The sequence below is a fragment of the Neomonachus schauinslandi genome, chromosome 8, assembly GCF_002201575.2.
Source record: "Neomonachus schauinslandi chromosome 8, ASM220157v2, whole genome shotgun sequence".
Taxonomy (NCBI): Eukaryota; Metazoa; Chordata; class Mammalia; order Carnivora; family Phocidae; genus Neomonachus; species Neomonachus schauinslandi.
Window position 1 is genome coordinate 9,584,490 of NC_058410.1, and position 144,179 is coordinate 9,728,668.

The window sequence follows — 144,179 nt, forward strand, 5'->3', positions numbered from 1 at the left end:
GTTGTGTGATATCATAGCCGACCGAGTGCAGAAGCAGATATGAGAACCCACTTGTTCTCTATTAAGCCAGACATTACAGAGCCTTGTAACAAATGTAAAACAATGCCATTCTTCTCACTACATTTGTTTTGGAAAACAGTGGGTGTTTTTTTTTTTTCCATAAAAATGTGTGATTTATGTTGGCACATAAAGGTTTATTTGTATTATAAATAAATAAATACGTTTAAATTTTCTCAATTTTAATTTATAAAATTGGTAAACATCAGTAGACATAACCCACATTAAAAAAAAAAAGGCAATCTCTCTGAGGTCCTTAATTTTTTTTTTAGATTTTATTTATTTATTTGACAGAGAGAGGGAGAGCACAAGCAGGGGGAGCGGCAGGCAGGGGGAGAGGGAGAAGCAGGCTCCCTGCAGCGCGCGGGGAGCCCGACGTGGGGCGCCCGACGTGGGGCTCAGTCTCAGGACTCCAGGATCATGCCCTGAGCCAAAGGCAGTGGCTTAACCAACTGACCCACCCAGGAGCCCTAAATTTTTAAGAGTGTAAAGCCAAGAAGTCCTGAGGAAGTCTGGGAGCAGCTTCTCCCCGCCAGATTGCGGTGCCTGGGGCTTGTTGCTGCCATCTTGTGACCATGAGAGGGACCAGCCCAGGCAGCCGGCTCATGAGGGCCATTGGACCCTCTGAAGACCCAACCCCGGTGTGAACCCTACACACCTTCACTACCTTGAAGCTTCTTATTCTCAGAGATGATAAATCCTCTTTTTGCTTAAGCAGTTTTAGGTCGAGTTTCCTTTTACGATCTGAAAAGTCTTCCCAACCGTTGTAATTTACATTTAGCTCTGAGGACCTCGATGACTTTTTACACTCGTTTGGTTTCTGTTTCCATAAACAAGATTCATGACACAAGTAGATGAAGTTAACAGAAATCATCAGCTCTCTAAAAACACAGATGCCAAAAACCAGGCAAAACATAATGAAAATATACTAGAATCGATGCACATTTAGGAAAGTAAATCTTTTGATTAAGACTGTGTGCTTAATACTTCGGAATTCTTTTTTTTTTTTAAAGATTTTATTTATTTATTTGACAGACACAGCGAGAGAGGGAACACAAGCAGGGGGAGTGGGAGAGGGAGAAGCAGGCTTCCTGCACAGCGGTGAGCCTGATGCGGGGCTCGATCCCAGGACCCTGGGAACATGACCTGAGCCGAAGGCAGACGCTTAACGACTGAGCCACCCAGGCGCCCTGGAATTCCTATTTTTTAAGATTTTATTCATTTTATTTTATTGAGAGAGAGAGAGAGTGTGCACGAGTGGGGGGAGGGGCAGAGGCAGTGGGAGAGAATCTCAAGCAGACTCCACGCTGAGCACAGAGCCCAAAGTGGGGCTTGATCTCATGATCCTGAGCCAAAATCAAGAGTCAACGCTTAACTGACAGAGCCACCCATATGCCTCTGTAATTCCAATTTTGTATGCATGTTAATTTTGTGTTGTTATGTTAATGCTAGCCATTTTTAGTTTAACTCAGTAAAAAACTTAGATCTTTTAACTGCAAATTCTGAGAATCATAATCTGATGAAAGTGATGTTTACCAATAGGAACAATGGTGACAAATATCAAATTATACCTAATTAAGCATTGCTCCAAAGAGAATTACTTATTAGAAACTTAGTCACTTGTTATATTTAAAAAAAAAAAAACAGGTAGAGGAAGACCATCTCTGAAAGACTTAAATATTTAAGTACTATTTAAGAATCGGACTACAGGGGTACCTGGGCAACTCACGTGGTTAAGCATCTGCCTTCAGCTCAGGTCATGATCCCAGAGTTCTATGAGCGAGCCCCTGCTCAGCGGGGAGTCTGCTTCTCCCTCTCCCTTTGCCCCTCCCCCAGCTTGTGCTCTCTCTCTCTCTCTCTCCCGCTCACTCTCTCTCTCTCAAATACATAAATAAAATATTTTAAAAAAAGAGTCAGACTACAGAAGAGATCAGTCCCAGCAATGACTTACCTACACTGTAATAATCTTACAGCTGCAAAATAATGCAAGAGTTTTAGCTCTTGTGTAGCAGAGATGGGTAATCATCTGCCCAAAGTCCTTCCATCAGATAGAGTTTTAACTAGGAAGTCTCGAGGGACTTCAGCTAGGGACAATATTTCCTAGCCTCCTCCCCTCCTTGCTCCATCCTAGGTGAGGCCATATGACCAATGCTTGCCAGCAGAATATGAGAAGAAGTCGTGCGTGTTGCTTCTGGTCAAGGCAGTTAAATGAGTGTGCTTTGCCATCCTCTGCCAGCTAGATGCAAAGAGCTTGAGGACCCAGGAAACAGAGCCACCAGATGTACAGGGCCTGGATTTCTGAATCAGTCCTAATGGAGAGCTGACTGCCAACAAGAAATGCCTACATGAGACTGCTAAAGGAGTACAAAACAAGTTTCATTTTGTTAAGCCTCTGAAAAATACAGCTCATGTTAACATAGATTCTAAGCTATTTTAAAGCGTTGAAGCTCTAAGTAGGCATCAGAAAAGTTTTTGACCTTAGGAGAAAAAAGAACAATCTCATGTTTACTATTGTATCTCCATCTCTAGTACCTAGAACAGTGGCAGGTAGTGGTTAATCTGTGATGACTAATTGAATGAATGAATAAATAAATCAATAGATGGATAATAGATAAATAAATTAGGTATTCATGTGAAAGCTACAATAGTTTAGAATAAAATAATACTGAATTTGTCCCAAATATTTGTGGGAAATGTTCATATGTTAACTAGTATTTATTTCTGGCAATTATTTGGTGAGAGAAGGACATATGATAGAGATAGTTTAGCTTGGAAAGATAATTGGACTAATTTTGTCTTGATATTCTCTGATCTATTAAATAAAGTGATTAGAATACTAATTAAGGATTCTATATTTAGTTATTTTAATAATGAGTACATTTTTAGGTTTTTAAATTATTATTTTAAGAAGTAAAAATAGATGACATAAGAAATCCGTATCTCTAAATGGTTTTCAGATTACATACCAAAGTGATCATTCTAAATTAAGTACATATAATTATAGGCAAGGTACCCTACAAGAAATTATCAGCTTCTGGAATTCTGACCTTGCAACTCTAAACACATACAGTGATAATAATGAATATCGGTTGGTAAAACAGTAAGAAAAATAGTTGTTTTTGATGTTAGTTTTAAGAAAAACTTAGATCCTATATGAAAAATTTCAGGGAATGAGAAAGAAAATATACGGTTGACATTCGTTCATTTCTCTAAAGTAGAATCCTAAATATTAGTTTTATTTGTCTTCATAAGACTAAAAGATGGAGTAGGGAGTTGCCTTGGAAAAATAAGACAACACAAAGTCTGCAGGTTAAATAGTTTTCCTAGAAATAATTCTTTTTAAAATATACAAATATGGGGCACCTGGGTGGCTCAGTTGGTTAAGCGTCTGAGTCTTCATTTCGGCTCAGGTCATGATCTCAGGGTGATGTGATGGAGCCCTGCTGTCGGGCTCTGTGCTGAACATGGAGCCTACTTGAGATTCTCTCTCTCCTTCTCTCTCTGCCCCTCCCTACTCATGTGTTCTCTCTCTCTCTCAAGAAAAAAAAAGTTAAAATATACAAATACACATTTGTGATATGTAAATATCACATATGTGATATGTATGTATTTGTCTTAAATGGTACATGTTTTCTGTTAACTTTCCCCAATCTCCTGAGCAACAGAAGAGATGCCATGGAGTAGACTAGTTGCCTAGTAACCTGAAATTAGTGAGACATGTCCTCTTTCATTGATTTGATTTTAAATCAAGCTCTTCAAGGGCAACTACGAGATGAATGACAAAAATATAAAACTCATAATGCTAGCACCATGCAGTGAGCTTTAGGAGCAAAGCTGTATATGTAGTCCACATATTAGGAGATTGAGGTTGGTTTGGAAAATATTAATTTTAGTTTGGAGTATTCTATCTTTTCCCTGCAATGATTAAATTTATTTAAATGGCTCCTACAGGGGCGCCTAGGTGGCTCAGTCGTTAAGCGTCTGACTTTGGCTCAGGTCATGGTCCCAGGGTCCTGGGATCAAGCTCCGCATCGGGCTCCCTGCTCTGTGGGAAGCCTGCTTCTCCCTCTCCCACTCTCCCTGCTTGTATTCCCTCTCTCGCTGTATCTCTTGCTGTCAAATAAATAAATCTTTAAATAAATAAATAAAATAAAATGGCTCCTACTGGGGCACCTGGCTGGCTTCATCGGAAAAGCATGTGACTCTTGATCTTAGGGTCATTAAGTTGGAGCGTCACATTGGGTGTAGAGATTACTAAAACAAAATAATAAACTTTTAAAAATAAATAAATAATAAAATGGCTTCTACTAAAGTGGTAACTATTTGAAGAGATGGATATGTGAATTAGCTCAAATGTGGTGATTACTATATATATAGTCATCAAATTGTACATCTTAAATATATATAATTCTTAATTGTCAAATATACATCAATAAAAACAAAAACTCTGCACTTACAAAGACTACACAGGTAAAGAACAAGTCAAAAGAAAATAGGGAAAATGGGGGCGCCTGGGTGGCTCAGTCGGTTAAGCGGCTGCCTTCAGCTCAGGTCATGATCCCAGGGTCCTGGGATCGAGCCCCGCATCGGGCTCCCTGCTCGGCAGAGAGCCTGCTTCTTCCTCTCCCTCTGTCTGCTGCTCTGCCTACTTGTGCTCTCTCTCTCTGTTAAATAAATAAATAAAAATCTTAAAAAAAAAGAAAATAGGGAAAATGTTTTGAATTTAATAAAATTAAAACACAACAACAAAGAATGGCTCTTGCTGATGAAGACATGGCTCTCCAGAGTCTGGGGGGTGGGGGGCGGCTTTCTTCTTTTCTTTTTTAAATAGTAAAGGGAGGGGCACCTGGGTGGCTCATTAGGTTAAGCATCTGCTTTCAGCTCAGATCATGATCTCAGGGTCCTGGGATCGAGGCTCGTATCGGGCTCTCTGCTCAGCGGGAAGCCTGCTGCTTCTTCTCCGACTCCCCCTGCTGTGTCTCTCTGTCAAATAAATAAAATCTTAAAAAAAAAAATTAGTAAAGGGAGTATGGAAGCAAAAGGGTAAATTTGAGGTCTCATGCCAGGAAAGCCTTTGTAAAACCTTCTATACAGTGGTCTCCAAAGAGGGAAAAAATAGCAAAGATACCGTTTGTAACCCCCAAATGTGCATGTTTATAAAGTAGGAAGCTATACTTTTTTCCCCAAAACAAGGTAAATGCATTATTTCTCTGGTAGAAATTAAGTCTGAAATCCAAATCAAGTTCATTTATTACAGTATACTGCTCTTAAGGAGAAAAAAATATATTTTGTACCAGCATTTTATTTCACTCACATGACACAAGGAGCAAAGGAAGGACAAATTCTAGGGCATGGAAGGGCTGGATCCCCAGAGCGGAGACAGAGCATGTGTCTGTGCTTTTAAGATGCTTGGTCAGAGCTCCCCCTACTGGAATAACTTATTCAGTACCATCATATCAGACTCCGGGTCAAGATTCACATTTTTCACAGATTTAACACCGTGTTGCATAGTCAATAAATCACATATTCCTTCTTTGTGGTGCGGGAAAGACTTCTCACTGTGATTTTTAAAAATCCATGTCACAACTTACATTTACCTTACAGCTGAGTACACTGAGGTTTTGGTTACCATCTACAAAGAATTTAAGACCTGCCTGGCAGGATTCTAAGTGTTTATTCATTTAACCCTCACAACCACTATATTGAGAGAGGGATTGCTATCATCTTGATTTCATGGGTGAGGAAAAGAGATACATGTATAGATAAATACCTATTTTCTAGGTATTTGATATTGTTAATGCTATTGTAAATGGCATTTCTAAAATTTCATTTTTCAATTTTTATTGCTTCTATATAATATATATTGTTAATTTCTATATGTAATTGATTTTTTATTGATATAGTATCCTATGACTTTGCTAAATTCAATGATCAGTTGTCATTTTTTTTTTTTAAAGATTTTATTTATTTATTTGAGACAGAGAGAATGAGAGACAGAGAGCATGAGAGGGAGGAGGGTCAGAGGGAGAAGCAGACTCCCCGCCGAGCAGGGAGCCCGATGCGGGACTTGATCCCGGGACTCCAGGATCATGACCTGAGCCGAAGGCAGCCGCTTAACCAACTGAGCCACCCAGGCGCCCCAGTTGTCATTTTTTTTTTAAAGATTTCATAAGGTTTCAAACATACACAATCATGTTTGTCTGTGAATACCATGGTTTTACTTCCTCCTTTGCAATCTGCATAGGTGTCATTTCTTTTTCTTGACTTAGAGCATGGGCTAGGACTTCCAGCATAATGTTGAATAGAAATAGTAAAAGCAGATACTATTTTTTTTAAGATTTTATTTATTTATTTGACAGGGAGAGAGTGGGGGGAAGGGGCAGAGAGAGGGAGAAGCAGACTCGCTGAACAGGGAGCCTGATGCCGGACTCAATCCCAGGACCCTGGGATCATGACCTGAGCTGAAGGCAGACGCTTAACCGACTGAGCCACCCAGGTGCCCCAAAGCAGATATTCTTGCCTTGTTTCCAATTTTTAGGCAGAAACACAGTCTTTTGCCATTGTATATTAATTGTTGTTATTCCAATAGATGCAAATATCAGATTGAGGAAGGTCCCATGTTTTCCTAATTTGTGGAGAATTTTTATCATGAATGAGTGTTAAATTTTGTCAAACACTTTTCCAGCATATATTTGGTTATCATATGGTTTTTCTCCTCTATTCTGTTCATGTAGTGAGTTATGAGTTACATTGATGGATTTTTGGATATTGAACTGACCTTGGTCAATTGGTCATGATGTATTATCCTTATTATATAGTTCAGATTTTATATCTATATATCTATATCTGTATCTGTATCTATCTCTCCTTATTATATATCTCTAGATTCCACTGAATAATATTTTGTAAGTATATTCATATCTATTCTCATGAGAGATCTTACTTGATAATCTTTCTTATAATATTAGCTCAGATTTGGTGTCAGGTTATGTTGACTTCATAAAATGAGTTGGGAGGGGGGGTGCCTGGGTGGCTCGGTCGGTTAAGCGTCTGCCTTCGGCTCAGGTCATGATCCCAGGGTCCTGGGATCGAGTCCCACATCGGGCTCCCTGCTCGGCGGGAAGCCTGCTTCTCTCTCTCCCACTCCCCCTGCTTGTATTCCCTCTCTGGCTGTCTCTCTCTGTCAAATAAATAAATAAAATTTTAAAAAAATGAGTTGGGAGGTATTCTATTATTTTCTCAGAGAGTTTAAGAAAGGTATTATTTCTTCTTTAAATGTGTGATGTAATTTCAACTGGGCCTAGTGTTTTATTTATGGGAAGATCTTTGATTAAACAGTCAATTTCTTTAATAGTATAAGGTGCTCAGCTTTCCTATCTTGTGTCAGTTTTGATAAATTGTGTTTTTTCAAGGAATTTGTGCATGACCTCTAAGTTTTCAAATTGATTGGCATAAAGTTCTTTGTAATTTTCTTTATTAAGCTTTTAATGTCAGTAAGATCTGTAATGATATTTGCTCTTTCATTCCTAATATTTCTAATTTATGGTTTTTTTTCTATCTTTTGAAACTTATCAAGACTTGTTTTATGAGACTGTATGCTCTATTTTGGTGACTGGCATATGCACTTGAAAAGAATGTGTATGCGCACACTTCATTTTATTGCATTTTGCTTTATTTATTTATTGTACTTTGCAGATGTTGCATTTTTTTTTACAAACTGAAGGTTTATGGCAACCCTGCTAAGAGCATTTGCTCACACCGTATCTCTGTGTCACATTTTGGTAATTCTTGCAATATTTCAAATTTATGGTAATCTGTGATCAGTGATCTCTGATGTTGCTATTGCGATTGTTTTGGAGTGCTATAAATAATGCCTATACAAGATGGCAAACTTAATTGATAAGTGTTGTGTGTGTTCTGACCACTCCATTGACAGGCCATTCCCCCATCTCTCTTTCTCTTCTCAGGCCTCCCTATTTCCTGGGACACAATAATATTGAAATTAGATCAGTTATTGACTGTACAATAGCCTTTAAGTGTTCAAGTGACAGGAAGAGTTTCACTCACTTTAAATCAAAAGCTAGCGATCGGGGTGCCTCAGTGGCTTGGTTGGTTAAGCGTCTGCCTTCAGCTCAGGTCATGATCATCCTGGGATCGAGCCCCGCATCGGGCTCCCTGCTGAGTGGGGAGTCTGCTTCTGCCTCTGCCCCTCTCCTCTGCTCGTGCTTTCTCTCTGGCTCTCAATCTCCCTCTCAAATAAATAAATAAATAAATCTTAAAAAAAAAAAAAAAAGCTAGTGATGAAGGCATATTGAAAGCAGAGATATGCCAAAAGCCAGGCCTCTTGTGATGAACGCTTAGCCAAGTAGTGAATGCAAAGGAAAACTTCTTGAAGGAAATAAGCTCTACTCCAGTGAACACACGGATAAGAAGAAAGTGAAACAACCTTGTTGGGAATATGGAGAAAGGTTTAGTGGTCTGGGTAGAAGATCAAACCAGCCACAACATTCCCTTGAGCCAAAGGCTGATCCAGAGCAAGGCCCTAACTCTCTTTGCTTCTGTGAAGGAAGGCTGAGAGGGGTGAGGAAGCTGCAGAGGAAAAGTCTGAAGCTAGCAGAGGTGGGGTTCGTGAGGTTTAAAGAAGACATCTCCATGACATACAAGTGTAGGGTGAAGCAGCAAGTTCTCCAGAAGATCTAGCTAAGAGAGTTCATGAAGGTGGTTACACTAAACAGCTGATTTTCAGTGTAGATGAATCATTGGCCTCTTTTGGAAGAAGAGGCCATCCAGGACTGTCATAGCTAGAGAGGAGAAGTCAATGCCTGGCTTCAAAGCTTCAAAGAACAGGCTGACTCTCTTGCTAGGGGCTAATGCAGCTGGTGACTTTAAGTTGAAGCCAATCCTCACCTACTCTTCCAAAAATTCTAGGGCCCTTAAGAATTATGCTAAATCTACTTTGCATGCTCTATAAATGGAACAACAAAGCCTGGATGACAGCACATCTGTTCACAAGATGGTTTGCTACATATTTTAAGCCCACTGTTGGGACATCCTGCTCAGAAAAAAAAAAAAAGATTCCTTTCAAAATACTGTTGTTCACAAGTTACTAAACCATAATAAAATGTCTGAACACCATGAAAAAAAACCCAAAACTGTTGTTCATTGACAATGCACCTGGTCACCCAAGAGCTCTGATGGAGATGAACACCGAGATGAATGTTGTTTTCATGCCTGCTGACACAACATCCACTCTGTAGCCCATGGATCAAGGAGTCATTTTGACTTTCAAGTCTTATTATTGAAGAAATACATTTCATAAAGCTATAGTTGCCACAGATAGTAATTCTTCTGATGAATCTGGGCAAAAAAATTGAAAACCTTTTAGAAAGGATTCACCATTCTAGATGCTACTCAGAACATTGGTGATTAATGGAAAGAGGTTCAAAATATCAACATTAACAAGAGTTTGGAAGAAGTTGATTCTAATCCTCATGGATGACTTGGAAGCGTTCACAACTTCACTGCAGATGTGGTGAAAATAGCAAGAGAACTAGAATTAGAAGTGGAGATTGAATTGCTGCGATCTCATGATGAAACTTGGGCGGATGAGGAGTTGCTTCTGATGGGTGAGCAAAGGAAGTGGTCTCTTGAGATGGAATCTACCTGGTGAAGATGCTCTGAAGATTGTTGAAATTACAACAAAGGATTTAGAGTATGACATAAACTTAGTTAATAAAGGAATGGCAGGGTTTGAGAGGATTAACTCCAATTTTAAAAGAAGTTCTACTGTGGGTAAAATGCCAGCATCACATGCTACAGAGAAATCATTTGTGAAAGGAAGAGTCAACTGATATGGCAAACTTCATTGTTGTCTTATTTTAAGAAATTGCCACAGCCACCCCACCCTTCAGCAGCCACCACCCTGATCAGTCAGCAGCCATCAACGTGGAGGAAAGACCCTCCACCAACAAAAACATTGTGACTCACAAAAGCTCAGATGACGGTTAACATGCTTTAGCAATAAGGTATTTTTAAATTAATGACATTGTTTTTTTAGACATGTTATTGCACTCTTAATAGATTACAGTATAGGGTAAATGTAACTTTTGTATGCTTTGTGAAAACCAAAAAGTTCATTTGACTGACTTTATTGCAATATTTACCTTATTGTGGTGGTCTGGAGCTCAACCTGCCATATCTCTGAGGTATACTTGTATTCTGCATTTGTCAGGTGAAGTACTCTGTAAATATCAAATAGGTTAAGAGTGCTATCCAAATCTTCTATATCCTTACACATCTTATACTTTCTATGCTCTGACTTGAATCGGCCATTTCTCCAAAGAACTCTGCTTCTTTTTAGTACAGGATAGCATTTGAAACCAACATCGGGTGCTTTTGCTATGAGGCTATCATTGCTTTCTAGGCTCTTCCTGGAGACAGAGATAGGAAATTTTGTAAACACATCTACAGCTATTTCTAGAACTATCTGGATATAAAATTTATATTATAAAATTTATAAATAAAATAAATATATGTATGTAGGTTTGTGTATATATATATTCATGAATTTATATAGTTTCTTTTTTTATTCATTTACTTGACAGAGAGAGAGAGCTCGTGCACAGGGGTAGGGGAGCAAGGAGCAGAAGGAGAGGGAGAGAGAATCTCAAGCAGAATTCCTGCTGAGCATAAAGCCTGACTCGGGGTTTGATCTCACGACCCTGAGATCAGAGCCTGAGCCGAAACCAAGAGTCTGATGCTTAACTGACTAAACCACCAGGTGCCCTGACTTTATATCATTTCTAATTCCAGTTCAACATTCCTATCTTCTTTCTAGCCTTCCGCCTTTCTGTGTTTGTAAATCTCTTCTCAGATGGTGAGAAACCTGGCTCCTAATATCCTCAATATATTTATTTCTTTGCTCAACCAACTGACGTTTGTGCTCAATGTAACCAGTCTCCCAACCACTCTCTCCAATGACTCCCCCTAACTACCTCTGCATCCTCCCTCCACTGCTCAGTTTACTCTTCCACCAAAGCCTCCGCATGACACCCTTGCCCCATTTCCCCTTGTCCTCAGCCACCAGGGCATCAATTACAGTCTCTGTGTGACACCCTAGCCCTCCACCATGACACTTCCTCTGGAACTCTGGGGCCTTCTGCACTGTAGGCCCCGTGCATCACTCCCTCTCCCTCATTGCCTCACTGCCTCCAATGCCAAAGTTTCTGTGCCAGAAGGGAAGGGAAAAAGAGGATGGGAAGGGAAAAAAGAAAAGAAAGAAAATTTTAAGGTCTTTTATATTTGTCTATGTATTGACTCTCTCTGTGTTTTTCATTCTTTCCAGCAGATTTGGGCTTTCCCTTCAGCCTAAAGAACATATCTTAGGATTTCTTAAAATACAGGTCTGTTGATGACAATTCTCTCTGCTTTTGTCTGTCTGAAAATGTCTTTATTTTGACTTCAGTTTTTTTTGTTTTGTTTTTTTTTTAAGAGAGGGCAGAGGGGAGGGGCAGATGGAGAGGGAGAGAATCTTAAGCAGGCTCCTCACCCAGCACAGTCTGATGTGGGGCTCAATCTCACAACCCTGAGATCATGACCTGAGCTGAGATCAAGAGTCAGACACTTAACTGACTGAGCACCCAGGTGCCCCTTGACTTCAATTTTGAAAGATAATTTTAGAATTCCAATTTAACTGTTCTTTTACTTTCCACACTTTAAAGATGTATTTCTGTTGTCTTCTGGCCTCCATTGTTTCTGATGATGTATGTAATGAGTATTTTGTTCCTCTGACTGCTTTTAAAGATTTTTCTTTGTCTTTGGTTTTAGCATTTTGACTATAGTGTGCATACGTATGGCTTTTTATGGCATCTCTCCTGCTTGGAGTTCCAAGAACTTTTAGATCTGTGGATTGATATCCTTCATCAATTTTTGAAAAACTCAGCCATTCTCTCTTCAAATATTTCTTCTGCCCAATCCTCTCCCTCTTCTCCTTTATGTTAAACCATATGGTTGTGTTTCACAGATCTTGGAGGTTCTTTCTTTTTTCTTTAAGGTTTTGTTTATTTGTTTGACAGAAAGAGACAGTGAGAGAGGGAACACAAGCAGGGGGAGTGTGAGAGGGAGCCTCAGTGGGGAGCCTGATGCGGGGCTCGATCCCAGGACCCTGGGATCATGACCTGAGCAGAAGGCAGACACTAAATGACTGAGCCACCTACGCACCCCTCCTTTTTTTCTTTTAAAATTCTTCTTCTCTTAATATTTCAGCCTAAATATATTCCATTAACCTATTTTCAGGTTCATTGATCCTTCCTTCTGTTGTATATAGTTTTCTGTTAAGGCCATTGAATTTTAATTTCTGATATATTTTTAAAAATTATTTTTAGCATTTCCATTTGGTTCTTTTTTATAGTTTCTATCTCTTACTTGAATATCCCAATTTGTTCATGCTTATTGTCCACCTTTTCGATGTGATCTTTTACCATATTTATCATAGTATGTTTAAGTTCTGTACCTGCTAAGTCTAATAGTCAGGCATCTCTCTGTCAATTTCTATTCATCATTTCTTCTTTTGACCATGAATCACCTTTGGCTTTTTGTATGTGTCATAATTTTTATTGTATGACTGACAGTATGAGCAAAAGAACAGTAGACATGGAAAAGACATTTAGTCTCAGAAAAGAGCATGCTGCTTCTCCTGTCATGCCACTAATGAAGGAGGGGGAGACTGAAAATAATCTATAGATAGGCGAGGTCTGGGCTCTGTGACAGCTCTAGATTTTCTCCTATCTTAATGTTTTGAGATTGGAATTCAGACTTTCCTCTTGAGGAGGTTTGGAATCTGAGCACCAGTGAGACCCCAGGGATCTCTGTTTTGCAACCCAGTCACCAGCTCCATGAACTGTAGATCTGTGTACTTTATGGTTAATTACTAGCCTGGCTTCCAGCTTTGGGGTACTGCTAGATGGTTCTCTCCTTTCTCAAGTCCTGTTCCGGGCATTCTGTGCCTGGGAGGTCTCTTTTCACCCTGCTGCCCTAGCCTCAATTTTCAGAAGGCTACTCTAGTGTACTTGGTAAGGCCAGAAATCTACTAGAGGGATTTCTTTCTGCTCTCCTGCTCTGTCCCCAGCCTTTGGACAAGCACGCCACTAGGTACAGGCCCAGGCAGTTGCAGTGGGATTTTTCTTAGGTCTCTGGCCCATACTCCCCTTGTGCACGTTGGTGAAAACCAGTGGAAGAGGTGCCAGGTAGATGCAGACTGTCCGGTGACTGGAGTTCAATCCATGCTGTTCCACACAGAGCCATTAAAGGTTTGTTAAAAGTTAGGCTCATTTCTCCATACCTCCATCATGGCAGATTCCTCCTCTTCTTGCCACAATGGCAAGAAAGACAGCAATTGTAGACCTCTTCTGTTTGGAAAGGGCTCATCACTTTCTGGAATTTAGTTCAGTTGGGCTTCTTTGTGACCTCAGCTTGCTGATGAGTTTATGAAACAAATGATTTGGTACTATACCTAGTTTATTTCTCATTGTTAGGGCAAGAGTGATGTTGTCTTGCAACTTTTACTAAAATGGGCCTAGAAGTTTACAATTATTTTTAATCTTGAATTTTTGTTTGATCTGAAAAGTATATGATAAACATATTGTTGCATTTTAGTTTTGTATTTATAAGTATAAATATGAATATAAATAAATAAATAAATAAAATATATTGATAAACATTAAATGTACGACAGTCAGATCCAAATTTTGCCCAGAGAGGAACCTTTTATTAAAATGCAAGCGGGCGTCTGGGTGGCTCAGTTGGTTGAGCGTCTGCCTTCGGCTCGGGTCATGATCCTGGGGTCCTGGGATCGAGTCCCACATCAGGCTCCTTGCTCAGCGGAGAGTCTGCTTCTCCTTCTCCCTCTGCCCCCCCCCAATCTTGTGCTTTCTCTCTCTCTCAAATAAATAAATGAAATCTTTAAAAAAATAATAAAAGGATAAAATGCAAGCGGTCTTGGGGTACCTGGGTGGCTCAGTTGGTTAAGTGTCCAACTCTTGGTTTCAGCTCAGGTCATGATCTCAGGGTCGTGAGACCGAGCCAAGCATCAGGCTCTACACTGAACGTGAAGTCTCCTTGAGATTCTTTCCCCTCCTCCCTCTCCCTCTCCTTCTGCTCTTCTCCCTGCTCATGCTCTCTCTCTCTCTCCCTCTCTTAAATAAATAGATAGATAAAATCTTAAAATAAAATGAAATAAAATAAAATAAAATAAAATAAAAAGCAAGCAGTCTTTGGTCCTATGTCTTCATTGTCCAAAGCTTCCACATCATTAGAGCCCACTGGAGGAACAAAGGGAGACACACCTGGAGGAGGGAAATAGAAGTGAGGCAAAGGATAGATACCATGAAAGACGGAGTGGGCTCAAGGGAGCAAGCTGTAGGTTGCTGTGTTATTGTGTGAGACTGGCTACTCCCCAAACTCCTATCTTCATCATATGCTACCTCTCAATCGAGAACACAGGATCCAACTTGCTGACAACAGCTATGATTCTATGCCCCGTGCTGGTGTCCTTCTACTTTGCTCTGTTCTCCTTTGTGGCTGAGTGTAAGATGTGTACTATAAATCCTCATCTCTCGTGCTTTTTTTTTTTTTTTTGGCTAAAATACGTTAGTAGCTATTTCCTATCTCTTTCTCCATATTTGCAGCTCACATAGCTTTTTGTCTGCATAGACAACATTAATTCATTAAACCTTTATTTTTCCTCTACATGAAAGGATTAAAATAGAAAGTACAGGCTTAAAGGGACATCTAATTTTTGGCAAATATGACAGACAATAATATAAAATAAGCTCACCCAAACTTATAAGAAAACTATTAAGATTCCCAAAATTAAATAGGCAAAGGTCATACCTAGATAAACCACAAGAGGAAATAGTCAAAACTATATCTACCTCTCTTATGCTAACTTCCAAATTCATATAGATTATCCTATTTTTTTTTCTCCTGAACCATATATCCGTGTGTTACTGGATTCTTCATCTGCATGGATTCAGCTTATACATTCCAAAATCAAACACATCTTCTTCCCTAATTCTTCCCTTGCTTGTCTTGGTGAATGGCTTAATCAATCGTCTTTTTCCTCCCAAATGCAATTACCTTTTTTACTTTTTTTACAGAGAGAGTGTGTGCACGAGTGCACACGAGTGGGGGTGGGGAAGGCAGAGGGAGAGGGAAAGAGAGAATCTTTTTTTTTTAAAGATTTTATTTATTTATTCATAAGAGACAGAGAGAGAGAGAGAGGCAGAGGGAGAACAGGCTCCCCGCTGAGCAGGGAGCCCGATGCAGGGCTCGATCCCAGGACCCTGGGATCATGACCTGAGCCGAAGGCAGACGCTTAACCAGCTGAGCCACCCAGGCACCCAGAAAGAGAGAATCTTAAGCAGGCCCCACGCTCAGCAAGCCCAACTCAGGGCTGGATTGCAGAACCCTGAGATCACGACCTGAGCTGAAATCAAAAGTCAGATGCTTAACCGATTGAGCCACCCAGGCGCCCCCCGAATGCAATTACTTAGCAACTCCTGTCAACTTCACCTCTTAGGTACCTTTGCATCATTGCAACCTTGGTAGTTGAGAACCCTTGATTTTTCACTTGGTATGTTGAGACAACTTCTTAACCAGATTTCGTGCCGCCAGTCCACACTGCTCCAGTTCATTTTGCATACTCCTGCATACGGACCTTTTGGGCCTTTTAGGTGCGAGAAACAAATCTGTATCAGCATAAATGAAGGCAAATCATGAAATTATTTCACTTAAAAATATCTGTGGCTTCCATTGCCTACAGGATGGAATTTAGACATCCTATCATACAAACAAAGGGTCCTGTGGGATCTCCCCCCCCCCCCCCCGCCACTCTCCTAAACACACCCTGCGGGTCCTCCAGTCTTACTAAATAGCTTGCAGTTGTTTGAACATGACACACTTTTGTGCACCTCATTGTTTTGCCCATGTGGTTCTTTATGCTTGAAACCCCTCTCCTGTCCTGTTGCCTGGTGAACTACTCATCTTTTAAGTTTCAGCAAGAGTGCCACTCCTCTGTGAAGTATCAGGGAGAATTCGATGTTCTGGGGCACTCAGTCAGTGAAGCATCTGACTCTTGATTTCGGCTCAGGGGTCTGGGATGGAGACCCGCGCCGGGCTCTGTGCTTAGCGGGCCGTCTGCTTGAGGATTCTCTTCCTCTCCTTCTGCCCCTCCCCCCACTTGCTCTTGAACTCTCGCAATCTCTCTCTCAAATAAATGGATTTTTTTTTTTTTAAAGAATTAGATGTTCCCATCTCTCATGCAGCATGTTATAAGTTTATGGTATTTATCATGTTGCGATCTCTTTGCTGCACTGGAGTCTGAGCTCTGTGGCAGCAAGGATTTTGTTTTTATCTCCCCAAGTCCTAATCAGTCCCTAACAGTGCCTGTTTGTTCTATGATGAAATGAAGACATTCTGGTCAGTGTACTGTGAAACTGGGATGCTCAGAGGCTGCTGGTGGCGCTGTCAGGGGGTTTTGGAAAGCAATTTTAGAAACCTTTATCAAGACATATAAAAATATTAATATTTAAACCCAGTGACTCTACATCTCAGAATCTTTCTTAAGGAAATAATCTTAAATTTTTGTACAATTTATTCATCATTGTATTATTTCGACACTCAAAATACTGGAAACCACCTAAATTCCAGCAATAGAGAAATGGCTAAATAAATTATGATATATGAAGGTACCCAGCGGTCATTAAAACCTATGATTTTTAAAGGAAATACTGGGCATGGAGAATTGCTTATAACACCATTGGGTACACATTTGCATGCATACTGCAGTTACAATGGTCCCCCAAGGGTTGCTCCAGGACCTAGCTACGATTAGGTCTGCTCCTAGAATTGTCTGGGTCAGGCAGAGCTGGCAACTTGAGCGTAAACCAATATCCTCTAAGGGGAACCCAAAGTCAGAAGCCAGAAGGTACAATCTCTTAGTTTAAAAAGTCACAGTGCAATCTTAAAAAGGGGGATCAGTGGGATGCTGGCTGGCTCAGTTGGTAGAGCATGGGACTCTTGACCGTGGGGTTCTAAGTTTGAGCCCCACGTTTGGTACAGAGATTACTTAAAAATAAAGTCTTTAAAAATAAAGGGTGGGGGAGGATCAGTGGCTGCAACGAAGGCAGAATGGGTAAAAACAGGGGAGTTCAGGCATTTGCAGTGGACACTGTTGGTCTTCTGGGCCTTGAAGTTGAAATGAATTTGAGAAGCTGAGATGAAGTTGAGATTACAGCACAGGGTGAAGGCCGACAGCAATCAAATAAGGTGACATATGCATAATGGACAAAGACCCAAATTCCACCCTCCTGTTGAAGGCAGAGAGGGAATTGTTCTGGACTATACCATTTGGTGAAAGTAGAGTTTATGGTGGGATGTGTTTGGGACTGAGCCAAGAGGGAACTCTCTCCAGTGGCCTGCAGATGGACTTGGGGGAGACGCGGGTTGGCAAACAGGAGGTGGGGTCAGGGGAAAGGGTGTCCCAATATCACTAAATTAAAAGAGCAGGGGCAATGAGAAGACACCCACATGGAGAAAGTGTGGGAATGGGTTGGGCGGAGCCCACATCAAGGTGCAGGGTGTTTGAAGGCCAGTTGGGACACTAGTTTCTAGAAGGTGGTCCATCTTCCCTAAATGCACGGCCGGGGATGTTTCACTGGGCCAGTGGATGTCCACAGGGCTGTAGAGCACACTGGAGAATATTTGCAGGAAATACATTAAAGTGCTAATTTTGGCTGGATTAGGGTGGTGAGGTTGTGGCAAATATTTTTTCTTATTTTCATGTTATACGACATATTGCTTTTTTAAATAAATTTTTAAAAAAGATTTTATTTATTTGAGAGAGAGAGAGTGAGCATGAGCAGGGGGAGGGGGAGAGGCAGAAGGAGAGAGAAAGGGACAAGCAGACTCTCCGCTTAGCCTGGAGCCCAACCTGGGGCTTGATCCCAGGACCCTGAGATCATGACCTGAGCCGAAGTCGGATGCTCAACCAACTGAGCCACCCAGGCGCCCCATGATACATTGCCTTTAAAAGGGGGGAATTAATATCTAAAAATAAGAAGTGGACATCTAATGACTCCAGAGGCAATAATGGTAAATTCTGTCATAGAATTTGTGTAGGATTGGCAAATGGAGCGGTTCACTTGTCTGGCATGGCTGCAGGGAAATTGAGTGAGCTGGTAGGCAAAGTCAGCCACCTAGCTGTCCTGTCACATGTTGGCATTTCTCTTCTGCACTGACGGTTTCCAGGTCCCTACTTACAGCTGTGAAGTCCCAGGTTAGAAAGGGTGCCCTTTTCTTCATCCAAAGGCACTGACAAGGAGCAAAGCCAGGCACCTGCCACCTCTGGCCAAGTCGCCCAAAGGCACGGGACAGGGCAGCATCTGTAGAGAGGCATCTCGGAATTCCTTTTGTATTTCTTTTACTAACAACTTTGGCCCTATTTCTTGTCAGAAATGAGCCTGGCTTTGCTTTGGTAAAGGTGTTATTTGCTCCTCTGTGGACTGGGTGACATTATAAAGCTTCCTCGCAGTACCACCACCCCCGTATCGCACGTCTTTAATCCCTACGTTTCTCCCCAGATTGGGGTGGCGGCAGAAGGGAGAGTTTCAGGTCACAGGCAGGAAAGGCACTAGGGTGATCAACAGGCACATGATGAGGGCTGGGAAGACCCTCGTTGACACCCTAATCTGCTCTTCCTGTGGCTCCTCAAGTCAGTTTTCTGATCCTCTCCCTTGACCCAGAGAGGCTCCTTCCAGAGCGGACTGGGGACTCGTCAGGGCATCCTAGAACACTAGCCTAGCAGCTTCCAAAATTTGGCTTTCTGGGGAAGAAGAGGCCACTGATGTGGTTAATCTGAGGCTCTAGCTTCAGAGGGAGAGACGGTGCAGGGGAAGAGGGAGAGACAGCATTCTGTCAATCAGGTTGGGGTCATGGAGTCTGGGGGCTTTGGGAGTGCCGAGGGTTCTGAAGGGTTGCTTGCCTGGAGACTATAAGAGAGGAAAAGACCAGGCACTTCCTGTCCCTGAGGCGTAATTATTTTTAAAATAACCTCAACTGGCTTCCTGTGCATTTGGAATTTGGAAGCCCTTTGCCACCTGGCCATGTGTAGATCTCAAGATCAGCTGTTAGAACTAGTATTAAAAAAAAGCTTGAGGAGCTAATGTGTCAAATTGCATTTTTTCTTCCCAAATATAAATGTCATGTGAGTAAATAAGATGGTGGGATAGAGCCACCAAACAGAATAAACTTATTGGACCTCATCTGGGTTTTAAGAAAACAAAAATCAGGGTTGTAAGATCGAGCCCGCATGGGATTCTGCCCTCAGTGCAGAGTCTGCTTGTCTCTTTGCCTCCCCCTCGAGCCCTCCCCCAGTTCTCTATCTCAAATATAAATAAAGTCCTTAAAAAAAAGAAAAGGACTTGAGGCTGTACTATCTATTTTCTCCAGAAATCAGATATTTATAAATTTATTTACAGACACAGAATCTTCAAACCTTAAGATTATGCTTTTTCATTACGTAACCACAATGATCAAGCAGGTCGTCTCTGGTTCTAGGATAAAGTTGAACAAGAGGACAACCACTAACCACCACGACAATCATATGCATTGACCACTGTCTTCTGGTGACCAAACGTCAGGTCAGAGGGTTGCCCGCTCAGGATAGGATTAGAATAAAGTAGTGTATGTTCCCAATGAACATCTGCAGGGAGATAGAGCAACAGGATGGCCTTCATTTTATTTTTATCTACATAACTGGACCCTATGCCTCTGAAGTTAGGCTATGTGCACTCCTGGGAAGCACACAGCAAGGTGCTAGAGAACACATGGGTGTCACAGGATAAACATAGCACATCCACATCTGTCTCAGAGCATCAGTTTTTCTCAGAAGTTTTGAAGAGTTTTGAATGTTTGTACTTTTGTACAGGCACATGCAGGTGAGTAACTGAATTCTGCTCTCCATGTTGCCAAATGAGGACTAAATCTGTCTTATTCTATATATCCTGAGCTTGTTTTTTTTAAAAGAGATTTTATTTACTTATTTGAGAGAGCAAGAGCAGGGCTCCGGAGGGACAGAAGGAGAGGGAGAAATAGACGCCCCACTGAGCAAGGAACCCAATGTGGGGCTGGAGCCTATTGCGGGGCTCGATCCCAGGACCCCGGGATCATGACCTGAGCCAAAGGCAGATGCTTAACCGACTGAGCCACCGGTGCCCTTATCCTGAGCTTGTTATGCAGTATCTGGCATTTAGTAGGTGTGCAATAAACATTTGTTGAATGAATGAAAAAAGCATGGATATTAATTGATTTTATTATGTTCTAATGTTTTTACATAGAGAATTTGGTGAAGATATTATACTTTGCAAAGCCCATGATTGTAAATTAGCTGTTTCTGGGGGAACACCTCCTCTATGGGCTGTCCATATCCATCCACGTGGTTACCTGTTATGCCTATATGATGCAACGGTTTTCCTGGCCACAGTTGGCTCGGAGCAATGAGCTCTTCCTAGGAAATTAGGCACTGGGACCAAGAGAGCTTAGTATCAGTCTGGCAGGAATCTTCAATGGACAGATATGAACCTAACAGATGTGGGACACCATGTTCCCTCTTGAATTTAAGCATGAGAAGCAGAGAAAGTTGATCCTCGCTGGAAGAAGAGAGGGGCCAGAAGATCTTTGGTTTTAGCTTATACAGGAGGATCAGCTGCATCCTGTCCTTGGGTTTTCCTTTATCAGACACACCTCATAATAATTTTTTTTTTTTTGCTTAATCTAACTGAAGTATATTTCAGTTAATTAGAGCTAAAAGAGGTAAGTTGATATGCTGGTGAGGAAACTTTCAAATTGTCCAGTGCTTGTTATATTATTACCTACATTTTCCACATAAAGAAATCATGATTTAGAAAAGTTTAAGAATTTGCCCCAAGTCACCAACGATTAAATGGCAAAACTGAGATTCAAATACATAATTCTTGATACCAATATTTGTGCTATTAACATTACCCTATACTTTATTATTTATTGAAACAAATGTAGGGCATATTATGCACTAGAAGAAAATATTCACATTTTGAAACTTTTAAGAAAATCTTCAAAAATACACAAAAAAGCAGGCAGAACAGCATGGCAGCCCCAGTGACCTGTGACCCAGCTTTGACATGTTGCCAGTCTTGGTTCATCTAGCCCCATCCCCACCCCCACCATACTTAACATCTTATGTTAGTTATGGTCCATTTATTACAACCGAAAAACAATGCTGGTAATTATTACCTAAACTGCACACTTTACACAAATTTTCTTGGTTTCTACCTAATGCCCCTCTCCTATTCCAGATCCCATCTGCAATCTCCTTCACATACGCATCATGTCTCCTTCATCTCTTGTGGTCTGTAAGCTTCTTAGTCTTGGCCTGTTTTTCATGACCTTGATGGGTTTGAGTCCTGGTCTGGTATTCTGTAGAATTCCCTTCAATTTGTTTGTCTGATGTTTTTCTCAAGGTTAAGACTGGGATCACGATTTTTTTTGTTTTGTTTTTTAGGAAGAAAACTACAGAGGTGAAGTGCCCTTCTCATCACATCATTTTAGAGGTACATGCTCTCAAGCTGACTTATGTCTGATGTTAATCCTGATTACTTGACTAATACAGTATTTTCCAGGTTAGTCTGCCATCCAGTTACTTTCTAACCCTGTCCAAATCTATTCTTGGAAGCAAGTCATTAATAGTGCAGCCCACACTTACGGCAGGGCACTAAGCTCCACCCAGACCGGACAGCATCTATAGAAATCATTTGGAATTCTGTAAGAAAGCCCCCAGGTGATTTTAAAAGTTGAGAATCACTGATCTAAGCCAATTATGATTATTCCATTCATCTTTGCCAGTGAGTGGTCTAGGGAAGGACATGTGGGAAGATTCTAGGAAAGATTTTTCTCCCTGATAAAAAGAAACAGTTCTACCAGAAGGACGTTTTTTCCTTGTTTTGTCTGCAGGCAAGTGGAGCCTTCCTTTCTTTGGGCTCCTGCCGTGCACGTGTAATCCTTGCAGCAGCAGCAGACAGTAAGCCAGGAATGAAAAGCCAGCATGATTAGGACGGCAGAGCAGAAGAGGGTTGAACTCCCTGGAACCGCCAATTAAACTTCATTATTGCTTAAGTCACTCTTAGTTGGTGTTCTGTTCCTTGAAGTCAGAGACATTTCTGATACATGGTGCCTCATCCTCCTTTATTACAACTGTGTCTATCCTTCACATCTAGGACATGGCAGGCACTTATTTTTTGAATGAAGGCTGAATGAATGGAAAAAGCTATTATAATAACATAGAATATCAATGTAACTAATGCCAACATATTTTCCAGTTACACTTTGTACTTCATTTCTTCTCTCAAAGTTATATACATTCTGACATTGGAAGAAAAAAATGTTAGCGTAACAAGTTTTTTGGATGTGTGTTTGTCAAGTTCAAAATGAAGTTTAATACATGTATAGTTATTAATTTTTAGGACTTATTAACCAAAAAATCTCTAGTGTTGTTGGGAAACAATACTTTTCATACAGCAATGAGACTGAAACACTATTACATCATGCAAGAGTGCAGAGGAATCGTGCAAATACAATGCTGAGTGACAGATGCCAAGCACAACAGTACATGCTGCTTGACTGCACTGATATAAAGTTAAAAAAGAAGCGAGACAAATCTGTGCTATTCAAAGTCAGGACAGGGTTTACCCTTGGGTCGGTTGTGACAGCAGGTGTTTTGTATGGGAGGGTTTCTTGGATGGTGGTTTAATTTTCTTTTCCTTGATCTGGGTGCTGTTAGAGAGGTGTGTTCAGTTGGTGAAAATTCAGAGATCTGTACATTTCTGATTTGTGCATTTTTGTTTGTATGTTATACTTCAATGAAAAAGTGTGCTTGAAAAATTCAACCTGAAAATTTCTATCTATCGCATCTTATTGATCAACTGGAGCAGCTAAATATCTTAAGCTATGTTTACTTAAAATACCACAACATGGTTTGCTGTTTTTAGCAAAATTTAGACGGAGGGAAAACTAGCTTATTGCAGGAAGTCTCCAACTTATGAACATAAACTGTCTTTGTATAACAGCTCATTTACAATTCAGTTGTTACAAATGGTATTTGCCCACTGGTTTAGTGTTAGAATAAAGGGTAGGGTAAAGGCCAACCTGTAAAAATAATGAAGCTGAAATACCATAAATTTTCCATTAAACATGAGGTGTGTAATGACCCATTACACATACACAAGACTGAAACAGCTTTCGAAAATAAATATAAAAAGATAAAAACACAGTTTTTAAATCCATTAGATCAGCAGAAGTGCTGGCAAGGATGTGGAGAAACAGAACTTTCACATTTCGCTGGTATAGTTTTAATTGACTCAACTATTTTGGAGAATAATCTGGCAAGATTTCTTGAAGGTCAAAGTGTGTCTGACCCTTGACCCAATAACTCCATTTCTGAGAAACAATGCACAACACTTGCACAGGGGGAGAGACACAGAAAAATGCTCGCTGTAGTAACATTCAGAGATCCCCTAAAAGTTTATCAATAAAGGAGCAGATGTGTAAATCGTACGTATTCACATGACTGGACAGTAAGTTACAATGAATGAACTGAATCCAAATATGTAACATGACAGATCTCAAAAATAGTGGGAAAAGAATTATAGAATGGTGGTTTACATGATTCTATCTCTTATGTATCATCTATGTTTAAAACATACAAGAGTATGTATTTCTGATGGATACATACTAATATAAGCAAAAGCCATGGATGATGATTCATCAACGTCAGGGTCACATTTGTATTGGGAAAGTAAAAAAAGAAGACTGTGATTGAGGAAGAATACAAACAGGACTTCAATTCTGTAATTGTTTTATTTCTCTTAAATAATCAGAATTAATATGAATGTTAACCTTGCATGGTACAGATGTTACGTGATTCAATCTGTTTATGTCTGTGTGGATGCCAGCAAGCCCCCACATGCCTGACCCCAAGACAGTGAGTGACCTGACCTGCACAGACCCACCAACCTTTGCCCCACGTTCTCCTTATATGAACCCAGAAGTATTTTCAGCACTTCAGCAACACTCCTTGAAATGTTAGTCCCATCTTCCCAGTGTTGGCTTCACTGAAATAAATTCCTTTCTTATTTTACCACTGTCTCTCTGCCTTTGGATTTTGTCAGCAGCCAGGAGCCGGATCTAGTTTGGGAGCCCTGGAGCCGGGTGCTCTTGCACCCTTGGGCCCTGGGGACAGTCTCGGAAAAATGAACTGTTTGGGTATTTCCCAACAAGATTCAAGTTGCCCAAGAGCAGCTTCAAGATTAGTGAAGGTAGTGGGCCACAGTATGCTATGTATCCAATGCTCATTTTCTAAGAATTCCCCTCCTCCCCCATCTGCTCATTCTCACTGCATTGATTATGCAGAAATTTTTTAAAGTGTCCTTGGGTGTGTGTGTGGGTGTGTGCTGAAATCCCAACCCATCTTCTGCTGTGCTCTTCTAGATTCAAAGTAACTAAAGTTCAGAATCATGTGCCTGACACGTTAACTTACAATCACCAAACTGTTTCTGAGGACAGGTATTCTTATTTTCAGAGAGAAATTCAATGACCTGTCCAAGATCCCAGGGCCAGCAAGCAGGGAGCAGACATTTGGATGCAGGCTGTCCCTTAATCACTTTCCTATAGTGAGAATAAAGTACTTAAAAAGCTTATTCAGTAACCTCACCAATAGATCTTTCAGTGTTATCTTTGCTGCAAATGAAGTAGTTACATACACGTGAGAATGTTTATTGACTATATTTGCAAACGGCATAATTTTTTCACTTTTAAAATATATCCTCTTCCTATGTGTTAAGATAGGAGAATGTTAAGAGAATGATCCCAGTATTCTAGTTAAATCAGAAGGAATCATATCAGAACTTTTATTTAGTTTCTTGAGAGGTAAATGAGGTTTATTGAGTAACTACAAACTAGAGTAAGTACACACTATTTACCATCTTTTCAGAAAATAATAAAGTTATGTCAAATCACCTGTTACAGCTGATGTTAAGCAATAGAATCATTAATAATTTTGATTACCATCTGTGGTGTCTATCAGCAATAAAGGGGAGTAGTCTTTGTTGCCCATTATCAGTAGTGTTCAATTACTGTTCACCAAAACTGATTCCTCAATATACATTTTTACATTAACTGTGATGCATACTTAGGATGCTTGGAATTTTAAAGTGATCACATTAAATTTCACAAGGAAATCAGGGTTCAAGGAATTAAGAATTTTGACCTGATACAGTATGTAAGGAAAAAAAAACCTATCAAGAAGTTAGAAATTAGTATAACTCTAAGTATCACAATTTTAGTACACAGATATCTGTGACTGGTCACCTAACTTCCGTCAATTAAAATGATTCTTTTTTGCAAGTAAGACAATTTAGTTAATACTACCTTTTCATAATATTCAGGACTTTATTTTTAAAAGACAGTAGTCAATTTCTCCACTACCAAGCAGCCTATGTCTCTTATTCTCAACATCTAAAGTGTACCAAATCAAATAATGTCAATCAGATTCCAAAAAGGAAAGTCTAGGTAAAATGTCAGTTGGTTATGTCCTATTCTCTCGTAGTTGAACAAATCAACTAAATAGCTGCAAGTGGGCTTCCTAGTGTCACAATGTCCTATCTTTCTTAATGCAGTGTCCAGAGAGAAATACTTAACATTTGCTCCAATATGACTTTTTTAAAAAACGAGAGCTGGGGTGCCTGGGTGGCTCAGTTAAGTCGGTTAAGTGGCTCAGTCGATTAATTTGGCTCAGGTCATGATCTTGGGGTCCTGGGATCGAGCCCCATGTTGGGCTCCCTGCTCAGTGGAGTCTGCTTCTCCCTCTCCCTCCCCTGCTTCTGCTCCCTCTTTCTCAAATAAGTAAAATCTTTGGGAAAAAAATAAAAAGATTTTCCTTCACCTAAGACTCTTTGCATTCACTGTCCAATATAGTTTTTTCCATACCTTTTAACCTGGGATTTTAAGAAAAATTTTCTTAAGGTTTCATGTTAATATAAAAGGTATTAGCTGACAAATACCTGAGGTTTATTTGAAATTGACTTAGATATGCCTGAAATACAAGATTCAGTACCATTTCAGTACAGCAGGAAATTCTCAAGAAATATATTTTCTACTCAACAAATTTTAGTACCAAATGTACCAATAATGCCACAAAATTGTTTGCACTGTTATATGAGAATCAAACTTCTGTGGATTGATTGTTTTGGTGGGAATCATGATAGATGGGTAATTATATTACAAGACCCCCAGTGGATGCCTGAAACCACAGAAAGTACTGAGCCCTATGTATACTATGTTTTTTCCTATATGTACATACCTATGACAAAGTTTAATTTATAAATTAGGCACAGTAAGAGATTAAGAACAATAATTAATAGAATAACAATAAACTGTAATTAAGGTTATGTGAATATGGTCTCTCACTCTCTCTCTTACTGTACTATACTCACCGTCTTTCCTCTTGTGGGATCCTCATGTGAGATGACAAAATGCCCATATGATGAGATGAAGTGAAGTGAATGACATAAGCATCGTGGCAGCATTAGGTTACTATCAACCTTCTGACGATAGTAAGAAGGAGAATCATCTGCTTCTGGACCTTGGTTGCTGGTGGAAAAGTGAAACCACCGATAATGGAGGACCTACTGTACCAAACAGTAGAAGCGTCCAGCTTGCGTAAGTGAGTGAAAATGGTACACAGGTGCTTTGAATAAGCACACCATACGAGGGAAGAAAACTGGGTTATGGCATCGCAAAAGTCCTCTTCTCTCTTAGAAAATTCTCATCACATGAACACATCCTAGTTAACGCTATCTTCAGGAAGGGAAGCAAAGCTCCTGTCAGTGTTATTTCTGCCTCCAAACAATCATAAAACCATATGCAACATATCTTAACCCAATCATCCCGCTTCCCACAAGACTCACTTTGTTTCTAGCTGCTCCTCCTTCCCTTTCTTTAAAATTGTAGTTGATACACAATATTCTGTTAGTTTTAGGTGTAAAACATAGTGAATTGACAATTGTATACATTACAAAATGCTCACCACGGTATGTCTACTTACCATCTGTCACCATACAATGTTATTACAATATTATTGACTATATTCCTTATGCTGTACTCTTTCTACAGTCCTTATTTCTTTTTAAAAAGAGTTTAAACGGATTCTCATATGGAATAAGGCACAAATAAAAAAGATTTTTTTTTTTTTTTTTTTTTTTAAACAAAAGAACACTTGTCCTGATGGGAAAGGAAAATGTGACCAAAAACGTTTGAACAAGGAAAAGATAAAGCTTGCAACGCAACATGCCCATTGGTTATTTCTAATCTTCTACACGTGGGGCCTGAACTCATGACCCTGAGATCAAGACCTGAGCTGAGATCAAGAGTCGGACGCTTAACCAACTAAACCACCCAGGCGCCCCAAATACTCTGTACTTTTAAAACACTGTATTTTTAGGGAAATGCAAAGTGTAGTTTACATTAATGTAACATGGTTCTCTTCCCCATCTTCTTCACCAGTACAGCTGGCCACTATGCAGATGATATTTGCAAAAACATAAATATTACCAAAGGTCCCACCTTGGCATATTTATCTAAGTAATCAATCTGGGAAGTTTCTAATTAGATCAGAACAAACCACACCCACACTACAAAATCCCACATTAAAAGGAACAAGCAAAACAAACACCTAGGTTAAACTGATAAAGGCATATTCCATTATATTCTTAATGTATTAAATTGGTATTCAAAAACCATTTACATTTATATTTTAATGTAGGATAATAAAAGCCAAATTACAGACAACCACTGAAGTTTTTTTCTTTCTTTCTTTTTTTTAAATTCTAGGGTACATGTACTGGGGAAAAAAAACAACAAAATCAGTTCAGGGACTTTTTTCTGAACAAACAACATCACAGGTTTCCCATGATATATGCCTAAGCCACTAAGTCTCATCTGTCACACAGGACACTGAATGGTGACCGTCTCTCACATTTGTTACTTGTAATTCCTAAGTGATCAATATTGAGTATCTTCACTTCTGGGTAAGAGAAAAAGCATTTTGGTCCATTAATTCACCTACTCGCTCCTGGAGGACGTTAACCAACTCTGCAATAACGAAGACATGAGTGTCATCAATGTCTTGAATGATGAACTTCTTCCCTAAGGCATTTGATTCATCCAAGTACAGCAGGAACTGCTTCATGGCAGGGTCACTGCAGAGAGAAACACATGATAACGACTCACTGAGCTGTCAAATTACACCTGAGCAATGAGAACTGGGCATGCAGAATTTTTAGGGTAACTTTAAAAGTTCTAAACTGTTACTCAATCCCTCACTCCCTCTGTCTCAAGTATTAGAACTGTTCCATCAAGTTTTAGAGAAAGAGGCCAATGATAAGATTTTAAAAGAGTAATTTGTCACTGACAAGTGAAAAAGTAATGTTCAGGGCTTTGTAGTTAATAGGGCCTAGAATCACAGCTCCCTTAACTGATTTAAAAAATTAATTTCCTTACTTGCCCATGACCATTACATTTAAGACGCCAATAGATTTTCACTATCTTGCCAGTGAAAAATTAATTTACAAAATCAGTTAAACAGTCACTGTGATAAAGCAGGGTGAACAGTAAAAGTCAGATCTGGATTCAATCTCAGTTTTATCACTTACTTGGGTGACCTTAGTATGTACTTAATCTTCAACGCCACAAAATGAGCCTACATAACAGAACTGTTATAAAAATTAGAGGGGAATAATGCCAAGGATAGTGTTTGGCTTGCAGTAGGTTCCCAAGTTTTTTTTTTTTTCCTCCTTAAAATTCTGAACTTTATAAGTTTGAACTATCACTCAGAATCTTTAAAGGAAATCCTACCAAAATCTTCTTGAGAATACTGAGCTCAAAGAAGAGACACAAATTTAATTCTATTTATTTGTGATTTTTAGTTTGGAATGAATAAAGTCACAAGGAAAAGAGGGATACAATTTCTAGGATTTACATGGGGTGCCTGGGTGGGTCAGCTGGCTAAGTGTCCAACTCTTTATTTCAGCTCAGGTCATAATCCTCAGGGTCCTGGGAGCAAGCCCCATGTTGGGCTCCGGGCTCAGCAGGGAGTCTGCTTGAGGATTCTCTCTCCCTCTTCCCACCCCCCCCCACCAGCTCTCCCACACCTGTCTCTCAAATATAAATCTAAAAATAAAAACAAAACAAATGATTTCTAGGATTTACAGAAACATGTCATAAAAACCCTGAATCACAACAAAGGACACTCTTTAGACCTAATATATGTACAATAATGTGTTTAGCAAAAAATGAGGTCAGTGTAATTTCCTGAAAAAATTAAAAACAAGTTTTACTTTTTTCAAGTACAAACTAGGTGTAAGTGAAGCTAACAAAGGTAAAGGACTTATTTCAATCACCATATGAGTATGGTTCATGGTATATTAACTATTAATAAAGTCAAGTCTTCCTAGAGATGATTTTAATTATTTTCAGTAACTTACCATTACAATGATTTTATTAACAATTTACTACACCATAAAATGTGAATAAACAAACAAGTCTGCCCACATCAGAACTGACATAAATTTTAAATTTAGTTTCTAGTATGCCTGTCATCTTACACTTAAGTTTGGAACAATAACCTGGGTTTGGCAAAATTCAGTCATATTCTATGGTTGCAGAATTAGAATGAGCATTCTAATCTGCAGAATTGATTGGTTCAGAAGTAAATTTGCTACTTTAAGCTTTATTCACTCATTCAATAAATATTTATTGAGCACCTGTCATGTGCTAGGCACTACTCTGGTCCTGGGTCTTCAGCAGTAAACAAAACAATTCAGAATTCTCCATTATGGAGCTATATTCTACTGGTAGCATTACGATCCACACACACACACACACACACACACACAAAGTAGGGAAGTAGGATGAGAAATGGCAGTGATGAAAGTGATAGGACCTTGTAAGTTTAAACAGGGGAGGCAGGAAAGGCCTTACTGAGCAGTGACATCTGAACGAACAAGAGGCAGTAAGCAAGGCATGTAGTGACTCAGGCAAGGGCGTCCTAGGCAGGGTGAAGAGTAAGGCCATGAGGCTGGAGAGGGGTGACTAAAGGGGACAGAAGTGGAAGATGAGGTCAGAAAGTTATAGCTGGGCAGATCACAAAGGGCCTTGGAGGTGATTTTAGCAGTTTGGCTTTTATTGAGTGACATGATTTAACTTACAGACTGACTTCAATTTTAAACGCAAGGATCATACTGCCTGCAGCGTTGAGAAAAGACTGGAGGGTAGTGAGGGCAAGGGTAGAAACAGGGAGACTGATGAGAAGGTGACTGTAGTAACCCAGGCAAGAGATGATAATGGTTTGGACCCACATGGTAACAGTGAGGGGAGAAGTGTCTGGATTCTATAGACATATGTTGAATGTAAAGCCTGCCTAACTTGCTGAAACTAGACTCCAGCTTTGAAGGAGAAGAATTAAGGAGACTCTCAACATTTTCAGTCAGAGCAAATGAAAAAGTGGAGTTGCCTTTTACTGAGATGAGGAGGAAGGAGGAAGAACAGGTTTGCTGGGAAAATCAAGAGTGGGGTTTTGGGCATGTTACCTGTGAGATGCCTACTGGCACCCAAGTGAAAAAACTGAGTAGGAAAGTGGATAGACAATTCCGGATTTCAGCAGCGAAGTCCGGACTGAAGAGAAAAAGTCAGTCATCAAGCTCTGACAAGGGAATTAACACAGCTACAGAGAAGGGACCAAGGACCAAGACCCAGTCTCCCTAATATCAAAAGGTTAGGAAGAAAAGGACAAATGAGCCAAGTAGATTATAAAGCAGTGACCACTGAGGTAGGAAGAAAACCCTGAGTCCTGGAAGGTAAGTGAACAAAGGACATTCAAGAAGAGGAAGCGATCCAGTGTGTCAGGTGCTGGTGACAGGAACAGTAAGAGAAGGATTGAGACCTAAGTGACAGGGGGACTTGCAAATGCGCTTTGAATTAGCACATTGGTGTTTTCAAATTTTGCCTTTTGCATACTATCCTTGCTCATTTAGCCATCTCTTGTAACACCTCAGCTACATATTACTTCTTATTTTTCTTTAAATTGCCTTTAAATCAACTTTTAAGCTTAACTTTGCCAGGTATGAATCACCAGTCATCCCACTGTGTTTTTATCCTCAAATAAATTAAACTGGTCATATAAAAACAATTTTTGTGTTCTCCCCCTCCCTTTTGCGTTCTACTACAAACCATCTTGAACCAGTACCATTCCCCATACCTGGGGAAACACTGCTAACTGACAAATGAGATACCTACAAAGTGACTGGTGAGACACTGAAATAACTACTTCCCTTATTAACCGCTTCAATTCAACTTTTTGAAAGGAAAACAGCAAGCAATTTGAGACTGAATTCTCAAGCATGTACCTGAAATATAATTTATAATGATTCAAAAGGACAAAGTTTAAGGGACTTTTATTATGAAACATTAAGGGAACTTGAATATCTTGCCTGCATACAGGGCTATTTATTTTACTTCCTCATGAAGAGATTCTATGGGAGAACCTGCTGGTAAGAGAAAAACAAAACCAAGTGCCCATAGACATACTTGGTTAAAGTCCTGGGATCAGGGCTAGTGAGCAAGAAAAAAAGGTCTTTGACCTGGAGATGTGAAGGCAGATATCAATCAAACTCCCTCCTACATAACCTGAGTGAGTTTAACCTCTATAAAACATGATTCTAAAAAGTATTACACCACAAAGGCTCTACCAGGATGACATAGTTAGATGTAAAGCAGATCAGAGACTTCACTGGTCACCTGCACAAAATTGTCAGCACTGTCCATCCCATCAGAATGATAGTCTTGGGGGAGGGGGCGGGGGGATGGGTTAACCCGGTGATGGGTATTAAAGACGGCACGTACCGAATGGAGCACTGGGTGTTATACTCAAACAAGGAATCATGGAACACCACATCAAAAACTAACGATGTAATGTATGGTGATTAACATAGTAAAATAAAAAAAAGTGAAAAAAAAAAAGAATGATAATCTTGGCTCAGGCAATGGTAAACTATCCTTCCTGATAATAATTAGCTAACAGGTATAATTACTTAAAAATCTTAAAAGTATTTCTCCAAATTCTGTATGTCCTGAGAACAGAATGTTTTAGAAAACTGTTATTGAACATGAAATGGCTTTGTTTGCTTATTTCCTTTTTAAAAGCATTTTCCAAAGTGTTTTTGGAATAAGTGTATTGTCCAGCTTGAGATATAGTTACCTTTATTAGGGTTCAGCATATTGTAGGTGCTCAATAAATATTTGCAATGAATAGGGTCTTAAGAGAAAGAAAGGGCCAACACAGGGGACACTGAGCTAACCAGAATAACAGTCCCAAGTTCCCAATATGACATACAATAGGTTTATTCTTAGAAAGACATGACGCTAAAGAAGACTAACCCCAAGCCCAGCTAAGTCAACCAAAATATGTATGACATATGAAATCACTGAGCCTCTCCATGTCTTAGGGTCCTAGGTAGTAAGATGGAGACAGTGGTACTTATATTTAGAGAATATATCTAAAAACACTTTGCTCATAGTAGATACTCAAATGAAGAGCAATTAAAATGCCAAGAGTTTCTGGGTGTGTGGGAGGATATAGGTAGAAAGGTTTAAATTACCCATTTCTACCCCTATTAAGGATTTGCTGTTCCAAAAATATTTTTGTTATTACTAGCCTGTGTATATGATATTCTAAGAATATGCATGCACACATTCTTTTTAAAAACTTAACACAATAAGGGGGCGCCTGGGTGGCTCAGTTGGTGCAGCGTCTGCCTTTGGCTCAGGTCATGATTCTAGGGTCCTGGGATCGAGCCCTCTGTCGGGCTCCCTGCTTATCAGGGAGCCTGCTTCTCCCTCTCCCTCTGCCTGCTGCTCCCCCTGCTGTGCTGTCAAATAAATAAATAAAAAATCTTAAAAATGGGGATAATACCTATATCTGGGGGGCACCTGCATGGCTCAGTTGGTTGAGTGTCTGCCTTTGGCTCGGGTCATGATCCCAGGATACTGGGATTGAGCCCCATGTCAGGCTCTCTGCTCAGTGGGGAGCCTGCTTCTCCTCCTCTCTTTCACTATCTGTATCTCTCTCAAATAAATAAAATCTTAAAAAAAAAATACCTATATTTCATAGGGTGGTTGTGAGAACTGAGTAGTACCATGTGCTTAGGATAGTATCTGGTAAATGCTCAGTGTCATTTCATGAAGGCATTCAGACCTTTTTATTTACCATTGTATTACACAATGTCATTGTCCCATATCACTTAAAAATGTTTTCAATACTTTAATTGCTACATTATTTGATTATAAAAATGTCACAATCAATGCTTAAGTTAGTGATTCGACATTTCAAGATTTCCATTCAACACCTGGTGCTCATCACCACAAGTGCACTCCTTACTCCCCATCATCATGTTTGTTCTCTATAATTAAGAGTCTGTTTCTTGATTTGTCTTGCTTTTTTCCCCTCTGCTTATTTGGTTTAAATTCCACATGAGTGAAATCACATGGTATTTATCTTTCTCTGACCGACTTGTTTCGCTTACCATTACACTCTCTAGCTCTACCCTCAACACTTTGTTTTATTAGCACATTCAATTACCTACATTTTTTTTTTTAAAGATTTGAGAAAGAGTGCGTGCATGCACGCCAGCGCACTCTGGGGTGGGGGGAGAGGCAGAGAGAGGGAGAATCAGAGACTCTTAAGCAGACTTCCCGCTAAGTGGGGAACCCCGATGCAAGAGGGCTGTACGCCAATCTGAAATCTATTCCACCTCTCTACTAAAACAGTTCTCATTAAAAAAAAAACAAAAAAAGAGAAAAAAAAGAAATCGCTGACTTCTAGTGTGTCTTCATCTTATTCCATCTCTCATCACCACTGGACATGGCCCACTCACCTTTATGAAACATTCCCTCTTAGCTTCCCTCCTACATCACTGGCTCTTCTTCTTGTCTTTGTCTATTCAAACATTAAATCTGCACTGCTCAGTACGGAGCACTTGAAATGTGGCCAGCCTGTGAGATGGGCTGTGAAAGTAAACTCCACACTGGATTTTGAAGCTGTCGTATGAAAAAAGACTCAGCAAAATTTTGAAATCTTAGTAAGAACTTTGAAGATTTAGAACATGTCGAAATATTTTGGACACAGTGGGTCAAATAAAACATATTAATTTCACCTGCTTCAAATTACTCTTAATGTGGTTAATAGAAGATTTAAGACTACATATATGGCTCACATTATATTTCTATAGGACAACGCTGTCCTAAATGCCAGAGTATCCTACAGTTTGGTTTTGCTCCTCCCCCAGCCTTCCCATCACAAACAAGTAGAGACTGAGCAAGAACTGGTCCAATAGTTTAGTTTTTCAGACTATGTGATAACAAAGCCCTTAATAGCTTCCTTTGAGGAATTCATTGCTACCCATTAAGGTTTCTAGCTTCTCCTATGAAATGTGTGCCTAGTTTAGACAACCTTCAACTGGCTCTTGATTTTCTTCCTTTTTCAAGACCACAGTTTGTGATGGTGAAGACATAGGCAGACCTTAAAATTCTAGTCAATCCCTGATGGTTGGAGGACAATATGAGCACTGTTCCTCTAAAGAGTGTTGATCTAAAAAATACACTGCCCCAGACCAAAACATGCTGGAAATATGCCAATTACATCAACTGGACTGAGACATTGAAATCTGGCACCAGGAAGAAACGCAGCAATACAATCTGTCTCACTTGTTATATAAAAAAATGAAGTTGAGAAAGCTGAAAGACTTGATTCCTTTAGATCTTTTTTTTTTTTTTAAAAGATTTTATTTATTTATTTGACAGTGACACAGTGAGAGAGGGAACACAAGCAGGGGGAGTGGGAGAGGGAGAAGCAGGCTTCCCACCGAGCAGGGAGCCCGATGTGGGGCTCGATTCCAGGACGCTGGAATCATGACCTGAGCTGAAGGCTGACCTTTAACGACTGAGCCACCCAGGCGCCCCTGATTCCTTTAGATCTTAGAACAAAACGAAAACATGGATTCTAGAGGAGGTACATATATATCAAGATTAAATATGGAGATTTAAATTTCATTAAGTATCAAAACTACTAACCATTCTATTAGCACTCCTTTCAAGACGTTGACCATCTTTTCCCAGTCAGAAGGTGCAGATGACCTTTAAAATGCTAATAAAAAAGGTAAAATAAAAAAACATCAACTTTCTCAATATACTTTGGAGATTTGCCTCTTGAAATGAGGCAAAATATTAAATGTCACATTAAACATTTAAGTCTATGAAAAACATAGGGCTAACATTAACATAGATATTCTGATTTTTAAAAAATTAAGATGAGTCTATTGGAATATTAATGCAGAAATCTTACTTGCAAATGCTATCCAAGTCAATCCTAATCAAAGCAAGCAACCTAACTCTACGCCCGAGTACCCAAACCAAGTTTAGAACACGAGTCACAAGATTTCTAGTCCCACCCAGGATAATGATAAAGGGTAAGATTCCGGGAGGCAGAAATCACAGAATGGTAGCTGTGAAAGGGATGGTGAGGACGACTATCTCATTTCACAGATGAGATGGAGCGAAGAGACTAAGCCATAGCTCCGGGGGGGGGGGGGGGGGGAGGGAGAGAGAGAGAGGAAGGGGTTGGGAGAGGGAGAGAGAAGCCAGGTCTCCAGATCTCATGTTCTTTTACCACATAAATCAGGTTCCCCAATGATCTGCCGAGGAGGAAAATATCCCACGCAGCGGACGCCAACTTAATCCTTAAACTTCACCTGGACGCGAGCCATTACCCGTAATGAAATCCACGGTTCAATTACTGCGGGAAGCCTCCAAGCCTCTTCAGGAAGGGCCCCGAGAGGTGCCGGACACCGCCCCGTACCCCAGCACTCGGAGGACAGGCTTCTAGGACTTTTCTCCCCCTCCCCTCTTTCCTCGGGAGCCCTCGGTTTTCCACGCACCCCACTTTCCCCTCTCGCTGGGAGAGCCAACACCACGTACCTCCACACTCAAAACCAGCAGCACTTCGGCCTTGCCAAGTGTGCCTGCGCCGGCTACGTCATCGGTCAGCGACGCTCTTGTGGGTGGGGCACGCCGGCGGGAGGCGGAGCGCGAGCAGGGTTGAGGGGGCGGGGCGCGACGGGGGTGGTATCACGTGCCGCCGGTAGCCAGCTGGAGGGCTCCGGCTGGGAACCGCCGGGAAAGGTGGGCTCCCTGTTGCCTGGGTCGGCGGTGAGCGGCTGAGGGCTGGCCGAGTCCGCGTGCGGCAGGTAGGAAGGGGAGCCCGGGCTCGTGGGGGTCGGGCGAGGGCTTCGGCGAAGTCGGCACAGCGGGGAGCGGGGAGGCGGCGCGGGGGCGCGGCCCCTGACACACCGGCTGACCCGTCGACCTGCAGCCGGGAGAGAGGGCCTCTCCGAGCCTGGGCCGCCCGACTATTCTTTCCCGGTCGCTGCCCAGCTCTGGTTCCTCCCTGAGGCCCCTAAAGCACCTGCCGGTACCGTCAGCCCTCACTGGGTAGTCACGGAAGGATGATGAGAAGGAGTAAGAAACAGTTTCATTGAAATCGGAACCTGCCAGACCACAGCTTCTAGCTGTGACCCGAGAGGGTGCATAGATCGAATGCTGATAGGTTTTTAAACCCCGAACCGTCATTGTAAGACCCCAGAGGGTTCTAAAATTAATCCTTTCCCCAAATTTTGGTGTGTAGGGTGTGTAGTCTAGTAGAGCTCGCTCTTTAATTATTTTTACCGGTGGGGGTATGAGGCTCTTGCTTAGGTTCCTTAGGTGAAATTGTACTTCCCAATTAAGCGAATGCTGCACATTACTACTTCATGTGTTTATGTCATTAATAAACCCAGCTCTTAAATTCATTTCCCTCTTCTTAGCCCTCAAAATTTTTCCTCTTTTTCGTTTCCGTATTGCTGGTTCTGCGCTCGCCCTAGGCATGGTTCTTACAACGTGTCTCTTTTTGATTAAAATATTTTTTTACAATTTTTTTTAATTTTTAAAATTTTTTCAAGTATAAACAGAATGTAACATTAGTTTCAGGTGTGCTATATATCAATTCTGTGCATTAGTCAGTGCTCATCACTGTAAGTGTACTCTTAATTCCCTTCACCTGTTTCACACATCTGCCTATCCACCTCCTCTTTGGCAACCCCCAGTTCTCTATATTTAAGAGTCGGGTTTTTTTTTGGTCTCTTTTTTGTTTCTTAAATTCCACGTATGAGTGAAATCTTATGGTATTTGTCTTTGACTTATTTCACTTAACATTATAATCTCTATATCCATCCATGTTGTTGCAAATGGCAAATTTCCATTGTATTTTAAGGCTGATAGTCCATTGCATAGACTTGCTTTCTCCATTCATCTATGGATGGACACATGGGCTGCTTCCATATCCTGGCTATGGTAAATAATGCTGCAATAAACATAAGGGTGTTTATATCTTTTTGAATTAATGTTTTCATTTACTTTGGGTAAATACCCAGTAATGGAATTACTAGATCATATGGTAATTCTGTAATTTTTTCTATACTCTTTTCCACAGTGGCTGCACCAGCTTGCATTCCCACCAAGAGCGGACAAGGGTTTCTTTTTTTCCACATCTTCATCAGCACTTGTTATTTCCAAGTATCTCTTCTTTCCTCCCCGCCCCCAACCCTCTTGCATGCATTCTCCTTCTTGACCACCTCATTGAACCTCCACTCTTGTGCCCCAGGTGCTGGCCTGAGGCCTACACATTAATCACCTGTGAGTAATCTAAGCACCTCCTCTCAAAACTGAGCTAGTTTTTATCTTTCACCATTACTTCAAAACCTGCTTTTCTTTCTGTGTTTTTCTGAATCATCCAGGTTTAAAATCTCCATCCATTTATTCAGCAAACATTTTTGTGCACCTGGTATGTGCCAGACACTGTTTTAGACACTGGGAATACAATGATGAGCAGGCAGCCAATTACAGTGGGGGGAGAAAGATAGCAAAATCAGTTAACAAGAGGGTAGATGGTGATGTAATAAAGAGTGATTGGGCTCTGGGGAAGAACCTGCAAAATAATTGCAGTATTTATTTGGAAAAGTAAATGAACATAAATAGCTAAGGAAAGTTTGAGACAGAAGAGTAATGCTATCAAAATATAAAACTACAGCATTTAAGACAGTCTGGTAGTAGTAGGAGACAGAACAATGGAACAAAATAAACATCCCAAAACAAAACAAAAATGTGTGTGTATATGTGTAGACATGCATATACATGCATTTATAAGGTAAGGGAAGAGATCACAAATCTGGGAAAGGGAAGTAGCACTCAATAAATGGGGAAAAAATGGCCTTCAGGAAGATTTCTGAATTAAAAAATAACTTCTGTGTACCAGCAATAGCTAACTAGGAATTTTAATTTTTAAAAAGGTACTATTCATACCAGTATTCAAAGCTAAAGGTATCTAGAAATCAAACTGAAGCTGTATAGTCCTCTAGGGAGAAAATTATAATGTTCTTTGAAACACATAACAGAAGAGCCAAGTAAATGGAGAGAAACACTGTATTCATGTGTGGCAAGACTCAGTATCATAAAGGTGTCAGTTTTCCCCAATTCTACAATTCAGTGCAATTCTAATTAAAATTGTACATGATTTTTCATGGAACTTGACATGCTGAACCTAAAATATATATGGAAATCCAAAGTACTAGGAATCGCTAAGTCAATTTTGGAAAAAAAAAAATCAAATGGAAGTCCCTTCCTCCCAGATATCAAAACTTAATATGAAGCCATGATAATTAAGACTACTTAATTGTTAAGTGTTAATTGCTAGTATTGGTTCAGGGTTAGAAAAGTGGTCAGATGGAATAGAATGGAAAGTTAGAAACACACCCACATAAGTATGGGAGTTTAGCATACCACTAAGTGGTCTTTTAAAAACAGGGGCAGGTGTACCCTGTTCACTAAATGATATTGAAATACGTGGTATCCATATAGAATAAAGACTAAATTAGATTCCTGTTACTGTCCATTCACAACAGTGATTTCCAGATGGATTGAAGACTTCAGTGTGAAGGACATCTACATAATATTTAGAAAAATATATAGGAGGCTATATTGTTTCCAGGAAAGGTTTTTTTCACCTAACATAAAATTTACCATTTTAGCCGCTTTTAGGTGTATAGTTTGGTGGCATTTATGTTCTTGTGCAGCTGTCACTACTGTCTATCTCCAGAACTTCATCTCTCTGGGAAGGATTTCTTAAGTTACAAAAAGCACATTGAGGATGCTATTGCATTATTCCAGGTGAGAGATGATGATGATTTCAACTAGATGTGTAACGGTAAAGATGAAGAAAGGTAGATGGATTTGGGCTGTATTTAGATGGCATTGAGCAGGAATTTTGCATGGTTTGGACAGGGGGTGAGGGGAAAACAAGGAATCAGAGGCAACATTTAGGTGTTTTGCTTGAGCTACAAGATAGGTCAGTTATCATTTATCACCAAAAACCATTTGCCATTTGGTTGCCATGGGGAGGATGAATGGAGGAAGACTTTAGGGAGAAAAAAAAGAATTCTGTTTTGGACAGTTAAGTTTGAAAGATCTGTTGGACATCCAAGTGGAAATGTTCCAGTAGCTGTTGGCTAGATGAGTCTGGAAAGATTGTGACTGAAGGTACAACTTTGGGATCACTGGCATATAGATAGTTAAAACTGTGATGTATTAGAATCAGGCTTGGCTGCATTACAAAGAAAGATGCTAATAAAACCTTAACTCTGCATATGATTCCATAGGTAGGCAGGCCATAGCTGGTGGGGCAGCAGCTCCATGATCATCAGGAGCTGCTTTGCATGCTTTGCATGCTACCTCGTGGTTGAGATGGGTGCTTTAATTCCATCTGCCACCTGCTCATAGCAAGGGGGAAAAGGAAAAGGTGAAGAAAGGCACATACTCTTTTAAGGACACTTCTAAGAAGTTGCATGTGACACATCCGCTTAGAGCCCATTAGCTGGTTTCTAATCAGTGGTCACACTTAAGTAGAGGGAGAGATAGGTAATGTTGTCTTTATTCGGTTATCTGTATGCCCAGCTACAATTCAGGTGTTTTATTAATAGGAATGAAGAGGAAATTGGATGTTTAGTTTCTTTGGTTTCTTCTCCGACCAGGGCAGTGAAGCTACCATTGTGAAGCTCTGGTGACTTCCCTGTTGTTAAATTTAATGGAATTTTTGAGTATTTGTTTCATTTGGTACTCATAATCTCTCCCTTTTTACTTTCTGTGTCCTCAGAATTTCTCCTCTGTTCTCTACTTATAGTATTTCATATTTAATGCAATCACATTCATAATCCGAAAGGCTTTTTAAAAATAGAAATTGACAAGCTGACTTTAAAATTATATGAATGTGCCAAAGACCTAGAGTAGTCAATCTTGAAAAGGAAGAACAAAACCAGAGAACTTGTACTACCTAGCTTAAAGATTTATTATAGAACTCTAGTAATCAAGACAGTATGGTATCAAATAGATCAATGAAATGGAATAGAGTCCAGAGGTATGCCCACACTTACATAGACAATTGATTTTCAAACCACAATTTAGTGAGGAAAGTAAAATGTTATCAACAAATAATGCTGGAACTATTGGATATCCATATGGCGGAAAAATGAACCATTTCACCCAATACACAAAAATTAATTTGAGATGGATCAAAGACCTAAAAGTAAAAGGTAAAACAAACTTAAAGGGGAATTTCTGTGACTTTGAGGTAGGCAGCAATATCTGAGACAGGACACAGAATGCGATAACAATAAAAGAAAAAAAATTTTTTTTTTTTAAAGATTTTATTTATTTGAGAGAGAGAGTGAGAGAGAGAAAGAGCACAAGAGGGGGGAGCGGGAGAGGGAGAAGCAGACTCCCTGCTGAGCAGGGAGCCCGATGCGGGACTTGATCCCGGGACTCCAGGATCATGACCTGAGCCGAAGGCAGTCGCTTAACCAACTGAGCCACCCAGGCGCCCAGAAAAAAATTTTGATGAAAGAGACGTTATGAAAGTAAAACTTCTGTTCATCAAAAGGTACATTTAAGAAAGGGAATAGACAAGTCACAGAAGAGGAGATATTTGCAGTATATATGTACATATATCTGATAAAGAATTTGTTTCCAGAATGAATAAAGAGCTGATAACTCATTTAAAACACCAACAATCCAAATTAAAAATGAGTAAAAGAAAAGATACTTCACATTAAAATAAATGTAAATGGCTAACATGAATATGAAAAAGTGCTCAACATCATTAGTTTTCAGGGAATTGCAAATTAAAAACACAAGGAGATACTGCCATGTACCCACTAAAATGGTTAAAACCAAAAAGGCTGACAGCATCATATATTGGTGAGGATGTGGAACAACTGGAACTCTCATACTTTCTTTTTTTTAAGATTTTATTTATTTATTTGAGAGAGAGAATGAGAGAGAGCACATGAGAGGGGGGAGGGTCAGAGGGAGAAGCAGACTCCCTGCCGAGCAGGGAGCCCGATGCGGGACTCGATCCAGGGACTCCAGGATCATGACCTGAGCCGAAGGCAGTCGCTTAACCAACTGAGCCACCCAGGCACCCTCTCATACTCTTTCATTATTGGTTGCAGTGTAAAATGGTACAATCATGTTGGAAAAATATCTGGCAGTGTCTTATAAAGTTAAACATATACCTGCCTTATGACCCAGCAATTCCACTCCTAGGTACTTACCCAAGGTAAATGAAAAATGAAAACATGGGTCTCCAAAAAGTCTTAAATCAGAATGCTCATAGTAGCTTATAGTAGGCAGAATACTGGCCTCCCATAGGTGTCCATGCCCAAATCCCTGGAACCTGTAAATATGTTATGTTATTATGGCAAAAAAGGACTGTGCGGATGGAACTAAGTTCTAGAACTTAAGCTAGGGAGATTATTTTAGATTATCTGCGAGGACCTAATATAATCACATGGGTCCTTAAAAGTGGAATAGGAAAGCAGAAGAGTCAGAGGTAAGGCAATGTGAAAAGGATAAACTGTTGCTGGTTCTGAGCTGTAGAAGGCTACCTGCAGAGGTCAGAGGGTGGCACCCAGACAACTAGCAAGGAAACAAGGACTTCAGTCTGGCAGCTGCATGGAACTGAATTCTGCCAACAGCCTGAGTGAGTGTGCAAGTGGATTCTCCCCTAGAGCTTTCAATAAGTAATGCAGCCCTGCTAACACCTTGGTTTCAGCCTTATGAGACTGAAAACAGAAATTCAATCTAAAATAGTTCCTAGGAATCTGCATTTTAATAATCTGATAATCCTAAAATGACATTTTGAGAAGCACTTTTTTATATACTATTCTTCAATAAATTCACCCCAACAAATGGTTTCAATTAATAGTATGTGCTAATGGCTCATAAGTCTATATAGCTTAGACCTATCTGCTAAACCCACATAATTTAATGGACATCTTACATGAATATTTTATAGGAACCTTAATCTCAGCATGTTGAAATTGGGAATTCATCCTTCTTCTCAAATCAATTTCTATTCCTGTATTTCCCTATTTTGATAAATGTTACCCATATATGCCCCTTTATACCCCAGTATTCCAAACCAGAAAGTGAGAACCATAACCATCTCCTCCCTGTTATTCATTATTCTCCAGCTTTTTCAAGTGGTTATTAGATTCTATTCTCTTAATAGTTCCTAAATCTGTTTCTTCATCATTCTCAGAGCCACTGCTTTAAATCAAGTACATGTTTCTTCTTGATTATCATTAAAAGCCTCCCCAGTAGTTTTCCCCCACTGCTGCTTTGGCTTTCCTCCAGCCTATTTTCAATCTTGTCAAGTTAAAAAAAAATTTATACCATGTTATTCCATTTCTTTTTTTTTTCCAAAGATTTTATTTATTTATTTGGGAGAGAGAGCGAGAGAGAGCATGGTGGGGGGGGGTGGAGCAAGGGGGGAAGAGGGAGAGGGATAAGCAGGCACCCTGCTGAGCAGGGAGCTGGATGTGGGGCTCAATCCCAGGACCCTGGGATCATGACCTGAACCGAGGGCAGACAACTAATTGAGCCACCCAGGCACCTCTGTTACTGCATTTCTTAAGGTTAATTTCCCAACAGTTTCCCATAACTCAAGGTAAACTTCAGACTCCTTAACTTAGCTAAAAAGGACTTTGATGATCTGACTAGCCCCTGCCTTCAATACTCCTGTTTTAGTAATCAACAGAATAAGCTGACATAAAATCAGTAAGGAGAAGACCTGAAAAACACTATTAACCAATTTGACCTAATAGACTTTTGTAGAGCCCTCTGCCCAACAACAGAATATACGTTCTTTTCAAGTGCCTGTGGAACATTCACCAAGACAGACCGTATTCTGTGTCACAAAACAAACCAAGTTTTAAAAGAATTGAAAATATACAAAGCCTGTTCACCAACCACAATGGAATTAAGCTAAAAATCAACAGACATATCTGGAAATTACCAAATATTTGGAAACTAACACACTTCTAAATATTCCATGCGTCAGAAAGGAAGTCACAATATAACTAGAAAATATATTTTTTAAAGATTTTATTTATTTGATAGAGCATGAGTGGTGGGAGGGGCAGAGGAAGAGGGATAAGGAAAGGCAGGCTCCCCTCTGAGCAGGGTTTCTCGACACGGGGGCTTGATCCCAGAACCCTGAGAATGTGACCTGAGCCAAAGTCAGATGCTCAACTGACTGAGCCACCCACGCACCCCGGAAAATATTTTTAATTGAATGAAAGAAAAACAACATTATATCCAAATTTGAAGGATGCAGCCAAAGCAGTACTTGAGAAATTTTTAGTGTTAAATACTGACAGAAAAGAAGAAACCTTAGATCAGTGATTTAAGCTTCAATTTTAAGAAGCTCGAGAAGGAAGAGGTATTTGAGATCAAAGCAAGCAGAGGGCAGAGACTAATAAAGGTAAGAGCACAAATCAATGAGATTGATAATCGAAAAACAACAAGGTAATTCAGTGAAGCTAAAAGCTACTTCCACTACATCAAAAAACTAATGATGTATGGGGCGCCTGGGTGGCTCAGTTGGTTAGGCGACTGCCTTCGGCTCAGGTCATGATCCTGGAGTCCCGGGATCGAGTCCCGCATCGGGCTCCCTGCTCGGCAGGGAGCCTGCGTCTCCCTCTGACCCTCCCCCCTCTCATGCTCTCTCTCTCTATCTCATTCTCTCTCTCAAATAAATAAATAAAATCTTTTAAAAAAATAAATAAATAAATAAAAAACTAATGATGTATGGTGACTAACATAATAAAACAAAATAAAATAAAAAAAATGAATGAAATTGATAAATCTCTAGCCAGACAGGCTAAGAAAAAAAAAAAGAGAAGACATAAATTGCCAAAATCAGGAATGAAAGAGAAGGCCTCACTTTAGATCCTAAGACCTTAAAAAGATAATACAGGAATATTACTTAAAACTTTTTAGGAGCAAAGAATACCAGTTCTACATAACCTTTTCCAGAATATAGAAAAAGATGGAATACTTACTAACTTATAAGACCAGCATTACTTTGATGGGGAAATGAAAGATTTCACAAAAAAAACCCCTAAAGATTAATATCTCTCATGTACAAAGACACAAAAATCCCTAACAAAATACTAGCAAATCAAATTTAAAATATCTAAGGTATCATTACTTCAATTTATTCTGGAAATATTAATGTGATGTATTAACAATCACATATTCACCTTAATAGATGCACAAAATGCTTTTGTCGAAATTCAACAATTTGGGAATAGAAGGGAATGTCCTCAAACAGGTAAAGGACATCTACAAAAAAGTCTACAGCTAACATCATCCTTAATATGATGAAAGACTGGGTGCTTTCCTCCTAAGATCAGGAACAATATAAGGATATCTGTTCTCACTACTCCTATTCAGCATTTTACTGGAGGTCCTACCCCATGAAATAAAGCAAGGTTAAGAAATAGAAGGCATATAGATTGGAGAGGAAGAAATTGAACTGTTCTATTCACAGGCAACATAATTGGGTATGTAGAAATCCTAAATAGTCACCCCCCCCCCCAAAAATAAAAGTCCCAGAATTAATGAGTTTAGTTTAACAGGTCACAGGATATAAGGAAATACACAGAATCTATCATTTTCATATACTGGCAAAGAACAATTGGGAATTGAAATTAAAAAAGAAAAAATCCTGGAAGTATTATTTACAGTTGTACCAAAACCCAGGAAATAGGTATAAAATTTTTAAAATACCTGGCAATGTTTGTATGCTGGAAATGACCAAACAGGTGAAAAAAATAAAAGATGACAGAACAAATGGAGAGGTGATCCATGTTCATGGATTGGAAGACTCAGTATTAATCACAAACTCAGATTTTTTTTTTTTTTTGTAGAAATAAGCTGATTCTAAAATTTATATGGAATGGCAAACTAGGGTAGCAAAAAATTTTTGTAAAAGAACAGCCAAATTCAGAGACATTACTTAATTTTAGGATTACTATAAATCTACAATAATCAGGACAGTGTGGCATTGGAAAAGATTGGGTCAACATATAGATTAGTGAAATATGTAGTAGTAGACACATATACACATCAATTTTTTGGCAAAGATGCAAAGGCAATTAAATGAGGAAATGGTAGTCTTTTCAAATGATTCTGAAACAATTGCATATCTGTATGCAAAAAAAAAAAAAGGAACCCTGATCAATACTTTCACACTATACAAAAATTCACTTAGAATGGATCATAAATCTAAATGTAAAAACCTAAAACTATAAATCTTGTAGAGAAAGGTATAGGAAAATATCTTGGTGACCTTGGGTTAGGCAAAGATTTCTTTTATGCAACAGCAAAACCATGATCCATAAAGTAAAAAATTGATTAATTTGATTTCATCGAAGTTGAGAACTTCTGCTTTCTTTATGAATTTATTCATTTGAGAGAGAGAGAGACAGACAGAACACAAGTAGGGGGAGAGGCAGAGGGAGAGGGAGAAGCAGACTCCCCGCTGAGCTGGGAGCCCAATGTAGGGCTCAGTCCCAGGACCTGGAGATCATGACCTGAGCTGAAGAGAGATGCTTAACCATCTGAGCCACTCAGGCGCCCCAGAGAACTTTTGCTTTCTAAAAACACAAGTTAAGAGAATGAAAAGACAAGCCATAGTTTGGAAGAAAATATTTGCAAATTGTATATCTAACGAAGATCTTTTATCCAGAATATATAAGTATTCCTAAAAGTCAATAAGAAAACAAACAACCGGGGCGCCTGGGTGGCTCAGCCGTTAAGCGTCTGCCTTCGGCTCAGGTCATGGTCCCAGGGTCCTGGGATTGAGCCTCACATCGGGCTCCCTGCTTGGCGGGGAGCCTGCTTCTCCCTCTCCCACTCCCCCTGCTTGTGTTCCCTCTCTCACTGTGTCTCTCTCTGTCAAATAAATAAAATCTTAAAAAAAAAAAAAAGAAAAAGAAAACAAACAACCTTGTTAAAATGGACAAAAGATTTTAACAGACTCTGTACAAAAGAATAGAGATGGCAGAAACAAAATATGGAAGGAGTCCAGATGTCCATTGACAGATGAATGAATAAAGAATATGTGGCACATATATATAATGGAGTATTTACTCAGCCATCAAAAAAAGGATGAAATCGTGCCATTTGCAATGAGGTGGATGGAACTAGAGAGTATTATGCTAAGCGAAATAAGTCAGAGAAAGACAAATACCATATGATTTCACTAATAAGTAGAATTTAAGAAACAAAACAGAGGAAACATAGGGGAAGGGAAGGAAAAATAAAATGAGATAAAAACAGGGAGGCAAATCATAAGAGACTCTTCAGAAAACAAACTGAGGGTTGCTGGAGAGGAGTTGGGCAAGGGGATGGGGTAATTGGGTGATGGGCATTAAGGAGGGCACTTGATATAATGAGCATTGGGTGTAATATGCAACTGATGGATCACTAAATTCTATTCCTGAAACTAATAATACACTATATGTTAACTAAATTCAATTTAAATAAAAACTAAAAAACAAAAAGAAAAGAAAATAGGGCAGATAAACACATGAAAAGATGCTCAATATCATTGACCATTGAGAGGATGCAGGTTAAATCTATAATGAGCTATTACTTCACACCTGTTAGAATAGGTAAAATAAAAGCAACTGACCATATCAAGTATGAATTAAGTTGCAGAGCAACTGGAATTCTAATAATTTACTGGTGGGAATATAAAATGGTACATCCAGTTTGGAAAAATTTGGCAGTTTCTTATAAAGTTCAAATACATTTACCTTTTGACTCACATCTAGGTTATTACCCAAGTGAAATGAAAATTTATGTTCATACAAAACAAAACAAAACCGGTATGCAATGTTTATAGCTGAAACAATCCAAATATCCCTCAGCTGGGGAATGTATAAGCAAACTAGCAATATCCATATAATGGAATAGTACTAGCCAATAAAAGGAATGAATTACTGATATAACAACATAATTCTCAATTGTGTTTTGCTAAGTGAAGGAAATCAGACTCATAGGCTACATGCTATATGTTTTCATTTATATGACATTCTTGCAAAGGTAAAACTAAGGTCAGGAAAACATATCAGTGGTTTCCAAAACTGGTATGGAAGAGTAGTCCTGTAGGAAAGTGACACACAGGTTAATTAACTGGCTCATAAGCATATGTCTAGTTGTATTTTAAAATATGCCCAGGATTTTGTTTTAATCATGTATTTTAAGATGACAGAAAGACAACTACATTAAGAGGTATTATTATTTGTAGTTCCCAAGAGGAGGGCCTATGCCATGCCATGCATGGCCACATGGAGAAGTATTAGGGTTGGTCAGGAAGTAAAATTGAGGGTAAACCACTGGCCAGAGCCTTTGTTATGGAATTTGTTGGAAGGAATGGATGAGACAGGATAGGCAAGTTGAACAATTTTAGGATTGGCTAGTTTGAATAATTTTGGTAGGCTCTGGGCTATAGGGGTGGTCCCTAATTATCTGATAACTTGGTCCTGGATTGATTTGGGGCAAAAGGAATATTGGCTTGGTGTGTAATGGTTAGATAAAGGAGGTGTTTGGGAGTGCGGACTATGGATTAGTTGGGTTGCCAATGGAAGATGTGCTCACAAGCAAGTTGTTTACAATTTCTAGGAATTAGCTAAACCTGGGTCCTGAAGACCCCCAAATGTCAAAGCATTATAGAAGGTACAATCAGTACAGGTTGTTAGTGGAGCTGGGTTTGACACTAGGCAGCATGGTTCTACAAGAACATTCTTAACCTCTTTATTATTTTGGCCTATAAAGAAAGAAAGATTAGACTTGCAATGGATTTCTCATGAGCAACAAAGAAAGATTAGACTTGCAATGGATTTCTCATGAGCAACAAGAAATATCAGATGAAATATCAGTGGAAGTATCATTGATGTGCTGGAAGAAACCATCTGTTAATCTAAACCCAACTAACCGTGTTCTAAGAAAGAGGGTAAAATGCAACATACTGAGACATGCTGAGAGTGAGAGTGCTAACTACATGTAGGCCTTCATGAAAGAACTACCAAAAGATATAACTTCATCAAGAACGATTTGAACCCAGAAGGAGGTTGTAGATGTAAGAAGCAATGGTAAGGAAAGAAATTGGCAAAACTGTTGGTAAATATTTGACTGCTTTTAAAAATGACTCATTTGGGAGGATAACAATATTGCTTAAAGTTACACTTTATATAGCATGTTTAAAATGCAATTATTTTCTAAATGAATAGAAATAAATAGTATAACTTTAAACCAGTTAAAGGATAATAAAACTTGGATCTGTCCAACATATAATAAATGTAAATGGATTAAATTCTTCTATTAAAAAACAATTTTGAAATTAAATATGAATAATACCAAAAGATTATAAGCATGATGGGGAAAGATATGATAGTTAAATACTTGTTAAAGAAAAACTGGTAAGGACATACTAATGTCATATGAAATAGAAGTTAAGGCAATAAATGTTAATAAAGAGGGCACATATAGGATGATAGAAGGAATAGGGTAGTAAGGTTCTAATCATAAATTTGCATGTACATAATGACACCTTTTCACATCATGATAAATGATAGTATTCATTTGGCTCACCAACTGGGGATTTCTGCATTAGAGGGTAAGATATATGAAGGCAAGGACATAGTTTTCATGTTTATTGCTATACCTCCAGTGCCTGGAACACTTCCCAGTTCATAGGGACTTAGAGAAGTATTTGTTGAATGAATAAATAATTTAAAGAAATAATGGATAGGGGAAGTTGACAATACAGAAGCCATTATGAAGATTATTAAAAACCTCTCTCAGGTATTGGTAGATCATAGAGACAAGAATTAGTAAGGCTATAGAAACTTTTAACAATATGCTTATCAAACTTGATATAATGGATATAACTAAATTCTGCTTTTAACTAAGAATAAATTTGTGTGATACATTTATAACTATTGATTATTACCAGCTAGCAGAACAAGTCTCCACAATTCCAAAGAATCTGTGCTATATAGTGCAATAAAAAGATAATCTTTAGAAATTTCATGTTTGGAAACTAAAAACAACCCTAAACAACCCATGGATTGGAGGAAATCATAGTGGAAATATCAGGGCTTGTGAAATTTAGATAAAGCAAAATTTAGAGGGGGAATTTATAATCTTTTTTTTTTTTTTAAGATTTTACCTGTTTATTTGACAGAGCAAGTGAGTACAAGCAGGGGGGCAGCAGAGGGAGAGGGAGAAGCAGGCTCCCCGCTGAGGAGGGAGCCAGACACAGGACTCGATCCCAGGACCCCGGGACCATGACCTGAGCCAAAGGCAGATGCTTAACCAACTGAGCCACCTAGGTGCCCCGAGGGGAGTTTATAGTTTTAAATTCGTTTATGAAAGGTCAAGAAATGCTCCTAGTATATTAGTTAAGCACTATTGAAGAAGTTAGGAAAAGGACAGAATGAACCCAAAGAAAGAAAGAAGGACATACTGAAGAGCAGAAATAGGAAATAAAATAGAGATGATTAGCAAAACCAATAGATAATTAAAAAATTAATAAATTTTTCAATTACTAAACTTCTACAAGACTGCCCCCCCCCCCAAAAGGTACAAATAAGCAATGCCAAAAACAACAACAAAAAGGTAGACAATTTTAGGCATGAAAAAGATCTAGAATAGCATGAACAATTTTATGCTAATGATTTTGAAAACTTAAGTGCCTATTTTCTTGAAAAATACATATTATCAAGACAAATTCAAAAAGAGAAATATCTAAATAAAACAGTAATTGTAGAAATAAGTGACAAAAAAGCATGTTAGCAATCAGATACAATGTGTGGACCTTGTTTAGATCCTAATTGTAGCAAACCAATAATACTAAACAAAACAAAAGTTTATTAAATAATTGAAACACTTGATATTTGATGATAGTAAGGAATTTGTTTTGACATATGGTGGTTAATTTTTTTTAAGGAAACATACTAAAGTATTTGCAGATTAAATGATAAGACATTGTAGATTTGCTTCAAAATAATGGGGTATGGTGGTGGTGGAAAATGAATGTGGTTTTTGGTATAGCTTACACTGTTCAGTACAATAGCCACATGTGGCTATTTAAATTAAAAATAATTAAAATTAAATAAGATAAAAATTTTAGTTCCTTAGTCACATTCCATATTTTCTCACTGGTAGTGCAGATATAGGAAATGTCTATCATGCTGAAGTTCAATTGTATAGAGCAGGTTTATATGAAACAAGATTGGCCACATGTTGGTGATTTTTGATGCTGATAAGATCCACTTGATTTCTCTCTCTACATTTTATACATTTGCATATGTATTTTCCATGAAAGGAAGAAACAGAAAGGAAAAGTGTGTGTGACCCTTGTGAGAAAATTACAAAAGGTCTAAAAAACTTGAAGATGTAACTTTTCATGAATGGGGGGACTCCATGTAATATGAGTTCTCCCCAAATTAATATGTAAATTCAATTCAGTGCCAGTCAAAATCCAATAGCCAAGACAGTCCTAAAAAGAATGGGGATGGGAGGGCTCACTCTAGAAGCTATCAAGACTTATTTTAAAGATATAGGAACTAAGAAAGATGTTACTTCATTGATGTAAGTTTAGACGAATAGATCAGTGGAGCAAAATTGTCCAGAAATGAACCCTAGGTATATTAGACCTTGGTGTATGGAGGATTCTTCTAATCAGTGAGGAAACTATGGTCTGGTAATAAATGGTCTTAGGATATTTGGTTTTACGAATATGATTATTTGATTTTAGACATTCTGGGTTTTAGGTGTTTGTGGTACTTAAAGTGGAAGTGTGCATTAGGCAGTTGAATATGTATGCACCTGCAGCTTAGCAGACAGACCTGGGTTAGTTATAGAAATTTGGGAATCACAAGCTTATGGTAGAGCTTTGTGAGGAAAAAACTGAAATTTAAGAAACAAAACAAAACTGAAATTACTCAGCCAGAGAATATAGCATGAGAGAAAAAGAGGAGCATAGATGGAAGCCCCTGGAACACTAATATTTAAGGGCCAGGTGGAGACAGCAGAGCCACCTGGCAGCCCAGTGAGGGCAGGGGCTCTGCTGTCTTATTCACATCTCAGGTTTACATTCCCAACAGATGATAGGTGAGGTGCTCAATAAATGTTTGTTGAATGAGTAATGGGATGGAGCAGCCAGCAGTGTGAGAGTAAAACCAGAAGACCGGGAGTCATAGTAGCTAGAGCAGGAGAGAGAAATGAAATGTTTCAGAAAAAGCAAAATGATGCCTGAAAAGTGGATTTAGGAACAAAGATGTCACTCACTGATGACCTTCAGGAGTGCTCTGTCAGTGCTAGAGAAGGACCCTGGAGAACGAATCTTAGGAAGGAAGGTGCGACGAGAGGCACTTGGATCGAGGGACGGTTTTTCCCCCCTAGTCATTTGTTTTTTGTTTTGTTTTTGTGTTTTGATGGGAGAACATTGGAAATCCAGTATTTAGGGAGGAGGAATAGAAAGCTGAAAGAAAGGGAGTGAGGATCAAGAAGAGAAAAGCAGCTAATTAATAAATCAAGGTCCCTGTGGAAGTGAAAGAGTTGAGACCTAGAATAAGATTTCCCCTTGGAAAGGGAATAAGATCTTTTCCTCAGAAACTGGGAAGAACAATGCAGAAGAAGTTCCATTTTGAATCTGGAAAAGGCAGTGTAGATGAATATAGATGAATAGACATTTATAGGCCAAGATGGATTTATCAGGGAGTTATGAACCTTATGCTTTGGATGCCTTACTTGCATGGGCCCCTTCGAGTGCTATGAGTTACTAGGAGTTGTAATGTCCTGGGGGGAGAGGGAATGCCAGATTGTAATCCAGAAACATTTTTTTTTAAGATATTATTTATTTATTTATTTGACAGAGAGCGCAAGTAGGCAGAGCGGCAGTCAGAGGGAAAGGGAGAAGCAGGCTCTCTGCTGAGCAGGGAGCCCGATGCGGGGTTTGATCCCAGGGCCCTGGGATCATGACCTGAGCCGAAGGCAGCCGCTTAACCGACTGAGCCACCCAGGCGCCCCCAGAAACATTTCTATACAAGTATTTCTGACATACTAACAAAATCTCAGAAGAAAGGTATCAAAATTTCTGACTCCAGTCATTTATTGTGTTATCTTTTCTCATCCTAAATAACTTTTATTTTAGTACCTAATTTGGTATTTGTGATTTTGTGTTTGTGTTTTTTTTTTTAAAGAGCCCCACCCCCCTTGAATAAAAGTTAAGCCCCTCAATACCTGGATACATCCTTGCTTGTAGGTAAGGGGGCAGAAGTTGAGGGAGTTTACAGTTTTAACTTTCTCAGTCAAATAAGAGACAAGATCATTTGAGAGGGTAGAGGTAGGAAGGAGGCTTAGAAGGGTATGTGGGTCATTTAGAACAGTCATTGTGGGGATGAGGAGAGAACTGATTAAGAACAGCAGAAATGATTCTGAGAACCCACTCCCAATTTGTCTTTTATTCTCCCTGAACCACTCCCCGACTCTCCCCCACCCCCTCCCCCGGCCCCTCCCCTGCACCCCATTTTGGCTCTCAATGTGTAGGAACAAAGAAAGCATATTTCAGGTTAGGGTTGCGGGCTACTAGAAAGAGGAGGGGTCTAGGGGCGCCTAGGTGGTGTAGTCTGTTGAAGCATCTGACTCTTGGTTTCTGCTCAGGTCTGATCTCAGGGTTATGGGATTAGGCCCACATCAGGCTCTGTGCTCAGTGCAGAGTCTGCTTGAGTTTCTCTCTCTCTCTCTCTCAAATAAATAAATCTTAAAAAAAAAAAAAAAAAAGGAGGGATCTAGTACTGTTGAGGAAGGCGGCAGAGAGTGATGTGTGGGAGGGAAGGACAGCCACAAGACTGGCTGCTCACTCCCAGACAAGTAAGGGATGGAAGGTTAGTTGGGGCTGGAGAGCAGAGAAACCATCAAGACTCTGAGCGAATTGCTAGAGAGTTAGAAATGGAGCATTTTATTCTGGAGAGAGCTGCAAGGGCCAGTGATGTCATCTGAGGAAACCCAGAAGGAAATAAGATGAGGACATATTTCCAGTAGACTTAGATTTATTCCGGGATTTAGTAGAAGGGAAGCCTGCCTGGGCTGGTTGGGGGGCGGGGCGGGGGCGGGGTGGGGGGGGATGTTTAAGTTAACAATGTGAAGCTTTTTAGGCCAGAGAAGTAATAGCAAAGAGTATTTGTATGATGTTTTACAGTTGATTGCTTTCATAGTGTCAGGGTTGAAAGAAGCAATACGTATTTTTGCTCTGTATTTTTGTTTTACTTAAATTGTCATGTAGTAATTAAAATGCAAATCTGTACACAAACTCTAAGTAGTTTACATTGCATTCTGCCCGAGTTTCATGAGCATCTACTTCGTTGCAGTCTTTATATCATTTTTTTACAGTATCCTTATGTCTCATGGAGGAGTAGTAGCAACCCATTAAACAAGTGAGAAAATAAGAAACAATGACCTTTAAAATAGTGACCTTTACAAGTTTACCTCTTGCCTAAACCAGTTTGCTTAGTTATCAATTGATGTGCTGGAAGTACAAGAAAAAATGCAAAAGCTTTTTATTTTGTGTTATTTCTCTCTCTCTCTTTTTTTTTAAAGTAGGCGCCACACCCAATGTGGAGCCCAACGCTGGGCATGAACTCCCAACCCTGAGATCAAGACCTGAGCTGAGATCAAGAGTTGATATTTAACTGACTGAGCCACCCAGATGCCCCTATTTTGTGTTATCTCTAAGAGACATTTTTTAGATATTTACACCAAGTAATTTCCTCGTTATCCCTATAAAGCTGCTAGAACTTTTTATATGTTGAACCAAAAGACCTTTTCTCACATGAATTCCTCAATATGCTTTTCTTCTTTTCCTTTATAGCAAAAACGAAAGAAAGAAGTCTTATCCAAAGACAATCTGATACGATTCTAGAATACTGAGTTGTTCCAGAAACGATTGCGTCATATTTCAGTCATCTTTACTCAGTCGATGAAGTAGTTGAATGACAGTTCTCCTTCTCCGAAAGGATGCCAACAGTTAACAAAGATTTTAAACCATGTTGGGTACCATCCTGAAGGAGCTAGAGGAGAGCTAAATACTTCCATGGGTTCTAAGTATGTCTTCCATTTTGAGCGCTTTTCATTTCTGTAGGGCCTTCAGTCATCAAAGGTAAATATAAACACCTATTTGTATACATATATATATTTTAAAAGATACTGAAAAATTTTTAAATTTATATATTGACATTCTGATTAATAATTGGTGTTTTCCTGCTTCCTTATAATCATTGTTCACAGTTGGACTCAGTTTGAAGAAGAATAAAGTACTAACAAAATACTATTCTAGTATGTCTTTTTTTTTTTTTTTAAAGATTTTATTTATTTGACAGAGAGAGACACAGCGAGAGAGGGAACACAAGCAGGGGGAGTGGGAGAGGGAGAAGCAGGCTTCCCGCGGAGCAGGGAGCCCGATGTGGGGCTCGATCCCAGGACCCTGGGACCATGACCTGAGCCTAAGGCAGACGCTTAACAACTGAGCCACCCAGGCGCCCCTCTAGTATGTCTTTTTTAAGGATGGGATTTCTTTTTTAACGGAGAAGTTTTTTTCCTGGTCTTGAAAAAATCTAACTCTATAGGCAATCCACTGTGATTGTGGCATTCTTATAGTTAAATGTTTTTAATTAGCTGTCAAGTTAAATTTGTTTTAATTGTTCTAAATACACAGAATGTCCCTGGCTGCTTATTGTGTCATCTGCTGGAGAAGAATAGGAACCTTAACTCCTCCACCCAAAACTACCACATACTGGAGAGATATCAGTGAGTACAGTTTAAACAGTATTTCTAAAGGAAACATTGATAGAATTGTGGCTGAGTTTTCCAGGTGGTCCACAAAAACTTACTTAATCCATGATAAATCTCAGATTTGTTTCTGTCTTTTCTATACCATTGGTGCACCCCAAATTTGAAGGCCAGAGCCATCAATACTCCTTTTTCTTGGGAAGCTTTTCCCCTCCCGTTTCCCCTCAGATTCAGGCTCATCCTTTCAAACTCAAGTATCACTACATTCTCATTCATTATTAAGTTTGTGCAAAATAAGGTGCCAGGCACATGTATTAGGTTCTGGGAATTCAGCAGTGGGCAAAGATGTTGTGCTTGCCCTATGGGAGGTTAGGATCTAGTGCTGGTCTACTATCTTTATTTGTAAATCTTTGTTTACCTTATTCATTACTAATCTTTATTTGTAAAAGAGAAGATAGGCCTAGATCATGTTTCATTCATTGTGCCAGGTACTATTCTAGGCCCTGAGGATACAATATGGATTAAGACAAAGTCCCTGTTTTCATGGAGCTTCTGTTTGTTCTTTAAGATAGATCTTTTTTTTAGGATAGCTCCTTTTCATGTAGAAAATTCTATGATTCTGTATTTTAAATATAAAAAGAGGGGTTGAGACAGAGAAGGGAGCTTTTCCTCTCTCATCATTCCTGAAGACCAAAGAGTAGTGAATTTACTTTAGGATAGGAGAGTAGTGAATTTACTTTAGGATAGGAGAAAAGCCAGTGAAAAAGAAACATAGCAAGTTGGTAGCAGTAGAGAAGGAAACAAGCTGCTCTCGGGGCCCACAGGGTTGGGCGGGGGTCGGGGGAGTGGGGGTGGGTGGGAAGGAAGCCATCTTAGAATAAAAAAATAAAAAATCCTAGAGGAGTCCCATAGTCAGGAAGCTCTGTCACAACTTCTGATCTCATCCCTGCTGACCTCCTGGAACTGTCCCCTTCCCAGTTCTGGAACCACTACTAAGGTCTTGGAGTTTGGGAGGAATGTCCATCTCCCTTGCCTGATGTCTAGAGAAGTCAGTCGAGTTGAGTTCCTTATCCCTCCATAGGGAGGATAAATGTGTTCTCAGTAGCCTAAGTTGAAACTCTGACAGCAAACTGCAACCTCTACACATCCAATGAATTAAAGGTTATGTAAGTTTTGCAGGCAGGTAGCAATACCTGACGATTATGGGTAATGTATCCGTAAAGGTTGTGTTCAGTGCATGTTCACTGCATATGGCTTAAATTAGTAAAGTTTTCATTTTTCTTATATAACAGGGAGTCAAGAGAGACAGTTTAGAGCAGGAACCACAGATTAGCAATCCTCCTGTCTTCCTGCTCCATTAACTTTATTGTCCTCATGGTCACAACATGGTTGCTGAATCTCTAGACATCAAGAAGGCAGAAAGGCCAAAAGTCATCTTATGAAGCTGTGTCTTTTTATTTGGGGAGGGATCTCTACTTACAGACTTCCATCTATAGCTGATGGGCTACAACTGTGTTGCATGGCTAGCCCTAGCTGTAAGAGTAAGGAATTTGAATATTTTTAGATAGTAATTAGGTTGTGTTAGTAAGGATTAAGGGGCTTATGTGGATCAAATAGGCAGCTAGATGTGTCTTCCACTAGGAGATTTTTTTTATATTAAAAACGTTTTCTAAGTTCCAAACAAATTTATAAGTAAACTGGTAGAATGTAACCAGTATTTTTTTTTCTTAAAGATTTTATTTATTTATTTGACAGAGAGAGAGAGACAGCAAGAGAGGGAACACAAGCAGGGGGAGTGGGAGAGGGAGAAACAGGCTTCCCGTGGAGCAGGGAGCCCGATGCGGGGCTCGATCCCAGGACCCTGGGCCGAAGGCAGACACTCAACAGACTGAGCCACCCAGGTGCCCCTGTAACCAGTATTTTTAGTGGGGCTATATTCATATGGCACTTAACCACCAACTATAACATAATTACTTTGGGAAAAGTCGTTTTGTGTCCCTGCTTCACAAATATGATCCCCCTCCCCCCAGTATCATCCTAGTAGTGATAGAATTCTCCCCAGTCCCTTATTTAACTGGTTGTGAACTAGAAGGAGTCAGAAGGCAAGTTAGCTTCATGGCTGTCTCATTCAGTGGAAGCACTGCAGGCCTGGCAACGTCCCAGGTGCAGTAACACCGGGGTCTCTACTGGTTTGCTGGGGATGACAGAATAAGAGATACAAGAAAGGGAGAATAGTAGGAAGTGAGAATGAGTATGAAATACAGAGTATATTTTTATACCCAGTGCTTATTGTTTCGTTTGTCTACATCTGGGGATAGGAAGCCTTTTGGAAAGTAATTCATCATAATCATGGAAAAATATCAGTAACTTCTTATCCAATTATATAATATAGGTAGAGACACTGTTGCCTATTTCCTGTCACATTTTAAAAAATGAAACTCATTACATTGACTTTTTTCCTTTCTTTTTGAAGGAAATATAATAAAGTTTACTGGATCACTTATTTTAGGGTAAGTGTCAACTATGAAATATTAATTGGCTTCTTTATACTACTATATGAAATCCCAGTGGAGGTGATTTACAGTAGAATGGGGTGGCAATTAGGTATAGATTTTGGAATTAGACAGGTGGATTAATCACTGGTTTTACCACTTCAGTGTTGTCTCGATCCAGTTACTTTACTATCAGAAGTGTCTTATCTTAGGTCCAAGGGTACAATGGGGATTCTACCCGCCAGGCACTGTTGCTCTGAGAAAAGCCCTTGACCCATACAGAGCAGGCGCTCACTAATTAGCTTCACATATTAAAATCACATCTTGTGATTCTAAAGTGGTCAGAAAGGTAAAAATTGACTGTAGCCAAAATTATTTTTGAAAACCCCTTAAATCACCATACAGCGCTCGTGAAAGGAAATGGAGGCTGACTGAGAAAACCAGATTGACATCTTCCATCTCATGCTCTTCAGAGGCGCATGCTTAATGAATGGAGTGACTTTCTTCCCTTTTTTTTTGGAAGGGGGGTTATATATATTAATATATGTCTAATACTATTCTGTATTTGTTAAAACACTTTTTTACTATTATACATATGAGATCGTTTATTTATACACACATACATATATAACTCTTAGATGCTGAAATGATAAAGGAGATGGATTTGGCATTTTATTCAAATACCAACATTTCTCCATGACATTAATGTAAGACAAAACATAGTTAGATGACTTTTCCCTTTGGATCATTCCAGGCAAAATATATAGTCATGTACTTTGTCTATTTCACGGTTATGTTCAGGAGTATAGTGAAAATTAATCACATAATTTCTAGTAAAGAATTTTGTCTTTCATGCAAAGCACAATAAAAATATTGAATGCATTTGCTCTTTCTGGGTGCTCAGATGGTACTCTAAGAGAGGAGAGGATTCTGTTTCTCTGGTGCTGGCCAGTGTCTGGCCCTTCTGTCTTACCTGCTTTAACTTTGGGATGTAAATCAAAGGTCAGGAGAATGCTTATATAACTGATTTTACTAAGCCCTGAATCTAGACAGTGCAGCCTTTGTGTCTGGATTTAGGGAGTGTGTAGGTCAGTCTGTTCAGGAAAAAACCCCTTCATTTTGGGTACATAACAAAGAACATTGTATTTCACACCTAAAAATTGACTTTATGCATAGCTCTTAGGAGAAATATGCTGGTGATGGGAGTACAAATTGGCTAAACTTTTTAGAAAAACAGTTTGGCAGTATCTAATAAAGTTGAATAGTATGTATACTTTCAGAAAGTCTGTAATTCTCCTTCTTAGATGAGTATCCTAGAGGAACATATACACATGTGTACAATGTAGATGTATAGGGTGTGTAACAGGATTGTTTGTAATAGACTCAAACTAGAAATTCCCTGAATACCCATCTGTGATAGAATGGGTAAGTTGTGGTATATCCATCCAATCACTGAGTCACATACCATATGAAAATACAAACGTATGAACTACTGATACATGCAGCACTGTGAACAAATGTCACAAACAAGAAGCTGAGCAAAAGAATACATACAGTGTGATTCCATCCTGATGAAGTCCATAGACAAAACTAAGCTCTTGTTTAAGGATGCATGTATAGATGGCAAACTATAAAGAGAAACAAGGACATTATTGTAATAAAAGTCAAAATAATAATTAGCTATAGAGAAGAGAGAGTGGGTCAAGATCAGGAAGGGACACACTCTGGGCTTCTGGGGGTACTGTTAATGTTCTGTTTTTTGCTTGGATATTGTAATTATTACTGTTCATTAAACGAAAATGTGTGTACATGCATTTATACATATGTATATAAATATAGTGTATGTTATATCCACATTACTGTGTATATATTATGTTTTTTAATAATAAGGAGGACAATTCCACAACAAAAAGCTTAATATAAAAGTGTGGCACGGGGCGCCTGGGTGGCTCAGATGGTTAAGCGTCTGCCTTCGGCTCAGGTCATGATCCCAGGGTCCTGGGATCGAGTCCCACATCGGGCTCCCTGCTCCTTGGGAGCCTGCTTCTCCCTCTGCCTCTCTCTCTCTGTCTCTCATGAATAAATGAATAAAATTAAAAAAAAAAAAAGTGGCTCAATCAACAGGGTATATGTTGAGGAAATTTCTGTTTGTTATGGGGTGCAAATCACTAGTGTATATGAAACTTTTCGTTCAGAAAACATTTTATTTCGTTCAGTGTTTACTAAGCACTTATTTTTGCCATCCTTTTTTTGGGAAATTCTGCCCTTAACCTTTTTTCACCACTTGTAGGAAATATTATTCTCAGTCCGTAGGCTCAAGAGCTCAGCTGTTGTTCAGGTTGAGCCATTCAGTTTATGTGATACTCAGGAATCTGATGAGCTCCATAACCAATATAATTCTGTTATTCTGTCATGTAAAAAAAAAAAAAAAAAAGTGGCTCTTGTGTTACCTTTAGATCACTTATTCATGATGAATTTTTTGTTTCTTTTTCAGCGGTTCTTTATTTCTTACATATGAAGTTCTGGCCCTGAAGAAATCTTTGACATTAGATACTCAAGTAGTAGAAAGAGAAAAAATGAAGTCATATATATATGTGAACACGGTTTCTTTAGATAAAAGAGAAAATTATGGTAAGTTTATGGTAAAGTAATCCCATTTCTGTGAAAAATGGAAGCTAGTTATTAAATTTTAAAATGAGTATTTAAAACACAATATTAACAAGGTAGGTTCAGCTCATTCTAAGAGTCAGCAAATCCTGTGAGAACCAAGTTCCTAAAGAAGTAATTGAAGACCAAATTTTGGACTTCCATATTTAATTCAGGTTTGCAACTCTCCTGTAACTAAGTGAAGTGAAGACTAGCTGGCTATTTTAGTCTAAACTTGGAATTCCACACCTTAGTGGAGGTCAGTTCGGAGGCTGGCCCTCAGTTTAGCAAGTATAAAAACATGATTTTGTCACTTAGCTTAGATATATTCCTGCTTCAAGGGATTTATTCATGCAAACTAAAATCATGATATGGATTCATAAATCTGAATACTAACTTACTAAAGAGGGAAAAAAATCTCTCACAGAGGCTAGAAAACCTGTCTTTACGAGTCAGAACATTCCTCTTCTCTGTATTTAGGTCACAGGGAAACCTAATTAGTAACCAGACAGTTGCTTGATGAACGTGAACTTTTAGAGGAGCGGCGTATCTTTTCATCAGGGCCTGGGTAGCCTGTTGAGGCACTGCCTTGACTTTCAGCTGCCTGTTCCTACACTGTCGGCCAGACTAACCTTGTCTGCTACAACGTTATGTTCTCTGAGTGAGGCAGATTCTACTCTTCCCTTTCTATTGCTGTATAAATCACCATCTGTCCTGTTGGCATTACAGTTTCAATTATACAGATGATTTTTATAGTTTACAATTTATCCATATAGCAAAGCTTCATCTCCATAGTAAGGCATCTCCAAATTTCAGTTTGAGAAGGGCTATTGTTCTGGAACATTTTCCTGAATGTAGTTAATCCTATGTTGCATATGAGGATTTTGTTAGCTTTAGTTAGTGTTTTTGTTTTTGTTTAGTTTTTTACTTTTTTCCTGACTTGGAGAGCAATCTTATTTTGGGATCTAGAACTCTGTGTTCACATAATGGTTTTAGTTGTTTTGATAGTGACACTAAAAGAAAAAATGCTGTTTTATATTTTTTGAAAAAATTTAGTTTATACATTTTTCTTTAAAGTAGTGGAGTGTAGCATTAAGAATATATACTTGGTTTTATCTAAGTTTGTAATCATCTTAGGAATCACCTACCAGGCAAGAAAAGAGCTTCACAAAGCAGTAAGAAAAGTATTGGCAACATCAGCCAAGATACTGTGGGGCCCATTTGCTGGTAAGTATCAAATATTTAACTTGGAGTCTTTATCAATGATCTGAAAGTCATTTGATGATCAACTTGAGATCTTTTTTTTCCCATTTCTTATACTGACATTAATTATAGCTATGGAAAATTAAGTGACATTATTCTCTTGGGCTATATTTAATTTTAAGGGTGCTTTTAATTTTGATGCCTTGGACAGTCTTCTTCCTTCCACTTTATGGATGTATTGTTGTTAGATAATATAACAATAAATATTGAGATTAAATATACCGTTTTCTCTTGATGAGTGTTTTAAAATTTTAAATTTGTTAGAAAATCACTCCCATGCTTTCTCATAATGAGAATATTGCATCAATAGTGTAGATTTTACAATCAAACAAATCTACAATACAGAGCTAGCTATGAAAGAGCTTACTTGATCTCTTTAAAAAGTTACCATCATGAAAAAGAGAGGTGAGAAAATTTTTAAGAATTAAAAGATACTAAAGAGAATCAAATCCTGGTTTTAACGAACGGCTCTGAAGGTATTTTTTGAACACTTGGAGAAATTTGAATATGGAGTTAGACTGGATTTTAGATGGTTTATGGAAGATTTTTGTTAGTGTTCTTGGGTGTTACAATGGCATTGTGAGTATATAGGAGAATGCAGGCTTATTCTTAGGAGATGCAGGTTGACTAAGAAAGGGTCAAATGTTACATCTGCAATTTCCTTTCACATGGTTTAGGAAAAAAATACACATCCATATAGATTAAGCAAATATGGAAAAATAAAAGTTATTAAATATAGCTGTACACATGTGGATGTTAAGGTATTTTTTTTTTTTTTTAAAGATTTTATTTATTTATTTGACAGAGAGAGACACAGTGAGACAGGGAACACAAGCAGGGGGAGTGGGAGAGGGAGAAGCAGGCTTCCCGCGGAGCAGGGAGCCGGATGTGGGGCTCGATCCCAGGATCCTGGGATTGAGCCCCACTTCGGGCTCCCTGCTCAGCGGAAAGCCTATTTCTCCCTCTGCCTGCCACTCCCCCTGCTTGTGCTCTCTCTCTCTGACAAATAAAATCTTTCAAAAAAAATAATTACTGTCTTAAATAAATGGAAGGGTAACATGTTTTAACTGTTCGCACTGTTTCTGTTGTCTTGTTCTTTTTTCTTTTCGCAAAGACACCTTCAGTACAGTTGATGTCGAGGATCACGAGTGTGCTACATGGCTGCTCCTGAGGAAGAGCCAGTCAGGGGACAGAGCGGCGCGACTGCAGGCCGTGCAGGAAATGTCAGAGACCCATCACTGGCACGGTAACATGGCCCTCCGAGCGCCTGCCACTCTGCCGGCTTGCTCCTGATCGCTGATATCAGGGGAAGGAAAGGAGATGTCCGGGAAGGAAAATAATTCAGGGAATCTGAATATTAAAATTTTAAAAAAGAAACTCCAGTGATAGAGAAAGTAGAAAACTGCTGGCCTGGTATCCAGATGTGTTTGATAAGAACAGGCTCAAAACTGAGGAAGATGTATTTGTGTAACTTTCTACCAGAACGAAGTTTTACTTGATGAGAGAAACTCTTGGTGCTGATAGTGATAGCCTAATATTATATTTGCATTTTCTTTTGGTTCCTGTTTAACGAAATATATATTTTAAAGATTTTATTTATTTATTTGACAGAGAGAGAGAGAGAAGAGCAGGGGGAGAGGTAGAAATAGGCTCTCCGCAGAGCAGAGAGCCCGATGTGGGACTTGATCCCAGGACCCTGAGATCATGACCTGAGCCGAAGGCAGACGCTTAACCGACTGAGCCACCCAGGCGCCCCACGAAATATATTTTAATTGCTTGCTGCACCATACAGTTATACTTGTTTTCACTTTGACAATTTACTTGGCTCTAATACTACCAATGAGTCAAGTGTACCTGATTTGTGTGTTTATTGTTTTTAAAGGAAAATTTAAAATATTTAATTGTATTTAAAAATTGCATGTTCTACAGTAAAAGTACATGAGCAAGAGTTCAGATCTGCTCTGATTATAGTACAGGGACTAAAATATACTTTATCAGTAGTCATCTTATAAAATGGGGTAAACAAAAAAGAATAGTTTTAGAGAAAAGTATCAGAATAAGATCTTTGCCTCCATACAAGTTGATTGATAGGTGGCTATATATAACTTATAAGCTTGTTCACTGTGGGTGAAGACTTAGAATAAAAATCTTTTTAAAAATCTACCTTCCAGGGGCGCCTGGGTGGCTCAGTCGTTAAGCGTCTGCCTTCGGCTCAGGTCATAATCCCAGTGTCCTGGGATCGAGCCCCTCATCGGGCTCCCTGCTCAGCGGGAAGCCTGTTTCTCTCTCTCCCTCTCCCACTCCCCCTGCTTGTGTTCCCTCTCTTGCTGTGTCTCTGTCAAAAAAATAAAATCTTAAAAAAAAAAAAAAAAACCTACATTCCAGAGGCGCCTGGGTGGCTCAGTTAGTTAAGCATCTGCCTTCAACTCAGGTCATGATCTCAGGGTCCTGGGATCGAGTCCCTGCATAGGGCTCCCTGCTCAGTGGGGAGTCTGCTTCTCCCTCTGCCCACCCCCCCCGCACTTGTGCACACACACTCTCTCTCTCTGTCTCTCAAAATAAATAAAATCTTAAAAAAAAAAATCTACCTTCCAGGACTCCATTTCAGATTTACTATATCAGAAAAATCAGAGTTGGAGCCCAGGCATGTAGATTTTGGGAAAGTTCCCCACTTGATCATAAAGAACTCACCCAGGTCATGAACTGCCATTATTAAAAATAATGCTTCAGTGGTTGTAATTTTGTTTTCGATACATAGTTTAGTCTATTTGGGCTGCTATAACACAAAACTGTAGACTGGGTGGCTTATAAACAAAATAAATTTCTTTTTTCTTTTTTTAAGACTTTAGTTATTTGTCAGAGACAGAGGCAGGCAGAGGGAAAGCAGGCTCCCCGCCAAGCAAGGAGCCCCATGTGGGACTCAATCCCAGGACCCTGGGATCATGACCTGAGCCGAAGGCAGACGCTTAACCGACTGAGCCACCCAGGCGTCCCTAGAAATTTATTTCTTACGGTTCTGTAGGCTGGGAAATCCAAGATCATAGTGCCATCACCACCTTGATGTCTGGTGAGGACCTGCTTCCTGGTTCATACATGACCGGCTTTTTACTATGTGTCCTCACGTGGCAGAGGGGGCAAGGGATCTCTCTGGGTCTCTTTTATAAGGACAGTAATCCCAGTCATGGGGGCTTCCAGAAGTTCCCACCTCCAAATACCATGACATTGGGAATTCTGTTTCAACATATGAGTAGGGGGGGACACAGTCATTCAGAGCAATACATAAAGGCTGGACTGGTTAAATCATGAAGGCTCAAACAAAGTACCACCATCTGAAACCTCACATTATTCATGGACATCAAGAGATGCAAAGCACCACACCATACCAGGGACAGTAGATGTCAGTGCAACCTCAGGTTTTTTTAAGTAGTGATCAAAACAGTTTTTAAATGCTAGAATTATTACAAAGAAAAGAAGAAGTTAAATTGGTTCTGACCTATCAATTTTCACATTTGAAGTTCAGTTCTTCAAAAGGTTAGACCGCGATATGCTTACATATATGTTGAGAATTATGAGATCAGGCGTGGAAATGTTGGATATCTGGCTTACCAGTAGTGTAAATGCAGTTGTGATTATGAAAAGAGACGTGGGAAATTTTGAATCACAAACTTATAATTTAAAAATTAAATGTTCATTTAATTCTTGAAACAACTATAAGCTAATTTGTGTGCTAATAACATACTTTTACAATAGATTACCAGTATAGGATAATTGCTCAAGCCTGTGATCTGAGAACTCTTATTGGTTTGGCACGAAGCAAAGAGAGTGATCTTCGCTTTTTTCTTCCACCACCTCCTTTGCCATCTTTAAAAGAAGTAAGTAAATAAAATAGTCCAGTGAGTGAAAAATAGATTAATATATCATCTTCACTTTGGGTGCAAAGTAACCATTCGAAAAGCAGTCTGTTGGCTACTTTTCACAAGCAGGTAAACAAGATGTAAACCTGAAATTGTAGTTCCTATACAAAGATTTCTTGATTTATCAGGAGATGTTTCTCTTGTGTTATTTTCCCCTTTTGGGCATTGTGAGTCTTTATACACCAGAAGGTAACTTCATAGCCAATCAACATTGAGGAATTAGGCCCTAGTTCTAATATTGCTGTAGATCTGTTTTTCTCAACACTTCTGACATTTTGGGCCAAATAATTCTTTGTTGTGGAAGGTTGTTCCGTACATTGTAGGATGTCTAGCAGCATCCCTGGTCTACTCACTGGATGCCAGTAGCAGTCCCCTCAGTTGTAACAACCACAACTATCTCCAGATACTGCTGAGTGTTTCCTGGGGTGCAAAAAAGCTCCTGGAGAACCACTACGTGTAGATATTAACATATCACTCTGCATAGGTTTTTACTAAACACTACATATAGATATTAATGTATTACTCCACGTAGATATTAATTACTAACCACTAATAGGTATTAGAGTGTGCTTCTTCAGCACCTTTCCAAGGCTTTCCTAGAAAATGAAAATCTGAAAACTTGCAATCAGTTATTGAAAAATAGAAAAATGAATATGCTAGATGTAAGTTATTAGAGAAAATCAGTAATGAGTTCTGGATTTATAGAAGCAAGGTTTAGTTAGAGTGTAATAATCCATTTTGAGTCAAGAGCTACACTTTGCAATAGGGCTTTCAGACTGAGGTAGCAGACATAGAAGTACAGAACTCATAATTGATTGTCTGTCCTTAGGTGGGCAACAGTTTTCAAGACTAAAAGCACTAATTTATCTCTGCTCTTTTGTTTTGGCTTTGGTTCTTTGGGTACTTTTGTTGTATTCAGTTGTTGAGCTTAATTATGAAAAATTTCCTTTCCTTTTATTACAGGATTCTTCCATTGAAGAAGAGCTCAGACAGTTGCTGGCTTCTTTACCTCAAACGGAGCTAGATGAGTGTATCCAGTATTTTACATCTTTGGCTCTGAGTGAAAGCAGTCAAAGTCTAGCTGCTCAGAAGGTTATCTCATTTATTCATTCAGTAAATATTTTGGAGTGCCCGTCCACCCTTTCTAGGATACTGTGCCAGGGGCCAGCACTTAGAAACTTAGAATAGTCATCCATTCAGGAACAGAATAAACATGTTGGCTCCTGGTCGTGTGCCAGGCACTGTTAGGGATGGTGGGGAGACAGGTAAATAAACAAAATCACAGAATGTATAAGAGAGATACGGGCTACTCTGAGAGCCCTTCACTCTGCTTAAGAAGTCATGTAAGGCTCCATGGAGGTGACTCTGAAGTTACATCTTGAAGAATGAATAGTAGACATTTCTAAATGTTTGTAGTGGGAGGGATTCACTAGAAGCCACGTTCAGCATCTTGCTGGATCCAGAAAGCTTCCTTATCACATCTCCATCATCTCAGACACCACAGCAAGCTCCTTACTTGTCTCTCCAGTTGTATGCCTTCACAGCAGCCAGAGTGATTAAAAAAAAAAAAAGACGTGAATTAGATCCACTCATTCTCCTGCATTAAGCCTTCCAGATAGCTTCCCATTACATGCTAAGTCTGAGCCCTTTCTGTGATCAAGGCACTGACTGGCATTGTTTATCAGAGTGGCTCCCCTTGGAGTGGTGACGAAATTGATAACAAGGTGCCAGTAGGCAGTCACAGGATGTAAAGTCTGTGTAGTGGCAGATGGTGTGCAAACAAGGAGACCGAGCACAGGTCAGAAGGGCACAGGTCAGCATGCCCAGCTGTACGTGCCATCTTGTCAGAGTTCTCAAAGTGCTCTTCAGGGTCCTTCACACCTTTGGAGTAAGACTATCTTTACACGGGAAAGCCATTCTGATTGAGGGCTTTATGTTCTTTTATGTCTTTCACCTCTTTGATTAGGTTTATCTGGCAAGGAAGAAGTCAAGCTTTCACTGTTTGCAAACAGCATGCTACTCCATATAGAAAACCCAAAGGACTCCACCAAAAAATTGTTAGAACTGATACATGAATTCAGTAAAGTCACAGGAAACAAAATCAACATACAGAAATCTGGTGTATTTCTATACACCAGTAATGAAGCAGCAGAAAGAAATTAGTCAATCCCATTTATAATTACACCCAAAACAATAAGATACCTAGGAATAAACCTAATCAAAGAGGTTAATTCCTTTAAAAAAACAAAAAACAAAAAGCACATCTTTAATTAAACATTAAAAAAATATTTAATTTAGTTTCAGTTCTGAGGCCCCATCTCATCAGACCAGTAAGCAACTCCATTTTAGTTGTTCTCATCTCCTCTCCCACCCTGCCACCCGTCACCCTCCCCCCGCCCCCCATTTAGTTAGGCTTCTCAGATTTTTTACTTACTAAGAAGTTGTGAGTGAAGAGATAGGAGGGGTGTCCATCTAGTTTTTACAGATCTGCCAAAACTGCCTTGTGACAGTCTCTAAGCACCTTTCAAGGGGCAATATGCTGCTTCTGTACAAAACTACCTCCTCAGGAGGTTACTTAGCCTTAGCAGATAACCTACACAGCTGTTTGGTTTTAGAGCAGAGCTTCTTAACCTTTTTATGCCATGGACCCCCCCGCCCCCCTCCCCCCCCGCCCCCCCTCCCTCCCCCCCGCTGCGGTGGTTTAGTGAAGTCTGTGAAGTTATTTCTAGATGCATAAAACACAATACATAGGATTACAAAGGAAACCAATTATATTGAAATAGTGTTATCAAAAATAATTTTTGTGGTATAATACAGTACTTCTTATTGATGCATTAAATAACAATACATTTAATTAGCAATAATCACTCCGGATACATTTAGAACAGGAAAGTTGAAATTTATTTTTAAAATATTTTAACTGTTTTGAAATAATTTCAAACTTCAAAAATTGCAGAAATAATACATTTCACTAAGATTCACCAATTATTACTATTTTGTCCCATTTGTTTTCTGACCCCCAATTTACTCCCCATCTCTCTGTAGATATATTTTATATGTCTGTTCACACATATTTACTGTTTTCTTCCCTGAACCATTTGAGAGTTAGATGTAGAAATAATGTCCTATCACCTCTAAAGACTTAAGTGTGTTGTATTTCCTGACAACATGGACTTTCTGAGATATGACCACAGTACAGATATCAAACTCAGAAAATTAACATTGATAGAATACTGTGATCTAATATAGACTCGATGTTTGAATTTTGCCGAGTATCCCAGTAATTCTTTTATGGTAGCTTATTGTTTGTTTTTTTGTTTTAAATCTGATCCATGTCTAGGATGAAACATTGCATTTGATGGTCATGTCTCCTTTTATCTGGAAAAATGCTTCAGCCATTCTTAGTCTTCATGTCATTGACATTTCTGAAGAATACAAAGTAGTGGTTTGCAGAATGTTCTCAATTTAGTGTGTCTCACGTGTCCTCAGGATTAGAGTCGGCTTATGCATTTATTGCAGGAACACAGCAGAGGTGATCTGTGTCCTTCTCACTGTGCCACATCCAGAAGCACATGATGCCAGTTGGTCCCCTTGTTGCTGATGTTAACTTGCCAGGTTTCTCTGCTTTAATGTTAATATATATTTTGTTTATAATGAATATAGGATCTGAGGGGAGAGGGGATGTTTGAGACTATTAGTCTATCCTGTTCCTCTTCAAACTTTCAGCCGTTGGTTTCAGTATCCTCTCAATGAATCGTGCCCAATAATGGTTATTCTTGGATGGTTGCAAAATAGTGATCTCCCCCCTGCCCAACTCTAACCATCCCTCTTTACTTCTGTCTACTGTAAGGAAAAGCTTTCCTTCCTCCTTCCTTCCTTCCTGATCCATGGATCCAGGGGCTCATGGATTATTTTACTCACTGGATTATAACCCAGTACTACTATTACTCATATTGATGCTCAAAGTGTCTCAGAATTGGTGTGGAAACCCCTTCAGGTTACCTCCCATGCATTTTGGAATTGTCTCCATTATTTTTTGAGTACTTCTTATTTTCTGACATTAGAAAACATTCCAGGCTCCATCTTAAACTTTCTCTGCTCCAGCTCTGGAGTCAGCTGAATCTTCAAGAAGCCCTGGTTCCTTCTAAGGAAGGAACAACCAGTGGTTGTTAGAAACCACCTTTTGGGTGTAAGCTTGCTTGTTGCTACTGGGGTTGCTTTTAGATCCTTCCAGCGACAGAGTTGGGGAAAATTGCAATTTTGTGTGGTTCAATTCAATGTGTAAATTTTGCTTCTTTAACACATCACTGTGAATGCTGTTGTTGCTGGGCTGAATAAGAATATTAAACTGAGGACTAGTCTGTCCGTGTATGGGTCTCAAGTAACTGCTGGTAGGTGGACACTAGATGGCAATGTCAATTCTGGGTCACCAGTATGAGGATGTGCAGTTGGCATTCAAAGGAATGAAGATCCTAGTGTTATTTTCAGAAAGCTGCAGCAAATGAGATGTGATAGGAAATTATCTGTGTTCTCTATTGCTGACAGAGTCACACAGATTACTACAGTTACTATGGTTTATTGTCTGTGTTTATAATTGAATGCAATGCAGAATTTCTGTGAGATGTCAGGAATAAAGACATAACGTTTTCCCACCCAAGCATATCCCCTCCCTACCCTGAATTCTATCTACCCCAGGCGCTTAAGGATGACCCTGGCTCAGCAGTTCCTATTTTAGAATGAACACCATTTATTTATTTATTATTTAACTTTATTAGTTGACCTTTCCTCTTATGCTTTATTATTGCCTTCTAATTTTTATACCTTACCCTTATTACTGTTTTTAACATTGTCACTCTTTCTTTTCCTCTGCATTTCTTTGATCCTTAAGAAATTGTTTTTTAGTTGCAATTATGGAATTTGATGTGTGGCATTTCTTTTTTTTTTTTAAAGATTTTCTTTATTTGACAGCAAGAGCGAGAGATGGAACACAAGCAAGGGGAGTGGGAGAGGGAGAAGCAGGCTTCCCGCGGAGCAGGAAGCCCGATGCGGGGCTCGATCCCAAGACTCCAGGATCATGACCTGAGCTGAAGGCAGATGCTTAATGACTGAGCCACCCAGGCGCCCCGATGTGTGGCATTTCTTAAATTTTTACAAATTTATGTAATCTTGCTCTATCTTAATCCAGTGATAAAGCAGCAGTAACCTATGTGTATTTATTTTCGTGTTAAGAGTTAGAATACAGGGGTGCCTGGGTGGCTCAGTTGGTTAAGCATCTGCCTTTGGCTCAGGTCATGATCCCCAAGTCCTGGGATCAAGCCCTGCATTGGACTCCTTGCTCATTGGGGAGCCTGCTTCTCCATCTCCCTCTGCCTCTGCTTCCCCTGCTTGTGCTTGCTCACTCTCTCTCAAATAAATAAATGAAATCTTTAAAAAAAAAAAAAAGAATATAATCCATATGACCACACCATGAGTTTGCACCTTTTATTCATTCCTTTTTGCTTGTGCTTTTTACTACCACACAATCTGCCAGTTCATAAATAACTTCAAAGCTTTGCTGATGAGGTTGGAATTGGAACTGTATTCTTATATCCCACTTATAAAATGATCAAGAAAAACGCAGAATCCTGGGTCATTTTTTCTCCTCCTTTTTCTTTCCTTGAAGCATTTAGCTTAGAAAGAGGTCAGATGATTTGAGGGTGTGAGGTAGGGAGAGGGATTTGGGGGAGGCAGGTTGTGGTGGTAGATCTTTAAGTTCCCCACCCTTCAGTTCACTGTTTGCCCTCATGTCTGCTAGAGGAGAGAGTGACGCTTAATGAGTTAGTCCCTCCCCAGCCCTCGATTTCAAGAGTATCAATGGTTGAGATTCAAGCATGTTTAAACTTGGAAAAACAGAATGTTACATCAGAGAGGAGGGCATGAGTAAGAATTATAGAATGGCCAAACATTTTGTTTACTAGGTTTCCTGAACCATGGGCCCTATACATTAGCTCAAAATGTGGAAATTTATGGAATATATTTCACACTGGGCTTTCTATACACATTTTTGAAAAACATTACCTTGTAGTTGAGCTCTTTTACCAGCAGGTGGCCTGTAGGCACAGTTATGGCCCCTTGTTCCAATACAAAGCGCTTCAGAGGAGGACTAGTAATGAGTCTTCCTTCCATCCCTTCCATCTCCCCCACCCCAGCAGACACATGCCCTCATGTAGTTATACATACTCATACACAGATTGTAGCTTATGATACACTGTTCTGCCCCTTTTTCTCACTTGAGAGTTTATCTTGGAGATTGGTATATATCAGTATATGAGGAGACTCAGAAATTTTCATGTTCATATAGCATTCCATTGTACAGTAGACCTATCATGATTTAACCAGCCTCCTGTTGGTGGCGGTAGGTAGTTCAGTCTTGCGCGCTTACAAACATTGCTGCCGTGAAGGAATCTATACTTGCGTCACTTTGCCCTCGTGGGTCTCTGTAGGGCACAGGTGCTTGCAGTTTAGACACAGCTGACCTGAGTTGTCCTCCACAGAAGCAGCAGGGTGATAGGAGTGCCTGCTTCCCCCCCCCCATAGATGAAACTGTTCTTTGTCATGCAGTGTCACCGTGCATGCTTCTCATAAGAGCAGCGTTGGGCATCGTGTCGTAGATTCCCCTTCCTAGGAACTTCCTGTTGATGACTGTTGCTCATTTTTCTGTAGCATCGTCGCTGTTTTTGTCACTGATTTGAAGGGAATTGTATACTAGTGACGTTAGCGTTTCATCTATGGTAAGAGCTGAAATTTTCTTTTCCCAGTTTATTTTTTTCTTTAATTTTTTTTTATTATGTTCCGGTGGCCAACATAGAATACATCATTAGTTTTAATGTAGTGTTCAACGATTCATTAGTTGTGTATTACACCTGGTGCTCATCACCACATGTTCCCTGTTTATTCTTCTATTTCACTATCTACGAGGGCTAGTATACACTCCTGTTCTGTCTCATGGTTTTCCTAGCTCTTCTGCTTATTCTTCCATATGAACTTGAATTTCAGTTTATGAAGAATTAAAAGCTCTCTGATCATTCTTATCGGTTATCTTCATTTTAAATTTTTCCAGTAATGCCTTTTCTCTCTATTATTTTGATTAATAGACTTCAGGTAGACTCTAACATCATCTGACAGTAGAACATTATGGTCAACCTGGGCTTTTCTTGTTAAAGAATTGTGTGTTAGTCTTCATACTTTGAGAGAAGAGGACACAGAGGAAAGAAGAAAGACATAAAGATTGCCTCTTCTAGAAATGATTCCTTATGTTTTCTGTTATAGTAAGCAACAATTTGCATAACTAGTTCCCTTTCAGCTTCCAAAATATGTCGTGTATAGCTCAGGGATTTTTTTTTTTTGGTCAAACAAAAATATGAGTCATTCTTTTTAGTAAACATCTTAATTATCTTTCAGGGTGGCTTATGGTGTTTTGGAGGAAATGGACTTCCTTATGCTGAAAGTTTTGGAGAAGTTCCTTCAGCTACAGTGGAAATGTTCTGTTTAGAAGCTTTGGTAAAACATTCTGAGGTAACTTACATTTTAAAAATGTGGTTTAGTTTTTATGATCACAGTGAAAAAATTGTACATGTTGGCTCAATCAAGGGAAGTAATCCTCATTTTTTGAGGAAGAAAAAAAAGCTTTTTGCTCGTTTTAAAATTTCTGCTTTTCCCCCCATTTAATTAGAATTGATAATCATAATTTAGCTACAATACATGTATTTCATTTTTGCCAAGTAGTTCTAAAAATGTATTTAATCTTAATGATACATAAGGAAAACAACCCATTGTCTAAATACAGCATTGACCTTTGAACTATGCTATCTCCTGCCTTTCTCAGATCATTTTTACAAATAATATTACCAGGTAGTTAATTTTCAGTAAAACATCTGCTAGAGATGCAGCATATAGAAAAAAAGTAAATATTTGGATGACCATACTCTTGAATTTTAACCAGAGCATGTATTAGTGGTTTTTAAATTTTTTGGCATTTATGAGAACTTTTCTGTCGTGATCATAGTTTGATTTTATTTACTTATTTATATTTTAAAGATTTTATTTATTTATTTTTAGAGAGAGTGAGAGAAGGGGGAGGGGCAGATGGAGAGGGAGAGAGAATCTCAAGCAAGACTCCATGCCGAGAGCAGAGCCCGACATGGGGCTTGATCTCGGGACCCTGAGACCATGACCTGAACTCAAATCAAGAGTTGGATGCCCAACTGAGCCAGGTGCCCCCTGGTGCATTCTTGATTTTAAAAAGAAAAAAGCAACAAACTTTGTGGTGCTCAAATATGAATGCATAAAAATCACTCAGGAAGCATGCTTAAAAGTGCATATTTCCTGGTCACCTCTAGCAGTTTTAATTTAGTAGATGTGGGGTTATGTCCAGAAATTTGCATTTTAACAGGCATCCCTGGTGAGGCTGCTGGAAGTGGTTCATCCCACATCATGAGAAACCCCATTCTAGAACTCTTAAACTCTCCAGTTTAATTTTGGGAACCATTAGTCATGGCTCAGAAGCATCTTTGGTCATCTCTAGTTCCCACCAGTGGAGTTAGGAATTGAGTACAAAACAGAGGTATTAGCATTGTAGTTCAAAAGGGCACGTGGGAATATGAGCTGGAGTTTTTGCGACTTCAGACTAGTTTCTGAAGTAATAGATGCATCTTCAGTGGAAAGTACAGTGCGTGGAATACCTTTCCAGAAGCCTCTCAAGTCATTACATATCTCACTGAGGTATGTCTAAAAGACATACTTTTAAATGCACTTAAAATGTGATAAAATTCAATAAAAATTTGGAGAATGGAAATTGTTGCATATATGTGACATGGTGTCATGTTAGTGAGTACAACTGGTGATGCGAGGAGGCCAAGGCCGTGCCAGTGACCTTGGCACCTTGTGACGACTTATAATAGTATTACATATTTCCTTCGGCTTTCTTTGATCTCTTTTCTCCATTAAAAATTCACATCCCTTTTTATTTTTTATTTTCACTACTTGATCTTTCTCTTTAAAAACTGTTCTGACTCCTGAGTTTTAGGAGAGCCCCATAGCTGTGGACTTGTGTGGGGTGGTGTGCAGGGCCACAAGTGAGTGGTGCTTCTCTCTGGGAGTTCTTGTATGTAGAAGCAAAATCTGCCACTTGTATGGAGTTTTTTTTCCCCTGTTACCAGGTGGCAGCTTTCTCAAGCAGAGAAAAGCTTTTTAAGGTAGTTTCAAGCCAGCCAAAGTATCCCTATAAATTGAAACAATTCTATAATAATGACATCATCAGGTTATACATCCCACCAAGAGCTAAACAGAATAAGAATAAAAACTTCAGAAGTCCTGGGGAGATATGCCTTCATTTTTTCAGTGATTTTGAATCACCCCTCACATAGATAGGGGTTTGCTTATTTATTTAAGTAAGCTGACATGAGTGTTTTAGGTAGGTCTCTATCCTTGAGCAGGAGCCCCCTGGCTGTGCCATCCGCATACTTTGTCACCTGGTTAGTGAATCTGTGCAACATAAAGTGAGCTTTCATTGATTTGTTGTGCTAGATATCTACACATTGTGATAAAATTGAAGCAAACGGAGGCTTGCAACTACTTCAGAGGCTGTACCAACTTCACAAGGATTGTCCTACAATACAGAGAAATATAATGCGTATCATTGGAAATATGGCTTTGAATGAACATCTTCATTCTACTATAGTTCGCTCAGGTAACACCTTTATATGCTGAGTATTTTGGATTTGGTCCTTTGTTCTTCTCCCACCTCCACCCCTCATGATACATTAATTTTTTAATAGACTTAAGACTTTGCTTAGGGTTACTTATGGGTCCTTAGAGCATGTCATTTTAGTAGGGGCACGGAATCGCTTGAGACATGTGGATAATCCACATTGAAGATAATCGGTGTGTGGATAGTCACAGGAGAACAGTTTTTGCCATGATGACCATCTAATTGTTTACATCATCTTTGATATGATTTGGTTAACCAAGAGGTGTACTCGGAGTGTAATTCATGATTTTCCCGCCTTGCAACTAATAAACTGATGGTGGGGAGATACTTAAGACCATGCAGATATCCTGCTCATCTACTGAACATTCTTGCCTCATCTAGTCTTTAGCATGATGGTTGCAAAATAATGGTTTTCTAACTGCAGCATGCCTTCCCCATGTGCTTTTCAGCATTTGGCATTTTCTTGTAAGCAAGAGCCTGCCCTTCTCTCTCCTTCCATCTGTCTCCCTCCTTTTTTCCTTCTTGACTCTCCCCCCCCCTCCCCCATCAGTATGGGTACATAGATTCTTGGTTTTTTAATGGTTTATAACTTATTACTGTACTTCACATTTGGTGCCAGATTGTCTCAGTTTTGGTTAGTGGGAGCCCCATAGACTGGCTCCATGTGTCCTTGCAATGTGCCTACCTCATTTTGGGAGGCATTCCTTACTGTCTGGAATAACAAGATGTTCCAGGCTCATCTCTCTGAGGAGAAATGCAGGTAGATTTTAGTGCAGATTGATTGGTAGAGACCAGGATCTGGGTGCTTAGTGTCCTTACTGGTCCTGGAGTGTCTGCTTCTTGGCTCTTTCAGTGGAAAACGCAAGGTGATACATACAGATACACACACACAACTATGCATACATATGTGCTCATTTTATTAGAGCTATTTATTATTAGAAACTATGAATTCACATTTTTTCTTGTGTCCCTGCTTTTATTTTTGTTTACGAGAGTTTTGATCAGTAGAAGTTTTTAATTTAATGAAGTCTCATTCAGGGATCAGCCAACTTTTTCTATAAAGGACTATTTACTATGGGTTTTATTTGTTCCTACTTTTTAGATTCTTAAGGTAGAAACTTAATCACTGATTTTAACCTCTTTTCTTGTTTCAGTTACCTGTTGCTGTGTATCAAACACAAAATTCATTGGTTAAAATAGTGGTCATATATTTTCCTCATCAATCTGAAACTTGGGCAAGATTTGATAGTGAAGGCTTACATCACTCTAAGCAGCATTAACTGGAGCATCTTAGCTGTGGGGTGAAGGATACACTTTGAAGATTGCTCGCTTACCTGGCTTGCAAACTGGTACTGGCTCTCAGCTGGGACTGGGGACATTGGCTCCTTTCTACATGCGCCTCTGCATGCAGCTTGAGCTTCCTTTAAGCATGATGGCTAGGTGTAAAGGGCAAACGTCCCCAGAGAGGGCCAGGTATAAGCTTTTTTCCTTTTATAATCAAGCATTGGAATTCATTTCTGCCATGATCTATTGATTAGAAGCTAGTCACTAAGCCTGGCTCACATTCAAGGGGAAGAGATTTGGAAGGGGTGTAGACTCATCACCTCTTAATGGAGAATAGTGTCAAAGAATTTGAAGACATGTTTTCAAATCACTACAATTTTGTATTTAAAGTGGTAAATTTCCTCTAACCTGCTTTAGATGCATCCCTCACATTTTGGATATATTGTATTTTTATCATTATTTAGTTTGACATATTTTCTAATTTTCTTGTGAATTTTTTCTTTGTCTCATGGGTTACCTAAAAGTGTGCTGCGTAGTTTATAAATATTGTTTTCTAGGTATCATATGTCTCTGATTTCTAATTTAATATATCATGTGTTCAGAGAACATAACCTATAAGATTTTAGTCTTTGGGAATTTATTGAGACGTACTTGATGGCCTGTTGTATGGTCTGTCATGGTGAATGTTCTGTGTGCACTTAAAAAGAATGAGTGCTCTGTAGTTGTTAGGTGAAGTGTTCAATATATAACAATTAAACCACATTGGCTGACAGTATTGCTCAAATCTTCTCTAGGTCTTCATTGCGTTTTTGTCTAGTTCTATGAATTACTGAGAGATGTGTGAAATTTTTCAACTATGATTGTGAATTTGTCTGTTTTTTCCTTTAGTTCTTTCAGGTTTCTCTTCCTGGTAGATTATTCATTTTTTATTAAAAAAGGATGTCTCTCCCACTGGGGTCACTCCTTTTCTTTAGGTCCACTTGATCTGGTATTAAAATAGCCACACTAGCTTTCTTTTTCTTTTAAAAACATTTTTATTATTGAAGTGTAATTGACATACAATGTCATGTTAGTTTCAGGTGTACAACATAGTGATTTGATAATCCTGTACACTATATGATGCTTACCGTAAGTGTAGTTATCTGTCACCACACAACATTATTATTGACCATATTCCCAATGCTGTACTTTTCATCCCTGTGACTTATTTTATACCTAGACGTTTGTACCTCTTAATCCCCTTCACCTATTTCACTTAGCCCCCTACCCGCCCCACTCCCCTCCTGTCTGGCAACCACTAGTTTGTTCTCTGTATGACTCTGTTTCTATGGGAGTTTTTGGTTTTGTTTTTTAGATTTCATGTATAAGTGAAACATATGGTATTTGTGTTTTTCTTTGACTTATTTCACTTAACATAATACCGTCTAGGTCTATCCATGTCATCACAAATGGAAAGATCTCATTCTTTTTTATGGCTGACTGATAGTCTATTACAAACATACACACATACACATCTTATCCATTTACCCACTGACGTACCCAGGTTGTTTCCATATCTTGGCTCTTGTAGATAGTGTTGCAATAATCATAGGGGTGCTTATGTCTTTTTGAATTAGTTTTTTCATTTTCTTTGGATAAATCCCTAGTAGTGGAGTTCCAGGATTGTATGGTATTTCTATTTTTAATTTTTTGAGGAACCTCCATACTGTTTTCAACAGTGGCTGCACCAGTTTACATTCCCACCAACAGTGTGCAAGGGCTCCCTTTTCTCCACATCCTAACACTTGTTATTTCTTGTCTTTTTAATTCTAGCCATTCTGACTGGTGTGAGGTGATAGCTTATTGTGGTTTTGATTTTCACTTCCCTAATGATCACACTTTTTCTTATGCTTGCTGTTTGCATTACCAATCTTTTATCTTTTCCCCTTCTTTTGCTTTCATTTTTCTGTGACTCTAAAAATAAGTACATCTTTTATAGACAGCATATAGTTGCATCTTTTTTTTTAAATCCAGTTTGATCCTTTTAATCAGAGTGTTTTGTCTCTTTACTGCTAATGTAATTATGAATATTGTTTCCTTTTTTACTCCTTTACTGACTTTTTTGGGTTACTTGAGTATCTTTTACATTCTGTTCTTTCTCCTCTTTTGGCTTTTTATATAGTATTATTTGTGTATTTTTTTTTATTGGTGGTATCCTTAACTTATCACAGTCTATCTTGAATTACTATTATGCCACTTTATATATAGTGTGAGATTCTTACAATAGCGTAATTTACTTTCCACCCCGTGCTTTGGTATTGTCATAATGTATTTTATTCCCACATATGTTATAGACTTTGTGATACATTGTTGTTATTCAGTCAAGCGATACTGAAAGACTATAAGAAAAAAAGTCTTATTTGCACATTTATAATATCCAGTGTTCTTCCTTCTGTTCTGTTTATCTACATTTACATCTGATATCATTTCCCTTCAGGCTAAAGACCTGGGCCTGCTGGATAAATTCTCTTACGTTTCATTTTCTGAAAGTCTGTCCTTTGCCTTTATTTGATTATCCCAGGAAGGAGATTTTCCATGGATAAAGAATTCTGTGTTGACAGTGTGTTACTTTTTCTATCAGCACTTTAAAACTGTCATTCCATTCTCTCCTAACCCCCGCTATTTGATGAGAAGTGTCTTATTCCCACTTTCGTTCTCCTGTATGTACCTTGTCGTGTCTTCTCTGGCTTCTTTTAAGGTTTTTATGTTTGGTTTTTAGCAGTTTGACTATGAAGTGCTTGATTCCTTTTTTATATTTATGCTGCTCACAGTCTGCTGAGCTGACTGGATCAATGGGTTGATGTTTTTGATCAAATTTGGAAAATTTCCAGTCAGTATATCTTAAAATACTTTTTCTTGTCTTCTTTTTGCTCTTTTCTCCTTTTGGGACCTCAGTCATGGATATTAGATCTCTTGATTCTGTTCCACAGGTCGTTGAGACTGTCTTCATTTCTCTTCAAATATTTTTCTTTCTCTGTGTTTTACTTTGGATAATTTCTGTTGACTTATCTTCAGTTTCTTTAATGGGATAGAGCCTTGATCAAATCAGTATTTTATTTAAAAAACCCACAAAACACTCTTCCCCAAACTGAACCCTGGCTCTTATCCCAAGTCTTTGATCCTCTCAGTGATTTCAGTATCTACTGGACCAGCCCACTGAACACCTTGGTCTCTCAGTTCCTTGACCTTCTTGTCTCCATCGACTTCCTTCTCTGCTCCTGATTGTCTAGTACTACGCTCCCATGCCACACCTGGATTTAGTCATGGCCTGAAACCACTTCACCTGCAAAATCAGTAATTTACCTCTCCGAGCACATCCTCCTCTCATTCAAGCTTGTTTTTGCATCTGCTCCCGCAGTGACTGGTTTTATTCTCTCCAGGAATTTATCTGCTGACCCCTTTATTTTCTCCCAGTCCAATCGTCCTCTTTATCCTCACTCCCCTCCTGACGCAGTGTATATATATTCCGTGGTCCATCATTTCATTGACGTTTTCTTCAGGGCCCCAGAACTCCCTTTCTCTTCCATCCTCTGAGCACACCCTTGGTCAAGACCCCAACGCTACAGAAAACCTCCTGTCTGCGGCTTCTGTGGCTGAGCACAGAATCATAGCAGATTGGCCATCACCTTCAATTTCGTTCAGCAGTCCTGTTTCTCAGGCAGTCTGCCTGAACATTCCTAGCAATGACGACTTGAACCTCCTCCACATCCTCAGACTTCCCCCAGACTCCGTCCCTCTCAGCAGGTGACGTCTCCTACTTCAGTGAGACAGCTGAGACCCTGAAAGGAATTTCCGTTTCCCGCTACCAAAACCAAACTGGTCTTCTCCTTTTCTGCTCTTGATGATAGGAAGAGGGACATCTCTTATGAGCCCTCCAACTACACCTGGCTCCTTTCACGGTCTCAGGGATTGCCAGTCTTTTCTCATCTGCGTAGTCAGCGGCTCCTTCTCAACAGAACTCTTTGATCGACACAGATTAGGGGACAGTATGAAGAACCACCTAAATTCGCGGCGCGACACAACACCCCCCTGCTTTTTCACCCTCTCTTCTGCTTTTGATTTTATATCTAAACTTTTCAAAGTTATCTATGCTTCTTTTTGCTCAGCTCCCATTATTTCTGAATATTTCAGTTTGAATTCTGCTGCTTTACCTTGTTGTATTTTTTCCTTTAGGCATCCTGTATTTTTACCTATATATATAGGTGTGTGTGTGTGTATATGTATATATATATAAATCTTAATAGTATCAGGTCTGTAACTTTTTACCATTCAGATTTACAAAAGTTAAAAAGATACTGGTGGGCGCCTGGGTGGCTCAGTTGGTTGGGCCACTGCTTTTGGCTCAGGTCATGATCCTGGAGTCCTGGGATCGAGTCCCGCATCGGGCTCCCTGCTCGGCGGGGAGCCTGCTTCTCCCTCTGACCCTCCCCCTTCTCATGTGCTCTCTGTCTCTCTCATTCTCTCTGTCTCAAATAAATAAATAAAATCTTAATAATAAAAAAAAAGATACTGGTAATAGCCACTGCTGATTGAAGGTGTGTTAAAACTGCGCCTCTCATATATTGTTGGTGAGGATGTAAATTGATTCAGTTTTCTGATAGGCACTTAGTAGTATTTATTAAAAGAATGTATATACCATTTGACCTAGTAATAATACTACTAGGACTCTCTCCTACCTCAATACTCATGGGTGTTCCTAAAGATTTGTGTATAAAAATGTTTATTGGACTGGTGTTTGCAGTATGGAAAAAATAGAAACAACCTAAATGTCTGCCAGTAGGAATAATGTTAAATAAACAATGGTATACTCAAATTATGTTAAATGCTATAGTTAAAAAGAAAAGTTGATGTATGTGGAGAGCATTCCAAGACATAATACTGAAGTACTAGATTCAGTCACAGAACAGCAGGAATAGTACGATTCTATTTAGGCAAAAAAAAAAAAAAGCAAATAGAGCTATAGTGTATATGTAGAAGTTATAGGTATAGGACTGAATTTTTAAAAAGGTTTGGAAGGGTCACCACCAAACTTTTAACTCTAGTTACTTTTGAGGATATAAGTGGAATTGGGAAATGATGGGAGTGGTAAAGTGGGACTTTGATTATTAAAAGCTATTTTTAAATTGTTTTTATAATTATCATGTATTCAGATGTTACATAATTTAAAAACACTGAATCTTAAAGACGCGTTTTCCAAGAGGCATTTGATATTTTGTAAAAGGTGAAGCATCTCAGGCATTGTGAAAATACTTTGTCAACTAAAAAAAGCCATAGAAGTGGCTTGTGCCGTGATTTCTCTTGTGTTTCCTTTCTTGGGACTCCATTAAAAATAAAGCATAGGGGCCCCTGGGTGGCTCAGTCGTTAAGCGTCTGCCTTTGGCTCCGGTCATGATCCCAGGGTCCTGGGATTGAGCCCCGCAGAGTGCTCCCTGCTCAGCGGGAAGCCTGCTTCTCCCTCTCCCACTCCCCCTGCTTGTGTTCCCTCTTGCTGTCTCTCTCTCTGTCAAAAAATAAATAAAATCTTTAAAAATAAATAAAGAGAAATAAAGCATATTTTTGTATGTATACCAGTAATATACCTATATATCTTTATAGGTAGAATTTTAAAACATTCTTATTTGTTATTATAAAGGCTTCTTTAACACATTTGGAAGGGGCATTTTTTGATATTACAAATTTGAATATTGTTAAAGAATTATTGGGCCTGAGACTTCTTTTGGATTGTCATCACACTGATGTTCCAACACTTTGGCCACAGAGCAAGGGAGGAGGACATGGGATAGCTGCTTTGTACTGAGTGCCTGCTGGACTTGGTAAGGGCAGTTTTTATATGGATTAACTTATTAGAACCTTCTTCCAGCCCAGGGAGCCAAGTAACTTAACTGAGGTTCCACAGTAAGTAAGTAGGGGACAGAAATTTTGAGCCCACATCTCTGCCCTCAAGGCCCATGTTGTGTTATTTTAAGTTATATAAATAAAATGGGAATAGATTCTCATGGTAAATACTTCAGAGAACATAGGTACAGCAAAAAAAGTTAAAACCATCTTTATTTTTTTTTAAGATTTTATTTATTTATTTGGCAGAGAGAGAGCACAAGCAGGGGGAGCGGCAGACAGAGGGAGAAACAGGCTCCCCACTGAGCAGGGAGCCAGCAGCAACCTTGATCCCAGGACCCTGAGATCATGACCTGAGCTAAAGGCAGACGCTTAACCAACTGAGCCACCCAGGCACCTTCTTTTTTTTTTTTAAGACTTTAATATTGTCTAGATCCATCCATGTTGTTACAAATGACAAGATTCCATTCTTTTTTAAGGTTGGGCAATATTCCACTACATATATGTACCACATCCTTATCCATTCATCTGCGGATGGATATTAGGTTGTTTCCCTGTCTTGCTCTTCCATATTGTAAATAATGCTGCAGTAAACATAGGGGTGCATATATCTTTTTGAATTAGTGTTTCCTTTCTTTCATTTTCTCCTAGTAGAGGAATTACTAGATCATATGGTAATTCTATTTTTAATTTTTTGAGGAACCTCCATACTGTTTTCAACAGTGGCTGCACCAATTTACATTCCCACCAGCAGTTCCTTTTTTCCCACATCCTCGCCAGTACTTGTTACTTCTAAGCAAGCTCATTATTAAGAAACCATTTCTTGTGTGTATTAAAGGCTGCTAGTATGTCTGACAATCAGGACGAAATAACTAGTATGAAAACTTACTGAGTTTAGTAATTCTCGCTAAAAGCAGAATATCATATTCTTATTGATGACATCCCTAGTAATTGCAACCTTTGTTAGATTTTCTGAATAAAGGAAATGGCTCTTAAACCCCTTCTACCTTCTTTGAGACCTCCATACAGGGTACCTGGCTTGGGGCCTCATGTGCTGTGGGGTGTGGAGAACCTTAGTGCAGAATGCAGTTGGAGTATTCTTTCTTTTTGTGAGACGGATGCTGGAGTCTGCCTTTCTCCCACCATTTTCAGTCAGAAACCGCTCAAGGGTCAGATGGAGTAGTGTGGGTATTGAAGGGGTTTGTTCTCTTCACCAGGTTGGGTTTCCATACTGGCAGAGGCGATGAAGTCTCACCGCATTATGGAGGCCTCACAGGCCGCCAGAACCCTGGCTAATCTAGACCGAGAGACTGTGCAGGAAAAATACCAGGATGGCGTGTATGTGCTTCAGCCCCAGTACCGCACAAGGTGAGGGGGCACACGGTCGCCTGGTCTCCTCTGGGGTGGGGGTGGGGTGGGGTAAAGCCCAGGGGGCTGATCTGTTCACTTTACTTCTGCATAGTTCAGATGTTAAATACCTTATAAATAATCCCGAGAACCTTACTTACTGACACCGTTTGTCTGTAATAACCTCAGAAGAATTGCGGGCTGTCATGGAAGTACGGAACTAGCTAAACTAACCAGTGTGATTTCATACCGAGGGCTGACCTTCAGTAAGATCGCATGCACCTCTTGTAATATGGCCCCCCCCTAAACTTCGTAATGCATAGTTCGTTTCACTACTTGTTTCCTGCAGATCTGAGTTAATAGCTGATTTGGATTGTAGAGGTTGGTTTGGATGGGAGGAGATAGGACATCCTGTGCAGGCAGCCATATTATATTAGCCTGGTTCTGGAACTCAGAAGGACTGGACAAAGTTTATGCAAGGTATAAAATCGTTCACTGGAAGGAGTAAGTTGTAATAAATTTGACTCATGCTCCTTCTTAAGATTATTTCTGGTCACCATTTCCAGTTGTATCATTGCTGAGATAATAAATATAAGAAGGACCACAATGAAAAAATTATATGTTTCTTGGATTTTTCTCAGTACTTTAATAATACCTCAGAAAATAGGAAAATCATTTAATTGAAAAATGGATTTTGTGGTTAATTCCAATTTATAAACAAAATAATATGGAAATGTATTTCATATGTGTTGCATAATTGTGTGTGTACTATAAATAGCTTACAAATCATATGCTGTCTACAGTTTCTAAAAATGTTACATCTAAGAACATCTGGGTGGCTCAGCTGGTTAAGTGTCCAACTCTTGATTTCGGCTCAGGTCATGATCTCAGGGTCATGAGATTGAGCCCTGTGTCGGGTTCTGTGCTGGGCACGGAGCCTGCTTAAGATTCTCTCTCTCGGGTGCCTGGGTGGCTCAGTCCGTTAAGCGACTGCTTTCGGCTCAGGTCATGATCCTGGAGTCCCGGGATCGAGTCCCACATCGGGCTCCCCGCTCGGCAGGGAGTCTGCTTCTCCCTCTGACCCTCCTCCCTCTCATGCTCTCTGTCTCTCATTCTCTCTCTCTCAAATAAATAAAATCTTTAAAAAAAAAAGAAAAAAGAAAAAAAACTATGTTCTTAAAAAAAAAAAAAAAAAAAAAAAAAAGATTCTCTCTCTCCCTCTCCCTCTGCCCCTGCTCTCATGTTTAAAAAAAAAAAAAAAAAAAGTCATATCTAAAGACTATGAATTGGGCGCCTGGGTGGCTCAGTTGGTTAAGCAACTGCCTTCGGCTCAGGTCATGATCCTGGAGTCCCGGGATCGAGTCCCGCATCGGGCTCCCTGCTCGGCGGGGAGTCTGCTTCTCCCTCTCCCACTCCCCGTTTGTGTTCCCTCTCTCGCTGTGTCTTTCTCTGTCAAATAAATAAATAAAATCTTAAAAAAAAAAAAAAAAGACTATGAATTACTTTAAAACTTCATTTTTTTTTTTTTAAGATTTATTTATTTGAGAGTGTGAGTGAGTGGGGTGGGGGTGGGGCAGAGAATTTCAAGCAGACTCCCTGCTGAGCATGGAGCCCTACACGGGGCTTAATCCCTCAACCCTGAGATCATGACCGGAGCCGAAATCAAGAGTCAGACCCTTAACTGACTGAGCCACCCAGGGGACCCTAAAATCTCATTTCTGATAAACATTTATTTCCTTGGTAAGTTTATAAAAATCTTTCATGCATGCTCAATTTGAAACTACACTAGCATATTCTTATTTAATTTCTTAAATACTTTATTGATTTGTGGAATATTCTCATGAAATTCTTTGGAGGGCAGTCTATGACATGTCACTTCATTGGTTATTAAACTCATTACAGTTGATTTTGGTTGGTCTAGCTGGCTAGGGCTAGCTGTGTCTCCATTCTTGTAGAGAGAGCAGTGAGCACACTCCATGTATGTCTGCCACACTTGTGCTTACACAGCTTGCCTTCATCGTTTTATTTCCTGTATGTACACTTGCTGAGCACCAACCACAGAGTAGTAGGTAGACTCTTACCAAAGCAGTAATGCATTTATTCTCCTTCTTTTTAAAACTCTCTCCCCCATCAGTCAGCCCATTAAAGCAGATGTCCTTTTTATTCATGGCCTTATGGGAGCAGCATTCAAAACGTGGCGCCAGCAGGACAGCGAGCAGGTTTTAACTGACAAGATTTTAGAGGATGAAGCCAGGTATACCACGTGTTGGCCCAAGGTAAGGAAGGGCTACCTCTGGTAGACCACCCTCTTCATGACGCACGGTGGTGTCTCTGGCTATTGAAGCCCGCATTCTGATTTGCTTATTTTTCTCTTTTTCCTGGGATTTTTCTACCATGCAGTTTTTCTGTCCATTAGAGACACTTGTAGTATGTTCATGAACAGCTGGGCTCGTCACCCTGCCTTCTGTTGTGTCATTTCTGGTTAGGGTGTGGGCTAGAACTCTGAAAGAATCGTTCATTGAGTAAAAAACTGGCAAGGACCAATATTCGTTCACTCCTATTAAAAATACAACAAATAATACATTGCTAGTTCTGTGATTTTAATAATTATAAAAATAGAAATACTTTGAAGAGATATTCGAAGTATTTCTATTATAAGATAATTCTACTTTGGATTTCCTTGGTGATATTTCTTTTAAGAGCCTTAACTCTGGGATGAATGCACTGCACGCAATGTACCCAAAGCTCAGCGAAGATGGCTATCTATGCCTGTAGTTTCCAGGGCTTTGTCCCACCGTAGCTTCTTCACCTTCACGGAGGCTATCGTGCAGAAAGAATGGTTTGCACTTTGTCTCTGGCAACACTGACATATGGAGAGGGCTATCGGTCCTGGGTCCACAGACAGAACCGTGGCTGTGGTTAGCATCTCTGCGTTCTCCGCTCGAATCTTCAGCCGTCAGATGGTGCCATCTGTCCTGAGATCATAACTTTCTATTAAATGCTTTCTAAAAGCCAATTTGATTTGGACTCCAAAAACTCCTTGCTTTTGGCTATATAACACATTAAAACTGAGAATATTCTCTTGAAACTCGCATTGGCTTTATGCTAAAAATATTGATGCCTCCTTGTGACCAGAGACATAAAAAAATAAAATGCCAGAACCGGTTTTCTAGTCACCTTTTAACTTTCTTCTAATGCAATGTGTTATAGTTGTCCATATCAGTGGCCTTTAGTTACAGGTGTCAATCACTAGCAAACAACGGGAGCAGTGGAAATTCATGTATGTTCTTTTGTACCTTACATTTTGTGTAGACATGGTTGGCACGAGACTGTCCTGCTCTCCGAATTATATCTGTGGAGTATGACACCAGCCTTAGCGACTGGAGAACGAGGTGTCCTATGGAGAGGTAACAGAGGGGACACTGTGGACTGGGAGGAAGGGCCGGGGTCCACGACCCTCAGGGATTGAGGGGAGCTTTATCTTTTGATGCCACAGACAGAATTTTTTTATGAAAAACCTTTTTTCTCTTCCTTCTAGAAGGAGTTAGTAATATATAAACAGTGAACTAGTGTAAGGCTTGCATCTAGTGTCAGTGTTGGGTTCCTGAAGTGGTTCATTTATAATTATTCTATTAGTAAGGACCACGGATTCTACAGCAGAATCTCCTTTACTCCCAGAAGTAAACGTGAGGCTTTTTGCTTCTGTGTTCGCAAGTGTATTGGCTACAGGAAGCAAAGGAAAAGATGCTGAGCAATGTAGGCTGCCTCTGTCACTTGCATGTCATACATGCTGATTGTGTATACAGGAAGAGGAGCACTGGACCTCTGGGCTCTGGGACCTGGATGGTAGCCGATTCTGCCTGTGACCCACTGTGTGGTCTCAGGTCATCTAACTCGTCTGGGAAGCTTGGTCTGCAGGTTGAGAGCGTTGGTCGGAATCACTGGTACTAAGCTGAGCGTTGTCTCTGAACGGCCTCCGCATAGGTGCCAGGGGGCAGGAGCTCTGGGGTCCTTCCCCATTGCACCAAGAGGAGCTCTGACAAACCTTTATTGCAAGGAAAGGATTTTATAGATAAACAGTTTGAAACTACCAGAGTAGATCGTTTTGACTTTCCCTTTTAGCCTGAAAATTACTTTGAATTTTCTGATTCTAAGAGCTTTCTGGTATTTCTAAATAAACCAAAATGATGAAAGCTTAATGTTTGCAGCATAAGTACAAGTAGAACTAAGTAGAATTGCAGCTTACCATGTAGGTGAGCTCACAGCAGACAATACAGCATTATTTTCAGGCCACATCATGACAAGAACACACATCCTAAGTGGTCGGGGCAGTCGGTGTGAGATCCAGCTTGTAAAAATTGCCAGATGCGTAATAGATGCTCAAACCCTGCTTGTTTAGTAAGTGAATGGCTTGTTCTGAGCCTAGATATTCCCAGTTTTGCCACTGTGACTAAGTTAGAAACGGGGAATGAGCAATTGTAGAAATCAAACAGAGTAGGGGTATTCCTGACCCCAAAATATAGTATGTAGTATTGGCCCAATGAAAGTTCTTGCCTTAAAAACTTGGATAGTAAAATTGTGGGGTGGGGGTTGCAGAATCAATAGCCTCATATAATGCCTGCTGTTTTCATTTTGTTCAGAAAGTCCATTGCATTCAGGAGCAACGAACTTCTAAGGAAGCTCAGAGCGGCTGGTGTTGGGGATAGGCCAGTCATTTGGGTTTCACATAGCATGGGAGGTAAGTATGTTTCACTTTTGTGAAGCCAGCACTGTGAGGTTATTGTCAGCTAGTGGGGCTCACCTGTTACCACAGCTCCCTGTTTCACTTAATACTGGCCCCTTTTCCCTCTAAATTAATGTTTTTGGCTATAGCTAAGAGTTTTTAAATGACTACTTTCCTTCCATCCTAATTGTTTTTCTACAAGGGGACCACTAGTAACAAACCATATCAAAGGAACATGTGGTTGGCAACGTAATGCTTTCATATAGCGATAATCAGTGAACATCAGAAGCAGTCCGTGGCTCATATAAGCCTGCCTGGTGAATATCCCTCAGCATTCCTGGCTGGTCCCTGTGCTCTCCTTTCTTCCCTGCATCCCCAAGCATTGCAGAGCCCACAGCCCCAAGCCTGCTGAGGGGGAGGTGTGATGGCAGATGTCTGCTCTCTGGGTCCTGGTGTGTGCTTGCTAAGTGTCATCTGCTCCTCTCGGCCCACTCCCCAGCCCATTCTCACAAGAGATGTTACCATCCGCCTTGGAGAGGGCCTTGCTACAGCCTCTGGCCTAGTTTATCTGATGAAATGCTCGGGATTGCAAACTCTGAGGTGGGGCTCTTTGCTGAGAGAGAGGTGGATGTAGCCCTTTGTGTCCACAGAGATCCACGGTTACCAACCATATAAGTGACCTCTGTGTTGTATTATCAGCTTCAAGCCCAGGGTGGGGAGATGGAAGAGATGGGGCCTTCCTAGGTGCATTTTCCTACAGAAACTTTGTTTTCCATGGTGGATAAGCTTTATGGGGCTCTGTCTTTTTTGAATATTAGTACTGTCCTAATGTTGTGGTCATTAGTAGGCCACTGGGGACAGGATAGGGACACATGGTGCTGCATATTTACTTCATTGATGGACACCCAACATAGCAATGCCTAGTACTCCTTCTAGGAGATAGTGTATTCTGTGATAAAAGATCTGTCTAGGGTGAGATTTCTAGATTCTAGAAGAGATTTCTAGATTTCTAGAATCTTACCTGTTTGTAGGCTTGTATTATATACAGTTGACCCTGAAACAGCATGGGGATTAGGGACACTGACTTCCCTGTGCAGTCAGAAATCTGCCTATAACTTTTGACTCCCCAAAAACTTAGCTACTAATAGCCTACTGTCGACCAGAAGCTTTACTGACCTCAATTAATATGTTTTGTATATGTATTCTGTATGTATTCTTACAATAAAGAAAATGTAAAGAAAATCGTAAGATACATTAATAGTACTGTATGAAATCCATCATGTGTATAAGTGCATCCATACCGTTGAAACCATGCTCTTCAAGGGTCCGCTGGATCCTAGGTCAGCAGTATTACCAAGTGCTAGTATTTTAAGGCCCTGTGTGTTGGACTCTAGAGAATTATTTAAACTTTAAAGAAAACATCTCTTTTTGTGTTGTTCCCCACCTCCTTTTGTTTTAGAATAATGGAGGGAAGAAAAAGAGCTTATGCATTGTTTTTCTTTGTATGGCTAGGTCTTCTTGTCAAAAAGATGCTGCTGGAAGCCTCTAAGAAGCCAGAAATGAGTACTGTTATAAACAATACCAGAGGAATAATTTTTTATAGCGTTCCTCATCATGGATCCCGTCTGGCTGAATACTCTGTTAATGTTCGCTATCTTCTTTTTCCCTCTTTGGAAGTCAAAGAACTCAGCAAGGGTAATATTTATGTTCTGTCATGAAGGGGAATTGGGATTGTATTAATATCAGTTATACAGGAGAAGGAGAAAAGAAGACGGTTTCTAACTTGGCTATATTATCCCATTTTATTATTTGTATACAAATTGTGTTTAGACTATCATGGAAAATTTTTAGTTTGGGCTTGATTTTTCTTTGATACCTTTCCTTAAGGTATCAAAGGTATCCTCAAATACAATTTTAATACTATCTTAAATATTTAAAATTTTAAGTTATGTTTTCCATGAGTTTGGAAAATCAACTGTTAAAATATAAACAGACTTAAGATTTTCAGGATATTAATTATAATATACTTATTTTGATTAATAAACATTTTCTCAGTTTCTGGAATGCCTGTTAATCAATTTGGAGGCCCTGGCTGAGCCTTTAATATGCTAGTTGTCTTTTTGTTCATATTTTCTCTTTCTTCTGCTTTATGGAGAGTTACTTAACTTTATATTCTAAACCTTCTATTGAACTTTATTTTTTGCAGTCAAGTTTTATTTTCCAGAAGCTTTCTTGTTCTCTGATTCTTTTGAAATCATTCTAACAATACTAATTAGAGTTTTTTCTTAAAGTTCCTTTCTGTTTCGTCACTGAGTTCTGTGTCTTCTGTGCCCAGGTGTTTTGTTTGCTCACTGGGTCTCTTTTAGGTTGTAAGCTATCCTCTAGGGTCTGGTATGTCTTGGTTGCCTTTTCCTAGTTGAGGATGGGGGGCAGGCCCTCTGTGATTATAGACAGTTCTTGTCGATGGGAGGCTGTGCTTTAGGGTGAAGGTTCCAGCCAGCACACTGAGGGACCCAGTCCCACATACCACATTGCCCCACACGCTTATGGTCAACCAGTAACATGTGAAGCCTCTCCCTCGGCCTGCTGGCCTCTATCAGTTCTGCTGTGGCTTTAGCTCTACTCTCATCTTAATGACTTCATAGGAAGGAGAGAAAATAAACAAGTTATTATCTTGAACCAGAACCCTGATTTTCTCTTTAGTACATTTTATTATAAATTGGGTAAACAGAATTTGTCACAATCTTGTTTTCTGGAATTTTACAGATTCTCCTGCACTTAAAACACTACAAGATGATTTTCTGGAGTTTGCTAAAGACAAAAATTTTCAGGTGCTGAATTTTGTAGAAACACTGCCAACTTACATTGGTAGCATGATTAAACTGCATGTGGTGCCCGTGGAATCAGCAGGTACTCCTTCTTTTGAAATTTGTTTGCTGTTAGATGCCTGGTTGGTGGTACCTATATTTAATCATAAACAACCCATTTTTATATTCAAGCTTCAGTTTTAGGAGACAGTTTATATGAAGATCTAGATTCTATTATTCTTTTCAGCTATAGATTAAAATTTCTCTGCCAACATACAACCTTGGCATTACTCCTCCTTCCCTTCATTTAGCTGGCAGAGGTTAATTGGCTGCCTCCGTGAGCTCTGTTGTATTAAGAATTCAAAGTCCTTCTATCAGCTACAACGAAAGGGGCATTTAACAGACTGATAATTGATTTGTTAAAGCTTTCTCTGTGCAGCTAAAGGTGTGAAAGCTTTAACAAATGAAAGATTTTTTTAAACATTTTTTTCCATTGGAATCTTAGATGGGGGATATTCAAGCAACAATTTCTTTTATAATCCTGGGGTTGAAGGAAATAACCAATACCTTTTACTGTGGTGTGTTATAATGTAATATAGGCTCTTTGAGGTAGGGCCCAAATCTTAATTCTCTTTATTGACTCCTGTATTAACTCAGTAATAGTAATAGTAGATAACCCACACATTGCCCTCCTTGAAATGCTTTTCTCTCACCTGGCCAACCTGCCAACCTGATGACCTCTGAGGCAGTATTAGGTGCTGTCTTAGTGGCACTCGGCCATACTGAGAGCTCCCAGGGACAGTGGGAATCTGGAGTGCCTGCCAGATGGTTCTTCAGCCTGTATAACAAGTTTTGTCCTAACTCCATTATGTATTAAATACTCTGTAGTAGAACCTAAAGAGGCTTTACCACAAAGTAATACGCTGTACAGTGAGGAGTTACTATTTAGTAGTTGTAGAACTTAAAAAAAGGACTTTGGAAGCTTGAAGCAAAAGTAAAGGTGATACTGTGGGCCACCTGTTTGTCGCTACAGAGCCTTGTCATAATTCTGTCTGCCCTTTGGGGGTCATGAGGAGGTTTGTCTTCCTTCATAACCACCACCTACATTCCTTACCTGGCAGTCCTCACCAGGACCTCTTGTCACTTCCATCTAGGTGCACTTTGTTAGGCTGAAACATCAGAAACTCAACTAGATCTCTCAAGCACTAAATCATCTTCCCCCTGGCAGAGTGAAGAATGGATCCTATGTGAGACATTCCCATTCTTGTCATCAGGACAGGGGAGCTCATTATGAAGTATAATAATATAAACTCTAGAAAAAGAGGTGGTTAAAAAGTGTGGAATAATGTAGTAGTAACATGCATGTGTATAAAGGTTTTGATGATGATACTGCTCAGGTTCTGTTCACTATTAAATTAGGAAGTAGGCCAGATTACATACAAAGAATTTATGAAAAGCTTAAAATTAGACCTACTGAGAATCCATTCTCGTGTGATTAGTCACATGTAGTTTAGCTATGGTCAAACTTCCAGTTCCTGTATCTTTTTAGAGTCCCTTATCACAACCAAATCACCATTTAGAACTATCCATACATCTTCTTTCAGTATTGACAGGGGACGTCTAGATTTTTACTTAGATTTTATTGATATTTTTGTTTTCTTCAGATTTAGGCATTGGAGATCTAATTCCTGTGGACGTTGACCATTTGAACATTTGTAAGCCAAAGAAAAAGGATGCTTTTTTATACCAGCGCACCTTACAATTCATCTGTGAAACTTTAGCCAAAGACCTTGAAAACTGAGTTATCGTCTTCCATTTTGCAAGAAACTTGGTGTTCTGTTTCTCTTTTTAAGCTCTGAGCAGTCATGCGAACATAGTCACTGTGGCATCGACGTGGTCTGGAGCATGTTGCAGGCAACAGAATATGGTTCTCAGTTCATGCACTATAAAGCACAAACAGAGTGGCAATCAAAGAATGAAGGGCTAGACTGGATTATTTTGATTTAAAAGAAATTCCACGTGTGCCAGCTTATGTTTTGCAGTGTTGTCCCTGGTGCAGGGAACAAGCTGCTAGGGATAGAAAATGCCTTTTGTCATCTGTGATGGTCTCCAGCTCACGCTAGGAGGAACACCGATGGTTTCTAAAGGGAAAACAATCATCACAAAAATACCATTTAGAAAGTACCTAGAGAGGAGACTGAACTAGAAATATAAAAACTCTTTGTTGTGGGTTTCCATGTGCTGTAAATTAAAAAAAAATATGTATATCCGTGTAAACCTTTTTCTCATGTTAACTTTGTCAGACCTCTTGTCATCCATGGGTCAGTTCCTTATAAGTTTTTCATATTGCTGAGAACAAATACTTCTTTTTTTAAAAGAATTATAGCCTGTAGTAATTCTTTCCAGACTGTAGCTACCTATACTTGTATTTTTTCCCAGATAAGGATAAAGTATCTAATCCATTATTGATCAGAATATGATATAAAACTATTCTAAGCCATTATATATACTATCAAGATTCTTTTTAGCTAAATAATGTGTACCTTTCTTTCATGCTCATTTAAAAGTTGCATCAATTGACCTTGAGCATTTGAGAAATAGGAAATCATGTAGTGCCTGGCTCAGTCGGTAAAGCATGTGACTCTTGATCTTGGGGTCATGAGTTCTAGCCCCACATTGGGTGTAGAGATTGCTTAAAAATAAAATCTTAAAAATAAAAAGTCAACATGATTTCCTTTTTTTTTTTTAAGTACCAGCATTAAGATAGAAATCACATACCATAGAATTCACCCTTTTAAATATACAGTGTTGTACAGCCCTCCCCACTAATTTCAGAACATTTCATCATCCCTAAAATGAACTCTATACTCATTAGCAATCATTCCTCACCACCTTTCCCCTCAGCTCCTGGCAAACACTAATCTACTTCCTCTCTCTATGGATTTGGACTATTATGGACATTTCATATAAATGGAATCATACAATGTGTGGCCTTTTGTGTCTGGCTTTTTCTTAGCCTGTTTTCAGGGTTCATTTATGATGTAGCATGTATCAGTACTTCATTCCTTTTTATGGTCAAATATTATTCAGTTGTGTGGAGATATACCACATTTGTTTATGGATATCCATCAGCTGATGGATATTTAGGTTCTTTCCATTTTTTGGCTATTATGAATAATACAGCTGTAAACATTTATGTACAAGCTTTTATGTGGCCATGTTTTCCATTCTCTTGGATATATACTAAGAGTGGAACTGCTGAGTCCTGTCTTGAGCATTTTGAAGATGGTAGACATTTGTAGAATGGATAGTCAAAGCTAAAACTGGAGTACAGCATCTGAAGGTAAACTGAGGTCATCCCTAAATCCTATCAACACTGTTTAATTATGCACCGACCTAACAAGTGACTTAACCACTTGTTTTATTATGTAGATACAGTGAATATAACCATTAGCTAACAACAGTAAGTTAGCTAACAATAAGTACTAGCTAATGGATGCCTATTTGCATATCTTAAAAGCTGCAACCTGAGGCCAAGGCTTCTAATTTAGCACACATCTAGAGACTGACTGTGATACTCCATGGAGCCTGGGGAGGCAGAAGGGAGCCATATCTGCATTTTCCTTCTGGCACATTCCAGATCACTGGTGTCTCCCTGGAAGAACTTTATGCATGTCTTGTGCCCTGGCTTTTGTGGCTGCTACCCAGGGAATGCACCCCTCGACTGCCTGGCTCTGGTGGCCAGCAGAACCTGTGTTTGTGGGTCCCTCAGGACTGTAGCAAACAAACCGATTCAGGGCTCAGCACAGAGACAGCAAGCAGAAACACCCATCTCCCAGTCTTTCCCCAAAAGAAGTCTGTTTACGTACTTTAAAAGTCCAGCTTCCAATCAGCCTGCTTCTAGGTACTGACAGATCCTCCTCCCATTTGGAACACTGACAGGTTTTGGCAGACCCTCAACTGGTGGCAGACACTAAGAACAAAGAAGGCGGCTTGGATCGTCACAGAGGTTTGAGAGAGAACCAAGAACTCAGCAGACTCAATGACAAGTTTCATCTAAATAAGACCACTCTGTCAAGACTGGGAGAAGTGGCTGTTTTACATAATGCACAGAAATCAACAGAGTGTTGAGAAGAATGATTAAACAGAGGAATACAGAAGATAAAACTTGAGAAATAAACCTTAATTATATGGAGATAGGTGACCTGATAAAGAGTTCAAAATAATAAAGATTTTCACCAAAGTCAGAAGAATAATGCATGAGCAAAGTAAGAATTTCAACACAGATACAGAAAATATAAGCAAATACCAAACAAATCATAAACCTGGAAAATAATAAACTGAAAAATTCAATAGTGTTTCAATGACAGACTAGATTGTGTGAAAGGATCAGCAGATTCAAAGATGACAGTGGAATTCATCCAATCAGAGGACCAAAAAGAAAAGAGAGAGTGAAGATAGCTTAAAGGAATTATGGGATACCATCAAGCCGATCAATATTTGCATTATAGGGCTCCTTGAAGGAAAAGAGAAAGGGGTAGAAAGCTTATTCAAAGAAATAATGGCTGAATTCTTCCCCAACCAGGAAGCCCAGAGAACACCAAAAAAGATGAATCCAAACATATCCACACCAAGACACATAATTAAATTGCCAAAAGTTAAAGATCAGAGAATCTTAAGAGTAGCAAGAGAAAAACAAATGGCTATGTACAAGAGAAACCCATAATACTATCGGCAGATTTTTCAGCAGAAACTCTGTAGGCCAGAAAAATGGGATGATATAGTCAAAGTGCTGAAAGAAAAAAATTGGCAATCAAGAATACACTACCTGGCAAAGTTCTTCAGGACTGAAGAAGAGAGTTTTCCAGACAAGCAAAAGCTGAAGGAGTTCATCACCACTAGACCAGTCTTATATGAAATGTCCAGGGGAATCCTTCAAGCTGAAATGAAAGGATGCTAATTAGTAAGAGGAAAACATATGAAAGTATAAATTTCACTGGTAAGGGTAAATATATAAATTCAGAACATGCTAATGTAATGGTGGGTAAATCACTTACAAATCTAGTATGAAGGTCAAAAGACAAAAGTACTAAAAATAGCTATAACTACAATTTGTTACTGGATATACAAGGTAAAAATATGTAATTTGTGACACTGAAAACAGAATGGGAACAGCTTTAGTGGGCACTTGGAAAGTTGTTAGTTTAAAAGTTTTATGTAAGTAAGTTTCATGATAACCTCAATGCAAAAACTTACAGTAAATACACAAAAGAGAAAGAGAAAGGAAGACAATTAGACATGGATTTACTATTGCCATTTTATTAACCATTACTTTAAATGGACTGAATTCTCTAATCCAAAGACAGAGTCGCTGAGTGGATTTTTTTTTTTTTAAAGATTTTATTTATTTATTTGAGAGAGAGAATGAGATAGAGAGCATGAGACGGGGGAGGGTCAGAGGGAGAAGCAGACTCCCTGTCTAAGAGGGAGCCTGATGTGGGACTCGATCCTGGGACTCCAGGATCATGACCTGAGCCGAAGGCAGTCGCTTAACCAACTGAGCCACCCAGGCACCCCTCGCTGAGTGGATTTAAAAAAAACAAACTATATGCAGCTATAAGATACTTCAGCTTTAAGGACACACACAGACTGCAAGTGAAGAGATGGAAAGAGATATTCCATGCAAATGGAAACTAGAAAGCAGGAGTAGGTGTATTTCTATCAGACAAAATAGACTTAAAGCCAAAGACTGTAATAAGGGACAGAGAAGGTTATTATATAATGATAAAAGGGTCAATCCACCAAAAGAAAATAATTTATAAATATTTACACACCCAACATAGCACCTAAATATATGAAACAAATATTAACCCACCTGAAGAGTAAAATATACAGCAATATAATAATAGCAGGGACTTCAATACCCTATTTTTCAACACTGTATCCATCATCCAGACAGAACTCAATAATTGGACTTAAATGACATTTTAGACCAGATGGACTTAATAGATAACTACAGAACCTTCCATCCAACAGTAGCAGAATACACAGTGTTCTCAAGTGCACACAGAACATTCTCCAGGAGAAGTCATACATTAGGCCACAAAACAAGTCAATAAATTTAAGAAGACTGAAATCTGTCAATCATCTTTACTGACCACAATGGTGTGAAACTAGAAATCAGTGAAAAGAAAACTGGAAAATTCACAAATATGTGGAGATTAAACATGCAACTGAATGAGCAATGGGTCAAAGAAGAAATCAAAAGAAATACAAAATACCTTGAGACAAATCAAAATGGAAATACAACATACCAAAACTTAAGGGATGTAGCAAAAGCAGTTCTAAGAGAGAAGTTTATAGCAACAAATGCCTACATTAAGAAAAAAGATTTCAAACAACCTGACTTTATATCTTAACTAGAAAAAACAAATTATGCCCAAAGTTAGTAGAAGGAAAGAAAGAAAGATCAGAGTGGAAATAAAGGAAATAGATTCTTAAAAGATAATAGAGGGGCACCTGGGTGGCTCAGTTGGTTAAGTTTCTGACTCTTGATATCAGCGTGGGTCTTGATCTCAGGGTCATGAGTTCAAGCCCCACACCGGGATCCATCCTAGCCATGGAGCCTACTTAAAAGAACAAAACAAAACAAAAACAATAGAAAAGATCAATGAAACTAAGCTGTTTTTTTGAAAAGTTAAAATAGACAAAACTTTAGCTACTCATTCCAAGATAAAAGGGAGAGGGCAAATAAAATTAGAAATGAAAGAGGAAGCTGTCCCTCCAGGGGAGTTATTGAAGAGCAGCAGCCATGGCTCCATGCTACCTTATGGCCATGGGCCTCAACAAGGTCCACAAAGTGAATGTGACCAACCTGAGGCACAGCTCCTACTGCAGGTGCCTCACCAAGCACATCAAGTTTGTGTGGGCCATGATCCAAGAGGTGCATGGCATCACCACATACAAGTGGCATCCTGTGGAGCTGCTCAAGGTCTCCAAGGATAAGCGTGCCTCAAGTTCATCAAGAAAAGGGTGGGAACATACATCCATGCCAAGAGGAAGAGAGAGGAGCTGAGCAACGTCCTGGCAGCTATGAGAGAAATGGCAGCCAAGAAGGACTGAATCCCTCCCCTCTAAGTAATAAAGCCTTTTTGGAACTTAAAAAAGAAGAAGAAGAAGAGACTTACAACTAACAACACACAAATACTGAGGATCATAAGAGACTAATAGGAACAATTATTTGCCAATAAAGTGGACAACCCAGAAAAAATGGATAAAATCCTAGACATACAATCTACCAAAACTGAATTGTGAAGAAATAGAAAATCTGCATAGTCCAGTTATTAAGGAGATTGAATCAGTAGTCAAAAATCCAACAAAGAGAAGTCCCAGACCAGATCATTTCACTGGTGAATTCTACCAAATATTTAAAGAAGAATTAATACTAATCCTTCTCAATCTCTTCCAAAAAGTAGAAGAGGAGGGAATACTTTGAAACTCATTTTATGAGGCCAGCATTACGCTGAAATAAAACCTGACAAAGACACAACATCCCTGATGAAATAGATATAAAAATGCTCAGCAAAATAATAGCCAACTGAATTCAACAGTACATTAGGAAGATAATACACCATGATCAAGTGGGATTTATTCTAGGGATTCAAGATGGTTCAACACCTGCAAATCAATCAATGTGATAAACCACATTAACAAAATGAAGAAAAAGCATTTGACAAAATTCAACAGTCATGATAAAAACTCTCAAAAAAGTGGGTATAGAGGGAACATACCTCAACTTAATATGACAAGCCACAACTAACATCATGAAAAGGTGAAAAGCTAAAAGCATTTCCTCTAAGATCAGGAGCAAGAGTGCCCACACTCTCGCGACTTTTTTTTTTTTTTTTCCCACTTTTTATTCAGCATAGTATTGGATGGCCTAACCAGAGCGATTAGGCAAGAAAAAGAACAGTCATCCAAATTGTAAAGGAAGAAGTAAAACTGTTTCTATTGGCAGACTACATTTTATTTAGAAAACTCTAAGGACTCCACCAAAAAAAAAAAAAACTTTTAGAATAAATGAATTCAGTAAAGTTGCATGACACAAAATCAATATACAAAAATCAATGAGGTTTCTATACACTAAAACTATTAGAAATTAAGAAAACAATCCCATTTACAATTGCATCAAAAAATACCTAGGACTAAATTTAAACAAGGAGGTGAACGATCTGTACACTAAAAACTGTAAGACATTGATGAAAGAAATAGATACAAATAAATGGAAAGACATTAATGCTTATGGGCTGGAAGACTTAATATTGTTAAAATGTCCATACTACCCAGAGAAATCTACAGATTCAATGCAGTTCCTATCAAAATTCAAATGGCATTTATTCTCAGAAATAGAAGAAACAATCCTAAAATTCTTGCGGAACCAGAAAAGACCCCAAAGAGCCAAAGCAATTTTGAGAAAGAAAAGGCACCACACTTCCTGATTTCAAACTATATTACAAGGCTACAGTGACCAAAACAGTATGATATTGGTATATAAAGACTATAAATCAATGGAACAGAATAGGGAGCCCAAAAATCAACCAGTACATATATGGTCAATTTATGGAAAAGGAGCCAAGAATATATTGTTGGGAAAGGATAGTCTCTTCAATGAATGGTGTTGGGAAAACTGGACAGCCACATGCAAAAGAATGGAACTGAACTACTATCTATACCATACATAAAAATTAACTCAAAATAGATTAAAGACTTGAACGCAAGACAAACCATAAAACTCCTAGAAGGAAACATAACTGATAAGCATCTTGACATTGGTCTTGGCAATGATTTTTTGGATGTGACACCAAAAACAAAGGCAACAGAAGCAAAAAAATAAAAACTGGAACGTTATTAAACTAAAAATCTTCTGCACAACAAAGGAACCATCAACTAAAAAGGCAGGCTACTGAATGGGAGGAAATACTTGCAAATCATATATTTGATGTGGGATTAATATCTAAAATATATAAAGAATACATACAACTTAATAGTAAATATCAAACTATTTGATTTTAAAATGGGTATTTTTCCAAGGAAGACATACAAATGACTAACAGGTACATGAAAAGGTACTCAAATATCACAACCATCAGTTCAAATCAAATTCAAATCAAAACCACAATGAGATATCCTTTCATTAGATAACCTATTAGAATGGTTATCATCAAGAGATGAGAGAGAACAAGTGTTGGCAAGGATGTGGAGGAAAGGGAACACTTGTGCACTGTTGGTGGGAATGTAACTGGTGTGGTCACTGTATAAGACAATATGGAGGTTCCTAAAAAAACTAAAAACTACCATATGATCCAGCAATCTCCTTTTTCTGTAAATATCCAAAGGAAATGAAAACAGGATATCAAAGAGATATCTGCACTCCTATGTTCATTACAGCATTACTCACAATAGCCAAGTTAAGGACACAACCTAAGTGTCTCTTACAGACGAATGGATAAAGATTTGGTATATACACACAATGGAATATTATTCAGCCATGAGAAAAGAAGAAATCCTGCCATTTGTGACAACACTGATGGAACTTGAGGGCATTATGCTAAGTGAAATAAGCCAGACAGTGAAAGACATATAGCATATGGTATCACTTATATGTGGAATCTTAAAAAAAAAAAAGTCAAACTCCTTTAAACAGTAGAAAAGTGGTTTGCCAGGGGCTAAAGGTAGGGAGAGGTTGGTAAAAGGGTACAAACTTTCAGCTATAAGATGAATAAGGTCTTAGGATCTACTGTAAAACATAGTGACTATAATTGACAACACTATAATGTATAATTCAAATTTGCTAAGAGAGTAAAACTTCAATGTTCTCACATATACACACATACAAATGATATGTGAGGTGATGACTGTTACATTAATTAGATGGGGGAAATCCTTTCACAATATATATTTATATCAAATCACAAGTATACTTTAAATATCTTAGTTTTATATGTCAATTATACCCCAATAAAGCTGAAATTAATTTTTTTTTTTCATTAAAAGAATGTTAAACATTCACTGAAAGCTTTAAGAACTACATACTCTGTTTATGCTCAGGTCCATTTCTTCGGTTTCTATTTTAGATAATGTATTGCATTCCTTCAATCAGTACTCTTTTCAATTGTTTTGACTTCTCTTTGAATAGACTGTCTAGTCTATTCAAAAGGACCAGAATCCCTTTCCATTTCTACTGCCACAGTCTCCTGTTCAGATTTTCACATTTGGCCTGGAATATAGTAACCTCCTAGCTGGCTTCTCATTTTAGTATTAAAATAGAACTGTAATGCAGTAAACACTTACCGAGTTCCTGTGTACCAAGTGTTGCTTTACATAAGAATATGAGGTAGATTTAATCCAATCCCTATCAAAATTCCAATGGCATATTTCCCAGAACTAGAAAAAAGAAATTATAAAATTTGTAGGAACCACAAAAGATCCTGACCAACCAAAGCAATCTTGAGAAAGAACAAAGCTGGAGATATTATACTTCCTGTTTTCAAACTATATTACAAAGCTACAGTATTCAAAACAGTATGGTGTGGGCACAAAAACAAACAGATCAATGGAACAGAATTAAGAGCCCAGAAATAGACCCACACATATATGGACAGTTAATTTACAACAAAGGAGCCAAGAATATACAATGGAGAAAGGACAGTCTCTTCAATAAAGAAGTTTTGGAAAACTGGGCAGCCACATACAAAAGAATGAGACTTGACTACTATCTTAGGCCATACACAAAAATTAACTAAAATGGATTAAACACTTGAATATAAGACTTGAAAGCACAGACTTCCTAGAAGAAAACATAGATGGTAACCTCCTTGACACTGGTCTTAGCAGTGCTTTTGTGGGTCAGACTCCAAAATCAAAGGAAACAGAAGCAAAAATAAACAAATGGTACCACATCAATCTAAAAGGCTTCTGCACAGTGAAGGAAATCATCATAAAAATGAACAGGCAACCTACTGAGTGGGAGATGTTAACTGCAGTCAGACATCTGATAGGGGTTAACATTCAAAACAAATAAAGATCTGATACAACTTAAGAACAAAACAAATCAACAGAAAAATGGGCAGAGGATCTGAATAGACATTTCTCCAAAGAAGACATACAGATGGACAACAGGCATATGAAAAAATGTTCAACATAACTAATTATTAGGGAAATGCAAGTCAAAATCACAATGAGATTATCACCTCATACCTGCAGGAATGGCTATTATCAAAAAGATGGGACACTTGGCTGGCTCAGTCAGAAAAGTATGCATCTCTTGACCTTGGGGTTGTGAGTTCAAGCCCCATGTTGGGTTGGGAGATTACTTAAATAAACCTAAAAAAAAAGATAAGATATAACAGGTGTTGGAGAGGATGTGGAAGAAAAGGAACACTTGTACACTGTTGGTAGGATTGTAAATTGGTGCAACCACTATGGAAAATAGTATGGAGATTCCTCAAAAAATTAAGAATTGAACTAACATATAGTCCAGCTCATCCACTACTCGGTATTTATCTGAAGAATGAGATAACACTAGTTCAAAAAGATGTATGTACCTTTATGTTTCTTGCAGCATTATTTACAATAGCCAACATATGGAAGCAACCGGTGTCCACTGACAGAAGAATGGATAAAGCAGATGTGTATATACACACATACACACACTGGAATACTACTCAGCCATAAAAAAAGAATGAAACCTTGCCATTTGCAACACCATGGATGGACCCAGTGGGTATTATACTAAGTGAAATAAGTCAGAAGAAGAAAGACAAATACCTTATGATTTCACTCATATGTGAAGTCTAAAAAAACAAAAACTGAAAACAAACTCAGATACAGAGAACAGTTGGTAGTTTCCAGAGAAGTGTGTTGAGGGGTGGGTGGATGAAAGGGGTAAAGTGTAGGGTGATGGATGGTAACCAGACTTTTGGGTGTATCACTTTTGAATGTATTTTATACATATATATAAATACAAAACACAAAATAGCTTTATTAGGCATATTTTAGAGAGAGGAAACTGAGCCTGAAAAAAATCGTAAAACTGGTGCAAAGTCTCAAAACTATTGAGAGCAAAGGTTAAACCGAGTTTTGATTTTAAAATCTATGCATGTTTGTTGCAATAGCTTCATAAAACATTTCACACATCATTAATTTTAAAAACTGACAAAGTCACAACAGCAAATAGTCTAGGACTTTCAAGCTGATTTCAGTATTTCTCTCCCCCAATACCTAACTAAAGAGAGAAAAAAATAGGGGAAAAAAAAAGAGGAAAAGTAGGAAAAAATAATTCAGCAAACAAAAAAATGAAAGGACTAAAAGCTCATACCATTAACTTTGAAAACCAGTGATTAAGAAAAATAAGTGATATTAGGGAAGAAGGTTAATCAATATAATCTTGAGAATTTTGATGATAGGTCTGTATTTTATGGAAAAAGAGGAGGAACAAGGTGCTGAGCAAAGTTAAAGAAAAAGCCTCGATGTTCATCTATCACTGAAAATGTTAAAACACTCAAAACCAAAACAGTAAGGCTTTGTTTTCTGAAGCCCTCATGGAAATAAGATACAATCACTCTAAGTGAAGTGAACTCTAGTCTAGTAACAAACCTTCAAAAGAGGGACAAGAGGCAAGATCTTCTAATAAAGATAGTATAGGACTCACCCCAGCTGTGCTGTCCCTTCCCACTTTCAGATAAAGAAAGAGAGAATGAGTGGTAATGTCAAACACAGATGGCCAAAAGCAGCCTCAGATAAGGAGGGTGGGTTTGTCAGAAGAGTTCACCCTCCATTTATTTGGCCAAATGGGTCTAGATGCAGTTTATTATGAATAAGCAAGATGAAAATACATGACACTTAAACAACATAATGAAGCAAAACAAGTATATAAAGATGGCTGAAGATTCAATTCTAAATGGAAATATAATCCCTGAACAACAACAGCAAAAAGTGACATACAGGTAAAAAGGTGGAGACATGGAAATAAAATGAAAACCAAATCAGTACAATTACAGCATAAAGTAGAGACCATGTTAAAGAATAAAGACATAGATGAAAATCCTCTCAACAGAGAGATGGCTTAATGGATGCACAACCACAATAGATACAGAAGGAAAATAATTAGAATAGATAAAAAGTCATCATTCAGCTATAAAGGCAAAAGACTGACATTGCCAATATAAACTCAGGCAATAGGGACCCATGTGCCCCTTCTGACAAATTTGCTTATTGGTTAAATCCAGGTTTCCTAAGAAGAAAAGGATGAAAATACTGCACTTTAAAATGCAAGCAAATATCCAAAAACAAAAACCCCCTGTGTTAAAAAAATAGTAAGGTTGGAAAGGAAGAATGTATTCAGCTAAATTGCCCCCTGAAATGGCTACAGAGGTAATGGAGCAACGTGCTCAAGCCTAAGGAACTCAGGGAATATTATTGATCAATTCTTGTAGTTTGATCCTCTTAGGTTAATTTCAGATAAATTAAGTTTATTACTATTATACGATGACATATAGTGTGATGTTAAATATTAATCATCTGATATGTTACTGTATATTACACAGAGAAACATTTCTAGAATGATAAATAATGTTAATGATAATTATTTCTGGGTAGATTTTGGGTGAATTTTTAGCTTTTTATATTTTTCTGTAATGCTGAATTTTTATGAGTATGTTATTTTGATACACTATTCTAAAAAGGAAGCTCTATAGAAGTCAAAATTCAAATCATAGCCACTATTAGTCAAGTTATTGCAACATACATAAGCTAGAGTATATCGTAGAAGAACAAAGATAAGTTAAAATATCAGTGAAAAGGGAATCTTAAATATTGGGACTTCATCAAGATAAAAAGCTTTTGCACAGCAAAGGAAACAGTCAACAAAACCAAAAGATAACCAACATAATGGGAGAAGGTATTTGCAAATGTCTTATCAGATAAAGGGCTAGTATCCAAAATTTATAAAGAACTTATCAAACTCAACACCCCAAAACCAAAAAATCCGGTCAAGAAATGGGCAGAAGACACGAACAGGTATATCTTCAGAGAAAACATACAAACGGCCAACAGACACATGAAAAGATGCTCAACATCACTTGACATCAGGGAAATACAAATCAAAACCACAATGAGATACCACCTCACACTGGTCAGAATGGCTAAAATTAACAACTCAGGAAACAACAGGTATTGGCAAGGATGCAGAGAAAGGGGAATCCTCTTGCAGTGTTGGTGGGAATGCAAACTGGTGCAGCCACTCTGAAAAACAGTATGGAGGTTCCTCAAAAAGTTGAAAATAGAGCTACCCTATGACCCAGCAATTGCACTAGTGGGTATTTATCCAAAGGATACCAGCATAGTGATTTGAAGGGGCACATGTTCCCCAGTGGTTATAGCAGCAATGTCCACAATAATCAAAGTATGGAAAGGCCCAGATGTCCATTGACAGATGAATGGATAAAGAAGATGGGGTATATTTATACAATGGAATACTACTCAGCCATCAAAAAGAATGAAACCTTGCCATTTGCAATGACGTGGATGCAACTACAGGGTACTATGCTGAGCAAAATAAGTCAGTCAGAGAAAGACAAATACCATATGATTTCACTCATATGTGGAAATAAGAAACAAAACAGATGAACATAGGGGAAGGGAAGGAAAAATAAAATAGGATGAAAATTGAGAGGAAGGCCAACCATGAGAGGCACTGAACTCTAGGAAGCAAACTGAGGGGTGCTGGAGGGAAGTTGGGTCGGAAGGGAATTGCAAGCCAACAATTTTAATCAGAGGATCCCATACTGGTAGTGTCCCCAGACATCTGAGAAAGGAGGAAGACACATTCACAGAAGCCCTTAAATTATTCCTACAAATACTTCTCCAAATGGCATAATCACTAAACAAAGATAACTGGCATACAAGGAAATAAGATACCACAAATGGGAACAAATAGAAAAATCCCCTCCTCCAAAAGGTTTTGAGATACTGGAACTATCAGATATAGATGATAAAATAACGATGCTTACTATTTTAAGAATACAAGGTTGAAAGTTTCCTAATAACAGGAAACTACATAGTGACTTAGATTTTAGAAAGTACCAAAAGCAGCTTCTAAAAAAGAAAACTGAAATTACATTTGATACAACTAAAGAAAATTAGTGAATTGGAAGAGAGGTCAGAAAAATTATTCAGAATTCAACAGAGACAAGAAGATGGAAAATACAGAAGAGAGGCTAAGGATATAGTCAAATAAAAAGATAAATTCCATCATATGTTTCATGAGAGTCCCAAAAAGAAAGGAGAAAAAGAGTGTCCCAGAGGTAGTATTTGAAGAGAAAATGGTAGAAAAGTTCCGAGAACTAATGAAAGACACCAACCCGGGCGCCTGGGTGGCTCAGTTGGTTAAGCGACTGCCTTCGGCTCAGGTCATGATCCTGGAGTCCCTGGATCGAGTCCCGCATCAGGCTCCCTGCTCCTTGGGAGCCTGCTTCTCCCTCTGACCCTCCCCCCTCTCATGTGCTCTCTCTCTCATTCTCTCTGTCTCAAATAAATAAATAAAATCTTAAAAAAAAAAAAAAAAAGACACCAACCCACCCTCAGATTCTAGAAGTTCAACAACTCCAAAGTAAAGCAAATAAAAATAAATCCACATTTATACATGCACAGTGAAGCCACAGAAAAGCCAAGACAAGAGGAAAAAAGTTTTAAGGAACAACACTTAAGATTGCTGCTTAGTCATCAGTCAATGGAAGCTTGAAGACATTGCAATGGTATTGTCAGCGTGCTCAAAGAAAACCACTCCCACCCTAGAATTATACATTCAGTAAAAATGATGACATTTAAAATATTTTTTTTTAAAGATTTTATTTATTTGAGAGAGAGAGAATGAGAGAGAGAGAGCACATGAGAGGGGGGAGGGTCAGAGGGAGAAGCAGACTCCCTGCCGAGCAGGGAGCCCGATGCGGGACTCGATCCAGGGACTCCAGGATCATGACCTGAGCCGAAGGCAGTCGCTTAACCATCTGAGCCACCCAGGCGCCCGACATTTAAAATATTAAGATGAAATGGACATTTTATATAAATTAACAGTTTACTACCAACTGACTTTCAGTAATGGAAATATTAAAGGATGTACTTCAGATAGAAGATAAATAAATGATTCAGCCAGAGGTGCTGAGATTCAAGAAGAAAGGCAGAGCGAGAAAAAAGGCACCTATTTGGATAAACTAAATGAAAATTGATTGTACAAAACAATAATAATGACTTGAGTGGGTATTAAAATATATAAAATTAAAATACACAGCAACTATATTTGGGATGGTATATACAGAGTTGAAGTGTTCCAAGGTCACTGCCTTATTCAAGAGGAAGGTCAAGTAATGGTTAACATTAGACTTGGAGAATTTAATGGCACATGTTGTAATTTCTAAGATAACCAATAAAAATGTAATCAACAAAAATGGGATATAAGGACATATAAATTAGAAGAAAAAGAGGCATGTTAAAAATCCAAAAGAAAGGGCGCCTGGGTGGCTCAGTTGGTTGGGCGACTGCCTTCGGCTCAGGTCATGATCCTGGAGTCCCTGGATCGAGTCCCGCATCGGGCTCCCTGCTCGGCAGGGAGTCTGCTTCTCCCTCTGACCCTCCCCGCTCTCATGTACTCTCTCTCTCTCTCTCTCATTCTCGCTCTCTCAAATAAATAAATCTTTAAAAAAAAAAAAATCCAAAAGAAGGCATGGAAGGAGGTGAAAAGAAACAAAGAACAGATAGTGCAAAGAGAAAGTATAGACAACATGGTAAAATTTAAACCCAAATACAGCAATTATTACATTAAATGTAAATGAACTAAATATCCCAGTTAAAAGATAAATATGTCAGGCTAGATAAGAAAACAACATTCAATTATATGCCATTTATAATAGACCCATCTGAAGCACAAGAGCACAGAGAGATTCAAAATTTAAAAGACAGAAAAAGACATGTCATGCAAATACTAAAAGGAAGATGATGTAGCTACATCAAATAAAACATACTTTAGGACAAGAATTATTAGAGAAAACGAGGGTCATTTCATAGTTACAAAAGATTAAATTCACCAGGAAAATAATAAATTTTAATTGTATATAATGTGAGTATATAACCTAAAATTATATAATGTAAAAATGGAGAAAACTACCAGAATAGACACCATGGGAGATTTTCACATATGGCTGATAGAACAAACAGACCAAAAAATGAGGAGGAGAATACAAGATTTGAACTACATGTTTTCCAGAGCACTGTACCTAAGAGATAGAGAATACGCATTCTTTTCAAATTTGACCAAATGGTTGAATGAGCTAAGCACTGATCTCAAGAAATTAGAAAAATAAACAATAAAATAAAAAATAGAAGGAATTTAAAAAGAACACAAATTAAATAGAAAACAAACATAAAATAGTCTCAAAAAAACTTGATTCTTTGAAAAGGCTAATAAAATTGACAAACCTCTAGTGAGACCAGTTAAGAAAAAAAGGCATAATTTACCAATATTAGAATGAAAAGGAGTTATTGCTATAATGTAAACATTAAAAGAGGGTATAATGAATACTTTTAGGTCGATATTATTAAAAATTTTAGATGAAATAAAAAATTCCAAGAAAAATAAACTTACCCAACTTATCTGTGATGTCGAGAACTTGCCTGTGAAGTAGAAACTAGTCCTATGACTATTACAGAAACAGAATCAGTGATTTAAAAAAAAGCTTCTTGCAAAGGAACTATAGACTAAATTGACTTTACTGTAAACTCTACCAAAAATTTAAGGAGAAAGTAATTTCAGTATTGAATTCTTCCAGTTAATAGAAAAGAGCATACTCCCCATGAGGGAGTTTGAGGTTAGTGTATGTAACTTTGATACCAAGAACAGCACAAAACAGTACAAAAAAGAGAATCTCAATTATGAATATTGTTGCAAAAGTCCTAAGCAAAAATACTGACAATCTAAATTCAGTAATAGTTTAAAAGACAATATGATCTGGGGGCGCCTGCGTGGCTCAGCTGTTTAAGCATCTGCCTTCGACTCAGGTCATGACCCCAGGGTCCTGGGACTGAGTCCCTCATTGGGCTCCCGCTCAGCAGGGAGCTTGCTTTTCTTCCTGTCCTCCCAACCTGTGCTCTATCTCTATTGCTATCTCTGTCTCTCTCTCTAAAATAAACAAAATCTTAAAAAAAAAAAGACAATACAATCTGTCCAAGTTGGATTTATACCAAGAATGCAAGGTTGTTTAGCACTGGAAAATTGATCAATGTAATTCACCCTGTTAATGAACAAAAAGGGGAAAAATCATAATCATTTCAATACATGTAAAAAATGTATGATAAAATTTATTCATGAAAAGGATAAATTTAGCAATCCACGAAAAGAATTTCCTTAGCCTAATTAAGAGGGTGTCTAGAGAACAAAAAACAATAGACATCATACTTAACGGCAAAAATATTAACACTTTCCGTTTGAGGAGAATGTCTGTTACCAACACTTCTATTTAACATTGTACTGAATGTCCAAGCCAGCTCTGTAAGGCAAGACAAAGGTTTAAAAGGTACAGGGATGGGAAAGCAAGAAACAAAACTTGTCTGCAGAGGATATGCTTGTCTACATAGGAAATCCAAGACAATCTACAGAGACCATATTTTATAAATTTTAAGACACATTAAAAATTATTTTAACATCTTTGTAATTGGGCTGCATTTCACAATAAATGAAGAGTCATAATTAAGTTGGGAGCCTGTCTTAGTCTGTTTGGGCTGCCATACCGAAACACCAGCCTGGGTGGCTTTAAACAACAAACATCTCTCTCTCACAGTTCTGGAGTCTGGATGTCCACGATCACGGCACTAACATGTTCTGGTGAAAGCCCTTTCCCTAGCTCATAAACAGGCACCGTCTTGCTGTGTCCTCACATGTGGAGAGGGCAAGAGGTCTCGGTGAGGTCTCTTTTATAAGAACTCTAATCACATTCGTGAAGGCTCCTTCCTCATGACCTAAGCACCTCCCAGAGGCCTCGCCTCCTAATCATCATCTCTGGGGGTTAAGATTTCAACATATGAATTTGGGGGAGGGGTGGCACGCAAACATTCAGGCCATAGCACCTTCTTCAGAATTATAGTATATATATATATATATATATATATATATATATATGGCATATCTTATAATGGTATGGTATAATACGGCATATGGATGGTGTATTAGGTACATTGAAATACAGTAAATTGTTAGAATTTTGAGTTGAACAAGACTGATACAGTCCATACACAAAAAAACTCATATTTAAGTATACCAGCAAAAAATAGCAAATGAATTTTAAAGTAAGAATTGTTAGATATAGTTATGGTATAAAGGTTATAAAAATGTTATTTAGAGGTACATATTAGAAGTATTTAGTATAGAAGTCAAATGTCATGATAGCAGAATTCCTTCCTTTAAAATATTTTAAAGGAAAAATATAAAGCAAATATAGCAAAATGTTAATTACTATTAAATCTTGGTGATGGACATATGAGGGTTCAAACTATTCCCTCTGATTTCACATATATTTAGAAATAATGTTTAAAACTTTGAGAAATGATGAAATCCTTAAATGAAGAAATATATTATGGTCTTAGATTGAAGAGTCAATCTTGTAAAGATGTCTATTCCTGTCCATGCATTCCCAGTAAACAATTCCAATAGATTTTATCTTTTTAATGGAATTGATGAATTGCTTCTAAAATTTATATGCAATTTCAGAGTCTAGACAAGATTCTCTTTAAGAAAAAGAATGAGGTAGGAGGGCTTGTTTTACCAGATACCAAAGTTAAAGAAAATTAAGACTTAATAAAAATTAGTCAAAAAAAAAGGGGGGGGGCACCTGGGTGGCTCAGTGGTTAAGCGTCTGCCTTCGGCTCAGGTCATGATCTCAGAGTCCTGGGACTGAGCCCCGTCGGGCTCCCTGCTGAGCAGGGAGCCTGCTTCTCCCTCTCCAGCTCCCCCTGCTTCTGTTCCCTCTCTGTCAAATAAATAAAGTCTTAAAAAAAAAAAAAGACAACGTTGTATCAGCACAGAGATTGACAAGTAATCCAGTGGCACAGAACAGACTGCCTGGGGCGGGGGGGTGGGGGGGGGCCAGAAGGTCCCGAATGGCAGGATGAGGAGCAGAGGGAAATCTCTCCCTCAGAGAGGCATCTATTAAACTAGTCAAAATTAGTAAAGGCAATCATTCAACATGTCTAAAAATTGACAAGACTTAAACTGAGAAGCATTAATTCAACAAAACCCAAGGAATCTTAGTAACAAATGGGAGGAGGTGGGAGGCCGTTGCACTGGAGAACTATGCACCCACCCTCTACCCGCACCCCCCCCAGATCTGCCTTACAAAAGACCTGTTCCATTTGGGGTATAGAGGATACATCAAATCTCTCTCTTGATCTCTCTCTCTCACACACACAGTTTTGTAACCTACAACTAAAAAAATATTTTTTATTCTATATTGATGAACACACTTCAAAAGTCAATCCTGCACTTGACCACAGATCAAACCTTAATAAATTTTTTTTTTAAAGATTTTATTTATTTGTTTGAGAGAGAGAATGAGATAGAGAGCATGAGAGGGGGGAGGGTCAGAGAGAGAGGCAGACTCCCTGCCGAGCAGGGAACCCGACGTGGGACTCGATCCCGGGACTCCAGGATCATGACCTGAGCCGAAGGCAGTCGCTCAACCAACTGAGCCACCCAGGCGCCCAAACCTTAATAAATTTTTAAAAAGTAGGTTTATCTAGGCCATATTCTTAGGTCATAATCCAAAAAAATAGGAGTAAACAATTTTTAAATGTCAAACCCTTAACTATTGGAAAATTAGTCTCCCTTGGATGAGAGTGAAGATAAAAGCAAATTAATCTAGAAAGTCACAAAAAGGAGAATATTTCATGCCAAAATGTGTGGGGTGCAGTTAAGCTATAATCAGGGAAAAATATATTAACTTTAAATATCTTTACTGTTAAGTGAGAAAGTCTAAAGATAATGTAATCTAGTGCTACTTTTAATTAAGAAATTAAGAACAAAATTAAACAAAAGAAAAAAGATGTAAATTAAAGTTGAAGTTAATGAAAAATGTTTTAAAAATTAACAGAAAAAAATAAAATAGAAAGGCTATGTAAATCCTAATGTTATTTGAAAGTGCCAATAAAATTGAATAACCCCTTAAGGAACCTAATTCAAGGAAGCAAGAGCAAGTTTGTTATTTAATGAATGGTATAGTGTAACTATCCCTCGGCAAGGTGATGTTGGCCCCCCTACCTCACACCATTTATAAAAAAGACAAAACCCAAACTCAGAGGAATAACTAGTAATCACATTTCACCCAGAATAGAAGGCAACATAAAAAAGATATTCCAACATTCTTCCATATCCAAAAAGAAACAAACCAAATTTTAAAAAAAAGACAAAATATTTAATAGGCATTTTTTACAACTGCAGTACAAATTACCACTTCAAATAAACATTACAGGGTTTTAATTACTAGTCACCCAATAAATAATTTTTGCAGCTGATAAAATTATTTCATTATAAAGCGAATGTTTTAATGTATTACTTTGCTTGTACTTCTACATATCCAGATAATTCTATTCTATCTTGAAATTCAACAACTTAGAACTTTTACAGGAATTGCTTGAGCAGATGTCCTAATTTCAGTCATTTACTGGAACGTATTTTAAAAATAGGCAATAAGTCAGAGAAGATTAGGTTGGAAAAGGGAATATAATTGGGGTCATAGAGACAATGTTGAATTGTAAAGTTCTGTGCCTCAAATTCTTTGCGGTGAACTGTACTGTCTTACAGAGCAGTAATAAAAGACACTTCAGGGCCTGTGTGGGGGCACAGAAAAACCAGAAATAAAAAACCCACAAAGAGAAATCCCTAGGCCGGCAGTTGCTCGTCCAGAATATTTAACCAACTCTGCTGCTAACCTAGGAAACCTATCATCTCTTAAAGCCCTAAAAACTAAGTAAGGCAATTCCAATTGTCTTTTTAAAGAGAACATTGGTGTGTGAACCTTATATATGATCACCTCAAAATCCAGTCTATGTTGTTCACGGATTTGAACACCCCTGATCAAGTATTTGTTCGATTCTTCACGTTAAACTACTTAGAATTTTTCTCGTGACCTGTCTCCTGAGGTCAACACAATTCTGTGTGAATACTTAATGTCAGATCCTTAAGAGCTACCTGTGTAATGAGCACCTTTCTTCATTAAAATTCTGTTCTCTGTCCCATTTATTGGCCATTTGCATCTAGAACAAAGAAACCTGAAAATTAGGCCTATTTCCAGCTTTGCAAGCAACTGTTACATTACACATAATCTGCTTTCAAATTCACCTCCTTTTTGGTGGGAAAAAGAGGTGACAGAGGAAAGAACATTTGAATGAGGAAATCTTTGATCCCATTCCCAATTGTACTCTTAGTAGCAATGTGAATCCTGGCAAATTATTTAACTTCTCCAAGCCATTTACCCATCTTGTGTTCTTTCTCCCCTGAACTCTTCAAGAATTACGTTGTTTACTCATGTTTGTTAGAGAGGTAAACAGGATATAAAGTACTTACACTCTACAGAAAGCGTCCTAATCAGCTAAGGCCAGAAACACCTTCTTTTTAAGACTGGTCAACTACATATATTACCTGTTTATCCCTGTGGGTCACTAAGACCTTTTGCTTTTACCAGTTTTCAAATGAAATGCGATAAATGTTGTAGTTCCGTTTTTGTGTTGAGTGCCAGATTTAAATAATCTGCAGGGTACCTGGATAGTGGCAATGAGAAGTCATTCTGAAATCCCAGAGGCAAAAAGAGAGTGGTATCCCCCTAGGCAGGATGATTACTGCCATCCTAACCATTAGCATTTAGTGCCATCCTAACCAATTCTCCAGTCACATTAGGGATAGTTCAGAGTCACTGCTGTATGATTCTAGGACATTAAAAACTCCTAAATATGGTATGTGGCACACTAAGTTTTCACCCGTGAATTTCTTGTTAGCAAAAATATGGTATCTGCTCCAAACGGATTCTAGGCCTTGCAACGTTATTCTTAAAATGTACAACAGTCTGGTGATGTCCTTCTAAAGGACTGACTAGGGCAAGAAGGTGTCATAAATGTACAGACGAAAATATAAACCTAGTACACAGACAGATAAGCAAACCCACAAATGCTGCCCTGGGGTCTCTCATATACAGGGACAGGTGGTGCTTTCCTTCCCGAAACCACAGCCAGGCAGCCCAGGCTAAATGAAATGTTCTTCCTAGCGTCACGACGAGGCCCAATATTATGTGCCAGCATGAGTCTGCACGGTTTGTGCTTTTCCTCCTCATGGAACACAAGGGGGGAAAGAAGCGACGAGGCTTCCTTTAGTAGGGAAGAGCCAGCGGATAAAAACTGGTTTAACTAGTACACCAGGGCTCCAGACTGCAGCACGTCAGGCGACATGCGGTAGCTAAGACACGGTACGGGGAGGAGTCTGTAGCCAGCCTGAGCTCCGGCTAAGCTAACAGTATGTGCCTCGGAGCCCAGACAGCGTATGACACCATCTCCCACACAATCAAGGTTCCTGTACGTGTACAGAAACACAAGGGCTCACGGGAATGTGTCGTCTTGTCATTTGGTTGATCTGTTGGCCACTTTCAACTCCGATTTTTTTTTTTTTAACCTGGGGTCAGCAGGCCAGGTACAGCTCTTAATGGTCCCGACCACCTTTCAGCTGATACATCAACCTCCAGGTGGATCGCCAAAAAGTTATCCCAAATCTGTAAAGTACAAACAACATTTTAAAAACACCACAGACACACATAAATCGAAAACAAAACACAAAACAAAACAAAACAAAACAAACAAGCATGGAAAATCCAACCAGGGAAGAACTTCTTGGACATTATCAGCTAGACTCCCTGTCCTCAGATCCACACATCGAATCTAACCAGAGGTTTCTCAGACCCCTGAGGGGAAACTAAAATGCACGAGTCTGGACTAAAACCGATCTTGGTGGCTGAATAATCATCTTATTGAATAAGAGACACAATTTCTGTAAAGTACACACGAGTGACAGAAATCCAAATGTTTTTTCAGTGCGCCTTTAAAGAGTGGTCTCTTAGCAGGGGTGAGGGTGGGGGGGGGGGGGGGCTGAGGCCAAGGCTCCGGGCTTTCCCTGTGAAGGGACGCCTGAGGGAAGAAGGCACACTTTCTGTAGGAGAGCCGCTGTCCACGCTTCCTACTCATGTTTTCGCCAGCGGGTCAAACACCTGCAGCACCGTCCTCTTGTCCTGGTCACTGCCGGTCACGCAGCGATCGAAGTCCTTCGGCCCGCGCCCCGGCGGCAGCTCCTGGGCAGCCGAGGCAGAGCCTTGCAGCGGGGCTGTGTGTGCTCTTTCCAGGCCCCTGGTACCCGAGTCCAGCGGGTCGGAGCTCTTGGAGAGCCAGGCATTCTTCAACAGGCTCGGGTGGTGGAGAAGGCTCCAGAAGGGATCCTGATAATCACCAAGAAGGGAGGCCGCCTCGGACTTGGGCTGCTCGGCACCGGGGGTTGCGGGGCTTGCCGCGTAGGAAGCGCTGAGGCCAGTGGCCTGTGGAAGGAGAGCGCCCCCGTCGGGTGGGTGTGCGGGGGGAAGGTCGCTGCGGCCACTGCAGGGGAGGACCGCGAGGAATGGGCTGTCACAGCTCTGCAGCACCTGCAGGTGGAAGGCGGCGGGGGCCGACTTCTTCCTCCTCGGGGGCGCCTGGGGCGTGGGCGGCGGAACCTCCAGCGGGGACGGTGGGGTGGCCACGGGAGGGGCATCGTCTGGTGCTGGCAGCCCCCTGCTCGGCTTCCTCTCGGTACCCTTCCCAGACTGAAGTGTTCTCGGTTTGGGAACAGGAGGGACGGCTGCTAGAGGGGGGGTTTCAAGGCTTGTCTCTGGGGGCCCGACCGTAAAATGGACCGTCTGTTGCTCAAACTGGTCTTCCGGTGACTCAGGCTGAGGAAAGGCAGGACCAAGAGTGTAAGTCAGTCAGAAACCAGCACTGGGGGCGCGGGGGTCAGCACCCAGACGGTGTCAGCAGGGGGAGCAGAGATGGGGCTAAGCGGACATTCTAGCAAATTCGAGATCTGAGAATGTCTGGGATGCTCAAGTGTGACCAGGTACAAGAGAGCGCAGGGGGAACACACATCTGTCAAGTACCAGCAGGTCCAACGACATAGGAGTGGAAACTTGAAAACCAGGGCCACACGGTGAATATTCTGAAACTAGTTTTTCCCTTGTTACCTTAGGAAATGGGGTTATGCTCTTCCTTTATTAAAAGCGAACCTCTGGAAACTATCTTCTCTGAGGCCACCGCTTGGACAATTCAGCGTGTACCATGCAAGGTGGATGGAACTTATGTGAGGGCAGTAAGCTAACTGAAGGGCTAATGGATCGGCTTGCTCCTTAAATCTTTGATCAATTTAACTACAGTAGACGGCAAATTTCACACAGGAGCATCACTTCCTCTGTTCTGACTCAAAACCATCACAAAACAACTGCACGGTACAAAAGGGAGCTTTCGCATGGAAGGAGCTGTTCGTATCATAAAGCGTCAGCATTTCCCCTGATTCTTTAGAAAACAAACCGCAGAAACAATCCTTCTCCACCAGCCTTTTATTGTCACTCCTGCGTGGCGGCCTGGGAAAATGACCCATTTCTGCCCTGGCTTTTAAAAGAAAAGACGGAGCAGGCACAGGGAAGAGGAGGAGGAAAGAGGTCTGCTTTGTAAGGGGGCAGGGCAGATGGACAGACGCGAGGTGCGAATGTGGGGCAGACCGATGCGGAGAACACAGAGCAAGCGCCAAAGCCACACTGCACACGCGCCATGGGTGGAAAGCGGCAGTCACTCGGGAACGGCCAGCCAACGGATTACCGAGGGTCCCGTTACTAGAACACCGAGATCAAACGGAAGATCCAGATGTCTCTAGAGGTGCCAGTCTTTGGGCTGCCACTGTCCTGACAAACTCATGTCTCTGAAGCAGCAAGCAAGGCTGAGAAGCTTGAGAGCGAGAGCAAAACACAATCTGCAAGAAAAGTGGCAAGAGAAGGTGTCCAGGCCCCGGTATCAGAGGCCGCGCAGAGCGTGTCCCCACTGCAAATCCACCGGCCGGCGAATAAAAATCTGTACCCGTGCAACCTCGTGCACACGATACGGAGACACACAAACAGGAAAAAAGTATCCCACAAGGGCTTCGTTTGGGGGCTCCAACAGAACACTCCAGAGGCCTGATACCTCCCAGCTGTTCCATCGCCGTGAGAGACTCCTGGTTTTTCTGCTCAGCGAGAGCCAAGGACACGCGGGCGTGTGAAGGAGGGAAGCGATGGTCAAGCAGCGTCCCCAAGGACGGGAGTCCAGACCCTGGAGCCCCTTGGCAGTAAGAGGCTCTGCTACAGCTTCTTACCTTTCCTGTCCTCCGCAAGGTTGGCTTCTTGATGGTGGGGACTCTGGGCGCAGGCCGCCGGGGCAGGAGCGGGGCCACCCCTGCCGTGGGCTCTGGTTTGGAAGGCCCTGGGTCCCTCAGGGATGTGGCAGTTAGGGCATCTCCTGGGGCACCTGAAACACACAGGTGTACGGATGGCTGAAGTGGACAGGACAGGGTGATTCGCTGCATGACTTAATCTGTAGGCAGTTCACACTCTAAGAGTAATTTGCTAAGGCAACGTATTTCCTTTTTTCTAAAAACAAAAAAATCTCTAAGGGCTGTCAGGATCAGCCAGCTAGGTTTAGCTCCCAGCTTCTCATGTTCACCGTCTCAACAGGGATGGTCTTCATGGGGGATCACTGAGGCCCAGACATTATATGCAAAGTTTTATGTCTGTGTGCATTTCCCTGGGGAGGTAATCCGAAACGTCTCAAAATCTCAGCAGGGCTCATGACCAAGAAAATGTTAGGCTGGGATCCCCGGGAGATTTCAGATCTCAAACCTTTCCTAACCTCTACATTCATGGAACACTTAAAAAGTAGCTTTATTGAGATATAATTCACATGCCATCAAAGTCACCCTTTTTAAGGATACAATTCAGGGGTTTTTTAGTATACTCCCGGAGTTGTACAAACCGTCACCACTATCTGATTCCAGAACATCCTCATCACCACAAAAAGGAACCCTGTCCCCCATTAGCAGTCGCCCCTCCATCCCCTCCTCCCCCCGACCCCGGAAACTACTAGTAACTTTCTCTCTGTATAGATTTGCCTATTCTGGACATTTCGTATAAATGGAATCATACGGGGTGCCTGAGTGGCTCAGTCAGTTGAGCATCCGACTCTTGATTTTGGCTCAGGTCATGACCTCAGGGTCGTGAGGTCAAGCTCTGCGCTGGGCTCCTCACTGGGCATGGAGCCTGCTTAAGACTCTCTCTCTCCCTCTCCCCACCCCACGGATGCTCTCAAATAAATAAATAAAAGGAATCATACAATATATAAACCTTTTTTGTTTAGCTTTTATATGGTCAAGATTCACCCATGATAAAGCATATATATGAATACATTTTTTTATAGCTGAATAATATTCCGCTATATAGTTGTTACACTACCTTTTATCCATTCATCAGTTGGTGGTCACGTGGGCGGTTAACATCCATACAATTGTATTATTTTTTGTTAATAAATAAAGAAACCACTCATGATAGTGTTATCCTACAACAGTGTTTCTCGACCTCTTAATTTGTGCCCTCCTTCAATGTTACTTGGAATTCCAAATAAGTTACATATCCTGCCTAAAAGCAAATAGACAGTTGTGATTGGCTATGGCTTTTCAGAGGGCATGAGCTCTCCTTTCTAAAAGAGATATTTGTACACAATCAAAACAACAACAACAACAACCCTCAAAAATATTAGTATCAGCAATTTTGAATGTGATTATGATTAATATGATTAACATGGGTTAGGTGAAGTAACAGCAACAAAAAATTAACCGGCAGTAGAGTGGGGGAGAGGTCCCCGCCTGACAGTAAAGAATCTATACTTGCTGGTGATTTAAAAAGAAGGTTTTGTGCCTGAAATAGGGATGGGTCCCAAATTATCTCTTGTTATGGAGCTGGCAGAATGAGTTAGTGCCTGGAGCATTATCCTTTTCTAAAATCCATTTTTGTTTATTTCAGTCTCTCCCTTAAAGTGCTTCTTAATAATCCTGGGGTTATTTCTATATTCTTACTGAATTTTAAATATATAATTTTAAATGGATAATAACATTTGTAGTGGAATTTTATAAAATGTTGCTAAAGGGTGCTTCCAATTTAATACCCCCTCCAGGGGGGAAGAAAAAAAAAGTTACTTTCTCTTCCAGACCACTTCTAGTAGGAAGATGCATAAAAGACCAGAAGGAGAGCCCCAGGAGAACACTCACCTCCTCTGGCTTCCAGGAGACACCGGATGGCTGCTTCTGCCTCCTGAGCATTGGTAGTTTTGATCTGCTTGACGTTGTAGGGTTTACTTATCCCCATCCTGGCTTTGGGCTTCAGGAGAGACACAAGAAGAAAAGCATATTAACAGAGGCAGGAAAACAGGCTCGCCTGGTCCGCTTACTGCCTACTGATCAATCTGCAGGGGTGAGGGGCACGGGGCTCCATCAGACAGGAGTTAAACACAAACTCCAATCTAGACTGCATCCCTCAAGCCTCCTCCCGGAAGTACTCTCATACCAAGAAGAGGAATGCAATAATTCAGAGCTGACAAGCCTCCTCTCCCAAACTGGGTCATTACAGGTCTTTGCAAGCCTCCTCTCCCAAACTGGCTGGTTACAGGTCTTTGCAAGCCTCCTCTCCCAAACTGGCTGGTTACAGGTCTTTGCAAGCCTCCTCTCCCAAACTGGCTGGTTACAGGTCTTTGCAAGCCTCCTCTCCCAAACTGGCTGGTTACAGGTCTTTGCAATGTGGATATACCACTATCTATTTAATTAACCAGGTAAAAGCCAGAAAGCACCATCAGAAGCCACTTCTCCCACAGCTCAGCAAAGTTATTAAAACACCTTCCACTCTTTTCTTGAAAATAACTTTTTCTACCTCTTCACCTTTCTCCCTCTTAACCCAAACCTCTGGGTTACCACTGATGACCTGCCTTCACTGTTGTCAACTACTGAGGCCCAGTCATTCCCTCTTCCTGCTATCACGCGTGACATCTGTCCAGCCTCCTGGGACAGCTCGCCTCCACCCAGCACCCCGGCTTCACCTCCCTCACCTCCATGCCACTGACCGTCACCTCCTGTCCTCCTGAGTGGCTCACTGCCATCCTCTGGAAGTTTCCGCCTCTACAATCCTCCCTCACTGTGGTTATTACTAGTGTTCCCCTACTGCACTATTTAGGCCCTATTACCCCCCTTCTTCTTAGCCTCTTCTCTCAAGACAACTGATCTGAATTTCTCCTATTTTGCCTTCTATCGAGCACTGCTCTGTACACCAAGGTCAACGGCAAGCCTCAGAAAGGAGAGAAGCAGAGGAGTCTGGAAACTAACAGTTCCACCACACAGGGACATGTGGGATTTTTCATCAAGTAAGATTTTCTCTCTAACACTCTGTACAACCATGCAGAAACCCTGTAACAGATCTGCTCCTGAGTTCTGGGTTTGGGAGCGCGCTGGTGGGCGGGCAGAGGGTAAAGAGATGTAGGTATATGTGTTCACTGAGAAGAGGCAATCCCACAGGATCTTAGGGGCCGAAGATGGACCATGGGGCAGATCCCTTGGGTTTGAAATGCTGGCCCGTTTTGCTTTGAGCCAAACACAGAAGAACTCACCGCCTGCTGGGGTGCCCCCGGCAGAAGTTTTGCCGTCTGCAAAATCGAGTACTGCCCGTGGGTGCCGGAGGAGATGGACACGTCCGACGCCGACTTTTTCACCACTAAACCAGCTGTGAAAACCAACGAGGGCAGAGTCTCAATCTTAGTGAAGTCACCAGCTGCTCTGAGGCCAATTCCCAGCCAGCCGAGAGCCAGTCCAACCACGGACACGGTTAGGGTCTCAGCCTGTGTGGGGCAGGTGGGCATCCACAGGGTCGGTATTAAATTTCTCTTTTGATTCTCAGTTTGTGCCTATTCTCTAGATAAGTATTATTTGAATGCAAATTTTAATCTAACATCCTGGGGGGGGGGTCAAAAATCTGATATAAAAGTCAATGTATTTTGGAATGGTTTAAAATACACTACTGTTATTAGGACCCCATTTTAAAAATGGCTTGTGGGCAAAATCTAAAAAATCCCAAAGCAGGGGAATAAATGATATTAAATGACACAGTCATTAGGAAATCATATTTTAGAATATGCAGGGGCACCTGGGTGGCGCAGTCGGTGAATGTCCGACTCTTGCTTTTGGCTCAGGTCGTGATCTCAGGGTTGTGAGATCGAGCCCCGCGTCAGGCTCTGCGCTTAGTGCAGAGTCTGCTTGGGACCCTCTCTCCCTCTGCCTCTGCCCCTCCCCTGACACTGGCATGAGCTTGCTCTCTCTCTAAAAATAAATAAATAAATCTTTAAAAAAAAAAAAAGAACATTTAAAGACACAGACATTAGATGAAAGACAAAGGACCAAGCAGAATGGATACCAGTTTTGTAAAAAATAAATAAATAACCACATGTTGGTATAGATGTACATAATCAGAAAAAGGCTAGAAGTCTTGTGGTTGACAATTGTTACTTGTAGACAATCAAGTGCATTTAAAAATTTTTTTTATACGTATCTATTTTTGTAAATTTTCACAATACGATATAAATTTTACTTTTTACTTATTTAGTATTTTAATCTCTGAGTGTTAACTCAGAAAAGGAAAGAATATGCTTAAAAAGTCACGTGTTTCCAGCTTGCCATCGATTACTAATGTGACGTAAGCCAAGATGAACCCAATGGGAAAGTAAAGCTTGAGGGAAAATCTCTGTGTCTGACTGTCACACTTTCGGGGTGGGGGGGAAGAAGTAAACAGTAGAGGTAAAACAGAAAGTGCTCAAAAGCCCGTCACCAATGTCTTTTCAGTTCGTTAAGGGAAGCTTGAGGGGCCAAGGACCGCTCTGGAAGAGACAGGAAGAGGAGCGCCGTCCTCGGGGCCGGGCCGGGAAGGGCCCATCCTCAGGTGGCCGGACGCCAGGGGCAGCAGGTGTGGGCCCGCAGAAGCCAGGACGCCTGGAGTGCCGGGTATCGGGGCTTCCTGGAGCCCTGGGAAACAGGGAGGGGGGAAGCAGGCACGGACAGAAGGCCACTTCTGCGGGGCTGGGGAGGAAGGTGCTAGAAGGTCTTTGCTTGGCGGCCCCCTCCATTTTCCATTCTCTACCATCTCCAACAGAAAGCCCCTTAACGCAAACCACGGCTACAGGAAGGCGAACAGCTGTGTACAAGAATCACGTAGTTTGCTGTGAGAAACACAACCATCTCTGGGATTGACACAAAAAGGAGCCTGAGGAGGGGAAGGCGCTGGGGACCCAGCGAGGCAGCAGCGACTCAGAGGCAGGTGTTGAGTAGCAGGAAATAGGGGGTTATTCCCAGCAGGCATGGTGGAAGCCGAAAGCAACAAAGTCTTACTTGGAGGGGGGGGGTCTCTGCGGTGGGTGAGGTGGCCGAGGCCTAGTGGGAACCGACAGAGACCTGCTTGGAGAACGGTGCCGGAAATCTCCAACTGCTTCCGGCTCCTGCTTTAGCGCCACCAGCTCAGCATCATCTGGAGGACATGGTGGAACGCAAGTGAGGCGTGAGGCAGGGCCCGGACTCGGGTCTGCGCGGAACCGACTGCAGGAGGGCCCCCCGCAGGGCAGGGGGCCCCTCTCTGCTGGCATGGGAGGGCGGGAGTGGGGCACCCACTGCCTGCTTGGAACAGGAGATGAACTGTGGACAAGGCTTCCAGTCCAGACATGAGAGACATGGAAATTTTTCCAAGGCTAGGGGTGTCTCCTTCTAAAATAATGAAGGAGACTCACACAGAGTAGAGGAGACACTTGAACACCAGAGCCCCTCAGTTTGAATTCCTCACTCTAACACAGGACAGCTGGTTTTGGAAGCTGAGAATATTCTCTGTCTCTGCCCACAGGGTAGCCTGCCATCTGGGGGCAAGCTCCTGGTATGGGGTGTCCCTGCCCACCGTCACCCATTGCCAGCTACTTCACAGGTGATCAACCTCCTGACTTGTCCTGCAAATACCTTCTAAGGCTCGGAGGGGCGTGAGGACGTGACTGCTTTGATTTTATTACATATACACTTATTACACATAAGTTCAGGGAAATTGCAGGTCTTCTCTCCCACACTACAGCATAGCCCGATTTTTGGCTCAGACACTCCACCCCTCACATTTCCAACAGCTCAAACCCATGTATTTTTGAAGTTGGAGCTGGGAAGAGGCAGGGCTTCTCCTTCTAATGGGAATGCCTGAACCCCCACAGCATCAAGGACATGCCTTCTCGACACCTGCCAGGTGGCAAGGTTGCCCACATAGCCCCATGCCCCCCTACTAATTTTTCACTCCAAGAGGTCTTGGTGCACATATGTGCCCTCCCCTCGAGAGGCTTCCTGAATGATGGCCACTTCCTCAGAAAAGGACTGCCTGCTATCTGAAGAGCATGCCCCTTCAGCCACTTCCACTCAGGGCAGGAGCCCTCTGGATGTGCAGTGCACAGAACCACCTCGATTGGGCAATGGTCCCCAAACCCAGCCACGCATCTCAGTCACCTGGGGAGCTTCATGAAATACCAGATTTTCAGGGTCCCAGCCCACCCCTGCCAAACCCACATCTCCTTGATGGAGATCAGCAACTGTACATTTAAGAGCTCCTGATGGCTCAGTGCAGCCAGGCTACTAACCACCTTTGGGACCATGGCACAAAGGGGCTTGGGGGTGTCTGCACCTCTCCCGGCAAATTACCTTCCCTGGGAAGCATCTCAATTCACTTTCACCCCGTTCTGTATTCTCAGCTGCAGCTCAAAGGGGCCTGACACATGCTAAGCTGCCGAACCTACCAGACAGAGCTTTCCTCCAATGGGGAAGGCACAGCGAGCGGCAGTGGGAATCCCCTTGTGGCTGTGGGAGAGTCTGGGGCTGGGGCACAAACGACCCTAATTTCCAGCCCACGAAAGGCCAGCGGGCTTTAAAACTTATTCAAAAGGGCCATTACATCATATAACCTAGGGCTTTGCAGTTTAATCTGCGGGACTTTGAGTCCCTCTTTGCTTAAGTCTCAAATGATAGAATGATGCTAATGTATCATATTACTGTGTAATAACATGTTACAGGAATGTAACCAGACCCCAGCACTGAGGACATAGATACTGGATGGACCCAGACAGTGTGCTAAGTGAAATACATTAGACATAGAAAGACAAGTATGATTTCACGTACATGTGGAACCTAAAAAACAAAACAAACAACAGCCAAAAAAAAACCCAAACCCAGAAACAGACTCATACATACAGAGGACTGGTTGTTGACTCCCCGGGGGGTGAGGGGGAGATAGGTGAAGGAGATTCAGAGATACAGACTTACAGTTTAAAATCAGTCACAGGGATGAAAAGTAGAGCATAGGAATACAGTCAATAATACTGTTTCAACATTACATGGTGACACATGGTAACCACACGCACTGTGTAATGTACAGAATTACAGGTTCACTAAGTCGTACACCTGAAACCAATATAACATTGTATGTCAATTATATTTCAATAAAAAAATAAGTAAGTCTCTTACGGGATTGAAATATACATTGTGGAGAAGAAAAACAGAATTACAAATGTAAAACCAATTCAGGGCTGTGGCCATTTAAACATACTGAGGAAGCAGGGATTACCACGGATCTGGTAAGCTGTAACGGTACCAGTGGTAAAAATAAATAAATAAAAAGCATAGAGAAAATCAGGGTGGTGGTAGCTGGATACGGGCCCAGAGCCCGGTTTCCACCCACTTGCTAGGACTTGTGGTTTCAGCCCTAGCGTGGGCTGTGAGCACTTAACTGGTGGCCTCATGCAATGCCCTGGTGCGGAGAGAAAGCAGATCGGATGCCAGAGGCTCTTTAGAAAAGGAAGGGCCAAGCTACCTTTGTAGGTCGGGTGCTGCTTCTTTTTAGTGAGCGCAGGTGACTTGCTGATAGGCACCGCTGCTGTGGAGCTGGGGGCTTCAGAGAGGCTGTCCCCGCCCATCTCGCCATCTGAGACCACAGGCTGACTTAGTTCATCCACCAAATAGTCTTCATCATCTTCGAGAATATCCCCTGGGGGAAGGAAATGTCACAGTGCACAATGAGGGTAAATGGCACAGCCTTCAGGCAGTGGGTCTGTTTCACCATCCGGGCTTGCTGCTCTGCGTCGGGACGCCTGCGGCCCAGCCTCCAGCAGCCTGGGGGCGCCCACGTGTCAACAGGTACAGGACGCCAGTTCCATTCAGGCCTGAGACACCGACTGAGCCCACAGCCCAGACAGCCTCAAAAACACTGTTCTCACTGTCATTTCAGACGGCTCCAGGTCTTACTGCTTCATGCATTACTCCTAGATGTGCACAGTGCCAAACCGAGCACACAGAATATAGTGCTTGTGATCCAAGGACCGCCTGTCACCTTAGGTGTGAGAAGGGGTCTTGAAAATCTCATGCTGGTTGCTGGAACTTGCCTGCTGGCCTCGCCACAATGACCAAGAGGTCCTTGCAAAGCTACTCACCCTCTGACTCATAGTCCAGAGTTGTGAAGTCAAAGTTTTCCTCCAGCAAACAGGAATTGGCAGTGGGAGACATGGAGGCCATGCTATCCCGCTTTCGGATGATCTCCTCTTGCAAACCCTTCAGCCAGTCCTTGGTCTTTGGTCTGATCTTCACGGCTCTGCCTTTCACCTGAGGACACAGTGGCCATCTGAGAAGGAGTACAGACCTCAGAACCACCCCCATGCTTTCAAAGGGCATTCAGCTCAAACTCCTGCTTCAGCAGCAGGCCAGTCTTCATGTTTTGCCATGAAAAGTTGAGGGTCTAGACCTCAGGCAAGATCAGCAGAGCTCACGTTTGGCCCAAATAAAAGTTGAATTATCATCTCCAGCTTTTCATGCCATGTGAACGTAAAACCAGGATATTATCAAAATGGGAACTCCTTGTACACTGCATAGTCCAAAATACACTGTCTAAAGAGAAGGACTGCAATGCCCTCCCATGTGCAGGTGTGAGCTGAGACAGACCCAGCGACTCAGGGGGATCTACTTTCTAACATTTGCTCTTCCCCCCAAATTCTGCAAGTGACCAGGGCTGGACATTAGAGACCTCAACGAGGGGACCAGAAATAGACACCAGAAGGAAGGGTGCTAGTTCCTGCCCTCATGTGGTGCCCAAGAAGACTCTGGGGAGTAAGCAGCCCCCCGCTCCATGGGTGACTGAGCACGACTTACCTTCATACCATCCACATCCAGGACGCTGAGAGCCGAGTGACTGTCTGCAAAAGTCACCAGCATCTGCCCTTGGTTGATCCTGGAATGAATGAGATGGGCCAAGTCAATGCCAAGAACAACCCGGCAGCTCTCGTGGATTCTGGCCGGCCATGTACCCAACATGCACACGGGACCCGCACCAGCCGGGGCACTAATTACCTGACAAGAACGATGGTCCCGTAATTGCCCAGGGTCTGCATGAGTTCTGTGCGCACATCTTCAGGAAACTCGTTTTTCTCTTCTAAGGTCGGTGACTGAAGGTTGACCACGACGGTGGCATCCAGGGGGCCCTGGAAAGAGGACACTTCCCGAAACACTGTCTCCCGAGCACCCACATCGACTTCTTGAACTTCCACCTCCACGATCGCCAGCACGGGTCTGCGTTAGACACAGAGGGAAGACAGGTGACGGGTAACGCGGCCGAGCAGGTCCCAACCCCCAGAGCTCCGCTGTGAAGAGTGAACATCGATGACCCACGGCTGTGGCCCCAGCCCAGTGCCAGCACCTGGCTGCCTGTCCTAGGCTTTCAGATTCTATCTTTGCCCAATCTTAGCATTGTCTTGGCATTCTCACCTAAGGGTGGTTTAGAAAAAACAGTGCCAGCCATTAGCAGAGATTTTTCTATGTGGTTTTAGTCAGTACTGCCAAGGATGGAGAGAAGTGGGAATTCCCCCTTGGCTAGGGGTTCAAGCTTTTCGGAGGGCTATTTGGCAATTGCTGTTAAGAATCTCAAAAATGTTCATCTCTTTTAACCTACTAATTTTAATTCTAGGACTCTGTTCTAAGAAAGTGACCAGAGATTCACACAAAGATTTATACACAGGATGATTATTACAGCACTGTTGATGGAAGGGGGAAGGGGAAACAGTCTATCTGTCCCATGACAGGGAAACAGGTTATGGTGCAGCCATATGATAATATTTTACACAATTAATAAGAATAATGTCAGAGAAGTCGAGTTGACATACCCAGGAAAACAGATCAGCAGGAAATAATGCAATCGTTTATTGCCATTGTGCTAGAGGGGTGGGTTTACTCTCTTTACAAAAATTTAGGAAATCCTCTATTACAAAGATTATGTAATCTTCTTGAAGACTTTTATAATACAGTATTAAGTGGAAACAAAACAGAAGACAAAATAGTAGATGATATGGCGGTGACCTTTAAAACCAGGGAACACTGCAAAAATGAAGAGATGTGAGTGATAATCAGTATGCTCCTCCCACAAACTTATATCGCCACTGTTAGATTTTTGGGGGTTTTTTTGCATCTAGAAAAAAAAAAAGAAGATGGAGAAAAATCTGATGCAGGGATATGCACTAAGTGAGTGGCAGAAAACCTTCTGGGAGAAACCGCACACGCTTAAGAGAAGCCTCCTCACTGAGGAAGGCGGGGGCAGGTGCAGGTGCTCGCGGGCAGCGCCCCCAGCAGGGATGCGAATGGGCTATGGATACGCGGGACGCCTGCATGAATCTGCAGAGAATGAGGCTGGCGGGGAAAAGCCAGTCCCCCCCGCCCCATTCTGATTCCATTTATGTAACATGCTTGGAATGACGAAATCATGGAAAGGGAGGAGAAGAGCAGTGGTGGACAGGGGTTAGGGAGCAGGGATGTGAAAAGGCGCCGGGAGGCATCCCTCTGATGAAGGGGATGTTCTGTGTCTTGACAGTGACATGGCTGCTGCTAACCTGGTGGTAACACTGTGCTACAGAGTGACAGGACCTCCCCACTGCAGGGCCTGGGAAAGAGTACCCGAGCTCTCTGTATTATTCCTTACAACCGCACGTGCCAATCTAGAATTACCTCAACATAAAACGTTTAATTTAAAAATATGAATGTAGGGGCGCCTGGGTGGCTCAGTCGGTTGGGCGACTGCCTTCGGCTCAGGTCATGATCCTGGAGTCCCTGGATCGAGTCCCGCATCGGGCTCCCTGCTCGGCGGGGAGCCTGCTTCTGCCTCTGACCCTCCCCCCCTCATGTGCTCTCTCTCATTCTCTCTCTCTCAAATAAATAAATAAAATCTTAAAAAAAAAATTAATAAAAAAATAAAAATATGAATGTAGTAAAGCAAAATGATAAGTCTGCAAAATATAACCCTAATGTCCTCACACGCATACCTGTACGTGAAAGGGCGTCTGCACACGAGCACACACCGCACACAGGTTAACATTTTGGTGTAAAGTCTTCTAACGCACACGGAAAATGCAGAAGACACCTAACAGACCACTGCAGACACTGTCTCAGAGGGCGGAACTACAGAGGGTTTGTTTGTGGACGTAGGTCTCCCCTAACTGTCAATAACTGAGGGGCTCTGCTTCTGTAATCAGAAAAATCCACAAATGTCTAAGACACACCTCAAACCAGTTATGTCCAGATCTGCAGCTCCCAGCATCCCAGTAGAGTGAAGGCTACTCCGTCCTTCCGGCTGCTCAGGCCAAACTCTGGGGTCCTCCTCAAATCTGCTCCCCCCCAAAACCCCATCCAATCTGTCAGGCAATTCTGTGGGCTCCACTTTCAAAATCTATCAAGAACCCAACTGCTTCTCGCCATGGGGACCCGTGACCATCTGGTCCAAGGCTGGCACTACCCTTGCTTCCTGCACTAGCTTCTTCCCTGGCCCCACTGGACTCCCTTGGGCTGATTCTGTCAACACCTCGTCAGATAATGCCACTCCTCAGCCCGAGTCAAACCCAACGTTCTTGTGGCCCGCAGGGTTCCACATGGCCTGCACTGCTTGCCCAGCTCCTATGACCTCCTCTACTCTTTCCACCCCACCTCGATTCTCTGGATCCCTGAAGGTTCACTGCCTTGCCCTGGAATGCTCTCCCCCTGTCACCCCTATGGCTCACACTCTCACTTCTTTCAGGTCTGGGGCTCTACGGTCATCATATCCGAAAGGCCTTCCTTGAACACTGGGTATAAAAGAGCACCACCAACCCTTTGTCTGAGTCTTGTCACTACTATTTTTCCTTTCACTTTTGTTTACTGTCTGTCTGTCCTCATTAGACAATTCCATGAGAATATGGTCTTGTCTCTTTTGTTCACTGTGCCAGGGACAGGGCCTGGTATACAAGGCCCTTCAGTGAATAGAGGTTAAATGAATTGCTTCTAAAGACACTCACTGAACTAGCAAACTGATACTTTGCTATAGAAAGTCCTATAACTGGAGATTTCCCGAGGTTCATTTCTAGGTGTGGATTTGCCACAACAGGTTTCCTAAGAATTTAGAATATCTCAAGATTTAGACCTACTGGCCGACCGGCTCTTGACCACCAACTCTCTCTCCTAATTTCCTTCCTTGTAGAAGTTGAAACTGACAGGCTAGTTTTGGTAGCAGCCATGGGAAGATCAAACCCTTCCTATTCACACCCTCAAATGCCATCCTCTGTCTCTTTAAAGATGTTCCACGAGACTAATCTCCCTCTGCAGCTGGTCCCAGCGCACATCGAGCTGACCGACCCTGCTGCTGTGTTCCATCCATAATGCAAGACACGCCAGGCCAAACCAACAGCTCAGAGCATTTAAGAACTCAGAATCCAACACTTACAAACCATTTCACATTTGTAATGATAAAATATTAGAAAAAAATGTCACCAGCAGGTAAATGGGTAAATTCCATCGATACACTTAGTGGAATACTGGACAGCAATTATAAGGCAATAAGCCAGGTCTGTAATGCCGACGTGATTGTATCTCAAAAACATTAAGTGACAAAAAAGCAAGGTGCACAATGACATCATTTGTAGGAATTTAAACTGCAAAATACTACAGGCTGCATCTTTGCAATTTTCATAAATGAGGTCATTTATGATACGAGCAATTACAATACCAACACGGATTCATTCTTGGTGGTGGGGACAAAGCTATTGGTCACACTATTCTTCGCTCTTTACTATATTTCTCACGCGTGCACACACGCATCTCGGGGAGGACCGCATGTCCGTTCTCTGCGGGGATAAGCAGATGTCGCTTTCCGCAGCGCAGGAGAACGTGCCCGAGGCGGCGAGGACCATACCTGTGATCAGACGCTTGTAGTTCGGCTCGGCCGTAATACTTGAGGGCACCAGGAGACCAGGAATGTCTGACGGTGGTGTCAGCATCTACATCGTTGTCTAGAAGGTTGAGTTCTCCAGCTACTCACAGGGATTCCAATCAAGAGACCCACATACAACAGAAAACAGTATCAACATATGGGAATGCCGACTGAGGAAGCCTACACCAGGGATCTACCGCACAGACACACCTGTCTCAGACTCGTCTGCTCTAACCTGCTGGGCCAGAAACCCTGCTGAGCTGGCCTGGGGGCTCTAGGGTAGATAATCTATGTAGAGGACCCAGTGCTGCCTACTTCCTCCCCAGTGGACAAGCTGAGTGGGACTGCAGACGTAGCTGTTGGGGTTCCCATCCCAGGGCCCACTGGAACACAGGAAGTCTGCAACCCCCTATGTAGGCGAAGCCGCGGCTAAGGACATCACGGTATGCCTGCCTCTTGGTGCCCCGGGGATGACCACAGATGTCCAAAGACTGATCTGAACGACGGGATCCCCTGCTTTGAAATCTCTGCATCCATCTTGCCAGAAAAGCAGAGCTGTTTTACCTCTAAGTGCTCTAAGTCAACCGCCTTGCGAGTTGGCCATCACTTAACAATTCAAAACGTACTTGGCAATGAATTGAGAAAAAACTCTTCTTTTCCTGTGTCTGGCTCACGTTCAATGTGTAATTGGAGCTTTAAGCAGGTCAGCGCTTGGTTGAACGAAATGCGCGGGATAAAGTGCATGTGTGTGAGAGGGTGAGTCACTGGAGAGGAAGAGCGCGGCTTCTCTCCTTGCTGTCCACTCAGAAGGCAGACGGCGTGGTGTGTGTGTGTGTGCGGGGGGGACAGCCGTGATGCGGGGGCAGGGAGAGCCGGGGGGGCTCCCCAAAGCACAACTTCCAAAGCTTAGGGGCTACCAACTGGAATGGCTTTCCTGTAGTTTGGGGTTATCAAGAGAGATGCTATTTACGTAGCAAAGGGCGCTGTGCTGAATAAACGTGACTGACTTGCCTTCTATGCTATTGATCGTTCACCTTCCACCAGCTCTGAGCGCGCACACATCTCACGCACCTGTCCTGTCAAAAGAGTGCCTCTTCCTCCACCACAGGACCCTGTCTGTCCAGGCAGGGGTGCGGCATTTGTCACTTGTGTCGTAGGCGGCCGAGCCAACGTCATATTTGTAGGTAGGTCCAAAATTAATGGCGCCTTCATGAAAGTCTTTAAAAATCTATTGGGAGAAAAGACCAAGACCACCTTAGCTCTCCTAGATTCTGTACAGCGTACACAAAAACAAAAAACAGAAAAGCCCATTCCAGAGTGCTCTCTTCCTAAAAAGACACAGAATCTACATTATAGTTGTAAGTATGTTTAAAACGGAACACGTGGGGTGCCTGGGTGGCTCAGATGGTTAAGCGTCTGCCTTCGGCTCAGGTCATGATCCCCGGGTCCTGGGATCGAGTCTTGCATCGGGCTCCCTGCTCAGTGGGGAGCCTGCTTCTCCCTCTGCCTCTCTCTCTGTCTCTTATGAATAAATAAATAAAATCTTAAAAAAAAAATTAAAAAATAAAACTGAACACGTGTGTGCTATTTTGTTAGCAAGAGAGTGATGATTATTCATTCCACTGACTTACACACCACCCCAGGATCTCCCACCCACCTTGGGTATCCAATGTATCGCCTCGCGGTGAGGATCCCAGGTGCCCATCCGCTCAGTGCCAGACCTGGCGCAATGCCCGGCCGTACCTAACAAGGCCTTCGTTGATACCTGCTAACTAAATGAGTTGGGTAAATAGAAGCACAGAACTGAAACTAAATTCTGTTTCTGTTTAACTCTGGATCCAGCCCCAGGGCCGTGAGAAGACCCTGGAACAGACCTCACTACTTCTCTCTGTGCATCTGTGGAAGGGTGTGGACAATACTGGAAGGAGGAAGGAAGAAAAACCTGTTCTAGAGAGGTATGGTGTGGTTACTTTTCCATCTGGACACCCTTTGGCAATCCGGGGCAGGGCTGAGCGGGCAGTGAACAGAAAACCTCGAGGAATGTCTGAATCTCGCTGTAGGAAAGACCTTCCCTCCCCCAGCTCTGCACACTGGACCAGCTGTTATTATTTTCAAAAGGTAAATGCAGCGGGGCTGTGCTTCTGTCATCTGAGCCCCACCTGCTATAAAGCTAACAGGCACCAAAATGAGCAGACGGTATTAGTTGGAGAAGATACACTTTGGGTCATCTGGAAGCTGGCCAGGGTGCCCCTGAAGAACTGAGGACAGATCCCATACTTGAATCTTTCCTATCACATCATAGCCTAAGGAGTCACTAAAAAACTGCATATGGGGGGGGTGCCTGGGTGGCTCAGTCAGTTGAGCATCTGACTCTTGATTTTGGCTCAGGTCATGATCTCGGGGTCATGGGATGGAGCCCTGTATCAGGCTCCACGCTCAGTGGGAAGTCTGCTTGAGATTTTCTCCCTCTCCCTCTGCCCCTCCTCCCACTCATGCTCTGTCTCTCTAAAATAAATCAATAAGTCTTAAAAAAAAAAAAACTGCACATGGGTCATGTAGGGGATAAACATGAACTCTGTAGTTTGACAGTTGTGGACTGCATCATGGCTCTGTGTACTGACTGTGTGACCTTGGACTCATTTGACCTGGGCCTCTGTTTTCTTGTCTATAAAATGGGTATAATACCTAATTTGTAGGATGGTCTGGAGGATTATCCACAGCAGTTGGTATATAAAGTATATCAAATATTGTTCTAATGTGTGCGTGCTCACCATTGAGAAACAGAGATCTCCCGAAAACAGAGTACTTGGAGTGTCACTCGGTGGCTGAGTACATATAAGTGCGGCAGGCCCTACACGGCTGGCCTGTGAGTACAGGGCGGGGTGGTCAGCATTCAGCAGCCTCCCACAGGGCTGCGCTTGATGCGGACACGCGGCCCTTCCAAGCAGCTCTGACTCCAGCGGAGTGTGCTGCTGACTTAAGAGCCCAACTTACTTTCCCACTTGATTTCTGTAGCTGCAGCTGATCAAATTCCAGAAGTTTCTTCCAGTCTTGGCGTTTGACAAAATAGAAGACTTCCTCATAAGTGAGATCGATGCGGTAGTTGAAATCACCGCACCAAAACACGTAATCGTGAGAAAAAATGTTCCTTCCCTGTTAAAGAAAATCACAGTCATTTCGGCCCATTTGCAAAGGAGGTGGGGGAGGGGGAGGGAAACTCACCAGGCAGATGATACAGATGTGTTTTTTCTTAAAATATTACATAACAAAAGACTTCCCATGGACCATCTCATCTTTCCTTAATCACATACACCTACTGAGGAGCTTTTACGTGGCTTCCTTCATTTAATTTTTTTTTTTTTAAGATTTTATTTATTTATTTGACAGAGAGAGACACAGCAAGAGAGGGAACACAAGCAGGGGGAGTGGGAGAGGGAGAAGCAGGCTTCCCGCAGAGCAGGGAGCCTGATGCGGGGCTCGATCCCAGGACCCGGGGATCATGACCTGAGCTGAAGGCAGACGCTTAACGACTGAGCCACCCAAGCGCCCCTTCCTTCATTTTACATGACAGTGTTTTTGAGTGGTTTGGAGAAAGCTCATCTCTAACTGGGAAGCGTGGCTGCCCATCTTCACTGCGCCCGCCCCAGCTCTGAGACTGGGCTGTGCTCCTGCTTTCATTACATCTATATCCAAAGATGAGTTGCCCAAACATTCAGTGTTATGAGGATCAGGCTTAAGAACATAAAAATGCTCGGAATGGGCAACTTTGTAAAATGTCGTGGATTTTATCCATTTCCATCCTGTGACCCTCCGTCCCATTCTTTTCTCCCCTGCCCTGTCTAGCCCACCCTGAGCCCGTGGTCCCCCAGCGCAGCCCTGGAGAGCGCGGGATCCTCGCCCCTCCTTCCCAGCCATGAATCACATGCCAATGACAGTGGCCACAACATACCCCCCCCCACCCCATCTACCTGTGCTGGGCTCTGTCCTGGGGGCACACTGCCCTCACAGCAGCCCTGGGAAGCATGTACTGTCGGCTCTCCTTCATTATCTCCTTTTTATCCTTCAGATAGAAAGTTCAAAAGAGCTTCTAAAGTTATTACACCACTAATGTGTAACAAAGGCAACTCTGGACTCAGATCTGCCTAACTCCAAAGCCTGTTTCTATTATCCTCATGTGGCATTTCCACTCCCTGCAACCCACGACAGTAATCTGGACAGAAGATTAACATGATCACAACCAAATCAATGAGTGTGTAGAGCCCTGCTGCCCAACAGAATGTTCTACAGTGATGGAAACATTCTCCACCCACACTGTCCAAAACAGGAGCCACCAGCCACAAGCAGCCGCCGCGTGGCCGCCAAGAAACATGGCCAGTGTAACCAAGGAACTTTTTATTTCCCTTAATTTTAATGAATTTAAATTTAAATACCTGCTTGTGGCTTGTCTACTGGGCAGCACAGGTATAGAGTATTAACTTATAGGTATCCTCGATATTTCTGTTGTTGAAAAAAAAAAAGCTCCATTATAAGCCCTTTGAATATTTTGAATGTGTCCAAAGTTTACTATTTCAAAATAGCACTCTAAGTGAGAAGGGCTGGACTTTTTTTTTTAACTAAATGGACACACAAAGAAAACATGCATCATGTCCTCTGTAGTCCCAGAAGACTGCATGTTGTAAATTTCCCAACCCTGTCTGTATCTTCTTTAATCCAAGAAATAGAAACTACAGCAGAGATTACAGCACTTATTAGTGAAAATGAAAGAGTTTTCGCCTTGAGTACTTGTGCAGCCCAGTACACAGGATGTCAGGTTTATAGGATCTATCTGGGCTCACACGGAGGAGCTCCACGACCCAGCCGTGTCACAGATATGGGCAGAACGTGTGACGGAGAGAGCTGGCCTCCCCTCACTGCAGGGAGACAGGGGGTCTGCACCAGGCTGAAGGTGTGCGGGCATCATCTCTGCACAGGAAGGGGAACATCTGAATCTGAGTCTGGAAAGGCCATCCGCGGGCTTTGGGGTGGAAACCCCTGACGTCACTAGAGGGCAGCATGGTGCACGCTATCGGCAACTGGGAGACCAGGTGGGAGGATCCAAGGCTCCTCCAACATGAATACACAGATTTCGAAAAAACGGGCCTTCTTATCTGAGCTGCAACAGGATGTAGGTCTGAAGACCATGAATCTTAAGAAAACCAAGTCTCGTACTGTTTGGATTCAGACGTTCTTCACCAACTTGGACAAAGTGTGCACACAAATGCAAAGAAAATGTAGGGTGCATAAGGACATTCGGGAAATGTGTAATAGAGACGGGGCACAGAACACTCCAGGGACATCCCCTGGACTGAGCTCTACTGTCCCAGCCCAAGTCGCTTCCCCTCCCCCAGGGCTCAGGGGCAGGGACCCTCCCGTAGCCGCACCCCTGACGCCTGGCCTCTATCAGCAGCTCAGAAAACCATGTACGGGGCCGCACTGGGCAGGGAGCTAGAACGCGCGCCCGGTCACATTCCAGGCCACCGTCCACCCATGCCACGGTGCTCTCACCATCGGGAAACTCAGCTTCTGGGTGATCTCCCTGTAGTCTTCGTTCCTCTCCTTCACCTGGGACTGCCCAGCCGTCAGGTGGCTGCACACGAAGCAGAGGCTGGTGCTGTGGAACTGAAAGCGGATGCCCGCGGCCCCTTTGTTGCCTGCCTTTCCCCCCATGCCTGTCTTCACCGTGTCCATGGCCACGTCCCTGCAACACAGGAGGGGCACACGCCGCGGCTCCTTAGCGGCTCTGACGGAAAAGCGCGAACCAGCTTTGCGGCGGCCAAGACCTGGGCTGCTCAGTCACCTCTTGGGCAGCCAGGCCACCCCGTGACTGCCCCGGCGTCACTCCTGACCTCTCTCCTCTCCCTGTGGCGGGCCCGGAGAACCGTCTCCACGGCCCCAACTCTCAAGTGCCCTGCGCTCACAAAGGCACCCGGGAAGCTTTCACCTCCATCCCGGCTTTCCGCTCCCAAGTCCTCGTCCTCCTTGCCGCCTGTGACACAGCTCACGGCTTGGACTTCACTGTCCCCTGCCCCACCCCTCACTTTCCTGCACCATGCAGGAGGTGCCATCAGGTAGCCGCCCAGTTATCTGTGCCGGGCTGCGCAGGCGTTTTCCACGCAGACACCTGCTCCCTGGGACTGTCAGCGGGCAGACAAGGTGAGGGGATAACTGGCCAAGAGGCACAAGAGCTAAGCCAGCTAAGGCTGGAGGAGAGGCCGGGGAGCCTGGGCGGCCTCTGGGCAATCTGGAGCTCCCAGCATCGCCCTCTCTGCCATGGTTCATCTCTAACCTTTACCCTGACCTTACCTTTCCTGACTCTCACCCCCGCACTTTGGACACTGCCCAACTGCTGGAACACACACTCGGGGGGGACATGGACTTAAAGATTTTCCCAAAGTCAAAGAAGAGGATGATGAGCACGGAGCATAGTCATACTCTCCCAGCACTGCCCCCAGCATGCCTCTGGTCCTCTAAATATTCAGAGGTGTTCAACCAGGAGGGGGAAAAGTTCAGCCTGGCATGGGCAGCAACTTCAGCCCTGGCATGGGAGGAAATTCTACTGATATGAGTGAGACCAGGTAGCAGTGGGAAGTTATGAGTCATTGAAGGAAAAGGTGAGTTCCTCCCAAACCTTAAAACACACATGCATGCAGACACATGTATGCACACACATACATGCAGACACATGCACACACACGCACACTCTTTCCTATGAGGACACCCGTTTGCTGAGCGTTCCCTATCTGACATACACAAAGTGGTCACTTTAGGGGCATTACAATGGGGTGACAGCAGTAGAGACTTTCTGCCCACCCATCTTATTTAGAACTCTTTCAAAAAGAGACAAAAGAAGTGGCATTTCCTGATGAGTTACTCAGCTCTTGGTCAGAGGTTTCCTGTCTAAAACTTCAATAAGGAATCCCTTTCCTTGCACAAAACTGAGCTTGGGAGGACAACAATCACTTCTTCTGAAAGAGTTCAGCTTCCTGGCCCGCAAGGTTCCCACTGTGGCTTTTTAATCGCCAGACAATATTCTATTCAGCCTGCTTTGTCCTTGGGGGTTTGCTACATTTATCTAGAATAACGGCAAGTCCTGATTCCTGTTGCAGGAGGGGAGGAGGAAGAGGAAGTCTGAACAAAACACCAAGACGAACGCCCCCACGCCCCCCAGATGTTCATAAACTAAATGTTCTTACCTGATGAACGGGACATGGTATGGACGTACAAAGATATACAGACAGACGCCCACCAGCTGTGCCGAAGTCAAGAGAATGTACCTATGAGAGCGTGAGATGGCTTTCTGGAGCTGCTCACCCCACATCTTCCTGTTGGTGGTACTGGAAAAGACGAGAAACAAATGACACTTTACAGTCTGCTGGACATGGGCTCTCCCACCGACAAACTCCTCCTGCCCTTATTCTTTCTATAGAACTAGTGTCACACTGTCCCCACTCCCGTGTTAGTGCCATGCCTTCATTCCTGCAGTGGACTACCCGTGTATTTCTGGTTGTGTCGTACACATCATCGCACATACCTCACCCCACCCCTGCCACCGAAAACCCAACACAGCACCTTACTCATAAGAGCTGCAGAGATCAGGTTTTATTATTTGTTCAGAAAGTTCCTTGAAATTAAACTAGGAAAGAAAAGGTCCAGTTGACCCTAAACAAAACGTTAATGCAGTGGTTTTCTTTGTATCTGTACAGAGAGGAGAAGCACCTTCTCCCCGAACTTATGCTTCTCACCTTCCCCGGTAAAGGTGAATCAGCATGCTCCCAGGCCGGCCCTCAGCCCTGACCCTCCAGGTGTGCACACGCCAGCTCACAGCATGACTCAGCCTCCACACATGGCCGAGAATACATAGTAGTAACCCGCCCTTCCTGCGATTTCCTTAATTTGCAAAGAAAGAGGAACTGGAGGTGCACATCTGTGTGTGGGGGAGGGGAGGGTAGGAGTGCAATCAGGAGTTCCTACACCCCGAGGGTCACAGGGCAGTGGATGCAGAAGCAGGATGGACCCAGTGTCCCGCTCCTAGCCAGGCGCCTGGCTCAGGAAAACCTCGGGTGAGTTTCAGGGTGCAATCCTGCACCCCTCGTGCCCGGATGCTCACCTGGCATTGACAATATTCCCTGCGCTCAGCTCCACCATCTCTTCAAATCCCACGGCAAATATGTCAGCTGGGCTGTCCTCATCTAGGGGGAAAGGCGGGAGTTGAGGGAAATCAGACAGCACAAGGTCTGCGTTCGTGGACGCGCGGGGTGCCACGTGTGCCCATTTGAGTCCAGGTGTACCACTGCTCGGTGCACTCGTCCAGATGACTCAGTGAAGCTCCATGCTGATCACCCCCTTCCCTCACCTCCCCCGGTGCCCATGGCCTTTCCCAGTCTCCCTCCTGGGACACGTTAGTGACTTCTCCACACCTCTGTTCCTTTGTCTGCGGAAGGGACGGTAACCGCCATCTCACAAGGACGTCGTGAAGCATCCATACCCGCCCCACTTGGCAGGTAGTAAGGGCACTGCCCTGTGGGTTCCTCTTCCTCCCCAGCACATCATAAGCATCACCAACATATGCATCGGACCCAAAGGCACGTCTCACGCTTGCCAACTCCATACTTCGCACAGTGTGGGCCCAGCCTTGCCCCGTTAATGACAGACTGATGTGGTCCTGTCCCAGGGGACTGCCATCCTGGTGACTGGAGGAGGGAAAACCCTGCCCAGCTCGGGGACCGCAGAGGTCTCCTATAGAAATGTGTTTTATGGTGAACACAGCAAGGTGAGGTGTTGCTCATCCATCCTGTGTCCCCTTTAAGGAAGCGGAGGGGTTAATATGACCCCTGCAGCCAGTGGCCGCATCTCTCCAGGGCACCGCCCCCCCTTCTGCCACTCAGCCCCCGAGCCCGAGCCAGGCTGTGGTTCCCAGCGCTGCAGAAAGGGAGACCCCGCCCTCCCTGACTCCACTGGGAGAGGCCAGGCCGTCCACTTCCTTTCCTGTTGGCCTCACAGGGCAACCTGGAACCGCAAGCTTAACTGGCTTGAAGTTTTTCTTCTTTGTTTAAGGGAAAAAAATACCCATTTGTCTGCTCTGCTGGCAAGAGCCCCCACAACCCCTCCCCCCTCCCGAACCTGGTGAGTTTCTAGTGGGGGCACTGCTGAGCCCGCCATCCCAATAAAATCCCCTGCAGAGGAAGAGCCAGCTTGCTGTCACCACGCACCCATCCCTGCAGGCACATGAAGAGCCATTTTTCTGAGAAGGGGGAGGGAAGCTCCCTCAGCTGGGGCTGCTCTCATGTTCTCGGCATGTATAGGGCCTGCCCCGGGGGGAGGGGGGGCACTGTGAACGGTCACCACCAACTCAAGAATCCCAGGAACCCTGGCCTGTGGACTCAAGCCAGCCTGGGCCTCACGGCAGCAGGGGTGGGAGTGCAGACTGCCCGTGACAGTGAGGGACGGGCTCTGGGTGCGGCTCCTGCCCATCCCTCGGCAGAGAACCAAGGCCGGCTCTCTTGCAGAATCCAAGGGAGCTGGGAAAAGCCGGCCCCACGGTAACGCTGACAGCGGAAAATCATTTATGCTTCAAATCCTGCACCGTGAGGCCCTTTCTGCATTTCCTTGCATGATGTAAGACAAAAGGTGAAGTGCCAAACTTGAGAATTATTTTGTTCTTAAAAGGCACGCAATTCTTTTGTGATGACTTAACGTGAACGTGCAGACAGAGGCGTTTAGGGAGAAGGCGGGGGCAGATGCTCCGGGTCAGTAGCAACATGAAATGTGTGCCTGGCTGCAGCCCGGCTTCCTACAGTAACGTGGCTCGAGGGGCCACATCCTCCTCCTAACGACAAAGACGGCTCTGGTGAGCAAAACCGCAAACTGTGAAACCTCCGTCCGGGAAGAGAGAGACCCCCCCGACTCCGACGACCCTTCCACACATATGTCAAGTAATTGTCCAGATGTGCTCTGGACACCCACACCACAGCCCCTTCTAAACCTTCTGAGGCGTGAGAACATCAAATACCAAATCGCAGGAGTCACGGGCTGTGCAAGAGGCGAAACCCAGGGCTCCGCGGAATCTGCATGTGGAGGTCAAGGCAGCGGCGCTCACCCTGGGGTCCTGCGAGGCCGGCGAGCTTGGGGGAGTCGAGCAGCCAGTCGGCCAGCTCGGCCGTGCCAAGGAGGTTGCTCCTGAACTGCTTGCCTCCGTTCACGTTCCAGGTCCCCGTGGCGATGCGGATCCGCTTGAAATGCGTGAATTCCGACTGGCGCTCTGCCATGGCTCTCAGGATCCTGGGCGTCACTGGGAGGAGGCAGGAGAGGGCGCGTGTGTCTGCGCTGCCCAAGCACGTGCCTCCTCCCAAAACATGCAGGGGGCTCCCTGTTGGAGAGGGGGCTGCGGATCCCACACACTGGGGCCAGGTGTGCTCCTCGAGAAGGTGGGAAGAGGCTAAAGCCAGGGACACCTGGGTGGCTCAGTAGGTTGGGCGAATGCCTTCGGGTCATGATCCATGACCCAGGTCATGATCCCAGGGTCCTGGGATCGAGCCCTGCATCGGGCTCCCTGTTCGGCGGGGAGTCTGCGTCTCCCTCTCCCTCTGCCTCTCCCCCTGCTTGTGCTCTGTCTCTCTCGCTCTCAAATGAATTAAAAAAAAAAAAATCTTAAAAAAAAACAAACGAAAAGAGGCTAAAGCCACCATAACCAGTACACTTGCCTGGGGCATTTTTGTCACAAAATGTCCTCCTCCATATGCTTTAACCAACCAGACTCCACAGGGAGTCTCTGCCTCAGCACTTCCTCCACAATCCAGTGGGGACATAGCAAGGGGACACTGCAACCTACCACACTTTGAACGCCTATATCTAAAACTTGGAATGTCTTACCCCATCTCTGCCTTTTTCACCCTCCATCCCTCAGGAGAGGTTTCGTTTGCTTTATGTTGGACTCAAGCTTTTAAAAAATCCTTACTCTGAACCAGGTCCATCTCCTAGATACCTAAAATATATTCCATTTTTTAAAGTAGTGACTTACCTCACATCGAAGTCATGCCTACCTACCTACTTAGTAAGATGCTGTGCAACGCAGACCCTTATTTCCAGGTTGACACAAATAACCACCTTGGCTATCGGAAGCCAAGTGAGAGTCTCCCATGGAAGAATGGAAGCAGCAAAGGGGCTGTGAAACCATGTTAAGCGCAGGCAAATTAATTTTTCAAAAATTTCTTAAACAAAGCTTACACATTCTTACAAGGAAAAATGTTGGGTTCTCCCCTTCTTCTCCACTGAGAGCTCTATAGCATTTATAGGATCTAGGTGGTAAGATGCCATTAAAATTCCCTCAAAGAAACCTCTAGCTCATTCACAGGTGGAAGCTAAAAAACCAAAACCACCCTAAAAACCATGAACTCATAGATAACAGAGAACAGACTGGGGGCTGAAGGGGCTGAGAATGAGAAAGGTAAAGGGAGTCCAAAGTACAGTTATAAAATCAGTAAGTCCTGGGGGGCCACCATAGTTTATAATACTGTGTTGCATATTTCAAAGTTGCTAAGAGAGTCATCTTAAAGGGTCTCTTCATAAAAAAAACCTTTTTTGTAACTATGTGTGTGGATGGATATTAACTAGACTTACTAGATCATTTCACAATGTATACAAATACCAAATAATTATGTTGTGCACATGAAAGTAACATAATGTCCTATGTCAACTATATTCAACTAACAAGAAGAAACCTCTAGCTATTGACAGAAGCACGACAGTCTTGGTCCCTGAGAGCAGGAGGTGTCCTGATCCCCGGAGACAACCATTTCTTCTCCCTCTTCTAGTTCTATAGTGTCCTGGGACCCTAACAAAAGGAGGCCACTCTCACGGGAGACTCCCTGGGACAAATGATATCTGGTGATGGGGATCAAGAAGCCACTGGGGCTGAGAAAGGGTTTCCGGTAGGAGTTAGCACTCCGAGAAATTGACATGTAGAATAATACAGGGTCTCCTGCACCATCTTCTTGACTTTCCCCCTCCTCTTGGCTTGGAAATATACAAGAAAGTTTAAGAGTGGGCTTGCACTCAAGGCCAGAAAGCAGGGGCCCCCAGGAAATACAACGATAGCTGCTACTATATATATATTTTGTATCTTCCTCTGCCTCAGTCATGCCAGGACCAGGTACCATTCAATTAAAGTCCATGCCTATCACCCAAAGCCTACCGGAATTACTCAAACTAGCCAATCCTAAGCTGTTTACCCTGTCCTGCCTTTCCTGCGGAAACCCCAATAAACCCCTGTGTGGCATGCCCTCCATGTCTAGGACCTGCAAGTATAGTAGAAATTTCTTTCAACTGAGGTAAAATTGGTATATAACATTATATAAGCCTCAGGTGTAAAACACTACAACTCTACATCTGTATGCCCTACAAAATGATCACCACCAAAAGTCTAGTTACCGTCTATCACCATACATTTGACCCCCTTCTCCCATTTGCTCACCCCCGCCCCACCCCGGTAACCACCAATCTGTTTGTATCTATAAGTTTGCTTTTGTTTTGTTTTAGATTCCACATGAGTGAAATCACGTGGTATCTGTCTTTCTCCACCTAACTTACTTCACTTAGTATAATACCTTCAAGGTCCATCCAGGTCATTGCAAAAGGCAGGATTTCATTCCTTTTTGTGGCCAAGTAGTATTCCTGTGTGTGTGTGTACATTACATCCTCTTTATCCATCTAGTGATGGGCACTTGGCTTGTTCCATTTCTTGGTTATTGTAAATAATGCTGCAACAAACATAAGTGTATGTATATCTTTTTGAATCAATATTTTTATATTCTTCAGATAAATCCACAGAAGTGGAAGGCTGGATCATATGGTAGTTCTATTCTTAATTTTCTGAAGAATCTCCATACTGCTTTCCATACTGACTGTGCCAATTTACATTCCCACAAACAGCGCATGACAACTCCCTTATCTTCCCAACCCTCTCCAATGCTTGTTGTCTTTCTGACCAGTGTGAGGTTAGATCTTA

General features: G+C 41.1%; 3 protein-coding genes and 1 pseudogene across 4 annotated transcripts in view; 2 read left to right on the forward strand and 2 right to left on the reverse strand.

Moving 5' to 3' along the window:
* Positions 1 to 27,937: 27,937 nt before the first annotated feature.
* On the reverse strand, positions 27,938 to 36,275 carry GTF2H5 (general transcription factor IIH subunit 5). Its single transcript, XM_021693434.1, has 3 exons — positions 36,229 to 36,275; positions 35,326 to 35,398; positions 27,938 to 28,400 (listed from the first exon to the last, which is right to left on the reverse strand). The coding sequence occupies exons 2-3, from the start codon at positions 35,358 to 35,360 to the stop codon at positions 28,220 to 28,222; spliced, it is 216 nt and encodes a 71-aa protein (XP_021549109.1). The 5' UTR covers positions 35,361 to 35,398; positions 36,229 to 36,275; the 3' UTR covers positions 27,938 to 28,219.
* A 168-nt stretch (positions 36,276 to 36,443) lies between these two features.
* Positions 36,444 to 94,263, forward strand: SERAC1 (serine active site containing 1). Its single transcript, XM_021693106.2, has 18 exons — positions 36,444 to 36,497; positions 54,626 to 54,913; positions 55,469 to 55,560; positions 58,016 to 58,052; positions 60,529 to 60,665; positions 61,818 to 61,907; positions 63,058 to 63,189; positions 65,694 to 65,815; positions 66,821 to 66,949; positions 73,298 to 73,411; positions 75,422 to 75,584; positions 83,981 to 84,131; positions 86,245 to 86,386; positions 87,423 to 87,517; positions 88,751 to 88,848; positions 90,346 to 90,528; positions 91,600 to 91,743; positions 93,305 to 94,263. Exons 2-18 carry the CDS (start codon positions 54,861 to 54,863, stop codon positions 93,439 to 93,441), a joined length of 2,019 nt encoding a protein of 672 aa, XP_021548781.1. The 5' UTR covers positions 36,444 to 36,497; positions 54,626 to 54,860; the 3' UTR covers positions 93,442 to 94,263.
* A 4,188-nt stretch (positions 94,264 to 98,451) lies between these two features.
* Positions 98,452 to 98,762, forward strand: LOC110583526 (annotated as a pseudogene).
* Positions 98,763 to 113,130: 14,368 nt separating this feature from the next.
* The window catches only part of SYNJ2 (synaptojanin 2), a 96,482-nt gene continuing 65,433 nt past the window's right edge, over positions 113,131 to 144,179 (reverse strand). For both annotated transcript variants that reach the window (XM_044917357.1, XM_044917356.1), the window contains 16 exons: positions 141,273 to 141,464; positions 139,284 to 139,365; positions 138,370 to 138,510; positions 136,682 to 136,874; positions 134,132 to 134,290; positions 132,209 to 132,365; positions 131,120 to 131,237; positions 127,264 to 127,482; positions 127,066 to 127,144; positions 126,354 to 126,522; positions 125,738 to 125,911; positions 123,245 to 123,379; positions 121,476 to 121,588; positions 120,091 to 120,199; positions 118,147 to 118,298; positions 113,131 to 116,698 (listed from right to left, as the gene is read on the reverse strand). In XM_044917357.1, the coding sequence (XP_044773292.1) occupies positions 115,961 to 116,698; positions 118,147 to 118,298; positions 120,091 to 120,199; positions 121,476 to 121,588; positions 123,245 to 123,379; positions 125,738 to 125,911; positions 126,354 to 126,522; positions 127,066 to 127,144; positions 127,264 to 127,482; positions 131,120 to 131,237; positions 132,209 to 132,365; positions 134,132 to 134,290; positions 136,682 to 136,874; positions 138,370 to 138,510; positions 139,284 to 139,365; positions 141,273 to 141,464 (2,930 nt within the window). In that variant the 3' untranslated portion in view covers positions 113,131 to 115,960. The remainder of the gene's footprint in view (positions 116,699 to 118,146; positions 118,299 to 120,090; positions 120,200 to 121,475; positions 121,589 to 123,244; positions 123,380 to 125,737; positions 125,912 to 126,353; positions 126,523 to 127,065; positions 127,145 to 127,263; positions 127,483 to 131,119; positions 131,238 to 132,208; positions 132,366 to 134,131; positions 134,291 to 136,681; positions 136,875 to 138,369; positions 138,511 to 139,283; positions 139,366 to 141,272; positions 141,465 to 144,179) is intronic.

Excerpts from the sequence above, each read along its gene's own strand:
- GTF2H5 (XM_021693434.1), bottom strand. The coding sequence starts at position 35,360 with ATGGTCAACGTCTTGAAAGGAGTGCTAATAGAATG. Across the intron at positions 28,401-35,325 it reads AAAGGAGTGCTAATAGAATG|TGACCCTGCCATGAAGCAGT; the intron begins GTTAGTAGTTTT and ends TTCTCTCTGCAG.
- SERAC1 (XM_021693106.2), top strand. The coding sequence starts at position 54,861 with ATGTCTTCCATTTTGAGCGCTTTTCATTTCTGTAGGGCCTTCAGTCAT. Across the intron at positions 54,914-55,468 it reads AGGGCCTTCAGTCATCAAAG|AATGTCCCTGGCTGCTTATT; the intron begins GTAAATATAAAC and ends CTAAATACACAG. Across the intron at positions 60,666-61,817 it reads AGATAAAAGAGAAAATTATG|GAATCACCTACCAGGCAAGA; the intron begins GTAAGTTTATGG and ends TAATCATCTTAG.